Source organism: Prosopis cineraria, unplaced genomic scaffold, assembly GCF_029017545.1.
Source record: "Prosopis cineraria cultivar Desert tree isolate PC_DT_omini unplaced genomic scaffold, ASM2901754v1 PC3, whole genome shotgun sequence".
In the NCBI taxonomy this organism is placed as follows: domain Eukaryota; kingdom Viridiplantae; phylum Streptophyta; class Magnoliopsida; order Fabales; family Fabaceae; genus Prosopis; species Prosopis cineraria.
In genome coordinates, this window is record NW_026555334.1 from 43,084,350 (window position 1) to 43,220,202 (window position 135,853).

General features: G+C 33.8%; 13 protein-coding genes, 1 long non-coding RNA gene and 1 other non-coding gene across 19 annotated transcripts in view; 8 read left to right on the forward strand and 7 right to left on the reverse strand.

Moving 5' to 3' along the window:
* Positions 1-573, reverse strand: part of LOC129306545 (protein LIGHT-DEPENDENT SHORT HYPOCOTYLS 4-like) — a 2,023-nt gene extending 1,450 nt beyond the window's left edge. Inside the window, exon 1 of the mRNA XM_054947203.1 lies at positions 209-573. The gene's annotated coding sequence lies outside the window, so the exon portion shown is untranslated. The remainder of the gene's footprint in view (positions 1-208) is intronic.
* Positions 574-23,170: 22,597 nt separating this feature from the next.
* On the forward strand, positions 23,171-36,107 carry LOC129306046 (structural maintenance of chromosomes protein 1-like). Its single transcript, XM_054946361.1, is given in 19 exon segments — positions 23,171-24,033; positions 24,622-24,858; positions 26,662-26,895; positions 27,795-28,033; positions 28,420-28,686; positions 28,977-29,247; positions 29,342-29,465; positions 30,548-30,658; positions 31,021-31,128; positions 31,191-31,330; positions 31,491-31,545; positions 31,548-31,579; positions 31,665-31,873; positions 32,991-33,160; positions 33,453-33,562; positions 33,649-34,025; positions 34,980-35,231; positions 35,471-35,698; positions 35,810-36,107. Coding segments are annotated over 19 exon segments (3,609 nt in total). The 5' UTR covers positions 23,171-23,637; the 3' UTR covers positions 35,859-36,107.
* Positions 36,108-40,671: 4,564 nt separating this feature from the next.
* On the forward strand, positions 40,672-41,604 carry LOC129304414 (uncharacterized). The gene is made up of 2 exons (XM_054944059.1): positions 40,672-40,949; positions 41,034-41,604. Exons 1-2 carry the CDS (start codon positions 40,729-40,731, stop codon positions 41,353-41,355), a joined length of 543 nt encoding a protein of 180 aa, XP_054800034.1. The 5' UTR covers positions 40,672-40,728; the 3' UTR covers positions 41,356-41,604.
* Positions 41,605-43,588: 1,984 nt separating this feature from the next.
* On the forward strand, positions 43,589-48,019 carry LOC129306514 (mitochondrial import inner membrane translocase subunit TIM44-2-like). The gene is made up of 14 exons (XM_054947151.1): positions 43,589-43,876; positions 43,993-44,099; positions 44,393-44,476; positions 44,612-44,687; positions 45,254-45,298; positions 45,384-45,788; positions 45,868-45,936; positions 46,041-46,105; positions 46,209-46,277; positions 46,372-46,444; positions 46,588-46,692; positions 47,425-47,496; positions 47,610-47,672; positions 47,756-48,019. The coding sequence occupies exons 1-14, from the start codon at positions 43,802-43,804 to the stop codon at positions 47,885-47,887; spliced, it is 1,440 nt and encodes a 479-aa protein (XP_054803126.1). The 5' UTR covers positions 43,589-43,801; the 3' UTR covers positions 47,888-48,019.
* A 5,618-nt stretch (positions 48,020-53,637) lies between these two features.
* Positions 53,638-55,667, reverse strand: LOC129305016 (transcription factor MYB13-like). The gene is made up of 3 exons (XM_054944914.1): positions 55,477-55,667; positions 55,231-55,360; positions 53,638-54,455 (listed from the first exon to the last, which is right to left on the reverse strand). The coding sequence occupies exons 1-3, from the start codon at positions 55,607-55,609 to the stop codon at positions 53,882-53,884; spliced, it is 837 nt and encodes a 278-aa protein (XP_054800889.1). The 5' UTR covers positions 55,610-55,667; the 3' UTR covers positions 53,638-53,881.
* Positions 55,668-58,560: 2,893 nt separating this feature from the next.
* Positions 58,561-65,366, reverse strand: LOC129305941 (protein root UVB sensitive 2, chloroplastic). Of its 2 annotated transcripts, XM_054946178.1 has the most exons (10): positions 65,115-65,366; positions 64,889-65,008; positions 63,944-64,032; positions 63,761-63,845; positions 63,463-63,522; positions 63,275-63,368; positions 63,083-63,180; positions 62,761-62,940; positions 59,402-59,524; positions 58,561-59,305 (listed from the first exon to the last, which is right to left on the reverse strand). In XM_054946178.1, exons 1-10 carry the CDS (start codon positions 65,124-65,126, stop codon positions 58,880-58,882), a joined length of 1,287 nt encoding a protein of 428 aa, XP_054802153.1. In that variant the 5' UTR covers positions 65,127-65,366; the 3' UTR covers positions 58,561-58,879. The 2 variants fall into 2 exon arrangements, with proteins under 2 accessions (XP_054802153.1, XP_054802154.1); XM_054946179.1 differs by lacking the exons at positions 63,761-63,845; positions 63,944-64,032.
* A 1,292-nt stretch (positions 65,367-66,658) lies between these two features.
* On the reverse strand, positions 66,659-70,369 carry LOC129304938 (uncharacterized). The gene is made up of 7 exons (XM_054944788.1): positions 70,217-70,369; positions 70,007-70,101; positions 69,351-69,451; positions 68,698-68,767; positions 67,484-67,511; positions 67,345-67,402; positions 66,659-67,238 (listed from the first exon to the last, which is right to left on the reverse strand). Exons 1-7 carry the CDS (start codon positions 70,227-70,229, stop codon positions 67,133-67,135), a joined length of 471 nt encoding a protein of 156 aa, XP_054800763.1. The 5' UTR covers positions 70,230-70,369; the 3' UTR covers positions 66,659-67,132.
* Positions 70,370-73,579: 3,210 nt separating this feature from the next.
* On the forward strand, positions 73,580-76,301 carry LOC129305708 (actin-depolymerizing factor). 2 transcript variants are annotated; one of them, XM_054945718.1, is made up of 3 exons: positions 73,580-73,826; positions 74,357-74,622; positions 75,778-75,919. In XM_054945718.1, exons 1-3 carry the CDS (start codon positions 73,803-73,805, stop codon positions 75,851-75,853), a joined length of 366 nt encoding a protein of 121 aa, XP_054801693.1. In that variant the 5' UTR covers positions 73,580-73,802; the 3' UTR covers positions 75,854-75,919. The 2 variants fall into 2 exon arrangements, with proteins under 2 accessions (XP_054801693.1, XP_054801692.1); XM_054945717.1 differs by having other exon boundaries at positions 73,585-73,826; positions 75,908-76,301.
* Positions 76,302-77,540: 1,239 nt separating this feature from the next.
* On the reverse strand, positions 77,541-79,728 carry LOC129305707 (inorganic phosphate transporter 1-4-like). Its single transcript, XM_054945716.1, is given in 2 exon segments — positions 77,541-78,051; positions 78,054-79,728. Coding segments are annotated over 2 exon segments (1,563 nt in total). The 5' UTR covers positions 79,240-79,728; the 3' UTR covers positions 77,541-77,674.
* A 6,700-nt stretch (positions 79,729-86,428) lies between these two features.
* LOC129307027 (ethylene-responsive transcription factor ERF094-like) lies at positions 86,429-87,344 on the reverse strand. The gene has a single exon (XM_054947882.1). The coding sequence runs from the start codon at positions 87,307-87,309 to the stop codon at positions 86,581-86,583; it is 729 nt and encodes a 242-aa protein (XP_054803857.1). The 5' UTR covers positions 87,310-87,344; the 3' UTR covers positions 86,429-86,580.
* A 3,609-nt stretch (positions 87,345-90,953) lies between these two features.
* LOC129307345 (uncharacterized) lies at positions 90,954-93,366 on the forward strand. The gene is made up of 2 exons (XR_008592342.1): positions 90,954-91,089; positions 93,129-93,366. It is a non-coding gene; the product is annotated as an uncharacterized LOC129307345 (long non-coding RNA).
* Positions 93,367-99,918: 6,552 nt separating this feature from the next.
* Positions 99,919-100,693, forward strand: LOC129307343 (ethylene-responsive transcription factor ERF098-like). The gene has a single exon (XM_054948276.1). It carries the CDS (start codon positions 99,997-99,999, stop codon positions 100,405-100,407), a length of 411 nt encoding a protein of 136 aa, XP_054804251.1. The 5' UTR covers positions 99,919-99,996; the 3' UTR covers positions 100,408-100,693.
* A 7,682-nt stretch (positions 100,694-108,375) lies between these two features.
* Positions 108,376-109,623, forward strand: LOC129305751 (RING-H2 finger protein ATL1-like). Its single transcript, XM_054945787.1, has one exon. It carries the CDS (start codon positions 108,413-108,415, stop codon positions 109,424-109,426), a length of 1,014 nt encoding a protein of 337 aa, XP_054801762.1. The 5' UTR covers positions 108,376-108,412; the 3' UTR covers positions 109,427-109,623.
* Positions 109,624-109,889: 266 nt separating this feature from the next.
* Positions 109,890-116,326, reverse strand: LOC129305749 (autophagy-related protein 9-like). Of its 3 annotated transcripts, XM_054945786.1 has the most exons (10): positions 114,800-116,326; positions 114,381-114,701; positions 113,908-114,130; positions 112,642-112,821; positions 112,336-112,542; positions 112,165-112,242; positions 112,008-112,078; positions 111,731-111,841; positions 110,693-111,239; positions 109,890-110,606 (listed from the first exon to the last, which is right to left on the reverse strand). In XM_054945786.1, the coding sequence occupies exons 1-10, from the start codon at positions 115,372-115,374 to the stop codon at positions 110,550-110,552; spliced, it is 2,370 nt and encodes a 789-aa protein (XP_054801761.1). In that variant the 5' UTR covers positions 115,375-116,326; the 3' UTR covers positions 109,890-110,549. The 3 variants fall into 3 exon arrangements, with proteins under 3 accessions (XP_054801761.1, XP_054801759.1, XP_054801760.1); XM_054945784.1 differs by having other exon boundaries at positions 109,890-111,239; positions 114,800-116,325; XM_054945785.1 differs by lacking the exon at positions 112,165-112,242 and having other exon boundaries at positions 109,890-111,239; positions 114,800-116,325.
* Positions 116,327-116,832: 506 nt separating this feature from the next.
* LOC129307540 (U6 spliceosomal RNA) lies at positions 116,833-116,935 on the forward strand. The gene has a single exon (XR_008592429.1). It is a non-coding gene; the product is annotated as a U6 spliceosomal RNA (small nuclear RNA).
* The last annotated feature ends 18,918 nt before the right edge of the window (positions 116,936-135,853 follow it).

Sequence of the window (135,853 nt, forward strand, 5' to 3'; positions counted from 1 at the left end):
GACCTCATAATTTGGGGCAACAATTCGTGAGAGCACCCAAGCTGATATACAGAGAGTGAAACCCACCCCCCCCCCAAAAAAAAAAAACACACACACACACACACTCTTTCAGGATTTACCGTTAAATGAAATCAACAACCTTGGGAAAAAGAGAGAGAAAAGAAACATGGGAAGAAAGTAAAGAGGAGATGAGTAATTGATTACATACAATTTGTCGAAGAAAGAGAGAGAGGTGGAGATATGGAGGAGCAGAAGAAGGGGAAGGAAAAGAAGATTAAGGAAGTGTGACGAGATTGATGGGATCAGAGTGAGTGGACTGCTCTCCTTTATTTTCTCTTTGCTGCATGACGAGGAAGCTCCTGAGGTTGAGGCAGCACACTTGCGTGGCTCTTTTGGTAGCTTTGATTTCTGAGATGGCCAATGGATTTGATTTTTTCCTTAAAAGGGTGGAGCAAACCCTCCACTCTCACTCCTCCATCCTTCTTATTATTCTTCCTCGGTTCCTCCTCCTGGTAGAGAGAGAAAGATAGGGGACGCTTAGGGCTTTTGTGGCAAGGTCGAGACTCGAGATAGGCCAGAACCAGAGAAAGTGCTATTTCTTTTTATTCTTAGTTATATTTCCCACTTGCTGTTATTTTTTCTTTTTGGTTTAAAATAGCATATTTTACTCTACTTGTTCTGGAGATAAAAACAAATATTTGATTTAAAGAGACATCAGCGTCATGGTTTTGTTTTTTCTTAAAAAATAGAAGAAAATGTGAGATCCAGATATATTTATGCGATTAGCATTTCCCGACGACAGAATAAAGGTTGGAGGGTAAAATTAAGGGAGTAACATGATCCTGCTTCTTGACCATGTAGTATTGAATGACAGTTCTTTTCTCACGGTCCAGAATGTCCCTGTTCGTTTTCCTTTTTTTTTTTTTCTCCCTCTTCTTTTCTCCCTTTAATGAAAAGATCATGCTTTATTTTCTCGAACGCCACTCTTGTTTATCTCCACACACCTCATCGAGAGAGAGAGAGATATATATATATATATATATATTATTGGATTTAGCGACCATTTTTAAGTTTACATATTAGCACGGTAATTTTTTGCCCAGCAAATTTCACATCACGACACTGTGTTCTGATCTTTTCCAGATCACTTTAAACAATGTATGTTTACTGTTCTTGACTCGAATGGAAGTACGTCAGATTATTATATTTGATGCATGGCTCAATACAGGCTCTTTGCTTGTAACCTGATATAATTACTTGCTAAAGGTAAAATTTTCTTGTCAAATTAATCATCGTTTATTTCGTACGTACATTTAATGATCGGACCAACAATTTCATAATGCCGTCCATAAAGCTATCAATTAACAGCAGCTCTCAAGAGCTCAAGACTTAAACAGGCTACCCTGATAAATCTAATCATGTGTCATAGTTCATTATGTAAGATCCGGTCCTAGCTTTTAGGGCAAAAGGCTGGCCTTGCAGGCATCGGTTCTTTTTTTAAATTTTTTTTAATTTAAAATTTTTAAAAATATGTGTATCATTATAAAACAATTATTATACGTTTGATTAAATATATAAAAATAAATTTAAATTAATTAATGCTGTAAAAAACATGTAAAACTTAAATATTAAGTAGCAACATTTAAATAAATACTAATAAAAATTAAATTTTACTAGCATCATCTGCAAAATCTTAATACTAGTGAAATCTAATTTTTATTGATATTTATTTTGTTAGATTTTTAGTTTTTTAGTTTTTTATTGTTTATATTCAAATTTTTAAAAAATAATAATAAAAAAACTTTTAAAGAGGCAGCTCAGCTCTTTTAAATTCAAATTATCATAAAAGGATTGGCTAAATGGCTCAATAATTGACAACTCTAGTCTCAATTCAATGAAAAAGACAAATTGAGCACTAATGTATTGGGGCGCAAGATAATTTTGAACTTTTGAGCATGATAAGCCTAAATTGATCATTGCAGTATCATGGACAAATTCCGGACAGCTTTTCGATTTCAAAATAGGATTAGAATGTCGAAGATATGAAGCTATTTTCACGCCGAAGGACAATACTCTGTATATGATATATATTATGTATCACTAACTATACTCAATATCATATAAATTTCTAGATATACATAGCTGTGCCTAACTGAATATACGAGGAGTATTTCAATTGGAAAAAAAAAAAAAAACTGTACCGTGTTATGAATTCGATTTTTTGTACGGCGGTTGCGTGACTATAAAGAAATTAGTATTTCGTTTTCCAAGTTTAACATCGAAGGAAATAGAGAGATGTTAAAATTTCAAGGAAAACTCCAAGTACATTCATAATCATGGTGGGCAATAAAGTCTGTTTCTGGGGGAAAATCTAAAAGAGCTTCTTCTCCAGACTTTCGTTATCGGGCATGGTCAATGCGCGTGCTTATGCAATTAATATCGGTACGTAATTTCTTTTTCTAGAAGCAATAATACAGCGAGAACTGGAAATAAATTAAACGCATAGAGTATAAATTTTCAATTAATCTTGCGTGAGGTTACTATATATAGTGAATGGAATGGATGTGAAGCGCGTGAGTTTGATTCAAACTGTGGAACTGGAAATGATGGATTCAAACGATGGCAGAATATAATAAGGAATTAAACGCATGTTATGGGGAGGTAACATTTTTGCATATATAATTGTACGTGAAAGCAGGGCAAGAGAGAGATTGACAAGACGGATTCAGTGCTAGTACATGAACCTTGTGTTGGGTTGAATAATTGAATGCCGGAGAAGGAAATTTTTGTCGCCGATTAGTTTTTTAATTATTGTTGGGTTGTCTGTCACAGTATAAATCTTGAACTGTCATCTTCTGATCCAACCCCTATCCCTCTCACTTGTAAATCGTACTAGATTCCATTTACTGTGCTATTAATATAATTCAAATTATTAATTTCGAATAAGGGATCGCATCCCTACTTAATCCCATAATGCTGATTTGTTTCCATTAATTAATTATCTTCCGGTCCCATTCAAATCTCACCGATGTTCATCGTGATAGGGGGAAAAAAGGGGGAAATCAAAATATAAAAATATGACTCTCGATACTTATACTTCATTTTCATATTGAATTGTTAATTATTTATTATGTACAGGGACACCTCATTTTTCGAGCCAGCAAGCCACTCTAACTGCAGCTGGCCAACTATGGACCGTTCTAGGTATAGCATAGAATCTAAACACAGGGAAGTCTTTTGAGCTTTCAAGCAAAGCAAGTGCGACCATATTTGCAAACAATCCTTAATGAAATGTCCATAGGACATTTTACCATTTGCTACGTCAAAAAAACAAGCAATTAATTTCACCAAACGCATGTTTAAATTCTGACCAACGCAATTAATTATTTTCAAGTTTATTGATGACTGAGTTTAGGAGAAAGACAGCAATTTGTTCAACACAACCAGAGATAAAAATATAACTGAAAATATGGTATTTCACGGGCGGAAAAGACAATATAATGCGCGTATGCATGCGATATTTTAGGTTTTTTTTTTTTTTGGTGGGTTTAAGATCGAGGAATGACATTCTGAGCAGAATTTAAAACTAGACGTTGGAAGGAAATGAGTTTGGATTGTGAATCACAGGTGGGGCCGGATATTGTTTGGCAGCGAAGAGTCCGAAAAGGCCATCAAATCAATGCGTAGATCTAGGCATGCAGAGAAGCCCCTCTCACATCCATCATCCACCAGCTTTGCATCTGAGTGCACAACAGGAAAACTGCTAAAAACACACTAACATTATCCGATCATCTTTATAAATTGTTGATACTAATTTTATTAATACTAATATAAAAAATTTAAGAAATAAAACTGTGTAAATTTTTAAATATATCTCTATATAATAAATTTTAAAAATAATATAATGTTATCTTCCTTTTCTTTCATGAATAATAATTTTAAAAATATATTATAAATATTATTAAGAATTACATTGTAATTTATAAATAAAATTAAATAAATCTTATAAAATGTGCTTTATAAATTAACTAGAAGGGAATACCTCACAACTGTTCCTTCGTCTCTCAAGGTGATCATTCCATCTTATTAAATACAGTCCCTCTCCTTCCCTTCACAGGTCTTGGACTGGCATTCAATAGAGTTCAGATTTCTTATCCTTCAGAGCTTGTGGTCCGTCAAAGTTCAGACAACTAATCCTCAACTTTACAACGTGTTATGGGGACGTGGCCCTCCATGAGCCTGAAGCATGTTTGACCCGCCTCTTTTATTCAACAGTTTCTTGGGCTCTCTTCGCTTGCCTTTCGATTAGAATAATACTAACCATACTGTAGGGTGTTGAGCCCTTCGAAGCTTGTATTTATTTGCTTCTCCTATATATGAACCTAATGGATATTTTTGTAATTTGCCCACCTTGTTCCTGCCCGCATTTTCCTTTACCTCGCGTTGATTTCCCACATGATAAAAAGGTAAACCATCGTTCTAAATCCCTTTCACAATCCACCCCGCACAAGTTTTTTTGCCACTCAACTGCACTTGATGCTATCTTTTACTTGCTTCCTGGTCGCCACCGATCATAATGCATACCGTAAAGCCACTAAAATCATAACACTGACGTCTTCAGAGTGCTGACGTGGATTCCTTATATTCCTTACTGCTCTGATACTTGGCTTGCTTGATCCCGGCTAACTGTTACCGTGCTATTATATTGTTTTATAAAAAAAAAAAATCATCTGCAGGATTAATACGTAGATTATGTTACTTTTAATCAGTGACTTTGGGATTGGCCTTCCCTCATCAGTACTTTTTTGGCTGTTGAACAGAATAAAACAAGTCGCTACGCTGATCCGAGTAGAGGCAATACGTACTTGTATGACTGTCCCGAGGCATGCAACAGTGGGCCACGGGTATAGGCATAGTACAGCATTACAAGCTCCCCAACTCATCTCTTGTCAACACGCTTGTACACTCACGTACTCATGGTCAAATAATCCGAATCTACCCGCCAAAAACATTTCAACTTCTGTTATTTTATAAGTCAAGTCTGAATTTTGATATATATTTTTAAAGCAGGTCGCTCGTAAAAAGCAGCCTTCTTCAAGTGCTGAGCAGCCTAATGAAATTGGATACCCTTATCCTGAGAGACCGAGATATCATTTTTTATCATGTTTATCGAAAAATAAATACCTTTTAACTTACAAGGCATTGTGCAATAATAATTTTATCACTATGATTTTTGTCAGCCCACCTCTTAATTGTAAAAGTCTTATGATTTTAAGCACGACCTGATTTTAATTTTTTTTGCACGACTTCTTGTGCCCTTCTGTTGAAAAAAAAATGGTTTTGCTGATAGAATTAGATTTCCAGACAAATGGACCTAGGGTAACCCAAGAACAAGGGTTTAATTAAAAGGCAGAACAAGAAGATAAAGCGAGCGGGACTAGATCCCAAGGCTGCACGGTGCGCACAGCTTTGATGGGGCCATTGTTTACAAGTCTAATATGGAAGCATTTTTTTTTTTTTAAGAAAATGACCAAGTCCCAAATGATGAAATTAATAATATGTAGATTCTCAGCAATTTTTTATCAGAAATAAATTATAAATTTAATAATTTCAATTGTAGATGAAGTGTTTAAATTTTAAATGGAAGTATTAGCTCATAACTAAAAATTTTATTTGTAAGTATTTGAACTTATATCGAAAATTTATATAATCTGATTATCTTCAATTTTTATTTGAGGGTGGGAAAATGGTGCCATTCTACCTGCCACCTACTTCCTATACCCTACACATCACATTAAAAATTACAGTGACTAGACGTACGCCATAAAGCTCCATAACCAAAGCCAAGTGCCTTAACCATTCTAATGTCCTTCCCCCGCAGGGGCCGTACCCGCAGCTTCTCTCTTGCCTAGCAGATGACTCGGAGAAGCCGTTTGCCTGCGTGAATATGTTTAACTCGTTAGCTATCTAACTGCACGCCATGCATGCCCATCGTATCCACGATACATTCCGTATTCCATCTTCTAGTTCCCGCGTGCTTTCTTCTGTCCCTCTACTCAAGCATTAGACCGTGCCGTAAACAGAAACCCCAGATAATGGAGTGCTGCAGAGTATATCCTTGAAGCCAAAATTCTCACATCTAGTTTATTTCAACAGCAAACAGGCCTGAAACACACAGATGAGAGCAGAGAATTTCAGCAAGTTAACCATTATATTAAAAAAAAGATGGCAATCTTTATATATTTTCCTTTAGTTCTTGGGGTGGTCTGTGAAGTAATCAGGATACTTCACAGGACCAGATTGAAGTATGTGCTAGTCGAGTTTATTCTGATGACACATTATTAATAGGTTAAATTTAGCAGTAGCAGCATCTTTAATTTCTTCCCTCCTTGTTTTTCAAAGTTATTTTCTATATCACTTGCATGTAGCTATCGCGAGGAGGGGCATATAGAATTAATTAGTGAGCAAGCCAGAAGCATAATCTTTTTAAAAGATAGGTGGAGGCAACTTCAGCATTGCCTGGGAGACTAACCAGGATGGAGATTTGACTGGAAATTTAATTGGGATCTAAATATCATGCGAAAATCTCAGGTGAAGAGCACCGCATTTTCGTCTGCAATGCTGCCCCACTTGGTCGAACCAGGAAAATACAAGAATCTCAAAAAGAAAAAGACAAATAAGGGGTCGCAATCAGCCTTTTCCGTAAAATACTAACGGCGGAAACATCTCATCTTTCAGCAGATGCCAACAGAGGGGCTTAATCTCCTAAAAAGTTGGTATAATAAATTTCAAAAAAAAAATATGGGACTTCGCTACGAGCATAAGTCATTAAGTCTAGATGAAATTGAATGGAGAACCCTAGACTTATAAACTCTATCTCACCTGTGAGGTTTTTTGGATATGAGATCTAGCTCGATAAAAAGGGTCAATATCACGAGTATGAGTTTGGAGAGCCCGCCCCAGCAGAAAGCCTACAAATCCTGATACGTGAGACTCATAACAGATTTAATGGAATTAAAATGATCCCGTTCATTTATTTATTTATTTGTTTTGGTCGCTAAGAGCTGGCCTAATAAAAAGCAAAATTAGGCTGCATTTTTCTCCTTCTGCAAAAGCTGCGTGACAGTGGTTAAAATTAGGAAAAATTCACCTGCTGACGGAGTTGTGTCGGCCATAAAACAAATTTATTAGAAATGGGACAGCCACTTTAATTTGATGCTATAATGAAAAGTTCCAGCGAACATCACTCGCTGGTATTTTAATCTGGTAACATTGATTGCTTTGAAAGCAAAACTTTGTGCCTGTGAGGAACATGTTGAACTGTGTCTCTCATTTTTGGCATGGGATTCTACAAAATCCATGACATTTTCCTCAAGTTCATCCCTTTCCCTCCTAACAGATATTAGGAAAGTGCTATATTTGATTTTGAGGCCAGTAAATACGGTCCTCGTCTTTCTTCTTGAACATTTGGATTGGGCAAACAAACACCAGTATGTGACCTTTTATCCTCTCTTTCGATAATAAGTGTGTGATTCTTGTTGTTTTGCATGGTCAAGTGTTTCATCAATTGCTTTCATTGGCCGCTCAGGTTGAATGCATGACTTACTGGGCCGAACTGACTTGAAGTCTATTGCTCATTGCCTCCCATATATGCTCGCTAATTGCGAGTGAAACTCTAACCATTATGTATGCCGTGTGGTTGATACATCTATTCAATATGTAAAATGATCTCCCTTCATCAAACCCCACATTATTTATTATTATTATTATTATTATTATTATTATTATTATTATTATTATAAATAACGCTTGTATTATCGGCTCCCATCGCTCACAAAATCTCCGAAGGTCGGATCTTCATCGTGCTTCTTGTATTGCTCGCCAATTTAAGCATCGGCCGTATGCATCATGATTTCATTGTCAGAGCACACAAGGACAAAGAGACATGAATGACCTGTCGCTCAATCAAAATCTTAAAACATTGTTTCTTTTGTAACATCATAAACAGCACAAACAGTTTTATCAGCTCAAGGATCACAGTCGTTCATATCAAGTCTCCTTAAATCTATGTTAAATATTTGGTTATCACACACACATATCTTGAGATCATCTGTTTGTCAACAAACCTTTTTCTTTGGTTAAATTTTTCAACTGAGGTCCCCTTGCACGCATATGAAAATTCTTTGGCTGACGAGAACTTTTTGTCCCGAAAGCAAGCCACCGGTAAGTGCTGTAGTTTCCGCATAAAAGGAGTGACACCTTCATCTGAATCTCGTTCTCAACCCAACACACCAAACATCGTCCCGAGAATCACTTTTGATGATTCGTACTTTACTAAAGAGTCTCGCTGGGCGCTTAGCATTTAGATGTGGGTGTGACACGTGATGGTAAGCATTTGACAAGGTGATATTCCACTTCTTTAATTAATTCAAACTATGAAAGACAGCCTCATTGCTATAGCTCAGTTAGAAGTACCACAAGGACTGCATGCGAGTTTCACTTTAGTCGTTCACACCATGTTCCGTCCAAGCCTTGGCGAACATATAGTTACATGATTTTTATGCCAACAAGGCCTATCAGTCTGATAGAATCCGTTAGCGAGAGAAACAAATATGAGATGGGGCCTAATGAGACTGACCCATGGGAACCCCACCTCTATGCAGGTCTCTTTCTCTCCCACAGCTCTTGATTTGCCAAGATGTACACTACATGACCATACATATAGCCTCACCTGATGCGCACGAAACATTTGTGGTTGCCTGGATATGGATTCAGGCTTTGAGACCTTTTGACATCTCATCAACATCTAGTACCAGTCCCAGCACGTAGATCTTTTCATCATCCATCCTCCACCGTAGTCATTGGCAAATAAGTAAAACATATCAAGCAACAGAAGAGTCATCGATCGCTGACCGTCCATATGAAATTAGGCTCAGAATTAATGCAGTTCTCCTCTTCAATACTGGGCCATGTGGTCTCCAGCAGTTCGCATGGAATATATATAACCCTACCCAAGAAAAAGCTTAAAATTACTAGCCCAGTAGCCTGCTTCATCCAACCAAAGGAGGAGGGGGGTGGCGAAGGGCTAGCCCCGTCATAGGCCCCTCAAGAAAAAGCTTGCTGACCAGGTCAAAGAAAAGTCAATTACCGTCAATTCAATGGAGAAGAGAGAAATATCAACCCCGGAATCATAGCAAAAGAAACTAATAAGCACTAAATCCTTAATAACAAGCAGGATGAATCAACACCTCCTTGATCCCTAGCACTATCCCATAGATATCTCGCCACAGGAACACAGCTAGAAATTAAGACGGGCTCCAGAGCAAGGATAGGTTGACTGTTCTATTGATTTGCGACAGCCTCGGTCAAGCACTAATAAAAATCAACACAACAAAAAGATTTTTATTTTTTTTTATTTTGGAAAAGAGGAAGAAAGAAACATCTATGTCCGAAATGTGGTGTTCTGAGTTATTAATTCTTTAACACATCAGTTATCGGAATCAATTATATGATACCTTCAACCAAGACTTCACAATTGCCCTTAATTCTGATCACCCACTTGCTGGTCCTCCCTCATCCATCATTGTAGATTTGCACAGAATCACGAGAATCATCCCCTGTCAGGTCATCAATCCCCTCGTCTGAGAAGAAAAGCTCATCCTTGGAAGCAAGTTCTGACCCAACGTCAACTTCTAAACTAATCTAATCCTAACGATTCCCACTACCTGGTGATATTTCATTCTCTCATCATCCTCATCATAAGAGATAGGCTGGTACTTTAAACGAGGAACAAGGGACCATAGTAGGAAATTTGATGAATGCCTAGCTACAATTAAGCCGCAGCTGGCTTATTGAGAATCGTGCTTTGGAACATGTCCAAACCAAAAAGCCGACTGCTTCGTCCTTCAATGCTTTGGTCATTTTATTGTGATGGGTTCAAACTTCAAACCAAGATCTTTTCCTCCACCATCTCTCTTTACCTTGCCCTTTGGAGGTTTCAACCTTTCATTCTTTGATTGCAGCTCTCTCTCGTAGCCAAGACTGAACCCTCCTGAAAAGCTCTACAATCTCAAGGAACTTTGGGATGTTAGAAAGACATATGAATGGGCCATTTTCTGTGGATGGCATGTCTTCTTCAAAGTTCTCAGAGTTGCATCCTTTTTCATTGTGCCTGCTCTTGCTTCGAGAGAACCCGGTTTGTTTTGCCTCAAGAACTCTGGGTTCCTTCTCACTTTGCACAGAAAAGCACACCGCAGCCCTTCAATTTTGACATGTGAATGAACTCTACACTAACCTCGATGAAAGCAAAAATATGCAATAGCATTTCTTCTTGATGCATCCAAACGCGGGAAACATCCACCTTCTGGCATCCCAAAACCTGCAATTTAACCAAAATCATAAAAAAAAAAACACAATGAGGCGGTTTAATTATGGAATAAATCATTAGTGAGGCACATCCATACACTGCATTTTACTTGTTTTTGTATGAAGAGACGATGAATAATAGAAGGAAATCAAGTCAGCTGCCGAAAAGCAAGCTCAAAGGAATTAATCATGCTGAGGTCATCCTATCTCGAGCTCTTCTACAAGCGTCTTGCGCATACGCCAATATAAACCAAGAATATTAGAATTGATTCAATCTTCCAAGAAGGGGGCAAGAGGCTACAATGCATCCTTTCATTTTAGTCAAACAAGCTTGTAAGTTCTTAATAGTGACAAAAAACCCGTCCGCATGATCCTTAACACAACATAAGCACCAACATCGGAAGAATTAAAGATGTAAAAGTGAGAAAATTGCACTTCCATTTCCAATGTATGTCTGGACATTTCAGCGAATAGATGGCGTGCGGTAGAAGCCAGTCTAAAAGCACCATATTTGAGAAACAACCCTCAAATTGAGTATATTTCAAACAAATGTGGGGAATAATTATAACGGACACAAAGAATGAAGCATTCTAATGGAAGCTTGGTGTTAATTTTTGAAAGGGAAAAAAATCCCCCTTATGGCAAGGAAAACCCTAATACTTGGGCTGCATTGCAAGAGGAAAGGGTGCGAGAATAAATAATAACACACAGGAAAAAATGAGACGCTAATCCAACTGAGTTTTTCCTCCACCCCGACAACTGAACAGTGAACATGATGGAAATAAGAGAAAGTTGGAAACAAAGAGACTTGTAGACTGCGCAATAGGCAGTTAGATGTGCTGCTTGTAACATCGCTTGTGAAGAAAACTCCAGCATTTAATGGCAGCCTTGCACTTCATTGAACTTTCAGATTCTACTAGTCTTAAGGCACATGCTAATACTATTAGCTCATTGTCCATGCTCCATTTATCGGGGACCCTTTTGGATGCAAGTAAATAGGGACAATAAAACAGACATTATTGACCTCAAAAAAAGACGACAAACTTTTTGCTTTTTTTTTTAAAAAAAAGACAACAATGTTCGATGAATTTTACTCGAATAACTCCACAATCTATGTTCAATTAAAGCAATCTCTCCCTTACCTCATGGGAGGAAGCACATACACTAGTTCACTAGCGTCCTTTTTGGTATAATAGAAAGATTTTTTATGAAATAGAACCATAATAAAATTGAGTTTTAAAAATATATTTGATATAAAGATTGAATTTTAATATAATTTTAATAGATACATGTATTTAAAATTAAAAAATTATAGTACCCCTTTCAAAATATAAAAAAATCTCATCCCCATTCTAGCAACTCAACAACCCACCTAATGCATCTTCTTCAATCTCGACTTACCAGAGTAGCAAGTTTCTATGCCAAGTGCTATATGGTAATGGGTCCTTCACCATTGATGAGGTTGTATAACATTCTAAATTTTAATTTTTAGTTAATTAGCAAAATAATCAGGTTTAATTTATTAAATGGAGTTAGAGGATGGTTAAAGAGAGCTAAGATAATGTGTGGTGTATGGTTGCAAAAAGCCAACGGATATTTTGTGTTGCCATTTCAACCCCAGGATTGAGTTCAGAGTAAAGTCGGGCCACCCGAATATCAAAAAGTGAGAAAAACAAAGGAAAATATTTCTGTGCCCATGTGCCGCAGCCCACGAGCCACCAAAAAACGCAAAAGGTCCCCCGTACCACATACTATGGTGCATAGTAAGTTTTGATGCAAAAATAAGTCATGAGATAGAGAAAAAAATCATAAGAGAAAAGGGAGCACAAGAAGAAGCAAGGAGCTCTGTCAGGTTTGTTTCTAAAGGAAAATTGGAGCATTTTGAAGCCACTAAACCCTAAGGGTAAGTGTCATAGCTTGTTCTTCTCCCTTCCTAGCCAATCTTCTTAAGTTTTTTGTTAGGATTTGATAAGGGAAAACCATTTTCTGTCCATATAGATTATAGGTCAAAATTCACTTACTCAAATGGAGTTAATGAGAGTTGTTTTAAATATTTAAATCTAAAAATCATGGGTTTAGATATCAAAGGTGGTTGGCACCCATTAATGTCCTGAAAATGATAATAAATGTGGATAATAAGGTTGTTGGGAGACATTAGTGACACTAGAAATGCTTGATGAAGTTAATAGGAGCTAAAGAGAATTAATAAACCCAATATGTAAACTTGAATGTGAGAGACAAAAGCTTTGTGTTATTTAAGTGATTAAATTTAGGGTTGAAAGTGTGTGTGTGGTAATGTTAATGGGTTTGGATTTGATTAATTATAAATTAATGGTTCGAACACCATATTTGGTTTGGAAAGCAAGTTTGGAACCAAGTTATTGAGGGGTAAATTTTTAAGCTTTTAAAAATTTGAGGTAGCCATAGAAAACCTATCTTAGATAGTTATTTATTAATTATGTTATAATGTAAAATGAGTTTATTTGTATGTGCAGTTGAATTTGTTAATATGAAAGCATGCTATAAACCATATGACGGTGTTTAACCTTTACTTGACTTAAACGTAGAGTTAAACTGAAAAATTATTTTCAAATTAGGAACACGTAATTGAAATGAGGAGTATATGATATGATAATATTATATGTGTGGATAAAGGAAATTTTGAAGTGTGTTATGAAATTTAAAATTAAAGAGGAGAATATTTGCGAAGACAATATTTATGCTCACTTGGATAGCATAGTGTTATAAGTGTCGTACCTAAAAATGTGATGTGGACGACATGCGAGAGCAAAGGTTATAACCTTCAAAATGAAAACTAGTTGAATGGGAGTCACCACCAAAACTTTAAGAAAAATCTTAGAAAACCATTTAAAGGAGATAAAAATGATCTGCAAAATTAAAAAAAAAGGTTTGAGAGTCAATTGAGTGTGGAAAAGCTGTTAAGCACCCTACAATACTCGTTCATGAGAATAATTACTTGAAGTTGATTGTACTAAATTAATATAGCTTTAAACCTATTTTAGTTACCCTTTTTCATTTATGTGTAAGGCATTTAAAAAAAAGAGAAAACAATTATTTATTTACAAAAACGGACTTGACTTAGAATTAGACTCTAGATCCTACACACCCTATGATAAGGATCAAAATTCATGTAGTTCGAGATTATAAGTTGTTGGTGAAAATATTTTTTTCAATAGAAATTAATTAAAAATAATTCACTATTTTGCAAATAAAATAATTTTATGAAATTTTGATATGTATGTTTTAAATTGTCAAAAGTAATTTAGTTTCAATTATTTTCTTAATTTTTAAAATTTTGAAATAAGAAAAAGGATAAGAGTTTAAAATTATCTTTTTCTTTCATTATATATTTTCTTATTTTTTTTGGCTACCATCTCAAGCCTGATTGACTCATGCACTATCTCAGCTCATTTTCAATGTTGTTCCAAATTTAAATAACTTTATTAGTACCCTAAAACACCATTAGTTTGTAAATCACATATTTTGACCAATTGACTTTTTCTTAAACATTTAAAGTTCCCAATTGAAAACTTAAGATGTTACAAAACTCATGCCATTAGCTTGTTTATGAAAAAAGCTTTTTGTAGATACTTAGATCACCTCATTCAGACATCAGACGAATAAATGAAACATACCAAAAGTTTGAATCCCTTATAAAACAAGTGCGATAGTCCCTATCGCACCCAAAAATGTGACGCAGATGGCACTCGAGAGTAGAAGTTTCGACCTTCAAAGCAAAAATTGATTGAATAAGGAGTCGCCACAAAATTTTAAGAAAAATCTTGAGAAACTATTAAAAGGAGATAAGGATGATATATGAAATTAAAAATAGGTTCAGGAATTAATTGAGTGTGGAGAAAGTATTAGGCAGTTCACAACACCTATTCGTAAGAATGATTACCTAAAGTTAATTGTGCTAAATTAATATAATTTTAAAGTTATTTTAATTATTTCTTTCTTATTTATATGTTTGATATAAAAAAATGATAATAATTAAGTGAGGAATATTTTATTTATTTATAAGGGAGAGTCAATTGAGTGTATGGAAGGTATTAGGTACCTCACATCACCCATTTATCTAAAGTTAATTGTACTATATTAATATGATTTTAAAGTTATTTTAATTATTCCTTTCTTATTTATATGTTTGATAAAAAATGATAATAATTAAATGAAAAATATTTTATTTACTTACAAGGGAGAACTTAACTCAAAATCAAACTTTGAGACCTATATACCCTGTGATGAGGATCGAAGTCCATGTAATTTGGGATTATAAATTGTAAGTGAAAATATTTTTAAAGAGAAATTAATTAAAAATAATTCATCATTTTACAAATAAAACAATTTTCTAAAATTTTGATATGTATATTTTAAATTATAAAAATTAATTTAATTTAAATTATTTTCTTAATTTTTGAAATTTTAAAATAAGAAAAGAAAGGAGTTTAAAATTATTTTGTTTACATTTTTTTCTTTTTTAGATATTTAACTACTATACCTGCAGAGCCTTATTAGCTCACATGATAATACAATTACTCTAAATATCTGTAAAAATTCAGGAATCTTACACGATAAAAGAGTTTAACAGCTTAATTTATTTATTTGTATTAATAGTAATTTCTTAAGCATGTACTTATATATTTTTAAAAACTCTTAATCATTATACTTGTAAAATCTTATTGACTTATATGATAATATGATTATTCTAAATATTTGTAAAGATTTAAAATCCTCACACAACAAAGGATTAAATGATATAAAATTTAAATATATTTTAATGCATAATTATACAATGTATATTTTTAAATATAGAAATCTTAATAGTTATACCTATGAAGCCTTATTAACTCACACGGTAATATGATTATCTTAAAAATTTATAGAGTTTCAAAAATCTCATGTGATCAAAAGATCTAATCAGAAAAATGTAATTATAATGTAAATATATTAATTAATTAATTAATATTATTAAAAAATGTTTATTTTTTATTTACAAAATTTATTTATCATATAAATTTAGAATCATAAAATTTGTGAGGATTTATTATCTTACATGATAAGATAATTAATGTGAGCACCTATAGAGATTCTTTAAACCTCACACGATATTATTAAATATTTTATCAATTTTAAAATTTAAAAGAAAAGGAATTAGTTTGAATAATAAGCCATTGAAACTCGCATTGATATATTCAAGTTTGATCCCTATACCTGCAAAATTTTATTAATTTACATGATATGAGATCATTCAAAATGTCCGTGAAAATTTTTAAAATCTCATAAGGTGAACTTTGAAAGGGTGGTGTGAAGAATAAACACAAACTCTAATATTAATATAACCATATTAAGCTATACCAAATATGCGTAACATATAAACTTGAAATTTCACGTCTATACAAAGATGGCTTACTTTTGAAAGTAACTTTAGATTGGTGAAGTGGTATGAATAATATGAAGGCCAAGCTAACATATGATGCAATAACTATAAAATAAAATATTCTAATGCATGCCTTGTGTTCAAGGCCATTCAGTACCAATTTTTATTAGGCCTCTTTTTATTAACAACACAATTCCACTTCTCATGACACCACCTGAACCACACTCCCTCAAAAGCCTGAGTACACTTAATAAAATAATTGAAACAAAAACATTTTGAATAAAGACACAACCCAATCAATTGCCTTTAATGCAAAACCAAAGAAGATTTTATGACACGGTTGTTTATTTGAAGAACCAAGAAAATAAGACAAACTATCACCCTACGCATTATATCTTATCCTTTTTCTTTTTCTTTAATAAAAGTCAAGAACAAATCATGATATTTAAGGAATTTTTTCGAGCAATAGCCAAAATTTCTTTCGTGAAGACATACTCAATAAGTCATATCCTATAGTTCTCATAAGAAAGGGGTATATACATGTGCACTATAGATTTTCTTCTAAAAAAATGTTATTTAATTTGAGAACATCTTTAATCAATCAATAGGTCCTGATAATAGGAAATGGGGATTTATAAAACATAGCGACAAGCGTCATCTTTGCTTCCCGAAACAAAACCTAATCTTATGTTAAATAAAAGCAAGTCTCCAAAGTGATAATTATTAACAGAGTGTCAAGTTTGGCAATATCACACTATTTTCAAGAATTCAAGAGAGGATTCCATATAAAAAATAAAGACAACATGAAATCAAAAGCCAATTCCAAAAATAAGTCACGTACAAGGGGGAAAATGCAGCTACTAAGATACTTGACTAGCATATCTAATTCAAACCATTGAATGATGAAGGCAAAATGGCCAGGAAAACACAAGGCAAAATTCCAATTAATATCAACTTTAGATTTGCTAAACCACTACCGAAATCACAATCATAAAAACATAAGTAATATATTCAACCATATAACATAAGATGAAAGAAGCAAAATTTGTTGTGATATGTTCATCATCCACAATCTACTAATTGAAGGCCAATGATGAGAATTAGGTGAATTTGGATTCATGACATAAATTTCAAACCTATTGTAGCAGTTGGGAATTTCCTCAAATCTCTCTCGCCTTTCAAGCATCAAACTACTTCCAAAATTAACTCTGAATCCCTCTTATGTTCTCTCAGTTCCCTCTAAACTTCCAGTCCCTTTTCAACTTTTCCTTTCACCTTTTTTTCTCAAAAACCTAGATCTCTTGGTCACCTCTATTCTCTCCATTTATCTCTTTTTTAAAAAATCTTCAGAAAACCTCCTTAACACTTTGGTCTAAGCTTTGGGTCCTCCCTTTAAAACCAAGATCCTCGTAGGCTTTCGATCCTCCTTTGACTCTCTCTTCTCAGACTCTTAGTCTTTGTTCCACACTTGGTCAAAAAATCCCCATAAATCTCCTCTCAGTTATAGGTTAACTTGTTTAAAGTGTGTTTATATTAGTTCTTGGGATAAATATAACAAGTTATAGACTTGATTCTAGTGGCAGCTGCACAAGTCTTCATACATCAGGTCCCCAGTTTGAATCCAGAAGAGTCTAAAGAATAGTTAAATTTTTTCTCTTTCTGGCCATGTGAAATTACCAAATTGCCCTTAGTTCCATCAGATTTTTTAAACTCTTTCTTCCTTTTTTCTCGATGAATCTGGAGCAAAGAGAGATCTAAGGAGCACCAATATTTTTGCTCTACCTTTCAACCGAAGCTATCTCCTTTCTCCTCCACCGAAGCCAGCACCGTCGTTTGTGTGGTCGCCGTTGATGCTGTGCTTATCCGTTCGCCTCAGCTGTGATTTTATTCACGAGTTGCTGTTGTTCGTCTGCCTCTGTTGCTGATTCAAGTATGAAAAATCTCTCTTTCTCTTAGCTTATTGTTTGTATGGGTATAAATGGTCTGGGTGAGCTAAATCTTCCTTTTAGGTTCGTTTTTTGATTACTAGTGAGCTTACTCTTCTTCTTCATTCATGGCGGCAGCTCTTCTTCACTGTTCAAAATTGTTTTCCTTCCTCTATCCGTGTGTGTGAGTGGCTGAAGTGGTATTACGATAATTATAAATCTTTGGTTGCTATTGCTATGCATGAGGCTGCCGTTTGCTGTGTGTGCGTGAAATTTCAGAAGTTGTGGTTGCTCTGTTGTTGTCGTTGTGTTGTTATAGGGAAGGGACAACTCAATATTGAGTTGAAATTTGATCTCAAAGCTCAATGATGATATATCATGGTTGAAATTAGAATTATTTGATAGAACCTTATTACTGTCGTATGTTGTAAGAAGATTCAGATTTAAGCTGAAAACTTGACTTAAGAATTGGTAGTGATATACATATAAGTCATAATTTTAAAGCTTGATTGATTTTTGGTAAATTGTTGAAGGTTTTAAAGTGATAAGGTAGAAGTAAGGCACCCAAGGTAAGTGGTGTAAAGATTGGGAGAAAACTTCTATTCCAAAAAAAAATAAAATAAAAAAATAGAATGTCATGGATAAAGTTTTATAAAGAAAATAAGAGGAATGAATGATAATGCTTGAATCAACTTTAAATCATGAATTTGGTTTTGAATTTTGATGGTGGTTAGTAAAGGGTGTGTTATAAATTAAAAAGTTATTAAAATTGTATATATTTATATTTTATAGGGTGTGTGGAAGAACAAGACCCTGACAAGACTTAAAAAATACTTTTGAGAATTTAGAACTTCAACAAGTAAGTGAATAGCATTCCTTATAAGTATTTATTGAAAATCTTTTATTGAAATATTTTATTTTTATGAATTATACTAGTTTTAGAAATTTTGAAATAATGATGAAGAATAGTTATATTATGATTTGTGCATTTGTGCATTTTCTCAAGAAATATATTCTAATATTAATGAAGGCACCTTTGCTTATTGAATTTTAAAATTTCTTAGTTACATGATTAGTGCAAGTTTGTACATTTGTTGTGGTGTATCGATTTAGCAAATTTCATATATTTGAAGCAATTTATGAGTTTGATCTTGAGAATGAAAATTTGACTTTAAAAATAATTATTTCTCTTGCATGTTTGAAACGGGATTTTTAAGAGAACTTGATACAAAATACTGCTGCTAACGGCAGTTCCGTTAGCCCGTAGCGTGCTGTGATTAAACACTAGCTAGTTTGTTTCGTGAGTTTGATTCTCACATTTGGTATTCGTGGGCTTTGTACCTATGTTTGATTCCATGGCCTGAGTTGCGTTTGGTTACTTACCCTGGGCCTGTGTCCATGTTTGTTTTGTAGCTTCGGCTGTGTTTGGTTATTTACCCTCGTGACTAGTGTGTCCACGTTTGTTTCATGACATAAGTCGCATTTGGTTATTTATCCTCGTGGACTGAGTGTCCACGTTTGTAACCTGGTCTGTTGAGTTCTCAAAATTTTAAATGTTGATTAATATGTGTTTTCAAAATTTACTGATTTTGACTAGTAATTTGTATTACTTTGAGTTATATGAGAGTAGATTATTTTCTTTAAGCATGATAATATAAATTGTTTTCAATTTACTCTTATTTTACAAATACGATTATGACTTATATGCTTATAAATTTTGGTGGAATTACTTTTAATTATCTGACACCATTATTAGAGATTGTCAATTTAAATTTTAAGAATTTTCCCATGGGGATACTATTCACTGAAAAAAATATTTGGCCTCCGATTGGTTAGTTGACGCCGATCCCACTAAACGACCTTAAAAGGGCAGAATGGCTACAGTAGGTGAAAATTTTTAGATTGGTATTGTTTCTTTTAATGTAATAATATAGCTCGTATGTCTTTTTCATTTAAAAGAAAAATTAAATGCTTTACATAGATTGTTGATAGACTTTGTTTTGGTTTGTATATTGGTTACTGGCTAGAAGGAGTTACGCTCCTGATTTATACTGTTATCTGTAAAAAAAATTGTTTGTGAAATTTTTAGGATATCCTAGTTACAGGGGAGGTTCTGTCGAAATTTTTACAAAAACGTCAACACTTTCTTATGATAACGAGTTTAAAGAAGTTATTTTAATTCTCATGTGATTTGATTAAATTTTGTTCTTTTCTTTGTAAAATGAAATAAATATTCACTTGGAGGCTTACGAGAATGTGAGAGTGATTCACACCCGTGCCAGTCATCCTCTATTTTTGGGGCATGACACTCTCTTTCTCTCCCTTGTATCGAAGATGAAAAAGAAAAACTAAAATTTAGGTAGCCTTTCATTTTTTTCAAAAAGTAGAAGCAGGAAGGAGTTTTCTGAACCTTGCGCATGAGTTTTGAATGCCTGTTCTTCTTCTCTTTATTCGTGTGATCTCCTGCTCTCCTTGCTTTTTTTCTAGCCTTTGTGTTTCCATCTACTTTTGTGTGTGTGTTTCCATCTGCTCTTTGTCTTTAGGTTCCTCTTTGTGTAGTCAATAGTGTTTTTGTGGGTGTTTGCTCTTTGCTTTGGCTGCATTCGGCTCTGTGCGCGCATGCTCTACTCTAAATCGAAAGAATGCCCTTCAAGGCTACTCTTTGTGTCTCTCTCTTTTTTTTCTCTCAGCTTGCGTCTCTTTCATGATTTGAAATAGGTGAAGCATAGGTCTTTTCTGAAACGCTAGAGTACCTAGTGTTTCAATCTTTCACTTGTTTTCCTTTTTTTTAAAGGATGAATTTCAGAAATTAAATTGCAACAAACAAAAAAAATGTATCAAATTTTTAAATATTATATTTTTTTAATGGTAGCAAATGGATTTAAATGAACATAAAATGATTTATTGTTCAAAGATTGATTCCCATAATTTTTGGATTGTTGAGATAATTTGAGAGGGATTTTTCAATATTTAAGCAAGATTTTTCCTCTATTTTTTAAATTGATTTTGAAGAACAATTAAATTTATTTATTTTTTCTTTTATTATTATTTTTTTTAAAAATATAATCCTAAAAAGGATTAATTTTTTTTTGTATTTTTATATTTTTTTGGTTGTTTTAATGAACTAAAAGAAATAAAATTTAATCAACAAAAGATTATCTAGGTTAAAATAAAATTAAACACTATTAAATATTTTTTTATATTTTATCTATATTATTAAAAGTTCATTTTGTGGTTGAATTTATTATTATTTTATATTTAAAAAATACTCGGACAAAATACGGTGTTCACAGTCCCGAATCAACCATGAGACAAGGGTTACCTTCCGATTCCAACAGTTGGTGCTAAGGTGAGTTCCCGATTCTAACAATTATTGTCAATACCGTGTGGATTTAACCATCTACTCATCTCCCTAAACGAACTCCCGTCAATGATCATGCAATGCATGTATACCACATATTCATGCAACTTACCTATTAATCACATAATAGGGATTCACATATCTATAATCACATTCTCAACTTACTCCACGTACCAAATATCACATTTTCAAGGATATCACAATGATAAGCCATTTATGAATCATTAATTTTAAAAAGATGGCTTGCTAAAGGTTACTATTTTCAAAATCATGCCACAATTTACAAGTTCAATATTTTGTCAAAAATTGCATCAATAGTTAAAAATATCAACCATAATTCAAGTTAACCCATTTTCAACAAATAACTAACTAATATTCAACTTTATAAATTAGGTTTTTCCTGGTTATTTTAAACCTTTAAGAGGTCAAAAGTTTATCCTCCACATTAATCACTTCAAAAGATTCTTACAAGCTCAAATGATGCCAATATGAATTCTAATACAATTATATCGCAAAAATATCATCATAATCTCACTCTCAGGGATTTATCAACATTGATTCCACGATTCTCTGTTTTACCAATCTCATAAATTCACTGCCCATTTGCACCCAATAGGTTCACTAGATTTCATTGAGTTATTAAACCACCATTAATGAGCCATAAACACATCGAACAACCTCATTTATTACAATTTTCATATATTAATGGCTTTATCCAACTAACCATACATAAAATCATTAATGTAAAGTTTTAATATTCTAAACTATTTTCATTATGCCTATTTTAACCAATGGGATTGGATCCATAACTCCTATAGGTCGAAAAATCACCTCCTATTATTAAACCTTAACCAAAAAACTCATAAATATAGAAGAAATTGAGAGATTAATGAGTATGATAGTTACCTTTAGTGTTTGTAGCTTCCAAAATACTCCCAATGTTGTCCAAGAGTAAATATTAGTAGAGCTCAAGTCACTCATTCTTAGTTTCTAACTTATTTTCTCTAATTTCTTACTTGATTTGCAACTATTTTGCAGAATTTGACAATGCCTAGCAGTGCATGGCACTGAAAGGTCTCCTCTCATTCCAATATTGGCTTATGCATCGCAGTAGACGTGATTCATGCTACGGCATGTGGCATAGCAACACTCCATCTTTGTTTTCTCCCCCTTTCAATGTCCGAGTGGCCTGCCTTCATACTGGATCCACAATTAAGGTTGAAATCAATATTGGCCTTATGCGCTACAGCATGTTGCAAAGCAACAGTCCAACCTTGTTTTCTCCTATTTTCGATATCTGGGTGGCCTGACTTCATATTGGACCCACAATTAGGACTGAAATCAAAGCCAAATCCACTGATTAGGCTCCTCTGGCCATACATCTCATTATTTCACTAATCTTACTCATTAAGTTAATTAACTATGATTATATTTCCGGATGTTACACAACCAAGAAGATGATGCCACGTCGCATTGGTCGCTAGAGATAGGGAGAAATAATGGGGGAGTTGTTAGGACAAAATAAAGGTGACAAGAAAACAGGGTGTGCGGTGTCACGATTGAAGTATAGAAGCTGAGGGTATTAAGGTCTAAAGGGATGAATCCCACGGGATTCAATGAATTCCATAAGGTGCATTAAAGAATCAGATTTCGATGTTTTTCCCATGATTGAATTCCTTAGGAATCACAACTATTGTAGTGGTTAACTAACGGAAGGGATTTTGTGTTATTTGAAAAAAATAGTTTAAAGTTAAAATTGTCTCACTAATCAGTAATATATCTAGCGCTTTTTGAGAAAAATATAAGGGTAAAAATTTCACTTTAGCCCTTTTTCAAATTGCATTATTCTGTAATCAAGAATTACTGTTATGTTATTGTGATCCTTTTAAATTAATTGAAATTCAATATAACTTCTAGATATCAAATGATTTGATTAAAAAAAAAAGAGGATTACTCATGTGAAGTGAAGTGAAATTAGCGAAGGCGTTGGCATGAAAACAAAAAACTCAGTTTGGTAAATTTTAGTACATTTTTTGTTAAAAATTGATGATTGACGATGCTAATGGTGATTTATTTTACACTACACTGATCAGTGTAGCGTAACACACCAAAAATCGTGCCTTTGGGCTGGAGCGTTACAGTCAGCAAGAGTAAAGTGCTCCCACTCCGCCCACTAGCAGAACAACGAAAACGAGGCTCATTTGCCAAAATCCTCCCGCCAATTCTTCGAATCTCTCCTTTCTCCCTCTCTAAATTCTCAGACTCCATTCTCCCTCAATTCATCCTTCAATCCAGTCAAACCCTACGGAGTTTCTGTTCTATTTTGTTCCCCGAAAATCTCCAATTTCTCTCCCTGACATCCTGTGCCATCAATCGACCTCCCATTTCTTTGAAACTTCTCGTGTTTCATGAACAGTCAATCCTCAATTTATACCTGGACTCACTTGCTGTTGCTGAGATACACCTTTGATTTACCTCGGGGTTTTAGTTTCAATCCGGCGCTTAAATCTCAGCACTGAAGTTAGGGTTTCGTAAAACCGAATCATGCCTCCCTGATTTCTCCTGGAAAAATCCATCGCTTGGAGATGGAAAATTTCAAGTCTTACAAGGGTCTTCAAGTCATTGGTCCTTTCTACGACTTCACCGCAATTATTGGCCCCAATGGTGCTGGCAAGTCGAACCTTATGGACGCCATTAGCTTTGTGCTCGGGGTAAGGACAGGCCAGCTGCGTGGTGCTCAACTCAAGGACTTAATCTACGCGTATGACGACAAGGAAAAGGAACAGAAGGGACGGAGGGCGTTCGTTCGTTTGGTTTATCAGCTGGGCAATGGGTCGGAGATTCAGTTCACCAGGACTATCACGAGCGCCGGCGCGAGCGAATACCGGATTGATGGGAGTCCCGTAACGTGGGACGTGTATAATGGTAGACTAAAGTCACTTGGTGTTCTTGTCAAGGCTCGCAATTTCCTGGTGTTTCAGGTTACTTATAAAGCACGATTTTTGTTGTTGTTGTAATCTCTATGTCAGTTTCTGGTAGTTATCTAAACTTCTAGTTCTTCCAAACGCTCAATTGGTACAGGGTTATAGAGTCTAAATTCTCTTAGGTTCAGAGCCCGAGAGAGAGGGACGCGATGGGTGTGGAGTAGTGTGCTCTTCCTGGCCATGCGAATACCCGCGGAGTGTCAATTATTATTATTATTATTATTATTTTGCTTGAACACGTGGCAAAAAAGGTTTAGAGATGGAAGAATAAGCGGAACGAGAGACTAGAAACCCATTGTAGTGATTTCATAGTTATTTTTAGTTGCGCATAGCTGATTTCAATAATATAAAGCCTATTCATCTATTAAGAAGTTCTGTAAAACAACAACGTGAGATCCCTTGCAATTAGGATAATTCTGGTTGTCCTTCCTTCCTTCTTTTTTTTTTTTTCAAGGTTATCATTGATAGGAATGTAAAGTTTGAAATATCAGAATGTGCTTTGTATTTTGTGTCATTGTTCATTGACACAATTCCTGAATGGTGGTATCTAACTACTTGCTGATATACAATAATAAATTTATATAGGGTGATGTGGAATCCATTGCATCGAAGAGTCCAAAAGAGCTTACTGCTCTTCTTGAGCAGATATCTGGCTCTGATGAGCTTAAGAGAGACTATGAGCGATTTGAAGAAGAAAAGGCCACGGCTGAAGAAAAATCAGCCCTTGTTTATCAGAAGAAGAAGACTGTAGTTATGGAGAGAAAGCAGAAGAAAGAGCAAAAGGAAGAAGCAGAGAAGCACATTCGTTTGCAGGATCAACTGGTACATCTACCTGTTTCAGTGATTTTTTCTGGTATTTTGGTGCATATATTGATATAAAGTAGTTTCCAGCTGTGTGCACTTGATATTTTTATAACTTTATCTCTTATTGTTCCACTTCCAATAGCGCAGCTTTGTTTCGTTATTCCTTGATAGAAACTACCAAATACACACAAGCAGCCATGACACAGCCACAAAACAGGAACTACTCTGGTGAATATTATAATTCTGGAACAGGAGTTGTTACAGTCTTTATGATATGGAACTTAAGCCCGAAAACAGATTCACACTGGCACAGGATCGTAGCACTTTACTTTCACAGACACGCTTCCTCAACAATGCACAGCACAGAACTTCCACATGTACAGGGACTCAAACTAAAAGTCGTAGTCATAGTTCATACCTGTGCACAGAACAAGATGCACAAAAGCTTCTAGGCCAACTCTCTCCCAAGTCTGTCCTTTACCAATTTTTTTTCCCTAGTTTCTTCCTTTAAATGCTTCTTTCCAACCACCCTCTCAACTGTTCCTACTCTATCATGGCTTCCTTTCCCCTCTCATCTCTCTGTCTTTCCTGGTTTGGACCTACTTATTTCCTGAGGGACTAGCAGTCCTACCTCCATCTCCCCTTTCTCTCTTTTTTGTGTCCTTTATTTATTTTTTTGCTTTGGGTTTAGGTTTAGATGTGTGAGTTCCATCCTTGTCTCTTTGGCAAATGCCTGATTGAATACCGATAGGGCTTTATAAGGAAAATGACCAAATTTGAAGGAAAGTCGGATTACATCCTTTTATTTTTGTATGTGGTTATTCTCCTAAATCCTAATAAGTCGCTTATAACTTTCATGAACAAGTGTTCACTGGATTAACAGGGGGTAAGGGACTAAAGAATTATACAAAATGGTCTGGTGGCCCAACAGGAAAGGGGGATGAAAAGTAAAATGATGAGAAGTCATACGTAGGGAAAAAGAACTCTGATCAGATAAGAGAAACATGTGAACTCAAGAGAATAAATCCATCACCCAATTTTGTAAGCTGACATGCTAATTGTCTGTGTTGGACCTGAACAGTCTCCCTACATTTTGCTTTCAAATTCTTCTAGTTGGGAATGTTATGAATATATCAAGAGGTTGAGCATAGGTGCAGCGTCTTTTCTTTTTTTTTTTTTTGCAAGGACATTTGCAGTAAGCTGAGAAAGAAAATTATGCTTGGCAGATGGACTTTGGTATTCTTACTGTTATTTTTGTTTCAAAACTGTGGTATAGATGCTCAAATACTTTTAGGATTGAAATATGTGAAGGTTTAGCATTTCTATGACACTTCAGTGTCTTGGCGTGCATGTTGGAATTTTTCTTTTCTTTTCTTTCTTTTTTTTTTTGGCTTTTGCTCCAATGTTCTAGGTTTTTGAACCATACTAATCTGGTCAGCAACTTGCTTCCACCTTTGTGAAGGGCATATCTCTGACCGGGAATTTAATCACTGCTGCATATCTGGGGCTCTAATTTAAGACCTCTGGTTAAGTTGGATCAATCCCCTAGCTAGTTGATCCAGGCATTGTGTTTGCGCTCTTTAATGTTCTTGAATTCATAGAACAAATGTACATTTGTCTTGGAACATTTTATACGTCTGCAAAATTAATTGCTTTCAACATTATGAAATGACCAGTGGTTTGTTGAACAGTATTTTCAGCTTCAATTAGGATTTATGTATGAACATTTTATTTACTTTCCATTTCCTTTCCATTTTTTCTCTGCAATGTTACAACAGTCTTCTCATGATGCACTCTAAATTATGTTCGCATATTTTGCAGAAAACTATAAAGCAAGAGCATTTCTTGTGGCAGTTGTTCAATATAGAAAGAGATATTGAAAAGACAACTGACGATCTTGAGGATGAGAAAAAAAGTCGTGAAGGTGTCATGGAAGAACTAGAAAAATTTGAAGCTGAAGCTAGTAAAAAGAAGAAAGAACAGGCAAAATATCTGAAAGAGATTGCACAATGTGAAAAGAGAATTGGTGAGAAGAGCAATAAACTTGACAGAAATGTGAGTTCTCTTTTACTTTGGGGAGGAAGGGATGAGTTAGGATAATTGTTGGCATTTAATTGTCATCCCTTACTAGTGACATGCATAGGTTGATCTGTGCTTTAATTTTTAAACTTTGCTAATTTTTGTTGTGATTCAGCTGTAAACACAAATTTCCAGTTTGAAGATGATGTTGCCTTTTGGGCAGTTGCCTGACCATGGTTGTAGTGCCAAAACATCCAACCATAAGGGAGAAAGAGAAGCAATTAATTTTCACCCTTGTAAACTGTGCTTTAATGTACTTTGGGCTTTAGGACCTGTAGTGGATCGGAGTGAATAAATGGTCTATTTGACCGATAATTTATATTAATCTCCATTACTGTTGGGCTCAGTTCTTTTGTAGAAGTAAATAAATGAATGTTTTTACCCATAAAACATTTATGTGAGTTTGATAACCTCAAAATTGGTTCCTGACCAAGTTTTCCTCTCATAAGCTTATGGGTTGACTCTTTTAGTTGGATTTTAGCTACCTTCGTATACGTATGTGGATTCTTCAATGGGTTCGTGGAACCTTTGACGTTTTCGATGTATATAATCATTTTTTGCAATTATACATGTCAATTTCCTTTTGCTCCCTCTAGGCCCATTTTATACTGTTGGCATACCTGGGTTTGTTAATTGAAGCAATAATGTATGAAAGAAAGAAGTGTCTACAAGATTTGCATGCCATTATTAAATTCCTTGCTGCATGTTTTCTAAGCCCTATGTTGTGGTCTCATGCATCTTATCTGGGGGTCACAGTATATAGACTCACTTTGTATTCATATTGATCTCTTGAGAATGAATTAAAAAATACTACCTTCATTTTTTCTCTGTCTTTTCAATAAATTTGTTCTCTGGCTTCCCTGGGCTGCTTACAGCAACCTGATCTTCTGAAGTTGAAAGAGGAAATGGCTCGTATTAACTCAAAAATGAAAAAAGGGAAGAAGGAGCTAGATAGAAAAAGGGAAGAACGGAGAAAACATGCTAATGATATAACAGAGCTACAGAAGGGTATACGAGATCTCACTGCCAAGTTGGAAGATCTGCAGGAAAAGAGTCGAGATGCCAGTGATGAATTGAAGTTAGATGGCAGTGACTTGGAGGAATATTTTCGAATGTGAGTATATATTTCCTGAAACCTTGTAGCTTGTTCTTTGTCAGACAGTGTTTATTTATTTTTTCTATTTGCATTATGCTTTTGAGCCATGGTTGAAACACACCATTTTTTTAATATTTAGCTCGGGATTTCTTGTGAAATCCAGACTATCTTTGGTGCAGTGTGCATCAAAACTAGTGTACTTGTTTTTAATTGCTTGATTGTGCTGGTTTTGTATGTAATTGTGTTAGAGCATTGTTCTCTTGTTTGAGACAAGATTTGAAACGGTTGGTTAGTGTCAAAGAGAAAGTTCCATTAACTGGAAGTCTGGATAAGGTGTATCTCTTTTCCTTATGATTTTCCTTCTTCTGTTACTGGAATTCATGATCAAAATGTTGCTGTCACAGCAAAGAGGAAGCTGGGATGAAAACTGCAAAGCTCAGGGAGGAGAAAGAACTTCTGGATAGGCAACAACATGCAGATAGCGAAGCTCAAAAAAATTTGGATGAAAATCTTCAACAATTAAGGAATAGGGAGTCTGAATTGAATTCACAAGAAGAACAGATGCGAACAAGGCTGAAAAAAATTCTTGATAATTCTACTAAACATAAGGATGACCTTGCAAATTTGAAAAAAGAATTGCGTGTGATGCAGGACAGACATCGAGATTCTAGGTAATTTAACTTGTTCTTTCATTTTCTCCTCTCTGTATTGGTTAGAGGCTAGAACCAACTCTTCTTTAAAGGACCTTTAAAGGCCCTGATGGGTTAAAATGTTTATCCTTTCTCTTGAGGAAAAAGGAGGAGCTGTTGTGCGGCGGGGTAGGGGTTGTTAGTGATAAAGTTTTGCAGAAATTGTTGTGCCTATGCTTTATGAAATGATATATCTACTGTTGATATTCAGTGTGCCTTTCTTTTGATGAAGTTCTGAATTTTTTACAATTTTTGTTACTTTTCATGTGCAGGAAGAAATATGAATATTTGAGGTCTAGAATTGGTGAAATAGAAAATCAACTTCGTGAATTAAGGGCTGATCGATATGAAAACGAGAGAGATGCAAAATTGTCTCAAGCTGTGGAGAGTCTCAAACGTCTGTTTCAGGGAGTCCATGGCCGCATGACTGATCTTTGTAGGCCAACACAGAAGAAGTATAACCTAGCTGTTACTGTTGCTATGGGTAAATTTATGGATGCAGTTGTAGTTGAGGATGAAAAGACTGGGAAGGAATGCATCAAGGTGCTAATGATGGCCTTCATTTAGTTGATCGGTTATATATATTAATTATTTATGTTAGTATTAATTAGAACTTTGATCACTTTCTTCTCTACAGTATTTGAAAGATCAGAGGCTTCCTCCACAAACATTTATTCCTTTGCAATCAGTTCGTGTGAAGCCAATTATTGAAAGATTGCGCACATTAGGTGGCACAGCAAAGCTGGTTTTTGATGTCATCCAATATCCTTTTTTACCAATGACTCTTTTGCAGACCCTGTTGCATATATATATATATATATTTGGTTTATAGATGTTTTCTTTTATTGTTTGAGAATTGCCCTGAATTTTTCCTTCTGCAGTTGGCTTGTCCATGGGAACTGCACTGCCTTACTTAATTTCTTTCCTGGCCTTTGTGACACAACATTTTGTTTTTAATCAACAATTTAAAATTGAATGTTAATATGGCAACAATAACAAACTTTATCCCACTAAATGAGATTCATTACCTAAATTTAACAATCCCATTGGGACTGCTGATGTATCATTCAGCATTATACCCCATTTTATAACTAATTTCAGTTTCTCTCTCTCTCTAGTAATTTCAAAGTGCTTTCTTTAATGGGATAATTTCAATGTGCTTTTGTCTAGCCATTGCATATTTATGCATTATTTTTTTTGTTAATGAACTTCCTTTTGGTACAGGAGTAGTGTTTTGTTTAGGAGGCGGATTGTTAAGTTGGCATTTCAGTTGGTTGAGTCGTTGTTCTGTCATGAATCTTTTGTTGTGGCTGCTGTTCATCAAAATTCTTCATGCTTTACGTCTAATCTTTGACTTCCTAAAAAATAAATGCATAATATTTGCTTTTATTTGGTGGTCTAGCGTAACTGTTTTATGCATCACCTCTTGTGATTGTTTTGATTATTGCAAACCATCACGCATCTTTGATTGTTTTTCTGTGCCTATTGCTTTCCAGTAAATTATACTCTTTCGTTAAAAAATGTGAAGCATTTTTAATTGAATCTCACCTCCTGATAAAGTAGTTTTTTTTTTTCAAACTAACTTATTTTTTCATTTTTACTCTTATTTAATAAGGTGTTTTACCCTAGAATAAATATAAAGCAACTTATTCAATAGGGGGCACTTTGGAAAAAACGTCAATGATTACACTTTGAAAGACTAAAAAAATGTCTTATATTTTTGAACATCTAACCCTTTCAAAAAATGCCTTACATTTTTAAATAGAGGGAGTATTTTTTTTCAAGTAAAATGATGTCTTATGGACTGAAAAAGTGCTTCAAGGTTTTCAACTTAACTAGGGCAAGTTTGATCCTGCCTTGGAGAAGGCAATTCTCTTTGCTGTTGGGAATACTCTTGTTTGTGATGATCTTGAGGAGGCCAAAGTTTTGAGCTGGAGTGGTGAGAGGTTCAAAGGTAAGTATGCTTTCTCCCTGTGTTCTAAGTGTTCTGTATCTTACTCTCATGTCAAATATGGTCATCATTAGAACCTAAAGGAAATAAATAATTTAAATTCTCTATTTTTCTCTATTATCTTTTTAGTCTGGTTTCTTGTTAAACTTCCTTCTTGGGAAGTCACATTTTTTATTTATTTTACTCACTGATTCTGTGTTCTTTAGATGCTTATTTATTATTTCTTTATCTAGTATTATTTCTTCCTCGTGGAGGATGTTAATGTTTCTGATTTTGTGGATATAGCATGATATACTGGTTTCTTTTAAAGTATTTTTGCTTGCAGAATGCCAAAAGTAAAACTTTGTTACATGTTCTTTGACTAGTTGTAACTGTGGAAGGAATTCTGCTGACAAAATCTGGCACAATGACTGGAGGCACTAGTGGTGGAATGGAGGCTAGGTCAAAACAGTGGGATGACAAAAAGATCGAAGGTTTGTTTTTTGAAATGTGAGTCAAAGCCAATTTGTTCCAGCAGTAACCATGCTTTTTTCAGGCCTGAAGAAAAAGAAGGAGAATTTTGAATCTGAGTTGGAAGAGGTAGGATCCATAAGAGATATGCACCTTAAAGAGTCTGAAGCATCCGGAAAAATTAGTGGACTTGAAAAGAAAATTCAATATGCTGAGATTGAAAAGGTAATTCACCCACTCAGAATATACGGACTCACTAAAAAATGGATGCTAGTCTTGGTCCAGTAATAGATAAGAATATTTTTTACGCTGGTAACTTTTTTATTGCCTCTGCTAATGGAATTTCAATTATATCATCTTTAATTATGTTTCTATTTTTTTACAGCGAAGCATTGAAGACAAACTTTCAAATTTGAGGCGAGAGAAAGAGATAATCAAGAAGAAATTGAACGGATCAGTCCAGAACTTCAGAAGGTAAGGTGACGTTTGTGATGACTTGGTTTAGTCATGATTATGCATTTGTTTACCGAAGAGGTTACCTAGTGTTTACACTTTGCAGTTAAACGGCACTATTGATAAGAGGAATGCAGAAATACGTAAGCTGGAGAAGAGGATCAATGAAATTACTGATCGGATTTACAAAGATTTCAGCAAGTCAGTTGGGGTTGCTAACATTCGTGAGTATGAAGAAAATCAACTGAAGTCTGCTCAAAATGTAGCAGAGGAGAGGCTGAGCTTGAGTAGCCAGCTATCAAAATTAAAATATCAGTGCGTTCATTCCCCCTTCTCTCTCTCACTCATGTTCTTTGCACCTAAACTCCTGGAAGGGTTTCTATTTAATAGTATTTGAGCTTGCGACCAACTTCTGTTCTGCTTTGCTGAAAGTGTATTTGAATTGCCAGAGTGCTGAATTGAAGCTGCATCAACTTGTATATTTACTTGATTATGTGATTGTATAAGGGAAAAAATGACAATAGCCGTCAATGTCTATGCTATGAATAGCATAAATAGGTGGATTGTGAGGAAACATCTGCCTGATGCCCGTGATATATTGTCTCTCATCAGAAATAGTATAAGGGGGGAGTTCAAAGTAGCAGTATTTTTAAGGAGCACTCAGGAGATTTATATTTCTGTCTTTTAACGTGCAAATATGGAAGCTGTTTTGTGGCAAATGCCATCTGTTGTTATGGTTGTTATGTCTCTGAATCAATATTTGTTAGCATTTTTTATCAAACATGGTGAGCATAAATGCATTATTGGTTTGCAGATTTTAAAATCTCCTCTCTATGATTTATATACAAAATTTAAAAATAATATCTTATATAAACAACAAATAATGCGGTTTACAAATTGCTAACTAATCCTTCCGAACTGCAATGAGTTATTGTTAACTAATTTACGTTTCTTAAAAAAGTTTGTTAAAATCTTGATTTAAGTTTGCTAACTAATGTGTTTGAACGTGAAAATATGGAGGTAGTTTTGTGGCAAATACAATCTGTAGTTGTTATGGTTGTTGTTACATCTCTGAATCAATAGTCATAATTCAACTTGAGTGTTTTCCTGTTATTGGTATCATTATTTTCTTGCTGTCATTGACAAGGATTTTTTTTTTGAGTGAAGTCAACACAGATTTTTTCTTTGTGCACGTGAAATAGTTTCAATTGATGAAGGTTTTTCTTTGTGCGCATCCTCTTTTTGTACTCTATGTGAAAACTTTGGGCTTCGGAGTATTTTTAAATTTAAAAGTGTAGTTGATTAAAACAAATGGTATTTGAATTGTGTCTTATTATTATTTTTTTTTTAGCTCTAGTCGTTGTCTGTTTAGTTGCTCTTAAATTAATTAATGCATTCATTCATTAATATTCTTTTTTTCAATAACTATCAGGTTGGAGTATGAGCAAAATCGGGATATGACTACACGGATTAGAGAACTAGAATCTTCTTTGAGTGCTCTTGAGCATGATTTAAAACAAGTACAGCACAAAGAGGCTGAAACGAAGCTGGCAGCTGAGAAAGCTACTGAAGATATTAACCAGTTTAAGGAAGAAGTTCAGGGTATACTTGGTGCCTCGTCATTTTACATTATGATATTACCTAGATAGAATTTTAAAATACCGTTACAATATTTATGGCCAAGGTTCTTTTTCACCTTTTATTCTCGGGCAAAGGGAGTGGGGTATCAGGGTTTTTCCTTGGTTATCTTAGGTTGACATGAGCTGTTTCTTTGAGGTTCTCATTTGAAATTGTTGGAATCACAGTTTCATTGGTCTTGATAGGAACTGAACTACACACACGTCCCATTTATTTGTTATTTTTCTCTGTGCGTCTGATTCTTCTATTCTTGTAGAGTGGAAATTGAAGTCGGAAGATTGTGAGAAGGATATCCAAGAGTGGAAGAAGCGTGCTTCTTCAGCCACAACAAGCATATCCAAACTTAATCGTCAGATAAACTCAAAGGTGGGGGTGGCGATAAATTTGTCCATTTTTGCGACTTAAAAGTACAATTTATGGATAAATGAACCCATCTTTACGGTCATAAACAGGAGGCACAGATTGAGCAGTTGATTGTGCAGAAGCAGGAAATTGTAGAAAAGTGTGAACTAGAACAGCTTAGCCTGCCAATTATAGCAGATCCAATGGATACTGGTACTTCAATACCAGGTCCAGTTTTTGACTTTGATCAACTAAGTAGGGCACTGAAGGATAGGAAGAACTCTGACAGGGACAAAATTGAGGTTGAATTTAGGCAAAAAATGGATTCCCTTACATCTGAAATTGAAAGAACAGCACCGAATTTGAAGGCATTAGACCAATATGAAGCTTTGCTGGAAAAGGAAAGGGCTGTAACTGAAGAGTTTGAAGCTGTCAGGAAGGAGGAGAAGGAGAAGGCTGATAGGTTCAATGCAGTGAAGCAGAAGAGGTATGTTTATACTATTAAATGCTGTGTGTGTTTACCAACAGTTTATGGTAAATATGACGAAAAGATACAAAGGAATCTTAATGTCAGGTTGCTTGTAAAGACATGAGGTGGAAACTGAAATGGTTAGTTGTGGTTAGAAGATAGGGGTGCTTTGGGAAATGATTCTAGACTGACACTGGTATCCAGTTTGATTTATTTGTTTAAACAAGTAGTGCAACATGTTACCAGAAAGAGAAACATTTGTTGAGATCAAGAGGCAAAAATCGGTATTGGTATGCCACGAGGAAAGTAATGTGTTTCCCACTCAGAAACACCTAAATTAGTGTTATCAAAAAGAAGAAACACCTATATTTTGTTTATTATATTATTTACCAAATCTGACGATAATGCAATAATTTGCGTCTCAAGTTCCAAGTACTATATACAGCTATTATTTTTGGTTCCTTGCTGCAATCACCTATCTTGTATTCACATGATGGATTCCAGGAGGAATGTGAATGATCCCTTGACTAGATCTGGTATAGTATGATCTAAAAATGAACATCCTTTAACACAAGTTTTGCATTGATTCAAATGGTAATATAATTCTCATTTTAAGGATGGCATTAAAAGGTCAAGCTGCTATTGGTCACCTGCATGATATGATAAGCACACTTTTTTTTGGGTAAGTGGTGGGAAGAAGCTACAGCCAATGATTAACTTACCTCGTTTCCTTTATAGATCTTTCTAGTTATGAAACTCTTCTATTAGTATCATTTTTCTCGTCTGATTTATATTGTGGTATCAGCTTATTTCTCTATGTTCTACTCGCTTAGTTGCTCACTGATTTTTTTGGCTCTAGGTTTTGATTGAGTTATTACTTGATATCCTGAAACAAGGGAATTTTTTCTGTATTTGATGTTTGGGAATCACATCTATTCTCTGATGTAGCTAGGTTTATTTAATTAAATTCAGGTATGAGTTGTTCATGGATGCTTTCAACCACATATCTGGTAATATCGATAAAATATACAAACAACTTACAAAGAGCAACACGCATCCGCTGGGTGGAACAGCATACTTAAATTTAGAAAATGAAGATGATCCATTTCTACATGGCATCAAATACACTGCTATGCCCCCAACAAAGCGCTTTCGTGATATGGAGCAACTGTCTGGTGGGGAGAAGACTGTTGCTGCACTTGCTTTGCTATTCTCCATCCACAGGTAAGTGTCATGAATACGGACCCGTATCTCAAGCATGTTTTTACTCTTGTATTTTTATTTTCTAAGCTCAATCTGAATTGCAATGTCTTGTATATAGCCATTTTCTGACATTTTTGGTTTTAAACATGAGTTCTTGCAAGGGACATGCTGGGTACATCTGGAACATGCAACCATGCTCCATAGTGGCATATGTGATCTGCTTGTTGAGTTCTGTTAACCCTGCTTGCTTCTTGTTTCAGTTACAAGCCCTCACCTTTTTTCATATTGGACGAAGTCGATGCTGCATTGGACAACTTAAATGTTGCCAAGGTTGCTGGATTTATTCGTTCCAAATCTTGTGAGGGAGCAAGGGCTAGCCAGGATGCTGATGGTGGCAGTGGCTTTCAAAGTATTGTGATATCCTTGAAGGATACCTTTTATGACAAAGCTGAAGCATTGGTTGGGGTTTACCGTGATTCAGAGAGAAGGTAAGCTTGACAATGATTGAATTTAAATTCCAACATGCATCGATTTCCTTCTTGTTGTAAATCCACGTGATCCTCCAAGTTGATGTGGTACACATGATTTGCTTTCTACAGCTGTTCGAGAACTCTGACATTTGACCTGACCAAATACCGCGAGTCCTAAAATTCATGGATAGGCTACAAGGGATTATGAGCCTGCTATATACATAGCTGATAGCTTAGGCCCTAGTTACATTCTTCTCTTGTGTATAATAACCTCGCATTCTGATTGATGTCTCATCCTCACCCTTCGTCACAATGATTTATGTTGAAGTTGCCATGTCAGTTTTACTTATAATATTTTGTAAATATGACTTTCTCAGAGGATGCTGTGACATTAGAAGTTCAATCAATGCAAAACGCAATAGCTAGATGACCAATGTGCGCACTTTGCTGTACATATGTATTCGATTCATCTAGAATGTCTCTTCCATGCAGTTAGTATTCCTGTAGTTTGAGTATTATCTTCACGAGGAAATTGTTTGACCTTTTTGGGATTTGGAGTCAGCGAAAATTGTATTTTTATTTTTGAGTACAAGAAGTTTAGTGAAATTCGATTGTTAACATGCGTGTGGTGACGAACCTGCACCTGTAGATGAGAATAATGAAGTGAATGGGCCTCTAAAGGCATGTTTAGGAGGGTGGAAGAATATTTGCACCTGCGGTTAAATTAGTTCGAACATGTTGCTTGCGTATGCCGATTAAGCGGACGAAGCTGCGTGACGCTGGATGCTTAATAATTTTGTGTGTGAAACTTAAGAATGATTTTTTTTAACCACTAAATTGGCTTGGAGAATTACGGCATGAGGAATGTCGTTAATGGTGTTGTTCCCAAAACATGTGGACCTCGGGTTCAACTCGGGAAACTGGGCCCATGCCCCATGGACATTAGACAACTAGCAAACTCAGACTGGGCTTCAACCCTGAATCAGAGATCGAGTTCCGGGTCAGATTTAGGTGCAAAATTGAAAAAGAAGTAGAAAGGAGGGTTTAGGTGCAAAACAGCCCTTGACGTTTTCACCCAGGCGCACTTCATATTTTAAAATATTTTTTGATATAATTTTGCTTCAATATTTTTTTTTTGGGTATAATGTTGTCTTGACCTAATTGTTAGATCACATTGACTGTTGGATTAACAAATTTCAACGTTAATTGCCTTGTTGGCCTTTAATGTTTTCAGAATTGAACCGAATATTGAACCGAAAAAATCAACGGTTCACGATTCACATGATTCACTAGTTGGACCAATCGTCAGACCGGTGACATAATAATTAAATTAAAAAAATTATATATGTATATAATAATTTAAATATAAAAAATACATATAAAATTACTACTTAACTTAAAAAACCAAATATTTTAAGTTTATCATGACTTAATAAGCTACATGATACAACATAATATCAAATGATTAAAAAAATTAGTCAATTTTTAAAAAAATTAGTCAATTTTTAAAAAAATTAGTCATTTTTAAAAAAATTGGATAAAAAATAAAAAAGTTTTTTTTAACAGTTTGGCTTTTGAAAATTGTATTCAATTCCTGACTTGATTCTGGTTCCCAGTTGAAAACGACTCAACCCGGCTCAATCTTTAAAATAATTTTCTCATATAAACCAAATCGAAATTTAGAGAGGTCAACGGTCGGACCAGTTCGACCGTTCGGATTGATTTTAAAAAACAATGTTGGCTTTCCACATTAGCATCCTGATGAAATCCCCTTATGTTTTGCATTTTCACTTCTCTCCAAACCTAGATCTCCTTCATCATGATCATGATCATCATCTTCCTCCTCCTCCAAACCTAGATATCATTCACGAACCCTCATCCCTCTTCTTCTACATATTCTTCCTACCCCAGCGATGATGGTTGACTCCCATTTTAGAGTGATAGTTCGAGAAAACCTTCTCTGCTGATCCTTCCTTCTGGAGGCACGAGAGAGCGTCGAGGGTGCGACAGAGTCAGATCAAGACATAGGAAGTGATAAGTTGAATTTGAAGTTGGAGAGGAGGGTCGAGGGTTTCTTTGGTCTGGATAATGAGTGAAGGAAAAGCTCATGTGTGAGAAGTTGATGACGATACTGACTCTGACATCGAGCTCTTCTAAGCAATAAGTCTTGTTTTTGTTTGTCTTCCCTGTCATTGTCATTTTTTTTTTCACCATCTTCTTCTTCCTTCCCTCTGCTATGGCTAGGGTCTGGCTCGTCCAATTTCCAAATAGCGAAATGATATGGCTTTACATTCAAAAATCGATTGTGTAGACAACATGCAAGGTGCGAAAGTCAAATTGTTGTAACTTTTGGTTTCGTGATGGTCTCTCAAGATTAGAACCAAAGCATAGGCTCGTGGACATCGTTTTTTTTTTTTTTTGGGTTCATGACTATTCTTAGTTGTTTTTTTTTTCTTTGATGGCCGACGCTAATTTCAGGGTTTATTAATTAAGTTTTTTGGGTTCAAATCTTTGTCTTAATTTGATTGTTATGGTTTATCCATTTCTGGCATTAAGTTTTTTAAGTTTCTTGTTTCATTTTGATTTGGCTATACCTTACTTCATATATCTGAGTTCTTCTTCTTTAGCACCGACGATGAGAATGAGAGAGCTTCCTCCATGCCTATGACGATGATAACGAGATGCGTCTTCTCCATCCCAGGTCTTTGTGGTTCCAAAATCTGAATCTAATTTCCGAATCAATACTGTATGATTTCTCTAGATGTGGTTTTCAATTTTTATTGGTTTTTGCTTTTAAGTGTTTCATCTGAATTTGAATCTGATTTGAATATGGTTTTGAGTTTCCATCAATTTGTGATTGACTTGAGAAAGTGGACGAAGAAAGAAATCAAAAGACGGAAGGAAGGAAGAAAAAGAATTGAAAAAAACAAAAGATTACATGGAATGCTACGTGGCTGCCACTGGGACACAAAATTGTTAAATTTTTAAAGGTCAAAGCATGGTAATAGGGTGATATTGTATTAAAATAAAAAATATTGGGATAAAATTGTGCAAAAAATACTATAAAAATAGGGTGTGCTTGGATAAAAATATCGGCAGTTTTGTGTTTTAACCTGAAAAAGAAAGATGAATCAAGAATACAAAATTGCCCCAGGTTTAAAAAATAATTTATTTGAAAAAAAAAAAAAAGTGTTTTCCCCCACCCTGAAGTCTGCATCAATGCAACTCCTTCACGTGAGCAGCAAGCTCCACCCACACAGACTCCCTCCCTGTAATTTTTGTTAAGTGGTGCGTTGCTTTTAGGGTCCAAAAACAAGCCAAATCCATAGAATCAGTCCGTTTAAGTTTGATAATTATTAGAGTCAGGTTTAAATTTTAAAACTTTAAATATAAGAACCAACTTTAATGGATAGAGGGACTAAACGGGTTAACCCTGTAGGGTCAAGGGCCAGCCCTTTTAAACCTATTTATTTATTTATATTTTAAAATATTATTTATTATGATAATATTATTGATATTTTTGATAATGTTTCAAATATTTAGTTGTTATAGTAGTTTTTTAGAATTAAAATTTATATAATACTTTGGTTTGTTTAATATCTTTTAGATAAAATTTGATTTGTGTAATTTTGAAAAATGATATATTTGGACAAAAAAGTAATTGTTTAATCTAATTTAGATTCTAGACAATAATTTGATTTATGTTGTGTATATGTGTTAATATTTTTAAATTATATTTTTTAATAATAGATTATTTTTATATTTATATGATTCGTATTGTATGACTTAAATTAAGAATTTATAAACTTTAATATTTTATTATTTAAAATAAAGAAATTTTTATATAATCAAGATACTGTTGATATTAAGATTAAAATGTTATCTATATAATTTAACATTAAAATAAAATTTTATATTATAATAAAATGAATAAATTACTTTTAATTTAAAAAAATAAAAGGACTTGAAACTCACAGGACAAACTCTAAGTCCTTCATCCTTAGCGCTGAGCTTTAGATATAAACTCTTTAAAAAAAAACTTGAGTTTCAATGAGTTAGGGTCCGTTTGGTTTTCCTCCGTTTCACGTTCAGAAAGCAAAATTTCACTTTCAGAAAGTTGAAAGTTGTTTGGGTAGAATATTTGACAAAAAAGCACATCCTGAAAGTACATTCAAACAATAGCTGAAAGTGAATTTCTGAAACATAATTATTTGAAGCTTTTGAAAAGTGAATTTGAAAAGTAGGATGTTATTTAACTATACTATCTTAAATTTAATTTTTTATTTTTTTATTTAAAAAATTGTTAATTCATTAAAAATATAATTATCATTTTAATAATAATAATTAGGTATCAATTTTTTTAGTATTATAAATTGAGTAATTAATCATATTAATTTTTAGCATTAATGTATAATAAAAATTATAAATCTTTATTACATCTTTTAAAATTACAAATTAAAAAATATAAATAATTAGAGATCAAATTTTTAGCATTATAGATCAAAATTTATGTTATTTATAATCTTTATTACATTTTTTAAATATTTTGAATATATTACATTTGTATAATAAAAATTATAAATCAATGTATTTTTTGATAATTGTACATTCAAAAACACATCTTACTATCACAAACAAAACAACTTTTAATATATTAAACTGACTTTTGAAAAAATATATCCAAATACAAATTTCGTTACAACAACTTACTTTTATTAAACTGACTTTCACCAAATGAACTTTCACTAAATAAATTTTTAACAAACTGAAAATCAAACACACACTTATTCTTTTTAATTTTAAGCTCATTAAAAGTCAATCTTTTAAGATCGGGTCAGTTTATTTTTTCAGCTCTAATTGCTTGCAGCGCAGTCCAATAATCATTCGTTCGAAGTTATTATGTAATTATGAGATGAATCTAACGATAAATTGGAGGGGTAAAAATGTCCATATGGAAACATGCGTCAAGCAAACAAACAAGTTATCAATTTTCACTAGTTTCGATAAAGTGGAGAGAGGGGAGACGCCAGTGCTTGAAATCCAAAACCATGAGAAGAAGAAATCTCAGAACCGAGATCTCGGAGAGTGTAAAATGGAGTATTGATTCCCAAATGGAAGTCCAAGTTGAGAGGTCGGGGTCCTGCAACTGCAAGATGAGTGTTCTCCTTCTATTTTGTCTGTTACTATTCTCAGATTGGCAAATAGCTGCCGCTCGAGCGCTGAGGCCTGGCTTCCTTTACACCAGGACCAGAGGAAGATGTACTCCGCAGTAAGATCTCTTCTCTCAACATTTTAATCCAGTTATGAACATTCGTATTATGTTACGCAAATTGCCTGAACTGTTAATGCGAAGGTTCTGGAGTGGAAGGAGGGAGAAGTGGCCCAGAATGGTACCGGAGACGTCTACTGTGTGGAAGGTGTTCGGTTCCAGGACTTACGAGCGGTACAGTTGGGATCTGACATTGGCGGAGGCGACTGCGAGGAACGACCAAGAGAACGCGTTTGGGAGGCTGGTGAAGGAGGCGAGCGCGGCGCTGCTGAACTCGTACACGAGAGAGGGGTATCCGTACAGACCTTGGCAGGTCAAGACGCTGCTCATTCAAGCATTGGTGTCGGAAGCTGCAGCTTCGTCTCAAGCCAAGCGCTTCTCATCGGCTAATCTTGCTTGTGACTGATCCTATCAACCCCGCTATATCACACTCTTAAATCCATTCTCTTGTTGGTGTGGTGTGATCTTCGTGTTGATTCGGTGCATTTTACTTACTGGTTGTGTGTCTCTCAATTTAGTATTGATTTCACTCGTCAATCAAATCTTGAACTTGCTTCGTCTTTCTACATTTATCTTTTATATTTGCCTCCTACTCGTCGCCGACATTAGGTTCTGCGAGAAACTCAATCGAATCTATTATGCTTTAGCATCGCAACCTTTTTTTCTTGGCCAACATTATTGTGACGTTTATTAGCTGAAAAAAATGTGTTCCGTATTTCCTCCAAACAAGTCAATACGAAAATTATTAGATCGATTAAGCTGCAAACGGCGGAAAATGCTACAGACAAATATTCGGTGCGAATAGCTTCTTATATAGATAAAATTTTGATTGACAAAAAAGAACATCGGTAAAGCTAAGGCAAAACACTTTACAAAGTGAATGGGGTGATCGATAATTTATGACTTTTTTAAAATTTTGATAAAAATAAAAACTGATCGATAATTTATGAAGGTTGAAAAATGAAAAACATCTCTATCCATCATGTGATTCAGAGACTCTTAACACCAGTTAGAGTTATGAAATTTTGCACCAAGACTTGTGAAGTGGCATTAGATATTCACCTAGATATTACTAGAAAAAGGTTGCACTAACATTCGACTTAATTATCTGATGTACTAGTATTTCAAAATCTCAAATGCTTAAAATGAAAATGGTACACATGGTCAAATTAAGATTGTACAAAAGTTTTTCGATCCTACCTAACCTTATTTGACTTAAGATAGTTCAATCCAATTCGGTTTATATAAACATTGATTCTTTAAGACTAAAAAAATTGAAAAAAATCAAACTATTTCTTTGGGTTGAATTGGACAGGAGATTGGACATCTAGACCACCTAATCTAGTCCTATTAATTTATTTAATATGATCATAATTAATTTATTCTTGATAAATGCTTTAAGTGTAATTGATACTAAGGAGATAATTGTATGAAGATTTGTTGAGTTTATTTCTAAATTATTGTTATAGTATAGTATTGTTGAAGTTTGTTGAGTGTTATTTTTATTGAAGTTATAAATTTAAATTATTTGGATTGTAATTGAAATATTTTTTTCTTCTTATTGAAAATTACTATGAATTTATTATGATTACAAGTGCTTTTATTATCTTAATTGAGTTTATTAAGTTGAAATGAATTATTGCCTCTCATAGAAAAAAAAAAAAAAAGCTAAGTAAATATTGAACTAACAGGATCAATCTTCTAGTCTTATGAACCTAATCTAATCCTATTAAACTTCGAATTATCATTTGACAAGATTGAACAACAGGTTGCTTAACTCAATTTTTTTCATGAGATTGAGTTTTAAGTTAGGTTAAAATTTAATGTTTTCTTGTCTTTTATGTAACTCCAGATGATTAGATAAGATGTGAAACTTTAAGCTTGTTAATGGGAGTTCCAAATAAAAAAGCAGCTTGTTAACGGGCCATACAAGTTTGGGCCTATTGGTGGGCTCGTTTGAATTCATGCAAACTGCTTTTTTTTTAAAACGGAAATGGGCTTGCGCTGATTCCCTTTTTTTTGGCGGGGGTGGATAGGGGTGAAAACAGGCCAACTTTTTATAGGAGTTATAACTAGATTTATTTCAGATCTAACCTAACTTAATTATTAAATAAATTTAAATTAAAATTAAGTATTTAATTAAGTTTATTTAATAGAATAGGTTAGACATATTCTGTAATGCCTATCCTATGAGTTCAATAGGTCAATTTATATATATATATATATATATTATGTATCATATCACACACATATTAATTTTACCATATAATTTTTAATTAATTTATTTTTTATTGCTCCTAGTTATATTTTTAATTATATTTAATTTATATATTAATTTTAATATTGTCATTTTATTTTCATATTATATTATAATTAGTAAGTTCTTTCAATTCTTATATATTATAATTGATAAATTAAGTTATATATTATATATTATAATAACCTTAAAGTATATTTAAAATGTTTAAAATTATAATGTGAGTTTATTTAAAAAGTTTTATTTTTAAATAAATTTTTAAATAAATTTATAAGTTAGGTCAAGTGTTAAGTAAGTTTAAATTTAAATCGTTAAAAAAAAAATTTGATAAAGACTTCAAATCAGTTTTTGATTTACCAAATACAAACTCACGTTTATTTGACCAAAGTTTAATTGACGCGGGGGCTCTCTGATCGGTGCAACCCTAGAGCTTGAAGATCTTTTTCTTCTTCAAGATGGGAAATTGATTTACAAATTAGAAATTTAGAAATATCAATAAACATAAGCGTAGTCGCTGCAGATCAGGCATCCCAAGAGACCTGAATTTTTCCCGAGACAAAAAAGGTCGACTATTCCCTCAAGTTAAGCCCTTCAAATGGCTGGCAGAAAGCTGGTTCGCGACTTGTTACTGTCCAAGCGATCTCTTTTTGTTCAATTAACGTCTCGCCAGGTTTGTTTGTTCGCACATTTAATGACAAAAATCTATTTTTGTTCCTAATATCCGCGGGTAACATTCTCTGTTTGCTCACCGACCATTCCCACCATCCGGGATTTCCAATTTCACAGGCTTCAAGCACGAGGTTGCGTTTGCTTACTGCGGATAGGTGTTCGAGTCTTCGTGGATATGGTGTCTTCAATGAATTCTCTAAGAAACTGAAAGGCGAAGCTGATAGGTAAATCACGATATTTAGTCACTCATTCTTTCGGCCATTGCAATGGTGGCAAGATATGGACAGCGATAGTAGAGATCTTTTTATTTATTTGTTTGTTTGTCTTGTTGAAGGGGAGTCCTTTATTATTACTCATCATATGAGTTACCACTTAAATTTTGGAACAGTCACCTTTCGCTTATGCTTCTCTTTGCTTAGTATGGCTTCTTCATTTGTCTATCCACGAGTTTTTCTTCCTTTCTCTTGCGTTAATAACTGGCTGCTGTACGTGTTTTCTTGTCTTTCCATGGCCATAGAAATCCAGAATTCCAGCAGTCTGTGAAGGAGCTGAAGGATAAAGCAGAGGAGCTGCGAGGGGTAAAAGAGGGACTTAGAGAAAGGTAAATCTTGTATTGTGGCGGCCTTATTGCAATGTATTGTTTTTTTAGTTCTTAAAGGCTAAGACATACTGTTGTATGTCAAGGCTGGGTGGACACTTCAATGTAGGGCCTGAGATGGTGAAATGGCGAATGCAGAACAAAGCAGAAAACTGAGCAGCTGTACAAACAGGTTGATGAAGTGTGGACAGATGCTGAAGCTGCCGCAAAGAAGGTATTATCACAGTTCATGTTGAAGTTCTGCTGTGCTCCAAATAAGTGACTCACAAATGGAAATCATTGTCTTTCAAAAAGACCATTACACTTACATTGTAGATGTTTTGTGATGGAGGATTGAAGATTTATGTTAGTCATAGAAAAATATAAAGTATAAATTGTGTTTATTTTGTGATTTAGTAATTGTCTTTGGCTTTTTTCTTTTTTTTTCTTTTTTTTAAGTTAGGGGGTTTTTCATTGATTTTTGAATTAGGTCCTTTATCTTTTCTTTTCTGATTTTATTTAGGTTAAAATTAGTTTATGTCAATATTTGTTTGTTTGTGTCTGGGTATAAATAGTCCTAGGCCCTCTCCCCATTTGTTAGACCTTTCTGCCTATTGAATAATATTGAAAATATTTTATCATCACACTCTCCTTTGCCTACATCATTTTGCCTCCATTTAGACTGCAATGTATTCCATTCACATTATATTATTATCAGTTCTGGGATTTGTGGCTTAGGGCTCTTATCTATTGTAAATAAACTGCTAAGTTTCTAATTTCCAAAAATAATTCTTTTTGCAGGTTTCTGAAAATGTGAAAGAGAAGATTTCATTTGCTACTGAGGAGGTTTGTCTGAAAATTTTTAATTGGCAAGGAAGTGGCAAGGGATGACATTTGATGGTTTGTTGTCTATATTTGTTGTATAACTCAGGTAAAAGAAACTTTTGGGATTGGAAAGCAGGATTCTTTAGGATCTTCTGGTTCTCTGTCTGAACAGGATGCTGATGCAAAACAAGAAAGCCAGACCTCATCCGAGGATGAGAAACATCAGAAATCTGGGTCCAGTAATGCTGCAGACTCTTTCTTTGGCAAATTTAAGTCAACCATTTCTTCCCCAAATGTTTCTGTGGCCTTCAAAAAATTGAAGGAAGCAAAGATAGCCAACCTAGCCAAAAAAGGATATGATATTGTGAAAGAGGAGATAAGTAGTAATCCGACAAAGAGAACGCATGTTCCTTTCAAATCAAGTGGGGAAACGAGTACAAGAACAGAACTTCTTGTGGTGCCCTCACAACAATCGTGGTGGGCTAAGAAGTTTGGTCAATTTAAGGAGAAGGTAACTTGTTAGGAAGTTTTATGTTATTGGATGGTCTTAACAATCTTCCCATCAATTTATTTCTTTGCCTTCTATTTAGGTGAAGGGCCATCCTATATCCAAGCGATTTGTTCAGTATAGTGACCCTGTGAAGTCAAAGGGCCAGGAGGTGTGTTATACTCCTAATGTTCGTTCTTCTGCGAACATAATTACTTGAAAACTGTCCATATTTGACTCCCAAGTCATCATTTATTTGCATGCTAAAACTGACAGATTGTAGAAGACTTGCGTGAAAGATATGAGACCAGTGACAACCCCATTATTCACAAAATACAAGAGTAAGCCCTGGCTTCTCTTTCACCCCCCTTTGTGCTTAGAATTACTGTGACTGGTTATATTCCAAAATAGGTTAATTGCTAATCTACTTTGACCCTATTACAGTATAAATGATAGCATGTTTCAAGAGTCAGATGCCGCACTATCATACAAGGAAATTTGTCAAAGAGATCCGTATGTCTCTTTCATTTTGTTTTCATTGTGGCCACTTATATTTTACCAAGTCTTCTTGTTGACATCTTCCTTTGGCTGTGTTTGCATGGCTTAGTTATTTCTCATTGCCGGAATTTGTGGGGGAAGTTCAGGAGGCAATAAAACCAGTGCTTAATGCTTACGTCAAGGTTAGTGCTAGACTATTGCAGAAATGTTGGAATTCTTATTCTTTAATGTGCTTTTGTAGTGCAGTTCATTTTTTAACATGATAATATCTATTCGTAGTCAAGTTCATTTTTTCCCTAGACGAATTATAAATAATCTTGAGCAGGGAGATGTTGAAGTTTTGAAAAAGTATTGTAGTCCTGAGCTCATTGAACGCTGTAAGGCAGAACATGCTGCATACCAAAGTAATGGTATCTTCTTTGATAACAAGGTGAGCGTGCTAATTTGTTTAATCTTTTCATTTTTCTTGTTCAAATTATTTGCTTTTGAAATGTGTTGATAACACCTAATGATATATCGAGTATAGATAAGAAGTAAAATTTAGCAACTAGTGGTCATAGTAGAGAAGGAATGCGTCTTGTGCTTTTACAAGTTGTAGTTATTATTCTTCTTATCCTTTTCTCCATGGTCTCTTATAAAGTAATTGTAATCACACTAATGCAAGTTAGATTTAGATTAGTTCGGGTTACAGCCATGTCTTGTTATTGGTGCTTCTCGTAAATAGCGGAACTCTACTTTTTTGTCTAGTATATTCATCAGGTTCTGTCCGTAAACTGTTCAGGGTTACCTAGAGTCACACATACACTACATAAACAACTAGAAACACACGATAACAACTAAAGCTAAAAAGCACTATTGCAGCAAGGGAAAGGATTGAGCAAAAATAGTATTTAATGGACCAAAATTGAATCAAAAGGGATAGATAACTTCCTTAAATCTACTAAAACATATAACCCGCAAACCACAAAAATTTAAGGAGTCATCAAATAGCATGTCAAGCATTTCCATCCTTTTTTTCTTGAAATCTTAACTTATATAAAACAATTGTAGATCGTATTTATATACTTCTTGGTTGTTATATTTACCTGTATAATGTATATGATTGAGCTACATTCCCCTTTCGAGATATAGTGCCCTTTGTAATGTTTGACGTCTGATGCAGATTTTGCATGTATCCGAGGTTGAAGTGAGAGAAACCAAGATGATGGGGTCCTCCCCCTTAATCATCGTAATGGTATATGAATATACACTTCTAGAAGGATTTTGCTAAATCACAAGATTAGGTGACTGAATGTATATACTTGGTGGTGAAATTAAAAGTTTGTTTTCTGTTGAATGAATTTTCAGTTTCAAACACAGCAAATCTATTGTGTACGTGGCAGGAATGGGTCAATTACAGAAGGAGGCAAGGTAAGTGATGCTTTTTTCTGCAAGTGATGTACCATCTGGATGGGGTGAATGAAACACGAATTTGTTTCCGATTGTTTGTGCAGGATACAATCCACACGGTTTATTATGCTTGGGCTTTACAACAAATGGAAGCAGAAGATCGAGGAGAAGATTGCATTTATTTGATGTGGAGACTAAGAGAGATGCAACAAGAAGGAGTCCGAGCCCTCATTTAAATCACTCTATTCAAAAACTGCTGAGGCTGTTGTATAATTATTGCCCCCGTTACATTCCTGCAATGATTCATTGTCTTAAAATTAGTCACGTTCTTATTATTTTTTAATAATATGTCAAGCTATTCTGCTGTATGCTTCTCTATAATAAGAATGTGATAGGATATTGAATAATACTCCCTCCCTCCCATATATATATAACACTGAGAAAGGTTTAACATTTCAAAATATAAGATATTTCGATGAAGAAAAAGATTTGTTAGTGATTCTTTTTTAATATTATTTCTCATATATTTTTTCTCATCAATATAATTTTTTTAATGGAGTATTAAATGAAAGGCATTTTTAAAAATTTATATTTTTGTCTTAAAAAAGTAAGGTTGTGAAGTGTTTTTAATGAGCTTTATTGATGTGTGAAATTTTGTCTAAAAGTGTTTTATAAATTGAGATGGAGGGAGTATCTAAGTATTTATGGTTTGAGTCTAGCTAAAAAATGTTAAAACAAGCTGGTAGTATTGCATTTTCCAAATGTTTTATCCTTTTAAGCAATGTTGTGAAAATCAGACCGGAGTGGACAGTTCAATCACCACTTGCTAATTGAAATACAAATCTAGCAATTGAGTTGGATTGACTTAGGTTGAATCTATTAGTTTTGAGAGAATTAAATTTAACTCGAAAATGGGAGTGAGTTAACTTGAGTCAAAGCAAAAAAAAAAAAAAAATAGACTAAGTCGCTCAAATTTGCGTTTTTTCTTTTCTAATCTCTAATTCTCTTCTATCTTCCCTTATCTCATATTTGATATCTCCTCCATGGCTTAAGCTTAATTTCTAACTTTTCCTTAAGTCTTTGCCTCTAGTTCTAGCAATCCAATCTTTAGCATCTAGATCGAAAGCTCATGAGTTGTGATATGATAGCATGCCTCTACATCTACTATTTTGCTTCAAGATTGTGAGCTTGTGCCAACATGTCTTTGCCTCTAGTTCTAATGGTTTAGGTGTCTAACCTTTAGCGTCAAGATTCCAAGTACCATTGATAAATTAATATTTCATTTATATATTTGTGTATATAAATATTATTTTCATTTAATTTTTATATCACCGGTTCAACCATCAATTTTACTGGTTGAACCATGAAAATCATGACATGTTGCCCTTTTCAGTTCAATGTTCGATTCAAGTTTCAAAACATTACTTTTAAGATTATCTATGTTTGGCTGTGGTTGCGTTGTCGTGCCAGGGGAGTGTGTCTTCAAAAAGTGCAATTTATTTTACTTTTAAATTAAACGATGAGTTTGTAGGATATTTTACTACAATTTCCTTAAATATAAGTGCTTAAAATTAAAGAGAATGAAAAAAAAAAGATGAGAAGCATGTGAGATTTGCATGGTGATAATAGACATGATATTGATAATAATAAAAGAGAAATTACAAGAAATAAAAGATGAAAAACTAAAAGAAAAGTAAAAAAATTCTAGTACACTGGAATTACTATTTTGTTAGGAGCTAATACTTTACTGATTGTTGGAAAACTCTTTGTTCTATTGAATGCATGGTTTGGGGTGATGCAGGGTCAATGTTTGAGTTTTGCTTTGGACAAATAGATTTGGGGATTGAGTTGTTGAAGTGTTTAGAGGCATTGTGTGGGCCTATATGCATATGGTAACTTCTCTTCTTATAAGCACAAAGTGACAATTTTCTCATGGTTCCATACTTCATTTTTTTAGGGCCACCAGTTGTAATTTTTCTCATAAATTCCTCTTGTTTTTTTTTCCCCAAAAGGGTGTGCATTTGACCAAATCTTCCTCATTAATCTCTATTTTTAGCCTAAATAATTGGACTTAGGGTAAAAATCATATTTTAGCTCAAACAATTACCCCTCGCATATAAATTTGGTCGAGCTCGTCAAATGTCAAGTTTGTATAGATATCTGAATTGTTCCATCTTTCATGCATTTTTTATGTTTGCAGTGTGGAACTTGAAAAGAAAGCTCTTTTTAGTCAAAGTTTCAAATAATATTTTACTTGACGGGCTGGCTCATTCTTAAAGAAGGACTCTGAATATAGATCTTGCTCTTTATTTGATCCCAAAGGTGCAGAGTCCTCCTCTAATTTATCAGTCTAGAATAGTTTGGTGCTCTCAAGTAGTTGCCACCTAAACTTTTCATCTGAAACTAGTTCTAAAGGCCATGATTTGGCTTTTACTTTAGTCCATCATCCTTGAAGTCATCAAAAGAATGTCTCTTAAGCTCTTCAAATATGCTTGGTTCGAAAGGCTAGTGTTGTGCAAAAATCCTTTGATCTGGTCTAACTCAAGATAATTTGATCTGGTCTTGATAAAAATTGATCTTTCAAAACTAAAAAATTTTGTTGACTTAATTTTTGGGGAATGGGTTGAAGTGTCGCGCCCTTTAGGGGTGTGTCAGGCATGCTAAAGGAGTGTGCCCCCAAATGGTTCCAAACACCTAACTTCTAAAATCGAACAGTGAGTTCTCAAAATTCTTTACTACAATTTTTTCAAATAAAAGTACTTAAAAATAAAAGAAATGAGAAAATAAAGATAGAAAAACATGTAGAGATTTACATGGTAAGAGAAAACATAATATTGATAACGATAAAAAAAATTACAAAAAGTATAAGATGCATGATAAAACTAAAAAAAAAAAAGCATTGGCACGCTGCTACTATTTTGCTAGGAACTAGCGCTCTGTTGGTTATGAGAGAACTCATTACTATTTATTATAGGGATTAGTGAGATCTATAATGATAAAAGGAGTCGTACTGAGTGATTTTGAAGTGACACAGGTTCAATGTTTGAGTTTTGCATTGAACAAGTAGATTTTGGGTTGAGTTATTGAAGTATCTAGAGAAATTGTGTAGACTTATATGTTTGTGGTGGTTTCCTTTTTTATAGATACAAAGTGACATTTTTTTCCATGACTAGGGGCAAAACTAGGATGCAAACTGTGTGGGGCCAAAATTTATAGAACAATATCAATATATACTATATTGTTAGCTTTTTATTTTTTAAAAAAGTTGAAATAAGTGATTTCATTAAAATAATTTTATAATATGAAACTTATAAGATAAAAATACTTTAAAAATACATAATATCTTTAAATGCATAATTCTATTAGTTTTAAAAATAAATATGAAGAATAAATAAAATATTACATTTTAAAAATATTTTGGTATATTCACACACACACACAAAAACATATCAATTTAAACAATAATACTTGATGTGTGACTCCAAATTTTGTTTTAAAAATAAAAAACTTACACAATGACCAGGCTAAAGTATAACTCTCCTCTAATTTAATACAAAATTTTATTTTAATTTCTTAATTTTATAAATTATCTTTTTAGTTCTCTAATCATAACATTGTTAGTTTAAAATGATAATTTTTTTATCAACCGTTGTTATTTTTAAAAAATTAAACATAAAATATTTTGTCAAGATTTAAAAGTTTAATGTAAAAAATTTTTGTTAATGAAATTAACAATGTTAAGATTAGAGGACCAAAATATTATTTTTTTAAAATTAAATAATTAAAATGAAATTTTACATAAAATTAAAAAACTAAATATATACATTAGCCCAATGAATACAAATATTTTTTAAAAAAGAGCTGTTTTCTAATTTTAAAACTATTTTTTTGTTTTTAAAAATAAAAAAGTAAAAAATTTGTTTGGATAAGTGTTTTTCATTTAGTTATTTTTAAAATTATTTTCACTTTTTGTTTTAAAAAAATAGAAATAACTCTAAGTTGTTTTCATTTTCTTTTTCTTATTTTTAAAATACATTACATTCAATTATTAAAATTATAGTTATCTTAATTAATTTTTATTACTAATCACCAAGACTAACTACCTATAACTATCACCATCAATTTATTTTTTTAATTCTAAAACTATTTTTAAATCAAGTAACAAAATGAATTTTCATTTTATTTTTATTTTAAAAATAATTTTAAAACTGTATTATAAAACTGTTTTTAAAAATAAAAAATGAGAATGAAAACCAAACAGGACCTAAGTTTGGCTCCTTTTTCTATCAAAAAGAATAATTAATATTAGCCATAAATAACCATGAACCAATAGCAATATATATATATATATATATATATATTTCATTTCTATTTAATTTAGCATGAGAATTTCACAATACCCATGAAATCACATAAACCTATGAGCGTTAGTTTTGGTTTGTTTGTGCGAATTAGAATTATGTTTTTTAAAAAATCATTTCCCATTACCCTCAGATAACTAAATCCCTAAACAGTTTATACAGAGGCAGACAGGTTATACGGGCCCCCCTTGACATATATACAGATTTGCCCGCACTCATGATTCCATGCTCCAATTTTTAGGGTCATTCGCTCCAGTTTCTTTCGTAATTTTCTTCACTCTTGCTTTTTGCAAAATGGAGTGTGCTCAACCGAGTATCGTTCATTAACCACCCATATTTTGAAAGCTGGGCTTTGGCCAAACTTTTTTTTTTTTAACTCAAATAATTAAGGTTGGGGCAAGAATCATATTTTAACTTAAACAATCTAAATTTAAAAATTCATTAAATTTATTAATTTCAATCCCTATTTCAATTATCTCTTTCAATATCCATCAACATAACTTCTCACCACTTTAATTATCTCTTTAATCCTCTTAATCACTCGTGATCTACAGTTTTAATAAAAATCCCTTCGGTGCCTTCTCAATTTTAAAATTCTATTTGTGAAACTAAAATTCTCAACCTTAAAAATTGGTCCCTTTAAATTTGAGATTTCCGGTGCAAAGAAATAAACAGGCTCCTTTTTATCAAATACAAATACAACTCAACAGATAAGAAGTCTGCTCGAGATTGTGATGGGGAAAATAATATTAAAACTTAATTAATGTCACACTGCTTATTTTGCCCGTGATTCTACAGTTGAAAAATGTCATTTCTCTAATCCCGTTTGAATCAAAATTGCTAACTACTTAATTTCATCAAACACACATAATGCAGATCAACATTGACGTTCGGCTTGCCCCAAGAACGCGTCATTTCGTATTTAAAAAATTATTGTTATCGTGTTACACTTATATTAATATTTAAAAAAAATTAGCATTAGCACGAATAAGTGCACATAGGTAAGCAGTACTTGCCCGCACCCAATAAAGGCAAGAGGAAATAGCACTTGCAGTTGCAGATACATTGGCATCACGTTATTAGGTTATGAAGTCAAAGTTCACATGTTATTCGAACACAGAAGGGTGGGGGTGTCGAAGTTCACATGATCTTCTTCTTCTTCTTCTTCCTCCTCCTCCTCCTCTCAATATCTTCCATACCTTAACGAATCCTTCTGAAACTTCTAATAACGACACTTTGTCAATTATAGGTGGTAGTTTCTTGAAACTTTGAATCCTGTAATGCGTAAACTTAAGAATCGTATACATGCACCTTTCTTCGTTACGATTTGATTCTCGGGCAAAGTTGTACATTCTCCAATAATATTAAAAGGATTAGTATTACTACACGATGGAATCCCTCTAGTGTTTACTTATAAAACATCTTTTAAAAGATATCCTTTATTCATAAGATATTTTTTAATGTTATGTAATAGGTTTTCATTTTTACCTCTCAATATTTTTAATTATCGATCTAGTAAATTATAGATATTTACTGAGGGTAAAAATAAAATTTTTGATAATTTTTTTTGGAAAATTTAATATTAAAATAAATTTTTAAAGATGCATGAAAATGTTAGGAACAAATTAAAGAAGGTAAAGTATAGAATTGACATAAAGTTTCAGGGGCTGACTATGTGTAGACTCCCTCCATTTCTCTGTTTCATTGGTTAATACACTTGATTTAAAATCTGCGAGTAAAATTACAAAAGTGGATTCTATTATTCAATTTTTTTTAAAACATCTAGATCCCAGATCAGGGGAAAAAAGGGGAACAAACAAACTTCTCTTGTTGCGTGATATTAACGAATGAGCAGGTTACAAATGAATATCATAATTGCGGTAACAACTCTGTTAACTCGTGGGCTCTGGTGTAAACGTTATCGTGGCCCCAAAAGTCGACGCTGAACCCGTCGCAAATACTTGGTTCACCCGTGAGCGGAGAGAATGGGAATTGGAAATGCGGGTCAGCAGCATAATCACCCACTCCCGCAAGTTCGCTGTTTTCACCGGAATTATCAGCCGATAGGACTTCCGACCAGAAGTCCTCGTCCAAAGTCTCCAAAGTTGGCGTTTCAATATCATTTGTGGACACGTCATTATTGTTACGTTCGACATTGTCACTGGTAGTGAGGGTGGAGGCGTCACTGATACTGATAGAACATTGCCGGGGAGACAGCGGGGCACAGTGCTGTTTGATCTGGGTTTTGATGGTCACTGCGTGATCGTCATCGTCATCATCATTGGCGGAAGAACTCACGGGGTTTTGTTTTTTCTGTTTAGGGTTCCGATTCGTAGGGAGGTTTTCTTGGTTTTGTGGGAGCCTCTTCTTCAGGCGGGTGTGCCACACATTTTTTATCTCATTGTCCGTGCGTCCCGGTAACCTCGCTGCAATTGTCGACCACCTGCATCATTAAAAAACATGTTTAATGTTTAAACATGGTATTAACATTAAGCACTAGATACTTTCCTTCCCTTAATAATAACCTTACGCACTAACCAATGTGCCAGCCTTTCATTTGCCTTTTTTAATTTTTTTTAATTTGGTGGAAAAGCAAAGGGGTTTTTTATTTTCTTAGGAAGGAGCACGTGAAAATGCTGCAGCTGGAGTGAAGAATCTCCGCAGCATACCAACTTATCCATATCGTCTTGATTTTGCTCCCATCCAATTAGCTTTTCGGTCCAGCTCAACTCAACATCAAAAGAACAGTTTAACCACATCATTTCACTACTTCAGCAAAAAATAAAATTTTATGTGTCGGTTGGCTGTACCTATAGGAAGAGGAAAACATAGTGGGGTTAATCACGGGATGCACTCGGCCGAAGATAAATAATGTCTATCGTTGTTTATGGGATTTAGAGTGTCTATATTATTTAAATTGTTAAAATTTAAATTAATAGTTATAAATTTATACTCCACATAAAATTTATGAATAAGTGAGTTTATTTGAACTATTGATTTAAATTTTAATAATTTAGATACTATAAGCATTCAATACCCATATTAAGTCCAGTTATTGAATGCAAATCTGTTTTTTTAGTGCCACTGAATGTTTATGTAAATGGGTTTGATTACTGGATCTGTGTGAGAAGTAATTATATCAGGATTCAGAAGTAAAATAAGGGAAATAAAAAAGGAAGGAGAAGTGCAGAGAGAGAGAGAGAGAGAGAGAGAGAGACCTGTTTCCCAAGAGATGGTGCAAGTGGATGATGGTGTGCTCTTCTTCAGGGGTGAAGTTGCCGCGCTTGATGTCAGGCCTCAAATAGTTGGCCCATCGCAATCTGCAACTCTTGCCACACCTTAACAGCCCTACAGCATATACATATAAATATCAATGTAACTGATCAATGAAGCAACACACTTGGTGATGCAAAAGAGAAGCTGATTTGATTTCTGTACATAGAGAATGAAGTGATAATGAATACCAGCTTGCTTGGGAAGGGCTCGCCAATTGCCGTGACCGTGGGATTGGATGTAAGTGATGAGTATGTGATCTTCTTCCGGAGACCATGGCCCCTTCTTCAGTCCCATTTTCTCACAGCACGGAGCTCTCCCCATTTTCCTTCTTCTTCTTCTTCTTCTGTCTCAACCCTGGACGCGCTGGGCCGTGGACTATTTATAATGTTATCAACAAGCAAGGCATTGACCAATCCACGGTGCTTGCTGAAGCTGGCACGCCCCGCTATACGAAGCAGCACGTGTGAGGGAGATGCTCCTGCACAATCGCTGCTCGAACCAAATAAAACGTGCAAATTGCCCAACTGACTTTGGGGGTTAACACTTGGACACTTGTGTCTTTCCATCATTCCATCTTCTCGCCGCCTCTCGCCATATCTCCACACCTTCAACCATGTCCCCCTTTGACCCCCATCTTTACTTCCCATTTCCTAAAAAATCATCCCAGTATCCATTTTTTTTAGGGCATGAAATGTTACTCTCTCCAAGTTTCTCCTGTAACTCTTAACTAGAAGATTGCCAAATGCATCGATATACAGGGGTTAGGATTTGTACCTCAAATCATTAAATTTTTCTAAACAACTAGAGTTACATTTCGGCCACATGCCAGCTTTAAGTCAAATTACAATTATTAGATTGATGAATGTTTTGTATTTTTAAAAGCTATATTGTATCAATTCAGTTTTATAATATCTATCGCTTTGCATTCTTGAATTTTTTTTTTTTAATCGATTATCACTTCAGTAGTTTGGGCATTTTTCAACTCCAGTCTCTGAACGTACGTGCTGCTGATCAAACCCAATAATAATAAAATACTATCATCAAGATACGACCAACTTTATGGGTGGAAATGGTATTTCGCAAATTAGAAAAATGATTCAAGTCGTGATAGGCCTTGCTAACACCATTGCATCAAGTAGTTCAAAAGAGGTCAAAGAAAGAGGCTAGTGCCAAAGTCGGTAGCCCAGGTCTTATTTTTGAAAAAGAAAACAAAGCGAAAAAGCTATATATAAATTGGAAAGGACTCCTTTTAGCGAACAAACAAATCAAAGCCGAATGACTTTTGTATTCTGAAATCTGAACAAATCAAGTCTTAAATTCGCACAAAATTTTAAAACAAATCAGTGTCTTGTACGATGAATTTTATATCATATATAAATGTGTGAATATAAATTAGACCTTTGAAGGATAAAATATGGTTTGAAGGAGAATTTCAAGAAAAGGAAAGGCATAGGGTATTGTCAGAGATGATGTCACTTATTAATTAGTAATTAGGTGAAAAGCATGGGAGTCGGTAGCACGCTTTCAAGATAGTTGACCGCATTCCACCATCTGCATAAATTTATGCGATTCGATGACTTAAATATGCACGGGTCGATCTAATCGCACTTTTAACAACATTACAATTGTACATTATTAACAAATAAAATGAGAGAGACAGAGAAGAAAACTGCAAGCACTTATATGATTGAACTCAAAAGCTGACTTAATGGTAATCCCTTCTTTTTTAAAATCTTTTGGGTGTGAGGTTTTACTTGACTTTTAAGCTAGCCGAGATAAGCATTTGATTCTTTCAATCACACCATACAGTCACCATTCATACTATGAATTTTCCCTTTTTTCTTAGTTAAATGTATTGAGACATAATTATGACTCAGTTAAAGCCCACTCGCTTTGCCACCTTAACATTATCTTTTACTGTGCTAATTCTGGCCGCCTTCTGTGTGTGTCCAGATTTGTACAGCTTTGTCAATGGGGGACTTGTATGGCCTTCTGGTAGTATTAACATTTAAGCACACATATATCTTTTTCTTGTAACTTCATCAGGTAAAAGTATTCAGATATCAATTTACAAATCCGGCGCTTCAACAAGGAACTGACATCTATATTTTTTTTATTCTAATTCTAAAGGAGAATATCTGAAGATAGGTCTTACTTTGTATTTTCAGATCCCAATGCTCAACTTCTGTCCTCCATGCTTTAGCCTGCTACTTCTTGCGCATGACTTTATCACTTCAAACATGATGCTCATAACTTGCTCGAGCTTAATGTGACTTTCTATTTGGTTCCTCCTATCATCCTATGGATGCCAAGATTCTCCTCCATTATGTTTGCTCGAAGAATAATTTTAAACGCGACGTGCTGTTATCTCAGAGTAAACAGATCAGTTATTAATTGATCTTATATCAGGAATCAATACCAGCTGAACAAATCTTCATCAATTAACAGGAGGGTTACACGTTCGAAAATGAACAGGGACCAACAGAAGGGAATTTGTGAATAACTAGATAAACTCATACTTTCCATAATTTTAAATGAATCATACCTTATAAATTTTTATATCTAGATTTTGTTCATGTTTAACTACAACTACATAGATAGACATGAATGCTTGGAAGTTTCTGTTAATTTTGCTTTCAAGGAGACAAACATGTGCAAACATCCTCACAAGGAAAGCTCATGATTTTAGGGATTTTGTTAGTTTTACTCAACCACCACTTAACCACCTCAAGGTGGTAGAAGTTGATGGGCTACCGATGCACTTTTTTTTAATAATCATTGTAATGCGTCAACTTTGTAATTTTATTTTTTTTTTTGAATTATTGGCTTCTACTTAAACTAAAAAACTTTTTAACATTTTGAAGTCTTAAAATGATAAAAATTTATATTTTTTTATAATTCTTCAAAAATAAAATGATATAATTATGACATTTATCTTTAAAAAATTACAAAAAATACAAATCTTTACCGTTATGAAATTTTATCAAAATATCTCTTATTTTATGTAGAAGTCAATAATTCAAAACAAAAAAAACTAAGTTGAAAAGTTAAGACATTACAAATGAGCATCAGAAAAAAGCATATTAAAGGCCTCAAGCTAATAGGAGTAGTGTTCTGTATACATGGTTTGGCTGAACCTTGTCTTCTGTTAAGGTTCTCTTATTAAAAAAAAAGTCGTAAAAGGAGGCCAAATAAAAACATATAATCTGGCATTGTATAGATCTGGGTCACATTTCCGGCATTCATAAATGCACGAGAAGACAAAATAGATATGCCTCATCATCTCATGTTTCATTAATATATATTCTCCACGAAAATAATTAATCATTAATTGCTCCACAACATTCAAGGAAACAGAAAGGACCAAAGAAGCTCTTAATTGCATCAATCAGAAATACTGTTAAAAATCTATTCCTATGCCTTAATCTGGGACGTTAAAAAAAAAAAATTGAAGATCAGGGACCAAAAATGTTTTCCTCTTTCCTTAATCCGCGCAAAACACTGTTAAAAATCTATGCCTTACCACTACGCATTCACATGCAATCACAGAAATGGGTGAAACCAGAAGGCAAAAATAGCATTAACCTGTCGCTATAATGAAAAGCGACTCCCAGCTCCATCCAGAAAACGGTCAGTATGCCATCCTTTGTTCTGCAATGCTCTTAGAAATACAGGGAAGACATCGTTCATTTTGTCATAGGCCTCCTGCAGGGTTCCGGCACTGAGCTCTTGAGAGGGCTTGTCCATTTGTGCAGCATATGCAGCAACCAACCAGCCTCTCAATGCATCCTCGCCACTAGCATCATGCTCCAACACCATGTCAACGCATTTACCTCCACCATTTAAGAGAAACTTCTCTTCAGGGAATAATTTTTTTATTTCATGAAGCCTTGAAGGCTTGATGGCTTTGTGCAAAGCCCTACCCACTCTAACATTTCCGGCACCTTCTATAAGTCGCCCAGGAAATAGCAGATCTTCTCTGTATCTAATATCAGCAGGACTTGATACATTTCCCGCCTAGTTTAGATTTCAATGCAGTCAGTCAGACTGCCAGACAAGAAAAATGAAACAAGCGAACGTTCATATTGATATAGTGCAATCCAGATTCCAGACCTGAAGAAAATCAGCCACAACCATTGCGGTTCTTTGTGGATTCAAGGTATTGACAGGAGTAGCTCTCATTTCTTCAACCACACTGTATACATGTATAATTGAAAGCAGAGGCCCCGCAACCAACTAATAACAAATGTTTCAAAATCCATCGGTTGGGAAACATCAATAAAAATAAAACTTCTCATTAAAATGAGTTACATGATTCATTCAATCTCTAAAGATAAAATTAAACTGGGATATTTGTTTACGTGATAAAAAGTGATGGTCTTGATTGTAAATAAAGTAATACGCAATCCCTACAACCAATGCCCCAAGGCATGACTCCTAATAGAGTTCTGAAATAATGAGTGATTTGGGAAGATAGATATTCTAAATAAATATTATTTTTAATTTATTTTAGATATTTTACATTTAATAATATTATTTAGATTTTATTTAGGTATTTAGTTATCAAGATTTCATATAAATATTTAGATATTTATTTAGATATATATATTTATCCAGATATCTAGTTATTTAGATTTTATTCAGATATTTAGTTCTTTAGATTTTTTTTAGTATTTTATATAGATATAGATTTTAGGAGATTTCATTCAGTTTTATTAAATTATCTAGATTTGATTCATTATTTTAGATTATATTTAGCATTACAAATATGCTTAGCAACTTAGAAGCTGGCATATCTTGAATAAACAGACTTTTGAGACTTAGCTCTTTGAAAATTCTCCTAAGCATGGCTATTAAGAGAAATATAAAACGACATTCTTATTTTATATTATTTTGATAGATTTATTTCTTCTATTTTCTTCTATTGATTCTATATTCTCTTATTAATATTACGAAATTAGATTCTAATTTCATATGTTAATAGAGATTTATGTTCCCTATTTCTCTTTAATCATTTTGGAACCTATCATTTGGCATCAGAGACATTCGATCCAAAGATGGTATCTACCTATTCCGCACACTTTTTTCACAAACCCACATTTTCACCATCCATCCTATCCTATTATCATCTATCTTCCATCTTCTAGAACATATTTTCCCAAGTATCATGGTAGAGATCCACAACCATGGATTTTAGAGGCTGAAAATTATTTTCAATATTATCACACTTCTGAAGACTTCAAACTTGATATTGCAATGAGACATTTAGAGGGAGACGCTTGTGATTTCTTTGCTTCTATTAACACGGAACGTACAATCCTCTATTGGGAAGAATTAGTGAAGGTGTTACTAAAAAATTATAGGCCTCTAGAATATTAGAACCCATATGAGTTTTTATGTAGCATCAAGCAAATTGGTTCTATGTAGAAGCATCATTTAGAATTTGCCAAGCGCTCTGCTCGTGTGAAGAATTGGCCAGAACATTGCCTCTTGGGAGTCTTCATCAAAGGGCTCAAGGAGAAGCTCAAATCTAATGTTTGGATTCATAAACCTAAGCCTTAAAGTTAATAGCCCAAAACTCTTGTGGGCTCAAAACTGCCCAGCAAAACCAAACTAAGCCTTTGTTTCCTTCAATCCCTTATCAAACAGCACGTGACTTCAAAGAGACATCAGCATTGACTTCAAACTCCCTTCAGCCAAAAAATTCAACCCCGTTTCCTCACAAGCCAACATCTAGAATGGCTTCCATGGAAGCCAAACAGCAACAAGAAGAGATGGGACTGTGCTTCAGCTGTGGTGAGACTATCAAACCTGGGCATCACTTCAGGGGATCGTTTTTGCTGCTGGAAATTACAGAGGAGGACGAAGAAATTATTCCTTCCCTTGAAGAGGACAAAACCATGGACATGGAACCTAGTGGGCTTGAAATTTCCCTCAATGCTATTCTGGATAGCAACAACATATCTGCAAAGACGCTTTAAAGGAGCTTCTTTGAATGCCACGTCCTGAACTTGGTGGATAATAGGTCTAACTGCAACTTTATCCTTAAAGTTCCCATGCAGCCTCTTGTTCAACCATTTGGAATCCACATTGGAGATATTATTTATCTATTACTCCCATCTAAACCTCCAAATACACAAGAAAGCTATCGCCTATGTTTTGCCTTGAGGTCAAGGTGAATTTTCAAGGGAGGAATATCGATAGAGTTCCGAGATAATGAGTGATTTGGGAAGATAGATATTATAAATAAATATTTATTTTTAATTGATTTTAAATATTTTACATTTAATAATATTGTTTAGATTTTATTTAGGTATTTAGTTATCTAAATTTATTATAGATATTTAGATATTCATTTAGATATCTATATATTTATCCAAATATCTAGCTATTTAGATTTTATTCAGATATTTAGTTCTTTAGATTTTATTTAGTATTTTATATAGATATAGATTTTAAGAGATTTTATTCAGTTTTATTTAATTATCTAGATTTTATTCATTATTTTAGATTATATTTAGCATTATAAATATGCTTAGTAACTTAGAAGCTATTATATCTTCAATAAAACAGACTTTTGAGACTTGGCTCTTTGGAGATTCTCTTAAGAGTGGCTATTGAGAGAAATAACGAACGAGATTCTTGTTTTATATCATCTTGATAGATTTATTTCTTCTATTTTCTTCTATCAGTTGTATGTTCTCTTATTAATATTACGAAATTAGATTCTAATTTCATATGTTAATAGAGATTTATGTTCCTTATTTCTCTTTAATTATCTTGGAACCCATCATTTAATTAATGAGCACAAGTTTAAAGAGAAAGCCCATCCTAAAATACTAGCCTATTAGGAGAGAGAGTCCCTTGAACTTATAAATCCTACACCACTTGTGAGGCTCCCCAATGCGGGACTTGTAACAATACCACTCCATCAAGAGCCAATGTCTCTAGCGGCTTCACTCCACGACACTTCACTCAGCCTTCTGTCAATAAAAACCTTCCGTGGGTAGCCCTTTTTATGGCACCACCCTCTCAACAAAAGCACCAATTAACGAACACAAGCCCAAATGGAGAACCTTTTGAACTTATAAACCCCACCCACTTGTGAGATTCCCCAATGTGAGACTCGTGACAACTCCTAAGAGACATATTTTGATAATTTGTCACTTCAATATACCTTTTTTCCCCTCTTGATAATATTGCCACTTCCATATTTAACCACGAACAGTGTATCATTTCTGGGGGTATTGCTCTGTTTTTTAAGATTGCAATGTCCAGATAGATGGTCTAATCTCACAATCTCTACAATAAGCTACATGTACATTGCTTCCCAAGCTGCTACAACTTTCATCTTTTAAGTGTCATTCAGAAAGTCGTTAAATTGCTTGTTAGCACAAACCTAATATGGGTAAAAGGCTGAACGAATCCATATAAATAATAAAGCTCAGGAAAAAGTATAATACAGTGCATACCTTCCCTTGCATTGAAGTACAGATAGTAGATGCTAACTGGATTCCAACTCCAATTCCAACAACATTGAAGAGAGTTGAAATAGCCTCCCCTTTGGCAAATAGATCGCTAAGGTTTCCTTCTTTGGCAAAAGAAGAATAAATAGGCAACCTAGTTGCTCTCGCTGCAACAACTGCCATCCCCTGCCAACTCCAAGATAATAATGAAAAGAACCGGGGGGTGTTTGCAGTCAACTTTATTAATGAGACCCCAGTCCCAGTATCAAATAGGAAATAACAAGTCTTTCACTCAAATGGGACATAAAAGTCCTCTATGATAGCATACCTTCGCAAAATTGCCGAGGCCTGCCATTTCAAGAAAAAGATGTGGGCACAAAGGAGAAAGAACTTCCAAGCCAGTGCCTAGATCATAGAGCACGTCAGCTGTAAAATGCAAGGCTTACAGCAGTCAGACACCCAGTGAATAAGCAACTATGAGCTACAAGAAGAAGAAAAAGGCTCTAGTCAAGATGCAGACCAAAAATTCTCCAACGTTTAGGCTCTGAATCCATTCGTGCACCCAAATTACTACATATTAGCTTCCCTACATGTTGCATTCCATCCTTTAAAATCTGGATGTCAGAGCAACACAAAGAAGACATCTCTTAAATGGATGCCATCATTACTAGTCTCAGAATTGTTAAATGCAAGGTGATCTCAAATTACCCAACTAACAGCAGTTGATTGAGCAGGGGTGGGCTGCAAACCTGCAGCAAATAGCAGTGACTGCAGAAGAATAAGCAGACAGACCAAGGAAAACTACTTCTCACTATATTATGTTATTAAGATCATTATTATTCATGCAACTAAAAAAGGAATAAACTTTTCACCAAGAAAAGGAATAAACCAAATACATATCAAAAGAATTGTATAACTCATCTGTTTAGGCAAGTGACTTTATATCAATGCTGTAAGATTATTTCTAATTATATATGATACTAATATTTTGCAGTGATCAGAAGACCTGAGTTGACAGCACTGAGAGTGCTGCACTAGTAACATGCTGAAGTGCTCGAAACTGAGTATATCTAAGGTAGCCCTCATTCACACTGCAAAGCAAACACCAAAAGTTTGAGTCATCAGACTTCCTTGTCTGAGCCATCTGGCCCATCCCAATGGAATACATCCTATTAGGAAAGATAACAACCTATATGGATATCCTGAAGGAAAAAATTTATTTAGGAAAGACTCCACTATCTTGTGATATATTGGTCTGGAGTCATCTACAAGCTTTACCTAAAGGAAAACCAAAATATTTGTTAGGGCAATGAAAGCAAAGAACCAGCTAAACAAACAATTTCACGAAAACTTAAATCCAACCATGAGCAAAGATGGTGTAACCGTGTATTTTCATGACTAACAAGAACACATATAGCTTGATTCAGAAGTGAAGTTCCTAAAAAAAAAAAAAAAGGTAGCTGCTGCAATGTTGGAATAACATATAACATATTTGACTATAGCGAAACAAGCACGAATTCTCCCTCTTTGATTTTTAGCATTTAGTTCTAAAAAAAGGGAAGTAAGAAAGGCAAACATAATAATGGGGGATTAAAGAAGAAGAAGAAGAAATAAATTTTAACCCAGCAAGACGAATCGCTGACACCTTTCGAGGTACTTCATGTACCAGAATAAAACCAGAAAGAACTGATAAGATGCGAAGAATCCAGCAGGATGGCAATTAATTTTCCAAATAAGTCTCTACTTGCGAAGGATTCCAATATTGCTATAATAGCAATATTTCCGAAGATAATATACATTAAAAAAGCGCTTCATCATAAAGAAAAGGAACGAGTACAGTTGAGGCAAACTTTAAATTGAACCCAATGCGGGAACAAACTTCATAATGCATGAGATAACAAATGTCTTCGAAGAGATTAGAGATGAACCTTCCTAGACTAAGACAAATGAAACCAGTTGGGAATATTTCTTGTTGATTTAATAGATTCCAAATCTAGAAGGATGAAAAATATGACGACATTCCCCTTCCTCAAAAGTAGAACTAAAGAAAGTCAATTCCCGAGGTCCTCATCAAGATTCATCTCCGTGTACCTAAATAAGAGAACAAAAGATAGCAGGAGAATAGAAACCGTACAGAAAGTTGGCCATCGGGATCAAATTGGAACCGTCGACAAACGGAATCAGAGGTTTCGAACCAGAACACAGGAACTTGAGGTTCTTTGTCAGGCATCTTCTTGCGCATTTTAAGCATGTCCTATTTTTTGTTCCAAAACACGAAAGAAAATGAAAACATAGATTGAGCCAGGAAAATAATACAAGATAATGAAAAGCAGCAAGAGAGTGATTGATAATGTACACACCAGCAAATCCATGGAGAGGAATTGCCGTTGGCAATTTATGTTCTTCCCAAGTCCAGCTTTTTCAAGGCAAAAAAAGAATTTTCGATACTCGTATGGACAACCGATGAGGACTCCCGACTTCCCCACCGGTAGAGTGCCTTGCTAGCTGCCACAAGCGGGATGATACTCGGAGGAGGAGGAATCGAGAAGGGAAGGTGGGCTATACCAAAACGACGCCGGATGATGGCAGCCATCCTAATTGGAAACACCCTCTAAGGTTATTAGCACCCTCTAAGGAGATGAGCATGAGGTTGCACACTTCAGAAGTTCAGTTATTAGATTTAATATTATTTTATTTTTATATTTTTGATTATATGAGAATATAAAACGATATTAATCTTTTAATTGTTAGTTTTAAAAAAATATTTAAAAATCTTAAATCTGATTATCTATATTAAATTTAGATTGTTTGATCTTTGAACGTCCAAGTCAATCTTACCCAAATCATTCACCTCTGCTTTTCCTCCTGCATTTATGACCTCAGCCATTATGAGATCTCCATACACCCTTCACACCTTCACTTCGGTGCCAGTCTTCTTTAATTTCACATCCAATGTTTCGAGCTTCTTTGTTTTTCCTATCCTGGTTAGGGAGCACATTCCGTGCTCATCAGGGCTCATGCTGTCCAGATTTTCAGATTTAAGTACTTTTTGTTTTTTTAAAGTAAAAATTTTTAAAATTTTGAATAAATTTATTAATTATCAATAAGTATTGTTCATATTTAATTGAATCAGTTCAAAATTTTTAACTTATTATACCATCAAATTTAAAACAGTCCAAAGTAAATTTGTATAGTTAATTTATAAAAAGTATAAAAAAATAACATTAAATTTGGACCAGCCTGAGTAAATATGAAATGTACATATTAGCACTTAATAGATTTAATAAATTTTTTAAACCATTTTATTTTAAAAAATAAAATTTTTAAATCTGGATCATACGCCCTGGATTATTTGCACCCCTGATAAGCACAAAATGCGCTCCCCCTGGGTTAGTTTCTGGAAATCGTTCTGGATCTTGGTTGGTGAAATTAGTTATTTGTTCAAATCCTTGACGTGACATGGTCGATGGTTATGTAATAGACCGCGGTGGTTTTTATTATAATAATACCACTACTAATAATACTAAATAATTTAATTACTGATAATTTTACTAAATTGTTATATATTCTCTTCACTTTCTATGCGATCAGTGTTTTAAAATAACTGACCTCACCTAGTGAATCAAGTAACAACTTATTGTTGCATACAATGTTTAAAAAACAAACAAATTACTCCCTCAATTTTCATATATATAAAAAATTATATTACACAATTTAAAATATCTCACATTAATTAACATAAACATACATTAATTATTTTTTATTATTGTAAATTATGAAAGATTATTTAAGAAATGTGTAATAAATTTTTATTGAAATAGAAAATTTTACTTATAAAAAATATAAGTGAAAAGTAATAATTTCTCTAATAATAAAAAGTGGAGAATACATGTCAACGATACACTTAAAAGAATATCCACTAATTATCCATTGTTACAATAAAACAACAATTAAAGTGGGAGAGAAATTTTTACCGAAATGACAAATAATTTTCTCCTCTCTCTTTTCATACAGGATTACGGAAAAGGAAAAAAAAAAAAACACCTGAACAAAATACATTCACATGTATTGTACATGTTTCATGAACTCCCATCAACTTGCCAACCAAAAGGAAAATGGGCAGGAGAAGCATTAACTGTATGCCAGCCCCCTATTTTACTAGAATGTAGTAGGCCCTTTGGTACAAGATACAGCATAATGGCTTTCCTCGCCTGCGCAGAATCACGTCCATAACCATCTAGACTTGAACACCTACTTGAATGCAATGCAGACAACCGTAGAGCACCAAAAATGGGCATTCATTCAGTTTACATGCAGTTTTTTCGAACGCCCATGAACTTTAAGTGAAAGGCGTGTCAGCACTTCAAAATTCTAATACTCATAACGTCAAGTCAGGATCATCCTCATAATCAAAATCTTGTTCACTAGAAGCCCTGATTCTCTTTGCATCTCTAGGCCCACCTCTTCCCTTCTTCGGTTTGCCCCTGTCACGTACAAGTTTTAAGCTCAAAAATACTCATTGCATGTATACTGTAAATGTTCGCTAACATTTTTAGAACTTAACCAAACATCCATCAGCGGATTACTTACTGCCCATTGGCATAAATTCCACCTTTTGAACGTCCGGGGCCAAAATCTGACCTTCCATCTGAGATGAACACCAAGGGATGAAGACACAATCAAATTTATGACAAGAAAATTATTTATATGTACGCTTCTATAATCTCACCATCTCTAGCAGCTGCAATCTCTTCTGCCTGTGATTGACATTTGAAGAAAATGCAAATCAACGTTAGAACTTCAGAATTCAGAAATAATATTTTCATGAGAAGATCCTGTTAGCATATTTAAAATATAAAATCTCCATAGATAAATAAAACAAACAGAAAATAGGACCTTTCCTTTTTGAAAGGTGTTAAAAAGAAGAGACGGATCAAGTCCAGTAAGATGAAAGGAAAGGCTCATTGAGTTCAGCACCTTGGCCCTTTTTTCTTTTTTTGGCCAAACAGCACTTCAGCTAATGTATTTCAACAGATGCACTTCAGCATGTTCAAGATTTTACCAACTTGAACCTTAGATATGAGTATGACCTGTCAGCCTCCAAGGTTGTATTTAATACTTATTCAATCCTTTGATTTTGATGCTTCTATGTTCAAAGCTTCAAATATTTAGTGCTTTAGTGCAACAAAATCACAAAGATGACAGACAAATCACATCCAGAAATTGGACCCCTTCGGAGGAAAACATTACATTTCTCTTCAGTCCAAATTATATTCAACTAACATCAAGTAATTCTAATGTCAAACACTAGATATGGGGTGAAGGATGCAACTCTTAATCTCAGATAAAGTTTTAAACTTACGATATAATTGAACTGCAGCCATAATGCTCATAAATGGCATCTGCTCCAAATTGTTCAAAATGCAGCCTTAAATCTCACATTCTCTGCCTAACTTTCCACCTGAATACTGCCTACAGACTCCAGATCAAAACAGGAGTCTTCTAAGCAAGTGTTTGACAAGCCAACTTCTAGAACGAAGAAAAATTGCATGACAGGTTCCAAATCAGTGGAAACAAGTTATCTTCTTATCTATTTTCTTCCTTTTTTTTTCCCTCACATTAACAATAAAATATTCTAGACACGTGCTTATAGTCAAAGACAGTATATGGTTGATGTATTTTATTTGTAGCCCAACAATCTTTTTCTTAAATAAGTTTTCAATCAGTCTTCTCTTCCAGATGATAAGCAGAATCAACACGGTCAAACACATAAAAGTACCATCAGTAGTTAACTTAAAAAGGATGTGAAAATTGAACTATAAAGGAAGAAACAGGGTCAACTTTATTATTATTTTTTTCTCTAGCCACAATCAGTACTTCACACTCATAACCAAACATCCTTATTTACTTCTTCTGGCTAATTTAAAATTACAGAATACACACCGCTGGCGAGGTCACCGAAGATAATGAAAAGAGCCTATCCTCAGGCTGAAACTTTCTAGACCGCTTCAAGCTGCCATGAAGAAGTCAGATTCACCGATGTCAATGTCAATCAATTATGAAACATTGTGTCTAAATCAGCGTAACTTGATAACACAGGAACAAATGCAATGCAACTGATATAGACACATCTTTGACACTATATCATATTTTATCTATAAAAAAAATACCAAATAGGAAAAGAAGTCGTCTATTTAAGATGGAAAAATACACAAGACACGTTTATTTTTTTTTTCAAGTTTCAAGCTAGAGCTTTTATACGTATTTCACTGTTTTGCTATGGGCAGCACCCTAGGTACTCCACTTCTTAGCATTTCATTCAAGTCTATTTTATCAGATGAAATCTTGGTAAGACCCAAAAACCGGTGAATCTGGACGACTGGCCGGCGGTGGCAAGTTATCTCTTGATGTGATTTTTTTTTTCCCCCAATCCATGTAACACTCATGATCTAGCCTTCTCCAACCATGAAAGAAAAAAAAAACAAAAAAACAAATAACATTTTGATAGACTCATTCTATTTTTGATGAATAAATGGACATATCAATATAAATTTGAAGAACAAGAAGGAGAAGGAGAAGGAGAAGAAACTCCATACAGTGCAGTGTTCTTTGACGAGGATAGGAACCCTTCAAATCCTTTTAATACATTGCCACACTGTCCCGGATCCTGTAAATAACTTGTCTCCATGTCATAAACCTGCCTTAAATACAAAATGTTAGTTCCTTCATGCTAGGGTCTGTCTTCATAAGGGAGAATCACAATCAACATTGAAACAGAGGTGATTTGCATTGGCGCAATTGAACAAGAAACATATCTCCATGTAATCTGGCATATTTCAGTTGATGAGAATTAACATCTTTACAAATTAAAAGTGAGAAAAAAATATGGTTGCCCAATTGCAATCTTTACCCAGTTTTTGTTGCTTGGAATTTCAGCCAGCATAACCTTTGCCAACACCTGTTGTTTTTTAAAAGGGGCCCAAAAAAAACATGTAGTGCATTTTAACAAGACAGCTATGACCAGCCAAATTTTGGAGAGGTATAAAAGCACACCGAAGAACCTGTGTAGTGTTGAAGAAATTAATTTTAATAACCCATATCAAATCCTAATTGTCTTGACACGCTGTCAAATAAGCATTTTATGATAAGGTATAGAAACAAAATACCCTTATACACAATAGTTTTCGGGCAACCGAAACACATTAAAAGAAGAAGAGGGGGCCGAGAAGCCCTGAAGGGGGTAGAGAATTGCCTGCTTTTCTATGTTACGAAGCTCCTCGTGAAGCTTAGCTCTCCTACTGAGAAGAGAAGCCAACATTGCCGAAGGGTTTGCAGTTCCTTTTTGCGCTGAAACAGCATCAAATATAAATCCAAGGAAAATAACGGGAATCGTTAAAGAACAAGACTGAAGGTTCAAACCAAGGGATGAGAAGGATGAAAAATACCGTTATGGAGCAATTACCTTCGGTTTCCATTTGCGCGGGAAAAGCCCTAAGTTTGCGATCAGTTCAACTGTATAGAAATCCCTTCAAGGGCAAAACACGCCAGCCTTCCCCCGTCGTCCCGATGCATTCTTCTACACCTGATTACTCTGGCTTTCAACGCCACCAACCAATCAAATCACGGCAGCGTCAACCAAAATAGTTTAAGGCCCATTTAGCAGCATGGTCCGAGCTAAAAATGCACTTCAGCCCATACCAAGGGGGCCCAGTACGCTTTGGAAGATTGATTTTCTGCATAAAAAACTGTGGACTTACCAACGGGCACTTGTTTTATAGGTTAGAGGCTTGAACAGCTTAACTTAAAATCTTAAATTTAAACCTCAGAGTACGTAGTAGTATGGTTGAGCATGTAAAACATGTCTCGTCAGTAATACTCATGAAATCTTCTCAAAAAGGGCTTTACCTAAGCGGAAATTTGAATTAGTTTGGAGTAGATTGGGCGGATAATAAACCTAGCATACCCAAACAATTCAGGATACCGGGTGTGAAAGCAAAAAAAAAAAAAAAACTGTAGACTTGAAATAAAATATTTAGTTTTAAAAAATGTATATTTTGAAATTGAAATTGCTTGAGGGGATCTAAAATCTCTAATATTTAAAGTTTTGAGACAGATTTATATTTTTTTTGTTGTTGGAAGAGTTATCTTATCTTATTTGTTCAACAAAACAATGTTGATTTTCTTTTCTTTTTTCGGGGTGAAATATGTTGATTTTCCTTTAGAGCAACGGAGGTCTTGCGAACAAAATTATCCTATTTTTTACACCAAAAAAATATCCGATTTTTTTTGGTAGATTTTCAATAATTTTCAAGGCATAAATTCTCTCCTTGGCAAGTTATTCCATTATTATTTACGTATTTTCAATGAGAATCAATTTAAAGAAGCGGTGTTTCCGTAAAAGAAATCTAGACCTTTTTTGTATTTAAGTGCTACATATATTATGAGTGTATAGTTAGAAGTTTATTTATTTATTTTTGAAAGAGCAAATGAAAAAATTTTAGCTAAGACTATTGACTAGACTTAATTTCAATTAAAATCCTTAAAATTTTAAAATTTTTCTGTATATATGAAGGATTGAAATAAAATTAAAGAGTTTATTAAAATAACCTTGTTATTCCTAACGAACTTAGACGCATGAATTCCTCACATAGAGAAATTAACAAAGATAAATATAACTTTTGGTCTCGATACTTTACTTATGTTTTGTTTTTAGTCTCCATGCTTTTTTTGTTGTTTTAGATCACTACATTTTTGTTATTTATTATTTTCGGTTTCTCTAATAGCAGAGTATAAAGACCTTAAAAAGACTCAAAATAAAAAAAAAAAATAAAAACGTAAGGATCTAAAATATCAAATATATATATATATAGACCAAAAGAAAGACACAAATAAAGTATAGGGATTAAAAGTTATGTGTACTTAATTAACAACTAATATATGAAAAATGAACAGTTAAGTAGGTGTAATGAAAATTGCAAATTCATCATTAATAGTATAATATCATTGTGAATTTGTAACTCTCGTTACACACTTGTTAGTTGTTTATTTTTTGTATATCAATTGTTCATGCATGTAACTTCACTTGATTATATTTATAGTTGTGTTATATTGTTAGTAAAAGTGATAAATTTCACCTATATTAGTTATTTATTTTTTATACATTAATCGTTAACTTTTTGTATGAGTTATTGTGCACCTAGCTTTGTCAAAGATAATAAAGTCATTTCAATCAACTTTTAATTTCATTTCATGTCATCATATGTGCAGTGAAATTGTAGAATTTTATAAGCTTTGATTGAAATCAAGTCTGGTCAAGTGACCTCATTGAAATTTTTCCAAAATAAATATATAAAGTGTCATTATTAAACTTTATTGATATGCATAATCTTATATTTTTTTTATTAAAAAATATAAGGTATTTTTAGCGCTTCAAAAATAATTGATGTGATTTTTCTAAAAGTGTCCATAATAAATAAATCACTTAATATTTATTTTAAAATTTGGGTAAAGATAATTATTTTAGAGTAGAACACCATATTAAATAAAAGTAAATATAAAAAGATAACATTGTTTAGATATAATTAACTATTTTATTGGGGTGTAAGATTTGATTAAAAATATTTTAAATTTTTTAATAAAGAAAATATTAATTATCTTATAATTTAATACGGATGAGTGTATGCTTTATAAACAAATACGCATGCGTGTGGAGAAAACGAATATTTACTTTAATATACTTAACGTGCAGTCTTCAATTTTATCAATGTCATTCTAGATCTGCTTTACAGCACGTTTGGGTTGGATAGAGTGATAAACTTGGAACTTGGAAGGGAAAAGTATGCATATATATCATTTGATTCGTATGAAAATTACTCCTTTTATTTTAATAAAATATTTTAATTAAATCTCACCTCAATAAAATAGTTACTTATTTTTAAATTAAATCTATCTTTTCATATTTATTTTTATTAAGTACTCTACAATAAATATAAAATTACTATCAATAGGGACGCTTTTATAAAAAAAATAATAATTACATTTTAAAAAATTAAAAATATTTTACATTTTTAACATCTAACTCTTCAAAAAATATATTATATTTTTTAACCGAGGGAGTATCTCTAAAAAAAGTAAATTAAAAAATTTATTTTCTTTATAGACATTAGACAATAGAAATAATTAATTATTCTTCTGGTCTTATTTACAAAACAAGGAGAAAAATTTAATTTTATTTATAAAATACTTGTTAATTTTTAATATTTTTTTATATTTTTATTTTTATTAAATGTTTTAAATAAAAATATTGATAATAAAATTTATGAATATCTATTGTGGTTAAATATGAAAACTTATTAAATATTTTTTTAATTTTAATAAAATATATTAAAAATAATTTATAAAATAAGATACTGAAAAACATTTTTTTCTTTTCAATAGAGTGCTAAACCTAAAACCAAGAAGTACAATTTTAATTTTTATTACTGAATGGTCAGATATGCGCATCGTTGAAAGAAAATGTTGAGATACGCGGCGACTGGAACTCGAAGCACGATGCAGCACTGCTGTGGGCTCGTCATAGGGGGATGAATGGGGCCCGAGGACGGTGGAGATTCGTTTACAGAGAACGTCAGCATAGACGTGGCCGTATCTGATAGGTGTAGGCTGATGGTCCCTACCCGCTCAACAAAAAGCAGAGATCCACATCAATTGCGGGGTCAACGTCCCTCAATTCCACTGCATCCAACTTGGCTTTGCGTTGCTACGACGCACCGTCCCTCTCTTTAATGTTGGGGCATAAAACGTATTTTAGATTTTTTTTTCCCCCATAGGATTAGTTCCGCTGCATTTAACCATCTGCCGGATTCGTTCTCTGTTTTTTCTCATAGAAGTTAAAACCTTCCCTTGACTCTTTATAATCTTTAGTCATTTAGCGGGGGCTTCCTCACCTCTCCAAGTTCTATTTTTCTTCTTCTCCTTTGTATTTCTTCAACTCGAAGTTTTGTGATTGTCATCGTCGCTTTTGCTACTGTTATTTTTTGCTGCCAGCAATGTCTTTCAGAGGATTCAGTCGGGTATAGATATCAACTCTTTTATTTATTTATTTATTTATTAGTTCGTCGCACTCACTGATTGTTTGATTCTGACAAATCGTGTCTTTGGAGATATCACTTGGTTTTCTCTTCAGCGATATTTGCAATTTTTAAGCCTGTTCACTCTCCAATGACTCTAAGCTTTCCCAAGGAATTAATAGGTGGATTTCCCATGATTATTAATTTCTTTTAAGGCTACAAGATTATATATTGCGCGTCGGTTTCCTTTATATGAGAATTTTGATGGAACAATAAATCGTTTTACTTCGAAACTTAACTTTTAGAAGCCAGGGTCTTGTGGCAGCCTACTTTTCACCTTTCATTTGATAGTATTATTTTGGTTTCTTGCTTTTTTAACGTAGTTTAGACAATTGCCTCCTTGATTGTTATTAATTTATTACATCCCATCATAAGTAGACAGTTCTCGCAGCTTCTCATAAAACTTTGGTTTTGTTGCGTTACTACAAATCAACCTGTCACCTATAGTCATAACACATTCATCTTGCTTTCAGTCAAATGCTTCATCGGGCATGGGTGTTGCTGATCACAGCAAAAACACCTTTATGGAATTGAAGCGAAAGAAGGTATATCGATATGTGATCTTTAAGGTTGATGAAAAGAAAAGAGAGGTTGTTGTCGAGAAGACTGGTAGTCCAGTTGAGAACTATGATGATTTCACCGCATCCTTGCCTGAGAATGATTGCAGATATGCTGTTTATGACTTTGATTTTGTGACTTCAGAAAACTGCCAAAAGAGTAAAATATTCTTCATTGCATGGTTAGTTTATCCCGTACCTCTCTCTTTCTGTCTTTCCTTTAGAAAGCTGTAATTTTCTATGACCAACGCAGACTGCACAATTAATTACTGAAATTAGGGAGAAACAGCCACTAACACTTGATCTAATATGCATTTCCCTGTGCAAGAAGCTATTTTCGCGCAGCACATGACATACTGCCTGTGATATTTTGTGCTCTGCAGGATGAACTTGCTTGCCATGCTATGTCAATATATGTTTAGTGGCATTCTTTGCAAGTTTTCTGATTATATTTATTTATGATGCCATATATCTATCAGTTTCATGTTCTAGGGCAAAATATATTATTATTGATTTGATACTGTTTTTTTGAAGTTACGACTTCAGTTACGACTTCCTATATCAGTATACTTGAGTTTTCCCCCCAATTCTGATCTCTGAAGCCAAAATTTTCCATTTCATTTTATTTGCTGTTGTCAGACATCGATTTGTTCAGGATCATTATCTTCTGCATTTTAGGCGTGAACTCAACCATATAAATTTCAGATAGGGCTGTTGACTTGCTACCAGTGCCCGTGATTATAAAAGATAGTCTTAGATGAAGCCATGCATGCATGATGCATCTAATCTACATGCTTAAATAATCAGCTCTCTTATTATTAATTAAAACTTCACTCAATCCCTTGTCCGTCTTAGAGTGACTTGAGTGTTTCTTCTTTATACAATTTATTAGTGCTTCTAAGGTTTCCGGTTCATTGTTTTAGCTGAAAGATCAAATTTCAAGTAGTCAGAATTTGTGTATTTTTATCATTTTTAGTATAACTAGTAACTACTGCAGCTACAAAATCCCCCTTAATTTGGACACTTCTTCATGGCTAGTTAGTTCTAGGGACTTGAGGCCTTTGCACAACCTAATTTGGAGACATCGCTGTTAGTTGGAATGTGTGCTGTTGCGTACCAAGAAACTTGAGTGAGATATTTTATGGTTTGAGTCAGATACCTATGAATCAAGTATAGGGTTTTAAATGTTTCCACCTATTTGTTCTGGGAATAGCAAGGAAGGCTGTTCTGACCAATACTTGCCTATAATGTCTGCATAGTATTTATTATGTACCCCCGATACTTTGCTACATTTTGCTACATCGTTTATTTCAGTTATCATTTGCATATCTCACCAGGGTTGGTCGCCCGTCCTGTTATACTTGTCATTGCAAGTGCCTTTCCATGAATATGCCATTGAGATATAATCCTTAGTGATGGATTATATGATATATATATATATATATATATATTTTTTTTTTTTGTCAGGTCCCCTTCAACCTCTCGAATCCGTTCCAAGATGCTGTATGCCACATCTAAAGACAGGTTTAGACGTGAATTAGATGGTGTCCACTATGAAATCCAGGCTACTGACCCGACAGAAATGGATCTCGAAGTGCTCAGAGAACGTGCAAATTGAAATTTCTGTTTTCTGGGCTACTTGTTACAATGAGTTACTTTCCGTGCTTTGTCATGCGTAAAGCATATATATAGCCCATATGGCCCCGGAGATATGATTATCTTTAGATATGAACCTAACGGCTTATAAACTGGGCTTGTGTCAGTTGTTGCTACAAATTTCAGTTTGCTTGACGGTTCTCTGTGAACTCAACATTGAAAAACCTAATATGCCTTATATTATGGAAGTATGGTTGTTACACCATATACTAGTGAAAAAAGAAGGAGAAATCTAAATTTTATTTGCCTCATCAGTAGATGCTTATGGAAGCCTAACTAAGGTTTTGAAGCAAAGAGATGCCGTGGTAACTCTCAATGGAGTATATAAGCGTGGCATCTGTACATTGCGAGCAATCAGACAAACATGTGCTGAGCTCTTGCACCGGCTAGGTGTCTGCAGGGCACAGCATCTGTCATACGACTTATATCAAAGTAAAAAGAATATGGCTCGTTTTAACTTTATGTAGAAACCCTTTAAAGAGGGAAAAGGAATTTAATGCTTCTAGTTAAGAAATAATGGAAGGGGTCTTGAGTAATTGCTCGAGATCAGTGCTTGGAATAGCTAAGAGAATACTGGAGATAAAAAAGACTGTGGGCTGTAGTCTCTATATGGTCGTTGGAACTCGAGATATTTTTACAATGATGAATCAAATAAGAAAAGGTAGAGCCCAAAAATCCTTCTTGGATCTAAATTTGTCCAATTCAAAATCCCTGAACGATGAATTGATTCTTAAACGCTAATGATGCTGTAGGAGAACCCCAAAGTCAGGCACCATAGCTTTTAGCTGCTATGAAACTGAACAAGCTCTGTGGACTGTAATCTTGTGAGGAAACCTTCAGCTGGGACAACGAATGTAGTGGCATTGGGTCCACAAAACCCAATTACGTGTCCTTTTGAGATCAGTAATGGAATAAAAAGGCAGAAAATGCGAATGTGCCGTTGAGTTATTTTTCCATGCGGGAGTCTTGAAATGATACTGAAGTGTCTTTACTCGGGGTGCACCATGTTTGGTGATAAAAAAAAAAAAATGTAGTGGTTTCAACTTAATTTTCTTCCCTTTGATCAATTCTTAGCCCTTAGGCTAGGCATGCGGTCTCAAACAAATAAAATTTGTTGCAGCAGCAATTATGTCGTCTTCTAAAACGTTCAAGTCAAGGGTATTAGGAAAATCTGGGTGAAAATGGGATCTATGAATAAATAGCTTTAGTGGCAAGATGAGGTGGGAGTTTGTGTGAATAACTGAGTGGCATCAATATTTAACGTCACGCAAAATGTAGCACGTGTCAGGATTAGTGGTTCTATTAGAAAAAAATTTGCTGTTCTTATCCTCACTTGGATTCAAACATTCTAACGCAGCGGATTTGCAGAGAACGAAAAAAAATTGTGAGAGAAAACGTGGGAACAGAACAGTAATGGGAAAAATGTTTATTAATTAATCTCTGAGACTAAAGTTACATTGTGATATTGTATTAAAAAAAAAAAAAGCTACAGATAGGCAGGCGAAAAAAGGAGGAGAAAGCTTGATCAAAATGACAACTAACAAGACTCCTCTGGGCGCTAGCAGCACTCTACGTTGATCAACTTCCTTCTAGTTCTTGATTCTCACCAGATATTTCCTCCAAAGATCTTCCCCTCGTCTCAGGCACCAAGAAAGTACAGAAGAATCCCAACACGCTAACGACGCCCAACGCAATAAGCGAATTCTTCACTCCAATCCCCGGAGGGTACCCTGCGTCTGTCTTGCTTGGGTCCTTGCTCTGTGCCAAATACAAGAACCCAAATGCACCCACAATAGCTCCCAATTTTCCCGACGCCGACGATATCCCGTGGCAAGTAGATCGGAATCTAGCCGGGAAAACCTCTGCCGGTACCACAAATGTGGTAGAATTAGGCCCAAAATTGGCAAAGAAGAAGGTGAGGGAATACATCACCACAAACCCTATTCTATTTCCCCGTGAGTCCAGTGGTCGTAAGGAATGGCAAGAGCAAACATAAACAGAGTCATGAAGAAGAACCCGCCCAGTTGAATCCAAAATCTTCCTATTCTATCAATGAAGGCCACCGTAAACCAGTACCCCGGAACAGAACCGCAGAGAGCAATCAGTGTTTGAGCCTTTGCGATAAAGAACATCTCCTCCAGGGCATTCATGGTCTTGGCTGGAGGAATCCAACCAACAGCGCTGAATATATCTTTCTGGAACAGATTTTGGCTGTAATATGCAATGTCAAGCAAGAACCATGAGCTTGTAGTTCCCAGCAAGTGGAGCCCATGACGACTCAGAAATTCCTTGGAGAACATCCCATACGGTTTAACCCTGTTAGGCTCCTCCACCTTAGGCTCCGATGCAATTTCCACCTGGAGAACTTTAGCCATGTCAGCTGCAGCTCGCTCGGCATTCTTGGCGACGAGCGCAGTGTAACGAGCAGTCTCCGGCATCTTGATTCTCGAGTAAAAAGTCAAAACAGCAGGCACCGCTCCCGCCATCAACATCATCCTCCATACAAAATCTGCCTGTAGAACAGTTGAACCTGCTGGATCAACCTCGTAAGTTGGAGCTGGAAAATTCGACTTGAACGCACCAGACAAGATGATTGCGAGGATACCAGCAGCCAGAATTCCAAAACCCTGCATCGCAAAGACAGCAGAAATGAAGGCACCCCGAGTCTTCTTGCTCGAATACTCTGACATGATGGTAGCAGAAAGAGGGTAGTCTCCGCCAATACCAAAACCAAGCCAGAATCGGAAGAAGCAGAGAGTGACCATCACCGATTTTGACGTGTGTCCAAAAGAGAGGCCCGAACAAAGAGAGCATATGATCATCGTCAAGAGAGTCATGCCGTACACTTTCTTGCGCCCCAATTTGTCACCCAGCCACCCAAAGAAGAGCTGACCGGAGATGGTTCCGCAGAACGCGACGCCGTTAACGGCGGCCGCCACATTAGGAGGCAAAGTACCGGGTTTCGGTGAACCTTCCACGTAGTAGTATACGCGGCCGAGTAACTTGGTGACCAGGGATATGCTGAACAAATCATATGCGTCCGTGAAGAAGCCCATTCCAGCCACGATGATGGCCGTAAAATGATACCATTGTGTTTTCGCAACATCCAGTGCATTCAGCACTTGTGCCTGATCCCCGGCCATGAGCGGCAGCCCTAGTCACGAGTTCCTTTCTCTGCATAATCATGAGTTTCTTGATAAGTATTTGCGGCTCAACCGACACTAATGGGAAGCGAAGATTCCATTATCAACAGACATGCACACCATGTTGGCATTTTGTTATACCTGTGATCCATGGATCACTGAGGTCAACGCCACGGGGGGAAAAAAGATCCGAAATTCATGATTAGATTAACGGTAAGAAAATGCCATGATCCAAGGCACTTCTAGTTTCAGAACATAATGAGAGCGGTTTTTAATGGAAGAAAGAACGCGTTGCGGTTGATAAGTAAAAAGGAAACAACCCTACCCAGAAAGGAAACCCAAATGAAAAATCATGACAAAACTAATCAAAGTTTCCAAAAAACAGCGAGTTACTAAACTCTTTGTTAAAAACAGAACAGATATGGGGACGTGGAGACGAATATGTAGAATGCAAGGAAAACATGTAATGGTTGGCGTATGATGAAATGTGAAAGAGAAGAGGGCATGCATGGGGGAGAATGTAAAGAGAAAATTAAAGAAATGGAGTGAGAAGAAGGAAGTGGAGGAACGTACCTGTGATGAGTGGGAGGAAATGGAGAAAGGAGAGAGTGTGAAAGGAGTGAAGTATAGAGGGAAGGAAGAGGAGAATAACAAGTGGTGTGCGAAAAGAAGCGAGAAGAAAGGGGATGGATTTATAGAGAACCATATAACACATTCTAAGGAACAGCTCTTCAGATATTCCACGGGCATATACTCCCACCATTTTCGCCACCCTCTTCGCCCCAGTCAATCCTTCCTTTACGACGTCGCTTCCCTCTCCTTCCTGCTCACACTTGTTCGTCTTCTCTGTCACTCTTCAGTATTCACTCCCTCTCCCTTTATCACCCGTGTGTTCCAGAGCCATGCCTGCTTTGAACCATCCTCTGCGTTCCTTCTTCGTATCATTTAGTTGAATGAAAGGGAATTTGGTTTTTCTTGAGGTTCAAATATCTGCCCACACTGTAATGAATATTTGCATACTTATATCAAAATGTAATAAATATATCTGCCATTCATGACATCGATCGATCCTATTTTTTTTTTTAAAGTAAATTCAATACCTTTTGTGTTATGTTTATACACATCGTCACGGACTGTGTATTCAGTTTTATTTAATTTCTATAAATCAATTTTGGGGACCGTTTTGAGTTGGAGTAATTTAAATTATTATTATAATGAAACGGTCGAGGGACGTACGTAGAACGGTAGAAGTATAATGGAGACTTCTACGGCCGCGCTTCAATTGCACCCTTTTTAGTTCTTCCCGGCGTTCGTGTCATCCGCCTTTGATGACAATGTTCTTTCTTGTTTAAACTACACATGCATCAAATTATACATTGCATTGATTGAATCTTTATTCAAAAAATAAATAAATTTTACATTTCATTGAATCTAACTTTTTTTCAAAAAAAATGAACAATCAAACTTATATTCATCCTCATTATATGGTTCCATGACTCTACTTTCATTACCCTTTTATGTTCCTATCTTTTGTGAAATTATACAGCGAACTTGTTTGAATTTCAATTGAATATAATTAATTAATATAATTAATTATAATTATATATAATTATGTAAAAATGTAATCTGTTTGAATATTATTTTTTAAAAATTTATTTTAACAAAATTAAAAATGTTTGGATGATTTAGTCAAAATCAATTTTAGCAATACAAATTATCATAAAAGATATTGTTTTTTAAATTAAATTATTAATAAAATTGTATATAATATTATTAAATTTTTTAAAATTTATTTAAGAAATAAAATATATTGTTTAATTTATATATTTGATTAATTATAAAAATTTAAATTATATTAATATTTTTTTGGCCAGAAAATCATATTAATATTAACATTCACTCTCTCTCCTTGCACGTGCTCTCATCCCCATCCCATGGTCATTTGCGTTATTAATTTAAAACCTTCCACGCCTCCTCTCTTCTTCTCAGTGCTTTAAGATGTGAGAATGCCACACAAAGGAGCCAGACTCGCGCCACACATCCTCTCAGATCTCTTCTTCGGACGATCGTCAATGGATATGTATTTGAACTCCTTTTCCATCGACAATCTTCTCTATCTCTCCAATGCAGACCTCACTCCTCCTCCTTCTCCGCCACCGCTAGTTTCCTCCACCACCACAACCACAGCTCTCTCCGCTGCAAAACCCATTTCACCACCACCACAACCACCAACCCTCGACGACATAGCGGAGCTGGAATGGCAAATTTGAGAATGCAGAGACATGGCACAGGAAGGCATAAGATACCGTGACAGGAGAGGCCAAAAATGAGAATCTGAGAGAGGGTAATATTGGTTCTAATGGTAAAAATTGATTCAAAGAAGCTCTTGGGGGCAGCTTAATCAAAAAAATGATTTTTAGCTCAAAATATTGGCTGTTTGGATAAATTCTATTAAAATTGATTATTCTACCTCAAAATTGATTAGCTACTCTATCCAAACAGGCAGGTAGGGCATGTGTGATTGCGTTCAACCTTTTTGACTGTCAAATATCCTTTTGAAAAATTATCACTTGACAGAAGCTGGTTGGGTAATCTTTTTTTGTTTTAGGAAGTCTACTTCCACTGCTTCTAAAACTCAATTTGCCAAAAGCTCTTTTTTTTTTTTTGAGCAAACTCAATTTGCCAAGAGCAAATATGTTACTTTTTAAGAGCTACTTTTATTTTTGAACAATTTTAAATTACTTTTTAATTACAAAAGCTAATTTGAGTTGTTTCCAAAATAACTTTTAGACTTTTAGTTAATTAAACTGATTTTTCAAAAATATATTCAAATACAAATCATGTTATAATGACTAGTTTTTATAAAATTAATTTGACTAACTCTTGACAAGTTAAAAACCAAAATCCCAGAGATCATCATGCGTCCCTCCAGTAAGAGAGCAACCATCGATTGCCCACACCATAATCCCTCCTATTTTTACTGTAAGACATTTTCTATAAGATATAAATAATCCTTATTATAAGTGACTTGATATAAAATTAATTAATTTTGTTCAATGTTATTCATATTTAAAGTCATTAACTAATAAGTTAATTAAGGCAAATTTTAAACATTTTTATTTAAATATAGATAAAAATTTATTTATTATTTTTAGACAAAATTAATAATTGAATAATTTCTCTTTAATTCTAGTATCTGTCACGAATCACATCTCAGGAAACCTCAAGTAGTGTGGAGTTTATAAGTTTAAAGGGCTCTTCCTTCTAATAGATTAATCTTTTGGGATAAGTAATTCTCCCTTTGAGTTTGTGCTCATCACATCGGTACTTTTATTAAGAGGCTGATGTCATAGAGAGAACTACTCATAGAAGGTTTTGATTGGCCAAAGGTCGAGTGAAGTGTCATAGAGTGAAGTCGCTAAGGACATCACCTCTTGATGAGGTGATATTATCACAAGTCTCACATCGAGAAGTCTCACAAGTGATATGGGGCTTATAAATTTAAAGAGTTCTCCCTCATAATAGGTTAATCTTTTAGGATATATTCTCCCGTTAGACTTGTACTCATCACAATATCTTATAATAAGAATAAAAGATTTAGCCGATTCAGTGAGTGGTTATATATATTCATTGAATAAGTGTCTCATGTGACACATTATCATTTAATTTCATTGAAAGACGGTTTAAGATTCTGTCATATAATTGTTTTAAATTTTTGGACAAGCTACCAAATATTTGGTAGTTTGTAAGTATTCTAATTATGATATTTGTTTTGAATTTTTTTTAAAAAGATATATTTTAATAATTTTTAAATATGGATGAAATATAATGACTATAATTGGAATACTTAGTTTAAGTGACGTAGATCACTCATTGAATCCTTGGAGGAAGAATCGAGAGAACCCATTATGTGCGCACGTACGTGGCCTCCAACGACGGAAGATTCGGATCGATTTGAGTGCTTAATTTGAACTTAGAAGTTTGGGAGCGCGTTGTCGTTTGAAGGCGCAGCATGGTATGGTTTCCTTTGAGATATAAATGAGTGATGAATGGGAATTCCCAGCTGGGCATGTAGTGAATGAGGAAGGCAGATCAATGACCTTAAAAAATCTCGAGCATAAACTATCATCATCAGGAGACCGAGTGACTTCGGTGGACGAGACTACACACGGAGAGAGAAGGTGTTATTGTTGGCTTCAAAATGAAGATTCGAGAGCTCATGTGCGAAAAGAGATGTTCGTGTGTGTAATATACGTGATGCTAACGCAAAGCCGCATGAGGAGTAGATTCGGGTGGACCACCAGCTGGCAATTGCCAGGTCCACCTTCCCTCATCTAATTGGCTATTTTTGTTCCATTCACTGAGTATTTTTATCATTTTATTTTTGCTATACACATATATTGGCATTAATCAGTACAAATAAAAAGTTCCAACGCCGATAAGCCATCCCTTTCAAATAGAAGTAGAACACGGAGGAAGGTTAAAAAGCACAAACTTTTGCCGTGCTATATATAAACTTATATTTTGTGAAGTGATGGAAAGTATATAGACAGGCGCACATCATAAATATATATATATAGATAGCTTAAAAATCACAAACCTTGATGTGCTATATATACCCTGCGGTGCGCCACATGACGTGATTTTCGTGAAGGTGTTAGTGTAGAGTGCATCTTCATTAGATTTCCCAACTCTTGCTTGTTTAGCTGATCAAAATGCCTTCATCACGAAATATGGAAATGGAACCCTGGCACGCCATGGGGTTCGTGGGCTGGTGCTTAGCTTCTTTTAAACCCTTTAACATTGCGATTAGATCACTAATGTGGACCATCATTATCATTATTATCCATATATATATATATATATATATATTTGAGAACAAGAGGAGGGGGAGGGAGAGCAAAACAAACAAGGGGCGTGCTGGACTCGGAACTCGGAACGGAAGTCATAACAAACTTGAAACGAAACGTACGTGAGATGTGAAAGGATCGCATATTAAATGCGAATCTTTTTATTGCACCATATACGTTTATTAAAATTTTCCCTTTTCACATTCATTAATTAAACTAGCACAATCAAGTTTACACCATTAAATACACCATCACTATGTCGGATATACTACTATCAACAAGAGCATTAAAAAATCTAATATCTTTATTAATCTTAATTGTATTTCCTGATTTGTGTGAACAATTATTTATTTTAATTTCTAGCAAAAAATTAATTATTTATTTCTCATAAAAATGTTGGACGCAAGTTTATGGATTGGGTTAATATTGGATAGCTTGGGAAGTAAAGATTCAATCCGTGTTGACGTCTCCACTTGTCTCTTTCTGACCTCTTGTTACCTGGACATAATTTATTTGATATACCTTCTGATTTTTGGTAAAAAATTATTTTTTTCATCTAAAATTATAAAAATTTTTTAAATAAAATCACACATATTAATAAAATTTATTAAATATATTTATAATTTTACTCTTACAAAACAAAAATATAAATTTTTAAAAATATTTTTTATTTAATATTTTATTTATAAAAGAATATTAAAGAGAGAGAATATATATGAATGTTAATATTAAAAAGTATCATTAATAAAATTTTATTTTTAAAAAAATATTTTATATTTTGAAATGTTAATTTTTTTAAAATATTATATAATGTGAGATGGAAGAAATATGAAATACAAATTTGATATACTGAAAAGATTATATAATCCTACTAATCTAGTGTTGAAAATTGAAATAGGGTGAAGAACCATTTGAAAGACAGTGCCATGTCATTTCGATACGTTCAGTGGTGGTGGCAACTGAAACTGGAAAGCCCCTTGGTCATCAGGAAAAAATTGGCCTCCGACGTAATGTCCCCTGAAAAGTGGATAGGATGAAATTACAGGTAAAACAAAACAAAAAAATGAAAACCCAACCAAACTCCCTCACCAAAAGAGAGGAAAAAAACAAAATAAAAAAAAAAGGCTCCTCAACGGGCCTCCACCAATATCGTGTCATTCACGGGGCATCACCAGAATCCCTCACTTTCCTACACTTCAGAGTCAGGCCTCATCTTATATGGGCGTCTTAGGACATGGCATGATTCAGGGGGGAGAATAGTGTTGGATTACTCGAGTAACACAACGACACGTCACTCACGTTTCCCGATTTACACATGAATTGGCAAGCTTGAATTATTGTGATTTCTGCCCGGTGAGTTTCGGAGAGTGGTAGCCGTTTGAAATTATTTTTATTTTATTATTTTAAAAATTAATATTCTACAGAATATGTTTTGAGAATAAAAAAATAATAAAAATAAGTATTTTTTCATTCTCTCTTATTTTTTAGAACAATAATTATAGAACACTTAAAAGTTATTTTTATTTTTCTGTTTTCCAGAACAATATTTTATTTTTTTATTCTCTAAAATATTTTTTAAAAACACATTATCAAACAGATTTTTTTATTTTTTTATTCTTGAGAATAGAAAACTGTTCTTAAAACAAATTTCAAAAGAGGCCCTAGGTGTCCCCACTTTTTTTTCCCTCTCTCTTCAATTCTCAATCATCATCATTAATTTTATTTTATTAAATAAATTTATTTAAATTATAAATTTGATAAAGGGTGATGATTGAGAAAAGGACAGAATTCAGAGTGTTTTCACAATGCACAAATTTATAGTTTTCAATTTCACCACACAAAAGTAAAATAAAAAAAGCCATGGCACAATTGAAAAAGGAAATTTAATTAATTAAGAGAATTACATTAGGGTCACTCAAAAAATTTATTCACAAATAAAGATTAATACAAAATACATTATTGTTAAAATAAAAATATAAATTAATTTTTTTTAAATAAGACTTGTTATTAACTTTGGTGCGAATAAATTTTGCAAACGAGGATTCTCTCAATTAATTATTATGATTGCGGGATATCCTTTAAATTGCGCAAGCCCCTCCCAATGGACTGTATGTTCTTATCGACCATGACATTTCACGATGCATTTCTCATGGGAGTTGTGTTATTTAATTATTGGCAGATGTATTTGTCTCAAAAGTTGTGCTGTTATTGTTAGCCTCGTGGATTTCCCTTTCGATGCCAAGAAAGGGAGAGGGGGAGTTTTGGTTGACGTGATTGGCTGTGCGGTTATATTATTCTTCTTCAGCTACGAATAATATACAAAAAGTAAAATATGGGGAGAAACAAGGACTTGCATTTTAGTTTTTATTGACAAAAATATGGCAATATGCTTGGGACGATTGGACCCATTGTGCCTGGGTGGAGAGGAGAGATAGGAGACGAACAAGAGGCGATGAAAGGATTGAATGAGAAGGACAAAACGAACCGTGCGCTAGGAAACAAACTCGGGAGAGGTCAAGCTCAAGAGATGGTCCAAATATTCAGCCCCCAAATCCTCCAAGACAAGCACGTTCTCGGAAGCATGGCCGTCCCTGCAGCAGGAGCTGTTACTGTTCCTGGGCTTTTTAGGATTGGACAAAGACGACGACGACGACGACGACGACGACGACGACCTGGGTCTCAGGCTGTGCTTTCTCTTGAGGGCCAACACAGGCGACGAACCTTCCTCCCATGGCTTGCTCGCCATCCTTTCCAGCGATTCCCTCACCACCTGCTCCGGGAAATTCAGCACCGCCAGCGACCCCTTCATGCAAAAAGCTGCCTGGTCGTACGCCAGGGCCGCCGCCTCCGCCGTATCGAACGTTCCGATCCACACTCTCACCCCGTTTCTCGTGGAGTCCCTTATCTCCGCCGCGAATTTCCCCCACGGCCTCCTCCTCACTCCCCTGTACGGCCTCTTGTCTTTCTTACTGCTGCTGCCACCACCCTGATGTTGTTTTGATGTCGGCGATGAGGATGCATTATTAGTATCGGCCACTTCCACTTGTGAGGAGACTTCTTGCGATTCAATTGCTCCCACAGAACTGTATTGAGAGGATGAGTGGTCACTGGAGTTGAAGGTGAAGAAGTCTTCCCAGCTGAATGCTTGTTCAGAAACAGAGGAATTGGAATTTGCAGGGGATGGCTCTTGATTTTGGAACCGATGAAGGAAGAAATCCATGTTGCTGGCTGGCTTTGAACGACCACACGCCCCACTCGCTTCCTTTTGTACCGATCACTCCCAAAACGAGGAAAATATCATTCAACTTAGAAACCCGTGATTTATTAATTAAATAGAAAAAGAAAGGAAGGAGGAAGAGAATTCGAGATTATTGGCGAGGGAGGATGTGTTTAGTTTCGTGTCATTATCGATGGGCTAAAATAGGAAGGACACGAGGGCTGGGTGATCAGTCCCGTTATCGTTAGGATTAGATATAGAAAGTAATTAAATATGGAAGGGTATCTATCGTCTCGATTAATTCGCACGTGAGTCAAACATTGTAGCAACGTGGGCAGCTCCAAACGGACACAAAACTTGCACTTCTGTGGAATCATTCGCGAGCCCTGCCATCACACTCTTGACCGCCCTTCTCATTGTTTTACATGTAATCCGTTAACCTCCTAGAATCAATTCTTTTTTACTCATTGTTGTTTTTTCTAAATTATGGTTGCACATTATTATTCATTCTAATTTTTCATATCAATCGTATAATTATTATGTGTTTTCCAAATTAAATATCATTTTTTAGTGACATTTACAGTGCCAACACATGGAAATACAAAGAGGAAAACGACGTGGTCTGATTGAGTTTCTTGCCCAGAACAATCTTAATTAATCGTTCTCTTAACCGCAGTACATATCCATATTAAGAACTGCTGACATCAAAACAAATGGGGGAACAACCGATATTGCTACTGTGACTTTCAAAGAATGTTGAATGACGAAACGGAAAGTCCAATTTCTCCACACACACACAAAAGAAAACTTCCTTTTGTTAATGTGTAATTGTTAAAGTTGCAATCGTCTTCAATTCATCACGACGATGAGGACTAATCACTGATCACCTACCAGAGTAAATTAAAATATATGTACGTAAACGCATCCCCATCTTCAAAGAATAATTAGTTACAACTTGTATATGTTTGTATCCGATCAATTTTTCTTTGAATTCCAAAAGAAGGTGTGTGTAACCATGTAATCTTTTTTTCTCGATCGCCCGGAATATATATGGTAGTGATGCATCAGGCGTACGTGCCCAAATTCTTTTATAGGATGCTGTGATTGGTACATGTTTAATTGATAACGAAATAATATTCATAAAAAGAAAGCTTTCCCATTTCTATTTTCTTTTACGTTGCACTTACTCTGTACAGCTGGCTAAGTTAAAAATAAAGACCATTTCAAAAACCAGTCAATAATAGCCTTCCACGGATTCAGTTCTAATGCTTGAATACCGCCTATCAGGCCCTCAGAATATGTCTTCAAGTTCTCATAGGCAGGGTTCTTGCATTAATATATGACAAATATTATAGGCAGCATGCAAACACAATTAATTAAACTTCAAAACAAAGCTCCAATTTTATTTATTATTTTTTTTTTTACGACAAAGCCCCAATCTTATTAACAAGGTCCTCGGACCATTATTTCAGCTTCCACGGACCGATCAAGTGTCGTTATGTATATTAATAACTTTTAAAAAGAAATCTATGAAAGGGGTAGTGGCATTGCAATAATTGAAGATGAGAAAGGAGAACGCAAAAAGCTTTGAACGAATTATTATATTCTGAAAGGGAAAGCATTAAGACAAAGCAGGGATTAAAGTATGAACAACTTGACCAACAATAATAACGTAATGGGTTTTAATTTTATTTATTTATTTAAAAAGGGGGTAGGGCAATGCATGCACCCTCTGCAACTGGGCAGATATTTGACAATTTACTTCATTCGATGCGGCCATTTTTCTTTCTTTCTTTTTTATGTGTGCGGGACGACAAGAATTTGAGTTGGTCAATCAGATCGTCTGGCTTTTATTTCACATTCAAAGACAAAGTACAAGACATGTGTGAAGGTGACGTCAGACTACGTGATTCTTTGTTGAATAATTTCACCTGTCTTGAATTACGAGAGCAAGGGGCGGAGCATGCATGCGCCAAGTATTAATGCATCGTCGTTCCTTCAAATTTCTACTCTGTCAAGTTATTCTGCCAATCTATTCTCTTACTACTATAAAAAGAAAATTTAATAATATACATTTTGTAATTATAAAAAAGTAAAACATTATTAAAATTAAAGTCAAAAACCTTACGCAGCGTTTCTTATTTAAAATGTTATCACTTATAAATTATTTTTTATTTATAATTTTAATAATAATTATTATTAAATAATTAAAAACAAAGAGGTGGTGTTTCCTAAATTTAGGAATGCCACTTTTCTATTTTAATAATTAATATATGTTCTTTAATAATTAAAATCAAAGGGGTGGCTTGCTTTGTTATTATATTAACAATTTATTTTATCATATTAAATTAAGATTTATTATAATAAATACTAATAACTAATATATAATATTATTTAATAATAAAAGGGAGTGTGGTGGCATTTCTAAAACTAGTAATTACCACACCTCTACTTTATTATTAATTAAATATTTTTATTTTATTAAATTAAATAATTATTTAAGCATAATTATTTAATTAGTATTAATAATTAATAATAATTATTTAATAAAAGTACAGAGGAGGCATTTTTTAAATTTAAAAACGCCACTTCTCTACTTTAATAAATAATATATATTATTTAATAATTAAAATCAAATAGGTGGTGTTTCTTAAATTTAAAAATACCACCTCTTTGCTTTGTTATTAAATTATTAATTTATTTTTTCATATTAGATTAGACTTTATTACAATTATTTAATAACTATTAATAATTAATATATAATAGTATTTAATAATTAAAAGTAGAGATGTAACATTTCAAGAGCTTAAAAATGCTAGCTCTCTAATTTATTATTATTTTTGCATTTTCTATTAACTTAGATGATTATTTTATTATAACTATTTAATTAGTATTAATAATTTATTATAATTATTATTTAACAATTAAAATCACAGATTAGGGATTCTTGAATTTAAAAATGCCACCTCTCTATTTTGTTATAAATTAAATATTCTATTTTATTATTATACTTACTTTTATTATTTATATAACTTTTTTTATTAATTAATAATAAAATAATTGGACTATATTTAATTCAGAATTATTTCTTTTGGAAATATATTTATGTTTATATATTTTTTATTTTTTCAAGCATTAGGATATTTATTTTATGTTAAATATTACTTTAAAAATATCCTTAGGTGGCGTTTCAGTTTCAAGAAACGCCACATAAAGGTGCTTTAATTATTTGCTCATTTATTTTATTTTAAATATTATTTTTAAAAGAATATTTTATTCAAATGCACTTAGGTGGCGTTTGGATAGTCAAAAGACGCCAGCTTAGAGTTTTTAATATATTATTATTTTAATATTCATTTTTCTTATATTTATATGTTTTACGTAAAATTTTATTTTTTAAAAGAAAATATTATTTAAGTCAACTTAGGTGGCGTTTGTAGGGTCAATAAACGCCACCTAAGAGATTTTATTTATTATTATTATATATATATATATATATATCTTTTTTTCATTTTTTTGGTTATTAAGTTTTTTTTATTATAATTTCTGTTTAAGAGAGATGGAGGTTCTTAAAATGCTACCACTTAAGGAATTTATTTAAAATAAATTGAAAAGCTTCATGGAAATGGTTCTTACGTTTAAAAAAAATTCATAATAGGTGGCGTTTCACACTAAATTAAACGTCTTTGTGGCGTTCTCTATCTCATCCTCTTTGCTGAGTTGAAGCTTGCCAGCTTCACCTTCTTTGCTTGCCCGCTCTACCGACGATGACTCTGCTACTCCGTAAGTCTCTCTCTGCCTTTTCTTCTTCATTTTCTTTTCTGAAGCGTAAATGGGACCTTGTATTTCCTCTACTCCAAATTTGAACTTGTCATCGGTACCAACTGGTTGAAGATCTGACGGAATACGCGTTTTAAGTAATGATCTGGGTTCCTCACTTCCTCTATCTCTTCTATTTCATGTCACAATTTCATGAGTTTGTTGTCTCCCTTTGCCTTGCAAACTACAGTAAATTTGGTGGCTGAGGCTTTTGTTTATTGTTTATATTTTAGGAATATGAATTCACAGCTTGAATTTTGTTGAGTTTGCAACAATTTTTCAATAGGTTCTTTAGTTTTTCTTGTATAGAGCATCAAAAGTAAAGATGTTTTGTTTGATGAGATGTTTCCGTGTAAAATGTAAAGTTTCATTCAGCTGAAGGAGATAGAGGGTATTCTTCCAGGCCATGAGTTCGCTTCCGTAGGTGACGTTGATCTTTGTTTTCTTTTCTTATTATTGCTTGTATTGCTTGCTATTTTAATAATTTAATTGTTTAGTCATGGTCTGAACTCTGATGCTATATGACTTGTGGATAAATCTAGCGAATTCAGATTTTCCTTAATTTTGAGTCTGCGATGCCTTGTAACTTCTGCATGCTACCTATAGTAGGGGGATCTTCCATTAGACGGTTCAAGTACTGTTGAAGCTTTCTTATGAAAAGACTAGTGTAAGCGAGATTAATTTCTCATCTTTGAACTACCAACACGCGCGCGCGCGCGCGCGCGCATTTTTACGTTGGACAAATGACTTGCCTTGTTTTTTATTACACAATACGGATTTTTTCCCTGGATAAAGCCTTCTGAAGCTCTCTCAGCTGTCTTGCTGGACTGGAATGATTTCTTTTTTGGGATGAAATGTTGCAAGTCGATTTTTGAAGTCCTCTGGATCGCACTTGGAATGATTATTTTGGTGTAGCCGAAGAACTATCAGAGCAAGTGATGAACATGAACATTGATAAGGCAGAGCATAGCCTAGAAATGCTCATGCCATTTCTTGCCAAAGTATTTGAGGGGTAAAGTAAACTTCCTCACTCACCACATTCATACAGACACACACGTTTCTGCTTCTGATAATTGATCAAAACTTGGTCTTACATCCATCTCTCAATCTAAAATTAGTAAGTTGCAACACGAATGGGAATGATCCCATGACAACCACGGTTGTGATGTGGCTAGACAAAGTTGACGGTATATTTAAAATTCTTTTATTTAAATTCAGAATTATCATAGAATCAATGCACAGTTAACTTTTATATTTAACTGTCATTAGGTGATATATTTTCTATTAAATTAAGAGGGTTGACTGTAAACTTTTAAATGCCAGGAATATTATCTGCACACAGCTCCAACTTTTAAATGCCTTGATTTCTGGTTCTCTTGGGTTCTCTGTATTGGAATTTAAATCAAAATCGATCTTATGATCCTCCAATTTACTTTTTGTTAGTGTTTGTTAATTGTCTTGTTTTTTCATTTTCCGTTTGTTTCATGTACTTGTGTGATTTTGGTATGGCCTGGGAAATCTTACTCTTGATTTCCTTGGCTCTTTTATGTCTTGTAATCGTTTATCTGTGATATATTTGTCTTTCCTTAGGAAAGAAAAAGGAATAATATTACGTATAATGCAGCTTTTTATTATAAAAACATATTTGTAGATTTTAGTATAAAAAGAAAACAAAAGTATATTCGTGTTCGTTTCTTGTGGCCTTTTGCTATTTGCATGACTTCAACGTTTTCCTTATACCTTTATAAGCTCCTTTATAAATGAAATTTTCTAGTTAGTAAAAAAATCTACTCACCCATAGTCGCATATATACAGCTCACGCGAATCAACTGATTACCATTTGTGTTTACTATATATATGACTGTAGTTATTACTCCTTAATCCCTAAATAAAGAGTATGGGGATGCATGATGGGAATTTTTCATGTCTCCCTTGCAGCATATTGAATTTGTTCATCTACCATTAAAATTAATTTCTAAGTGAAAATTGTATATGCTCTGCAGGTATAGTAGTGGGATGCCAAGTGATGGCTTGTTGCTTTGAAGAACACGACTCAAGTCAAGTTAGCTTTTCTTTGGTGTTGCAATTTCCCCCATTTTATTCTACCTTTATTATATAAATTACCATTTTTCCCATTTTATTCCAATCTTTATTACCACATTTCTAATCCGCAAGTTAGACTTACTACTCTGTCCTGAAACATTCTCATGTCATAATTAATGGAGCCTATTTAGTTTGTTATTGATGTATTATATCTCAGTAATTTATGTTTTTTATTTATCCTTAATTTTTATTTTATAATCTTGCTAAATTTGTTGAAGTTTTATATAATTTGAAATTGATTATTTACTTATATTAATTGTGTAAATAAAATTATATATTTATTATAATGTTTGATTTACTAAAAAAATTTATATATTTAAATTGATAGCTATATTAAAGATTATATATATTAAAAATTAAAGCTTGTTAATTTTTTTTAATAAAAAAGAAAACGGAGGCGGCGTATCTTATGAAGAAACGTTACCTCTCTTTGCAGGGGGAGGCGACATTTATCCAATAACTGAACTCCACCTTTCTTTTTTTTTTTTTTGTTTTAAAAAGGGTATTATATGTGGCGTTTTTTGAAGGAAACGCCACTATTGCTTCCAATCTTATAGAACATCCCATTAATTAATAAATCATCACCTAAAAATTTAGATAATTTTAAAATTTGCAGTGTTTTATAAATTTCATGAAATTAAAATTTTAAGCATTATTAAAGGTTTTTTTTTTGTAGCAGTGCCTATTCAAAAAAAAAAAAAGACTTTACAAAACTATTGCCGTTTAGAAGAATTATTCTGATAATTTGGGTTTGGCCGTTAGAATTTGATGATTGATCACTGAAGCTGACTCAGTAATAAGATCTGATCACGTAAAATAAAGGATTCAGACTTTATATATGAGAGGAAGAAAGTCACGTCGGAGTAGCTCTATACAATTGAACTCAACAGTATACTGTACAAATCCAAAATAATAACATCAACATCAGATAGGCGTACATAAACAAAAAAATTGACGTGCATATATTCTCAAATTTGTTGGGCACGTACGTCTCAGCCTCTCAGGATTGGGAGCCAACAAGAAAAAAAGGAAAAGAAAAGAAATAAGATGAGAAAAAATGTATATACTTAATATACTTATACTTATTTTCAATTAAATCACTAATGGTGTTAAAAGGATGGAATTGGGATTGAAATTAAAATTAAAAAAATGACAATTAAAGACCCCTAAGGTTATTAATTTTAATTGATGACCATAAAATATTAAAATTTCAATTAAGGGTCATGGAATTTTAAAAAAAATATGAATTGTCTTAAATGCCCTTTAGGAAAAAATTACAAAGTGAAGTTAGTAAATTTTCAAGTTACTTTTGTATATTCAAAAATGACATTGGAATGTAAGTTTATTTCATATTGAAAAACAATTTATTTCCAAATATGGTTCCTTGTTTTTCAATTGACATTAACAATATTTTTATGCCATGATAGTGATTTGAGCAGTATCATCTCTTTATTTTTCAAATGGTCTAACTATATATTAATATGGATTCACAGGCAATTTAAAGCCTAAACTATAGCTTTGGGGTGATTTAAACTCTAAATTTAAGTTCATTTTGAACCTTAAATAATTAAAATTGGGAGAATTTCACCCATATTATGAAATTTTAACAAATATTCATTGGTTTTTTTAAAAATTTAGATTTAATGGGTAATTTTCACCAAATTTCACTATTCGTCTCTTTCCTACCCTCATTTAGTGAAAATTGCATAGTAAGCCTTAATTTGACAGACGTTTATTTAAGCTTAACAATGGAAGCACAATTGTTTCAATTTTAATTGTTTAAGGTTTAAAATGTACTTTTTAAAAATTTATAGTTTTAAATTGCCTCTGGACCTATATAGTTCAGAGTTAAATTAGATATTAACCCTATTAACAAGCATAAAATTTAACAAGTTGTTTGGTTTGTATTTATGATGAAATTAGTAAATTCTTAAATTACTTTATACGTTCATAAGTGATCTTAAAATATTTTAAAAGTGAATTTCTTTCATATTAAAAAATAATTTATTTGTGATTCCTTATTTTGCTAATTAACATTAATTATATTCTCATTTTACAATAGTGATTTTAATAATATTATATATATTTTAGTACTTAGTTGAGAGTAATTTTATAAAGTTATGTATGCTTTTTTTTAAGTAAAAAACTTTATCTTTAATTAAGATTTTAATATTTTATAATCCTTAATTAAAATTAATAACGTCAAGGAGTCCTTAATTGTCAATTTTCCTTAAAATTGGGTCAGCCTACTTTTATCATGCTTGGTACAATGAATTAATTGTTACTTGAGCTTGAGATTGGACACACCTATAGAAAAGGTGATATTAGGTATTTATTTTTGGGATTGAAACTTTTCAAACCAAAATGCCCTTCGTCAAGCTCCCAAAGTCAAAATGTTACCTCTTTCTTCCGTCTCAACCATCACCGAACACCCCCCCAAGGCCACTTTGATAATTCAAAATTCAGTGTGCGCAATGATAATTTAGGAAAGCTAAATGAACATGAGATCCTATTCTAAAAATGAGACAAACTTCTCCGTCGGCCCCTTCATTTAAGGACGACGAAAGTACTATGAACTCTCTCTTTGATTTTGCAAACCTTATTAAAACCTCCTATTTATTCTCAAAATCTACACTGTGGCCTATGTCCGGACTCCATTCGAATATTTAGTTAAAGATTCTAACATTTCCTTTGACAGTTAGAAGTTTGAACTTATTCGAAATTAATTTTAAATATCCTTACACCTTGAAATTCATAAATTCAATTTCGCTCACGCATATTGCCCTGCAAGGATGCTAGCTCTTAGAACCGCCAGCGAGTCCACCTCTCCGATCGTCTCCGACACATCTGAAGAGCTATATTAATGGAGTTGTAATGTATCTAAACTAATTTCCGTTACCTGCTTAGTCATTAGTATTAAATTGGATAATGTCGAAATGTCTCTGGGTTTTTTTTTTTTTTTTGGAGGTGGGCCAGTGTGGGTGGCAAAAGTAGGGTTAGTGGGTGGTTTATTTTTTGGGGTTAAATATTTTTCTCCATATTAATCCATGTTTAATTTATTTAACATTATATTTCTCAGAGTTTCAAATCATTCGGTGCGAAAATATTCGATTAAATGTGTTTAAAAGTAGTTATTAATTCAAAAAAAATTAACCAACTTAAAAATGTCAAATTGAACTGAGATTTAAGAAATTCTTTTTAAAAACATACCTGTGAACTTAAAAAATAATCAAAATATATATATATATATATATATTTGGCTGAGCAAGTGTTCGAAATATTACTAAAGGAGTCCGTGTAAGACAGGGGCGATTTGGTTAAAAAAAAATAAAACAAAATTAAGTGATAGAGCAGCTTATTAACGGAATCCGTGAATGACAGGTGGAAATATCTTTTAAAGAATGAAGTGGGGACTAGTGGAATGCAATGCAATTTTTTATTTTTACCTTTTGGCAGCTTCCAGGAGCTCTGTTTTCATTTAAAAAATTATAAATTTGAGGTATTTGAGAGCCGTGAATTTTGAAGTCATGGTTTCTTAGTCGTAGATGCCACTGGCTGCAGAATCTGGGCAAAGTAAATAAAAAAAAAAAGAATATTACAAGATTTTAACTATTAATAATGAGTCAGATTGAGTGGGCCTATGATGTTTCGGCCATAGGACTTCATTTGGGAACCTTTATTTGTTTGCATATATGCGGGGCGGAAAAAAAAGAAAACATTGTTTGGATAAAAAAAATTTCCTGGTTATCAGCAGTCACCAACATCAGATTCAGATGGAGAATGAAGACTCTGATAAATAATTAAACAGGAAAAAAGAAAAGCAACAAAAAAACAAATATTTTGCTGACCCCATCAGCTGACTGCTGTATTTCCTCACCTAATTCCCTTACTAAATTGTTGCGTTTGAACTTTAAATTTCGTCATGATTATCCAACACCTTTATGATGGTAGGGCGACGTCAGCCTGTCACCTGCTAATTAATTAGTACAGCACTTCAATGAATTATTTTTACTCTATTTATAAATTACTAACATAAAATTATTTTTATTAATTTTATCAATATCAAAATAAAAAAATAAAAATGTGTAATATTTTAAATATATTATTATATAATAGATTTAAATTTTCATGAATAATAATTTTAAAAATATTTTTTAAATATTACCTAAAAAGTCACATTATGATTTATAAATGAGACTAAATAAATCTTTTAAAATGTGCCTCATGAATAAGACCAGAAAAAATATTTCACACAAAGTAAGAAAAATCTTAAAATTTATTAGATTTGTCTAAAAATTTAATAATTTATCAACATTATCCTTGTTAAATGTATATACTTTAATAATATATTTTTTCTCCAACATTTAGTGGATGATAAAGGAAGAAATTTATGATAAAAATTAAATGAGATGATTTATAGATAAGAGCAAAAAATAATATACTCATTTTTAGATGGATTGAACAGCCAATTCATGCACTTTGAACACAAAGCATTTAGATATCTAGATACCATTTTATATTTATGTATTTAAAAATATCTTTTATTTAATACTTCATTTATTAAGAATATTAAAAAAGAGAATATAATTAAATAAAACTTTATTTTTATCAAGGCATTGTATATTTTAAGATGTCTAACCTTCAAGAATGTTTTATAATTTAAAATGAAGCTAATGTGTAGACGGTATCTTTTATTCCCTTCTAATAAAATTATATGATACTTTTAATTACTTTATAATGGCTAAAAAAAGTTGACGGAATGCATTGTATATAATGAAAATTCATACAGTATATAATATCCATATATAAAAAATCATACTATTTATAAGTAATGTCATAATTTAATTACAGCTCGTTTAATAGGATGAAAGAGATTTTAATAAAAGTGAGAGTGGAATAAAAAATGAAAGATGAAGACAAAATAAGATGGAAGTGGAGTTTTAAAATATGTTTGCTATATACTGAAAAGCAGGATATAAGTTTTAATTGAAATATGTATTTATAATATAAAAATACTAAAATGCCCTAAACCAAAAACAAAAAAAAAAAAAAACAAAGAAACTCTTCAACCGTAAAAGCATCCTCAACCAGCCCAAGAAATCAATACAACCATAGCCTTCGTGCTTGAAAACTGAATCAACGCGAAAACATCAAAATCACCCAACAAATTCAATAATTAATCAAGCATTTTTGAAAAAGATATGTGGCCAAAATAAATTTCTTTAGAAAGATCAATATTATATTTAATATATTTCAAAGATAGTCAAATCTCTTCTAGAATGAATCCACCTTCTCCTGCACTTCCATGGCTACATCATCTTTCATTATTAAGGAAGATGGTGTTGGTGAAAGAGATGCAGAGGGCGAACGGTGGAAGGGATGCCCTCAAGGATGAAAGAGATTGATGGGTAAAATAGTCTTGAGCCATTTTTTACTAAGGAAATGAGGGAGGAAGTGGGTTCCATAAATCTAAAGGTAAAAGTGAATTCTATCAATTTTGATAGAATTAAATTCTTTAGAGAAATGAAATTCATTGCAACAAATAATTTATTTTCACAATTTTAATTTCACTTCCAATTATCTAATCCCAATTTCATGCTACTAAATGGGACATTATTACACAACACAATTTTCTCATCGTTTAGAAATAACATTATGTCTTAGGTTTAATTTTTGTTTTCAAATAATTATGAGTTCATAATTTCAACTAAACATTAATTATATATGTTTATGCTATTTTATCATTAATTAATAAAAATGATTATATGCAGAGCTAAAATATATATCCCCCGTCCTAATCACATGCATAAACAAGTTTTGACGATGAAATAATCAAGCATCCAATATTCCATGCACAAATTATAAACCAATGACCAAATATTGTGTTGCGCGGAATATGAATCTTGAATTTGTATTTATATAATTTTATAAACAATAATAAGTAGCTTTCATTTCAGTGTACTAGTATTTATAAATATTGATTCAATCAAATGCATTATTAATTGAATGAATAAACCAGGGGATATTTTCTTGTGTATTTTTCTGGCTCTGTAAACCCATATTTTCATCATCAAAATGCACGACGTGATATTGAGTAGAATTGTTTTACAATAAAAAGCTACATTTTCTCTACCCCTGAAATAAATTTAAGGCGACTAAATATTTACATGAATACCACACACGAAATGCTATTGAATTATGATAGATTATTTTGTTACGTTTACGATGTATGCACCAGTTTTACAATAGATTAGATGAGATATATTGTATACACGATCACCATGAAATGAAGGTGTGAATTTTTCCCCAACCTAGACCATGCTCTAGAATCTACAGGGAACTGAACAATAAGCCAAAGGATTGATTCCTTCATTTTTCGTCAAGACACTGGATGCATGCTTAAACGCACCTGCGGTAATGAGGCCTCCTTGTCCTTGCGTGGTCCGGTCCGGTCACTATATGATCAGCGCAGTGGGTATCGCCGTCGTCAGACATGTAGCCATCTTTCTTCATTATTTTGTCATATCCCCGAATCTTTACCAGCGGCCCACTTCAACACATGTTAACTAATAATATTATACAATTGTTTCCAAGTTGAAATTCAAACCGTCGAATACGACCGTCCTCGTCTGGTCAAGGTGGCGCATGTGTAATTATATAACCATATCACGTGCCCCCCCGCCCAGTGTTACCCCCAGGCAAAGCTAACGTCAAACAGAGGGATCCATCGGAGATCGATCGCTGATCACTTGTCGGAGAGAATTATTGATGGAAGAGGGGACCGGGAGCGAGAATAAGAACGGAAGGGAGAATAGTGGAGAGCTAAGATACCGGGGGATACGGCGGAGACCGTGGGGTAAGTTCGCCGCAGAGATTCGTGACCCGACCCGGAAGGGGACTCGCATTTGGCTGGGGACCTTCGACACCGCCGAGGAGGCTGCCAGGGCCTACGATGCCGCCGCTTTTCATTTCAGGGGTCACCGAGCCATTCTCAATTTCCCCAACGAGCATCAATCTCTTCATCCTCCTACTTCATCACTGCCTCTGCCCCTGTCCTCTTCTTCTCGTGATTCTTCCAGACTCCCGCCACCCGACGCCGACGGTGCTGTGGAGTTCGAATACCTGGACAACAACTTGCTGGATGAACTCCTTCAACAACAAGTTTACCCGCCACCCTGACTTCCCCAACTGAATTATTCTTGTATCGCACAATGGAATCAATTCGTTGGTTTCTTTTTCTTTCTTTTATTTGCTTCTTTTCATGTGTCAGCAATTAAGTTTCATGGTGATGTATTTTGTGAACACTGTTCCGTACCGTCTTTTCCCTAATACTTTCAGTTTCACTAATCAATGAATGTTGATATCTCCAATCCAAAATCTCAGCCCCGTGTGACTGAGGTCGGTGGTTGATGTTCCATTGGGGTCATTTTATTTTTCTCTGAATTGATAATTAACACCCACGGACGACCCATTTGTATTAATTTTACAGCGGATATGTATTAATTTGCTGGCGTCGCTGCGTCATCCACTACATCCAATCACAATGTGGCAAAATGATCCCTTTAATACCAGATTCTTATCTTGTTTTTGCACTAAAAATAATTAAATTGAAATGGGAGCTTCTTCAGTTACTCACGTATGATGCAGCAATGGCAGAAGCAATAAAGAAAGACACTTAATGAGTCAATTAAAATAAATTTTGAGGGAGCTTAATTATGCAGAAATTTCAAGGGTGAGGCCTTTTTAAGCTTTGAAGCCTGGCTCAATAAGTGAGGGTTCATAGATTAACTTATACATATGTGTCTATGTATATTCATTACTCACCCCCTCCGTCCACTAATCCACTTCTATGGGCCGTCATTTCAATTCTATCATTTATATTCGATGACCCAGCGTTTACTATTTTGTCAACACACTCAAAGAGATTGATTTCCTCATTCTCCTTACGCGGTTGAATGCCGCCTTGTTCAATCCCACCTCATGTTCTTTCCTTTAGTTTTTGTTCGTTTTCTCTAGACATTTCTTCAGTTATTATACCCATTCTCGTGTGTTCCCTTTGCAATAAGGAGGAAAATACCATCAACGTTGCTTTAACAAAACATAATGAAATTGAAATTCTTTTTATTCAATCTTTTTACGTAATTTGAAATTAAGAAAAAAATGTTGATAGATAACTAAGGGCGGTTACAGGGTGTATCACATGTCTCAGTCTTACATTTTCCTTGTGGAGTCTTGACAGTTAATTGACCATTAATTACTGACGTTAGAACAGTTCTATTACAGGAGCAGGTTGTCTGCTACAAAAAAATGTATATATAATGATTATTTTTGTTAATATATAACAGTTTTTAATTGCTGTATAATCTAAATAAAATTATATACTAGCAGTTTTTAATTACTTTATAGTTGGTATCTATGTAACTCCACCTATGTTTATAGTCGGTCCCAAGCCCGAGTAAAGGAGGAGGGTTGTGTTAGGCCATCAACAGCCAATGTAAAAATTTGTTGAATCTATCATGAACATGGACAATAGACGTTATAATGTTAATACTAGGTCGTTGCCCGTAAGTAACGCGCTGCATGGCTCGAGTACAGTGATAAGTGAGTTAGAGCCGCTGCATCGGCGCCCGGATGTAGTGTTAAATGAGCAAGGGCTACCGCGTCATTCTAGACGCACGCGGCTAAAGAAGTTAGTCCATAAGAGCAAAATTAGATTTGGTACTTGGAATGTTGGGATATTAAATTGTAAATCTGTAGAGGTTGTAGGGGTTATGATTCAAAGGAAATCAATATCCTTTGCTTGCAAGAAACAAAATGGCGTGGAGAAGAAGCTAAGGATATTCAAGGTTTCAAACTTTGGTATACAAGAAAAGTAAGTGCACGCAATGGAGTAGGCATCATTATAGATAAGAAGTAGAAGAAGAACGTTGTAGAAGTTAGCAGAATTGGAGACAGAATTATTTCTTTAAAAATGATAATTGGACGTGAGACTGTTAATATTGTTAGCGCTTATGCGCCGCAAGTCGGGACAGAAGCCAGTCTTAAGGAATTATTTTGGGAGGATCTGGAGGGGTTGATTCGACACATACCACAGAGTGAAAAGATTTTTATTGGAGGAGACTTTAATGGGCATGTTGGGAGGGAAGCTGGTCAGTATGCGAGGGTGCATGGTAGTTTTGGTTTTGGAGAGCTAAACAATGAAGGACAAACTCTTCTTGATTTCTCATTGGCGTATGATTTTAAGATTGCCAACACTTGTTTCAAGAAGAGAGATGAGCATCTCATCACTTACAAAAGTGGAGCCTCAAGATCGCAGATTGATTTTCTTTTGGTTAGGAACACAGATAGAAAACTTTGTAAAAATTGTAAGGTGATCCCCGGAGATACTGTAACGACACAACATAGGGTCTTAGTCCTTGATGTGTGTATTATGAGTAAAATTCAAAAACGTCGACAAGTAGTAACACCAAGGATTAAGTGGTGGCAATTAAAAGGTGAGAAGCAAGATATTTTCAAACGAAATCTTTTGGATAAAGGAATTTGAGATTCTCAGGGAAGTGCTAACATCATATGGGAGGATATGGCTAAAAAGATACGGGAGGTTGCAAAAGTAGTTTTGGGAGAATCGAAAGGTTCTGGTCCGAGAGATAAGGAGTCTTGGTGGTGGAATAATAGTGTACAGGACAAAATCAAGTATAAGAAGAACTGTTTTAAAGCCATACATTTGTGTAACAATGAGGAAAATTGGGAGAGGTATCGTATGGCTAAGAAGGAAACTAAGAGAGCTGTGGGTGAAGCTCGTTCTAAAGCTTTTGAAGAATTTTATAAGAACCTTGAGATGAAGGAAGGAGAGCAAAATATTTATAAGATTGCCAAGAATAGGGAAAGAAAATCAAGAGATCTAGAACAGGTAAGGTGTATTAAGAATGAAGAGGGAAGAATTTTAGTTACTGATGATGAAATTAAAAATAGATGGGAGACTTATTTTTCTAAACTTCTTAATGATGGAGAGGATTCATCTAGTAACTTGGAAGATTTAGTAACTGGTGAAGGAGAACAAAATTTGTCATTCTATCGAAAAATACGTGATAAGGAGGTAAAGGAAGCTCTTAAGAAAATGACAAATGGTAGAGCTAACGGACCTGATTGTATATCTATCGAAGCGTGGAAATGTTTAGGTGAAGAAGGGGTGAGATGGTTAACTAAGTTATTTAATGTGATTTTACGGTCCAAGAAAATGCCTGATGAGTGGAGGAGAAGTACATTAATTCCTATTTATAAAAATAAAGGAGATATTCAGAATTGTACTAACTATAGAGGGATTAAACTCATGAGCCACACAATGAAATTGTGGGAGAAAGTAATTGAGCACAGGTTGAGATTGGAGACAAGTATTTCTGAGAATCAATTTGGTTTTATGCCAGGTAGATCAACTACAGAGGCGATTTATCTACTAAGGGGATTAATGGAAAAGTATCGTTGTAAAGATAAAGATCTACACATGGTTTTTATTGATTTGGAAAAAGCTTATGACCGTATACCAAGAGAAGTTCTTTGGAAAGCGTTGGAAAAAAAGGAAGTACGGATTGCTTATATTAAAGCCATACAAGATATATATGAGGGGGTAAAAACTAGTATAAGAACGCCTAGTGGTCAAACAAAGGATTTTCCTATAAAGATTGGACTACATCAGGGATCATCTCTGAGTCCTTATTTGTTCAACTTGATTTTAAATGTTTTGACGGAACATATTCAAGAGGAAATTCTGAAATGTATGCTCTTCGCGGATGATATAGTTCTTATAGCAGAGACAAGAGAAGAGGTTAATTACAAACTTGAATTATGGAGGAGGACATTGGAGTCGAAAGGTTTTCGTCTGAGTAGAAGTAAGACGGAATATTTATATTGTAAATTTAGTAAAGGACTATTCGAAAATAATTTGGAAGTGAAATTGGGAGATCAAATTATACCTCAAGTGGAAAAGTTTAGATATTTGGGAGCCATTATTCAAAATGATGGCGAAATCAGTGGAGATATTTCACATAGAATTCAAGCTGGGTGGTTTAATTGGAGAAAAGCTAAAGGAGTTATTTGTGACCGTAAGGTACCTAATAAACTTAAAGGAAAGTTTTATCGTACTACTATCAGACTGGCAATGTTATATAGTAGTGAATGCTGGGCTCTAACGGGACAGCAAGAGCATAAAGTTAGAGTAGTAGAGATGAGAATGTTACGATGGATGTGCGGACATACACGTAAAGATAAAATTCGAAATGAGCACATACGTGAAAAAGTGAGGGTGGCACCTATTGAGGAAAAAATGGTAGAAAATCGGTTGAGATGGTTTGGGCATGTACAAAGAAGATCAAGGGAGGCACCAGTGAGAAGAGTGGAACATATAACTTTGAGTTCGATTAAGAGAGGTAGAGAAAGGCCTAAGAGAACACTCTTAGAAGTTGTTGAACGTGATCTCTTAATTAATAATATTTCTAAAAGCTTAATAAATGATAGAGCACAATGGCGTCTTGCAATCCATGTAGCCGACCCCACCTAGTGGGATAAAGGCTTGTTGTTGTTGTTGTATAGTTGGTATCTATGTAGTGATTTTTTACAAATAACCATCATATAATTTGTTTCAGTTATTGGTCTCAAGCTTTTTTCAATACACTATATAACGGTTTTTTTCAAAACAACTATTATATAATTAGGCTCAGTTTTGATTATTTTTTATAATTTGCCCAACTAACTATATAGTAGTTATTTACAGAAAAAACAACTACGTAGACTAATCTATATAGCGGTTATATCATATAACCATTATATATATATATATATATTTGATTATATAGTGATTATTTTTAAATAACCACTTTGTAATTTATTTTTTTAAATAGAGGATTGCATTTTTAGCAGCTCCCTGCAATTGCTCCCTGCAATAACAAATAAACAGACATTCCCAACAATAACAATCCAACAATAGAGTCCCAAAAAAAAAAAACTAAAATTTGTGCGCATAATTAATCAATATTTTAAAATTCAACTTTATTCCCTTATAATAACATCTAAAATCTATTTAAAAGTAATTTAAAATTGTCAAAAAATGCCTATACAGTAGTTACAAGAAAAATTTCAAGTAAAACCCATTTACAAGTTGAATTGGAGAAATTTAACCAAAAACTAAAATTGACCAAAGTAAGTATGTTTTGCCTAAGTATAAAGAACCAAAATTAATTGAGCAAGCTAGTGGTTGTCTGCTTGCATATTTTACCCATTGCTTGAATAAATCTTGGGACAACTCATCGAGGACGTCTTCAATGTAGCTACAGCATATTCCTCTACGGATGCATCTATAAAATACCGTTAGGCCAAACATAACAAAAATTAAACTTAAGTATGTGACATGTGTAATAGAATGTAAATTATTAACATTAATAATGTAGAGATAAAAGACACACTTGGTCGGTTATATTTCATCATTTGGCACATGATTGACTATGTCTTTTATATACCTCATGATGCTATAACCAAAATCTGTGGTCTTGTTAAATTGTTTTGGACTCTTTTGATCAAACAAAAAAGAGAATTAGTTATAATATAATAAACTAAATTTGATAAAATAAATTTAGGATAAATATATACCATAATATAGTATTGTTCATTCAAGTACATCCTCATAATTGTGAGCTCTATGAATGGAAGGCAAAGTTTTTTTTTCTCTTCAAAACACGTGGACAATCCTACATGATAGTATGAAATTTTATATGAAAGACTGCATAGAAATAATAATTTACATACATATAAAAAATTAATTAACTGACTTATTATTGAATATTATCATGATATGTTTTAGGTTGCTCTCCATGAGGATTGAGGTACCAATTTATGCCTTTATATTAATTGATTGCAAGTAGCATCCAATAACCTTTATCACAATGAGCACATATTAGCATTTGTTGTACAAAATTAAATTAATTAAAAAATTCACATAAGACTATTAAAAATGATTCATTTGTCACAAAATGATACCAAGAAATTTTGACACTCCCAAGTCACATGTTGGTTTAAATAATCAGTGATGTCTTGTGATCTAATCTCTTGCTGTTTCTCGCTCATTACCCCCTACCATAAGGGGAAACGTGGAGACTTATCAAAAGCACCTATTTGAGAGGCTCCTAGGTGTTATCATCGATGTACGCAGGTTCTTTATATGTTAAAATAATATGATGATTAATGAAATATATTAAATATAAGTAAGTTATTTAAAATATATAATTGATTAGTAAATATTCCTCATGAAATGTTTACAAAGACTCGTGCTCTCCTTCCCATGGTTGACAACCTCTATTGCAAACTCATTATTAATGTTTTCCCAGGCATTGATATTGTCATAAACCTCTAGCTCAAAACAAATCACCATGCCTTTGGGGCAAAACATATACTGATTCAACATCTCACAGCTTAAAATTATGTCCTATTACACTTGAAATTTTTTTGACAACATAACAACTTAAAATTATCATACTCTTGATATTATGCCCTCTCTTTCTACAATTACAACATTAAAAAAAAATCTTCAAACCTATGTAGAGCAATAACTTATAAAAATGATAGCATATCCAAAAAGAAGTAGTTGAAAATATTTTAAATTAGACTATTTAACCATTATTTAAAAATAATTATTATATAGTTGTAAGATTGTATAACGGTTATTTTAAAATAACTGCTATACAATCTTTAGAGTAACTTTTTTAAAATCGTCTATACAACAATTATTGGAGATAACAACTATATAGCTTTAAACATTATTTTGTGATTAGTTGAAAAGAGAATTAAAAAAAATTAAAAACTACATTACAAGTTTTCTTATTAATTGTTGTATAATCCGAGAGACTTTATAACGGTTATGTTATATAACCGTTATATAATTTCTTGAATCTAATCCTATTTTGTTTATATAACGATTTTTCAAATAATTATTATATGGATGGGCCTGTATATTGGCAATTTTTCAGTAGTGTATTATATCCATTCTTGTGTGTTCCCTTTGCAATATGGAGGGAAATACCATTAATGTTGCTGGAACAAAAAATAGTGAAGCTGCATTTTTTTTTTCAATCCTTTTACATAATTGGAAATTAAGATAAAATGTTGATAGATAACTAAGGGTTACAATGCATATCACATGTCTTACATTTCTCTCATGGAGTATTGACTGTTAATTACTGATATTAGCACGTTTCTACTGTAGGAGTAGGCTCTCTCCTGCTTCCACTCTCGTAATCTCGATCCTGCCCTCAAAAGGATGGGTGGGTAATAAAAAAAAAAAATCTTGCTCTTATGAGGGTAGGATGGGAAGCAGGAGAATCTTACTTCGTTCTAGTGTTGTCGTAATTAAATATAAATTATGGACACATAAATATATTAATTAATGTATATAATTTAAATGACTTAGTAGTCATAAAATATAATATATTGTTAGTGTTCATAAGTTGCTTTATCCTGGTCTAGCTAGCTAGGACCTGCGAGACACAAATATTGTTCCAATAGCACGTGCATTCATTGATCTCCCATAATTTAATACGTTACGTTGCGCATTTAATCATTTTATAGAAAGACATGCAGGGATTCCAATAGGATTGATTTACAGATAAATTGATAACAATAAATCAGCTGCAAACGTATAATTCGTGTAACTAATTACCTTCTTCTGACATTATTCCAGCGTTGTTTTGTTTATTAAAACCAAGATCTTGTCGAATCGTACACATAATATAATGAAACGGTAAGTTTTGAAGAGTGCTTGGCAAGGCTGGGGGTCCCCAGACGTGACACTAATGTTTGTAAATTTTGTTATAATTTAAATCTGCAGAAAAAGGTAAGAGGCAGGTCCTAACGGAATAGTCAAGATCAGGCAGGGGCAAGTAACATGTGAAAAAGAATGAAAACCACACAAACCCAAACATTTTGTCACAAAGTCAAATCCCGACCCCACGTGCTTTTCCGTTTCCTAATCCGATTCATTCGATGGGTGTGTCTGGACTCGCAAGCCTTCTGATCTACTAATAATATAATATACCACCAATAATAATAATATAATATTTGTTCTTTCATAATGCAATCTGGTTTTAGAACCGTCTCCACACCATGGCCTCTGCGACTTGTTAGTCAAACCTATTTATCCCGTATGTCCAAGCCTGAGGCATTCCCGTTCACGGACTTCGGCTTTATGGCTACCTCGGACTCTGCTTTACCCGTATTCGCCATCGTTGTGCTCAGCATCATGGCCATGGCTTTCTTGCTCATCGGCTACTTCACTTTCGTCACCAGATGCTGCTCTTACTGGCACCACCTCAACCCTCTCACATGGCTTTCCATTCTGCGTCCCAGACACAGCGAAGAACCGTTCATAGCTCTCTCCCCCACCATGTGGAATCGTGGCCTCGATGAATCCATCATCCGAGAAATACCCACATTCCAGTTTGTCAAAGGTGAGGATCATGCTGGTAGTGTGAGCACTGTGTATGGGTGCGTGGTATGTTTGAGTGAGTTTCAACAACAGGACATGCTCAAAGTTCTGCCCAAATGCAGCCACGCTTTTCACTTGGACTGTGTTGACATTTGGCTTCAGAGCAACGCCAATTGTCCTCTTTGCAGATCAAGCATTTCGGGTACCGCTCGTCCTCCATTGGACCATATTGTGGCACCCAGCTCTTCTCCCCAAGATTCTCAGTTACTCTCCAATATGGGTAGCGATGAAGACTTTGTGGTCATTGAACTGGGGGAAGAAGATGGGGGATCTCTGTCACTGGGGCAACATGAACGAAATCAGTCGAGCGGGGGAAGCTTGGCACCGAGCAGAAGTCGCTCTGCAAGGAAGATGGAGCAGAAGCTGGGGCACTTGAAACCGAGGAAGTGGCAGCACCTGTCCATCATGGGAGACGAGTGTATTGATACGAGGAAGAAAGATGAACACTTCTGTATTCAGCCCCTTCGAAGATCTTTCTCCATGGATTCTGCAAATGATAGGCAAGTTTACTTGGAAGTTCAAGCCATTGCACAGCAGCCACATAGGCATCAAAACGAGGCAAGCGGGAGTGAAGACAGTAACAGTAACAGCAGAGGTCGAAGGTCTTTCTTTCCATTTCGTTATGGTCGTGGATCCAAAAATGCGGTGCTTCCCCTGGAGAACGAAGTCTGATGTAACAAATTTTGTTCCCTTTTTTTCTTGGTTGTTCTCTTAATTTCCAGTCGTTAATGTTAATATCTTCAAAGTGGGGGATTAGAAATGAGTGACACAAAAAACAATAGAGCGCTTTTGCAATTATAGGGAATGGCGAAGTGAGTCGGACGGTGGAAGTGGAACAGAGGCATTGCTTTTAGTGTCATTTGCTTAGATTTGAAGGTGTATGTCTTCATTCACAATGAATGCGAATGATTGCTTCCATGTTCCCGTCATGCGTATTAGGGAGAGAATGCAGAGCAGCGGGACCCACCAGGAAGACAATGGGAAGCCATGAGTAGCAGCGGCATGAATGGGAAACGTCTCACTTGGGAAATCATCTCTGCCTTCTTTTTGTCTCTGAGCGATCATGCTTATATGGGAAAATGCAGCATAACAGCTATGAGGTGGGCTCTTTGCCACTGTAAGAGGCACATGAACATTCATATCCTACTTTTATCTTGTAAATTTTATAATCCAGTCAACAATTCCAGCATCAATAATACATCTCAGCCAATAATCTCAATTTACAACCTGGCTATCCACAGAAGTTTGACAAGTCAAACTTAACTTTTAAGACAGACGAAAATTAAGCAGACGTGAACAAACGACTCGCCCCCGCTTTCCTCGTGCCAAAGGTAATTCAAGATAACCCATAAATTTCCCAGGTTAAGCAGTCCACATTTTTTTCAAATGCGTATACCAGTTGATGTAAGAAAGATCAACGTTAATGGCATATTCACATGTCGCACAGAGCCGCTCCAATGAATATGAACAAGAATACATTTTCGGTAAGGCAGCTCTGACATCCCAAATCCCAAATCCAAGCTGAAAGCTGAAGCTCAGTAAAACCTTGACATCATAACAAAGAACCTATCTATATACAGAAAAGAATGCACAGGATTCCTTTACAAAGGAAGGGACAATCATGACTAAGAAACTAAAGCATTCCATATGCTTGGGAGAAGCAAGAACCTTCTGAAGCATCAATCAAAAGCTTGCAGTGTTTGGATTAACAGTGGCCACTTCTGGAGGTCTGCCATGGATATCATCAACATGAAATTTGAAGTCTCCCGTCTCCAAGTCATCTGGGCAAGTTGTTTTAGCTAATCTTTGATGGTCTCTCCAGTCCAAGTCTTGTTCTGGATCCTCCAAGCTCCTGTCAGAAAACTTATCATAATAATTCCACGATGTTCGGTAATTAAAATCTGGAGGCTCAAAAAAGCTTGTCTGAGCTTGCCCAACCTGCGGGCCACTTCTTGCCCACCAGTGATTTCTGATAGAGTGGGAACGGTCAGTAAAATTATGATCCTGAATTAAGCTTTCCTTGAAGATGGGAGCCAATGTGGAAGCCCCAAGATGAGATGCTGAGCTATCCTCGTGATATCCTTCATAACCAGGTACATTAGGAGCCAAGTTGGAGGGCAGTGGATAATCTCCCAAATGAAACTCAATTTCTTCGGATGATTCTGTTGGAGCTTTTCGCATAGTTGCATCATGAGGTCGAGATGTATAGTACCAATCTAGAAGATAAGGATGGTTATTTTGGTTGGCATCAATCAGCCACAACGAACCCAAGTGATTGCCAAATACACATGGCATTTCCCAGGACGTAAACCTGTTTCTGCTTCCGTAGATCCTGGTATTGGAACTACCCTTGCACGACCTAGGAGGAGGAAATGCATGGCTGCTTCCATGTCCTTGCCAATTTTGCTCTCTGAAGGTTCCAAGATTTAGCAAAAATTGCTTCCCCCTAGAATCTGATGCCCATGATGGATAACTACTCTGAAAACTGCAATAATAACAGCGTTTTTTTTCCCTTTATTATTTTGAGTTAATGACATTCAGATTTGGATTATGGCAACACATTTGTAAAATAATTGCTTTCACACAGCAATGGCAAAATACAAAACGAAGCGTTAGATGGGCAGAATCCGCGTGTTTCATTACAGCAGTGGTAAAGGCTTCTTGTAAACCTTTAACCTAAAAATAAAAAATAAATAAAAATGGCTTCATGGAAACTGAGAGGCATTGCCTAGGCACGATTATCAGTTTCTCCTCAATAATGACAACTGCTTTTATGGCTTGAAGGCAAGAACATTAAGCAAAGCGGCCATAAGCATTTCTAAATGTCTATATGTACCACCCCAAGAGGCTCATGATTTTTTTTTTTTTTTTGGTAAACCAAGAGGCTCATAATATTAACCAGAATGGATATGAAATATAGTACCACTTCATTGAGTCAGTTTCTGTGCACTTGACAAGCTCTGCCATAGAACATACCTCAAAAATGATTTCTCCATCTTCCCCTGAGAACTCCTCCGACTACGAGGTGCATTATGTGGGGAACCATAATTGCTGTTTCCATGCTCTTGAAAGTCAAAGACACTAAAACTGCAATAATAAAGAGAGTACAACAAAACAACCAAAATCACGTGTTGTTAACACAGCAAAAACTGGAAAGAGGAAGCAAAGGAGAATTTCACAAAGACACCCAAACAACTGGCATATGCAAATTGAAAAAGGATGTAAATCATGAGTCATAAAATTACATACTAACCTGCAAACATGGCCAACACCTTCAACATTCACTGTAAAATCTGCAATGAACTGCAAAATATCATCGACCCGCTGCAAAAAGAACAAAACAAGCAATTAAAACATTACAATGAATGGAAAATAATCAAAGTAGAGATTATGTCCAAGTATGGCAGGACCTTTGGGACAATAAACATAAGTAAATATGGAGTGAGAAAAATTGAGGCCATCTCCTCAAGTAACATCATCCCTGTATACTGAAATGCACAAAAACATAACAGCATGAGAAAGCAGTGCTGAACCCTATACTATCATGAAAATGCATTAAACCAATACCTTAGAGAGAATACCTGAAACAATGTTTCAAATTCAAGGTGAACCATTTCAGTGCTTTCTTTGCCACGCCATCTCTTTGGCATATAATGAGTATGTTGAACCACCATCAACATTGCTCCCTTGGGATCTAGGACCAGAAGCTCATTCACAACCACAGCCCTGCTAATTGCAGTTATTGTTCCAAAAACAGCACCATACCAAAATAAGTTTCGACCAAATATCTGCAATATTATTTTAGGAACAAGATATCTATCATTAGTGACTGTCATGATATTTCATGGTTTAACTTAATTTATGCAAAACTAGTAGAAATTCATTACATGGCCCTCTAGCAATGATTCCTCAAGAAAAGCAACGATGATCAGAATTGCAGCAAAACCACCCGATACAAAAGAGATGAACTTTGCAATGATAGATACTATAGGTGAAGGAAATTGCTTCAGATACTCAGAAGCATGTATTACACTGTTATTAACCCGATGCTTGAAGAGATGGTCCACCTGGAACACCAGTTACATAATTGGTAAGAGTATACATATGATAAAAGGGGACACCGGTAAGATGTAATCAAAACCATTGACCAGTCAAGAATTTATCATGAGAATATTTTCTTTAAACAGCTAGCTTTTTAAGAAGATCTAGAGTCAAGGAGCTTGTGATTTGGTGATATAAAGCAAGTAATCGTATCGCATCCCCTGATCTCCTAAATATAAAAACAGATGATAACTACATTGTATACACACTCCTGCCCATGAGCCTTTCCATATCGGTTCCATTCCTTGATTATTTTCCTCTCTGCTAACCCCATCATTATTTTTCCCTTCCTGTTCTTTATGCTTATTTTCAACAACAACCATAACTAGGCACTATCACTTTCGAACACTTAAAATCTTTAGAATGATATGATATTACAGGAGAACAAATAAATACAAATGATTTCAATGCATTAAATCTGAGTGACTCCCAACAGTTACATGCATCTTAGTTAAAACATACTTTTTTTGATCCTATTTATAAGTCACTTTGAGTATTATCACTTGAATTAAAAAAAATAATCTTAAACCTCATTAATTCTATCTAAAAATTCGACAAGTTTTCAACTTTACCACTATTAAATATACATATTTTAACAATAAAATACTTTAACATTTAATAACCTTAATAAAGGCAAAAGTGTAAAGATAGACACAAAAATCATTAAGGTGCCCTATAAATGAGACCAAAACAAATACTCTTTCTTTACCCTATAAATAGGACCAAAGAAATAACTTTTGTTCAAATAGTTCACACTACACAAGTAATATGGTTTTGTTTAAGAGATTAATATTTCATTTCTTTCACTAATGCTTAAAAGAAAATTGAAGACCCAGTTTAAATAATATTCAAGGTCTAGCATTTTGGTGACTGATAATATCATTCCATAGAGTAAAGCTTTTTTCCTCGTCAGGATTGCTAGTCAATAAATCCCCATGACTAAATCTTTCCTTTGTAAAGGATATATTCATACACTAACAAGAAGCCCACACAAGCAACAAGCAAAGTTGGGGGGAAATGTTAACAAAACAAGGTAAAAACAACGATGATACCTCATTGAATTCCCGAAACATCCACATAGACAAATTTGACCATCTTCGAGATGAAGCTGTACTTGGATGATTATAAAATTGTTCAGCATGCCTTAGAAAGAGATATACCAGCATGAATATGACAAGAAATGGAGAAAGTAAAAGCATTGCAAGCCCAACTACCATAAGCCTTTTCTTTAATGTCTTTGGATTAGACACAAAGTCCTGCTTAACACAAAAGTTTCTGCAAAGAAAACATGTTCAAAGGAGAACGTCATTGTCTTGGTTATAGCCCAAACTGCAAAAATAACATGTGGTTCAGAATGCTATATTTCTTATTCATCGAGTTCAGAGACAATATATACAGGTCTGGAGAATGGGGAATGCTTGCAGTCTATCTTAATTCACATGAATGGTGCTTGCAGTCTATATTAATTTTAATGAAGTAAAATTTCCATACAAAAAATGTTAGTTCAAGGGAAATCCAAATATACCGATCAAACATGCTATGTAAGATGCACCAATTCAAGGTCCACTCAAGGGTCTTGGTAAGTATTAGACGACATTGTGTTCCATTTGGACCAGAATTCACTGTAGGACCAGCACCAGGTACCCAATGAGAAATGGGGAATGCAAGCACCCCTTTGTTGAGCATTCCAATCAAGTAATTTTCCTTCCGCATCAATCTCATCACCATGTCATGAGCAGAAAGATCCTTGACCAAACAGAGCTGTTGTGAACTTTGTATCAAAACAACCTTTTCAAGGATGGTTGCCCAAGGCATGGTCTGGATATCATCGTCGGTTACATGAAGACTGCAAGGAAAACATGGTTAATCATGACAAAAAAAAAAAAAAAGCCTTATCAAGGAAAGTTATCATTTGCTTCAACTTTGTTTAGTATCTATACATACCTATTGTGGTAAAACTGACGGATTTCCAGAATGTCCTTTAGTTGATTAAAGAACCTCAAGAAACAAAATATCCAAAAGATGGAAAATATTCCCAAGTATACAACAATAATAGTTTTAGTAAGTGTTAGCGGGGTTAAGGGGAGTTGCCGAAGAGCCTCTTTTGCTAGATTACAGGGCTTGATTCCAGATTCAACTGCATCCATCCCACACTTTGCATTGCGAAGCCCATTCCAATCAACATATAGTAAAAAAAATCCAGAAAAGCATATGGTGAAACCTAGACTCAGAAGTTCAACAGTCCACTTTACAATGATGCACCCAAGCCCTTTCTCACAGTAGTAGCTGTAAAGCCTTTCGAAGAAGAGATCCAAATCAGCAATTAGCTCCACGTTCAAGCTCTCACCGGTCAGAAGCCCCGAAGGGCTCTCACTGCCTTGACTTGGGATCCTTCCATAGCCAGACAATTCAATCTCTCGGGGGACATTCAGAAGCAAACCTGATGTCAGTGATGATTCGCCTTGAAGTTTTGATTTGAATATACCAAAAGCACTGGCACCTCTTTGTCTGCTAAACATTGTTCACTGACAGTGATAGTAGGCATAAACAGCCAGTCCATGCCCCAAAGACTTGGTTGGTTGTGAAAAGCTTCTACAAACAAGACAAAGTTAATAATTAGTACAATCTCCGAAGAAATCATACAAGTATGCATGCTGCTGATGATGAAACGAGTCAAAAGTTATAACGGTCCAAACGAATTTTATCAAAAACAGCAAACTTTCCAGAGGCACATCCACTAGCCAAATACAATCAACGAATGCAGCGGAATGGAATGCTTTATGCAGCCGTTGAACTCAGCCTCCCCCTTGAAAAGACATCAAGAGCAATCTATATCTATAACATAAATGCTTCTTGGAAAAACACATGGACTTTCTCTCTGCAACACCAAAAAAAAGAAAAAAAGAATTGCAATAAAACGCATCATCATTTAACTGGATAACTCCGTGCGCATTAAAGTACGGCTTCTCAGAGAAATATTAGTTCTCCAAAACAAAAACCAATCACTCTATACAGTAACTCCACGACACTGCATGCAAGAGTAGACAAGCAATAAGCTAGTTGTGGCAACTAAAACTGATTCCAAGAGACAATAATCATAAAGTTTTCGGAACTATCCAAACCCGCAATTCCTTATCAAGAATGTCATTGAGAAAAAAAATAAAAAATAAAAAATCAGCTTGCAATAAAGATTTTATGAAAAGAGAGGAAGAAAGAGAATGTCAGACAAAGAAACAAATAAAGATGATAACTTAGCCTGAGCAGATAACACGAGAGGACCTAGATAATGAAGCTCTGATGGGAGAATAAGGTCAGGTAATGGAATTGACTAGTAAAATAGCGGTAAAAGCCAATTGGAGCCGAAGAATTCGGAAACTAAAGGCAAGAGGATAGTCGAAGACGAGGAAGACATGAATGAAAGCGAAGAAGACGACCCAGGCAAAGGAATGGTCCTGCGTGGAGAAAAATGGAGTCTATGGGAAACTAAACAAAAATAAACGATCCTTTTTGGATAATTATCCTTTGACAAGATTTACAAAAACAAATTATTAATTATCAATGTATTCTTATGTTGATGGTATGTTAATAAGAATAAGAATTGGAATAGGAATTAATTAATAAAAATAATTAACGATTAACGACACTCTACAAGTCTATTCCATGTAGTATACTGTATACATACTATAAATCAACACAGCACTTAATAGCCCAACTCTTCTACTCGGAGTTCCCCTCAATTTGATTGAACAGGATTGCAGAAATAAATAAGTTGATTAAAGAAAAAAGGAAGGATTGCAGAAATAAATATCTGTGCATTAATATTGTTTGAGAATAAGAGATTAGTCCATACGAAATTCGACCGTGACCCTCGCCCCCTTTCTTTTCTCATGTACTTAGATCCCATTTGTTGGCTAGAGAGGGGGGGGAGAATATAATGAATTGAAATAATAAAAATAAAAGTAATATGATCAAAAATCATCCCTGCAAGGACATCCAATAAAATTAGAACAATACAGACAAGATTCTCGTGGCCCATGTGCAAGGATAACTAAATTGAGGAGAAAAATAAGTGAACTATATTCATAAAAAAAATAATTTAATTTATAAAATAAGAAATTATGATTTATAAAAAATTAAAAGAATGTGATAATTTTTACATTTATAATATATAATATTTAATTTTATCATGTTTATCATGAAGGAAGATGGTAATTTGATTCATTCTTGTTTTAATTTTTTCAATTCATTATGTTCTCATTCTTTGTAACAACCAAACAAAACTTCAATCTTATATACATAATATGATTGCTTTTGATTAAATCAACGCATCAAGATTCATTTATTATGATTTGATTAGATATAAGTATATTAAATAAATATATAAGGTGCAATATGTAAATATTTTTCATTTTTAAAGTACTTTTATTCATATTTTGCTTAGCTAAGTCAACTAGTCCTATTAAAAATGATTATAATATTCTTAGAAGTCAAAATGTTGCTCCCATTCCATAGTATGAAATTCGTATTGGAGAAATATGAGTAGGACTAACAAAAAATTATCTAATATAATGGATCTTACTTTTTCAAATAATATGGTCTCGTCAAAATTAATGAAATTCACTTCCACATTTATATTCATGGAACTCATTTCCTCTCTTACTTCCTTAAAAAAAAAAAAAACTCACTTTCTTATAGGGTTAAAGTACATTTTTCTCCATATATTTTCTTTCAAGGAACTTGGACACCCTGTACTAATAAGTGTAATATTTTTTCCTTTAAACTATTTTCCAAATGAGCAAAGATCCCTTCCATTAGTGATCTATTAACTCCATTATTTTCTGCTGATGTGGTGTGTGGTTTGATGATAATTTGTCCCTAAACTCTTTTTATAGGAACATTAGATACTCTAAAGTTTTGTTAAAATAAAATTTAATAAATATTATTAAAATATTTAATATTTTAATATTTAATTTTAAATGTTAGTATTTATAAATATTCATAGAAAAATTATAAATTATTTTTTAAATATTAATAGCTTGAACTAATTTTTCAAAATTTTATAAATAACTTGTAAATTGTGTATGAATATTTGTAAATAATAATAAGGGATAACACACATGCTGGTCCTCATAGTTAATACCAATTTTCAATCAATCCCATCAAATATCAATACTTGGAATTAGACCCTTATTCTTAAAAATATTAAGCTTGGCAATCCTTACCAATTAACACCATCAACTTTGTCTTTGATGGCTTTGACTAGGCGAATGATTGTGCACACATATGGATAAGTAAATTCATATGGTCAGTGACATGGTTACCTTTTCTATTTAGTTTACAAAATTGAGTTTAGGTCTTCATCATTGACAAGGTTAGGGCAGAATGGGAGAAGCCATAAATTGAGCAACATACAGAGTTAGCAAGCATACCATTACCATCAAGTCCAAGTGAAATAGGTAAGCAATCTAGGTTGTCTTTCTAGTTCCACATGTTGTTCATTGTTGGTTCATGTTGGATCTTATTTTTGAGATCCTTGCTCTCAGAATCATCTGTTGCTAGTTGAAACCCCATCAAGTTAATTGATGCTCGTAGGTGTAGGTTTCTTACATCACAATGCCACAGTAAAAAAAATCCTCACATAATTTAACATTGGGAGAATACAGTAAATTAAATTACAGTTCAATATCATTACTTAGGATAATGATGATTTTAGTGTGCTAAATGATGATCCCAAATAACAATAACCATCTTAAAAGTGATACCTTTTATAGTTTTGTATCATTAAACACCACTATGTTGTGACCAGGTTGGTGTTTGAGTGATGAAATTTGTATACCAACTATGTAATTTCAATGAGAAATGATTCTTAGTCACTGAACATATTGTATGTACATATATTTTGGCTTGTTAATTTCTAGCTTGGGATCAGGATGTGAAGAATATGGCCGAGATAGTTGCAAGCTTGTAAGTGCTTACAGGCAACAAGAAAGGAAGACAAAGTTCCTCTAATGAAATGGATGAATGCTTGTGTGGTTGTGCTTACTCATTGTCCATCTAATTAAAATGTGAGCCACATCATCAACTATTAATGATGTTAAAGGGAGGGGGATTAATAGGCCTAATGTTTTAAAGTACAAAGGCTTCATTATAGCAATTGAGACTAAAGGGGCCTGATTAAAAATTGATGTAAACTATAAGGGGCAATAGATATGTTTTACCTAATAAAAATAAAAATAATATTATCAAATAAATTATAAAAATGACTTTATAAAAAAAATTAACAATGATCAAGTCTTTCAAATATTTTATGTCATTCTCTGTAATTTTTTTGAGCAATTAACAGTCCTTCTCAAAAATATTACACCAGTCAAGTTTGATATTTTGCAATTTTATATTAAAAGGGAGGGAGTGAACTTCTAAAAAAATTGATAAAATTAATATTATCTTCTTAAATTTGCAAATCATTTTTTCAATTTTAAAACTGAAAACTTATTACGTTACAAAAAAATACTAATTAAGAACAAATGACATTTATATTATAAATATTTGTTAATTCAATCATTAGTTAATAATAAAATTACAAATAATGACCTACAAAATTTAAGAGACTTAATTAATATTAATTTTTTAAAAGATCATTTTCTTAATAAACATTAAATATTTTAATAAAGGTTTAATTTTACTCTTGTACTTATTTTTTAGGAGTATCAGGCATTCTATACTTTTAAGTTGGGTAATTTTCCTCCTGAAATATTTTTTTGAGAGCCAAAAATACCCTTTTGTTAGGAGGCTGCTAATTTTTTTATTTTTTGCTAACGTAGCATGTGTGTGGAGTCCACGCACAGAGACGTGTAAGATTTTAACCATTTTTTAGTGCTAATTTATCCATAAACTCTTTTTTCAATAGCATTGGACACTTTAAAGTCTTTTTTAGGAGTATTGGGTATCTTGAAGTCTTATTAAAAAGTTAATATATATTTCCAAAATATTAAATATTTTCATATTTAATAATTTAGATATTATTATTTATAAATATTCATTCAAAAATTATAAATTACTTTTTAAATATTAATAACTCAAACTAGCATTTTATAAATTTATAGATGACTTTTTATTTTTATATATCGACTTTTGATCTTTTCTCCGAGACAGTATTTAATTGTTATGCCTTTTTTACATGTCAAAACTCATTTATATTTTTAATATTGTTTAAGTTTCTTAAATTTTTAGGTCATTGTTTATAATTTTGTAATCAACTAGCGATCTTCCTCCAAAATATTATACTATCTAAATTTAATATTCTCTGTACATTATAGTATTAGGGGTAAAATTAGAAACATACAAATCAGGACTAACAATATGCGAACAAAAATGTTAATTTAAATGATATCGCTTATTTCATTAATGCGCTGCAAAAAAAGTTACTTAACAAAATAAAAATAGAGAGATGAGAAAAAAAATTCTTTTGTTAATTTGAAAGTTCATTCCCTTTATTTTTAATACAAACTTGTAAAATATAAAAAATACTAAAATATTAAATTAGGTGGTGTAATTTTTTAAATAAAATACTTAATATTTTAATAATATTTATTAGATTTTATTTTAATAATACTTCAAAGTGCTCAGTGCTCTTAGAAAAAGAATTTAAGATGCTCAATACTCTTAAAAAAATAGTTCAAGGGCAACTTAGCATCAAATGACATAGTCAAAGTCTTACATATTATTGTATGTGGGCCCCATGCATGTGCCACATCAGCATAAAGCAAAAAACTTAATGGTTGACTTATAGAAATGGTTTTTTGCTCCTTAAAAAATAATTCAAGAGTAAAATTGCCCTACTTAAGTGTCAAACATTCCTAAAAAATAAATACATGAGGACCTTAACTCTAAATATTTTATGATATTTATTAAATTTTATTTTAAAAAAATTTTAGGTGCCCATCACTCCTTAAAAAAGTTTGGAGGCAAATTATCATTAACGAACATGCCACGTCGGTATAAAATGGCAAAGTTAATCATTAATGGAAGGAGGTTTTTACTCCTCTAAAAATTGGTTTAGGGAAAAATGTCTTACTTGTTGGTATATGGTGCTCAATGTTCTTTAAAGAAAAGCACTCGAGGAGAAATGCACTTTAACCCCTTCCATATACATAGTTATATACCAAACATATTTTAAAATCCTCTCACTTTTCCTTCCTCTTATACAACAAGGTTGGATTAAACTTAACATAGAAGGATCAGCGCAAGGAAATCCTATGCTAGCAGCATATAGGGGGGCATTTCTGCAATTCTAATGGTGAATGTGTGAGTGAATTTGTGCATAACCTTAGCATATGTACATTTAAAGAAGTTGAGTTTTGGGAATTGTTTTATGGAAAAAGGTGGCGTGAGAACTTAACTTCTGCAAGTTGATAATTGAAAGTGATTCATATTCCATGGTTCAAGAGTACCATGCCACTTTAGAATGCTTCGCAACCAAATAGTGGCAGATTCGACATGCCTTCAACCACAACTTAATTAATGAGGATTGACAAAATGTGGTAAGATATATCCACAGAGAGAATAATATGTGTGCTAATTGAATTGCAAAATTCAGTTTTAGTCAAAACTTTAGTTGTAGTATTGTTGAGACTCCTTGTAAAGACCTCAACTATTTGTTGTTTTAAAAAGTAAGGAGTGTAAATGATCCTTATTTAGTTTCATTTAATAAATAAGCAATTAGCTTTTATCCCATTGTTGATTAAAAAAAAACTCTTCCACACTACTAAATGGGACCAACTGACCACATGTCTTTATTACTGGAGCGTAATTATAGAATTAGAGGATAACATTTATCTTCTCTACATGGTATTGCAATGCAATATTCCATCAATCAAAATAACATCAGGCATCATTTATTCAGAGTCAACAATGTAAAGGTATATTTGGATTACTCTGCTCTTAGAAAAAAAATATAAGTTATGCTTATCAATATCCATTTAATATATGGATACTATGGACTAGGTGAAATTTTTATCAAGTTGCTATTACAATTCACATCAAGGATCAATGCAACTTAAATTGGTTTGATAAAACATAACTTTAAATTTTTACACTTTACTTGCATTTTGTTATTATTCTCTACATTTTTTTCAATATTTTAGATTCATACACTTTTATTTTTTATTATTTTAGATGCTTCCAAAGTTCTTGCACTTTATTCAAAGAGAAATCTAAAATAATAAAAAATAAAAATATAAAACCTAAAATATTAAAAAAAATACAATAACCAATAACAAAATGCAAAGCATAGAGTTTGAAAGTTGTGTTTTTTCAATTGATTTTCAGTGTCACTTTGAACTGTATATATCTTCAAATTTTAATTTTCAATTTTTATATTAAAATTTGTTCGAATCAACTTTCATAGTTAACAAACTCTTATCAATACTGTTTATCCCACATGAAGCATTATCACTGCTGTTGTGTTATTGCGGCGGAGAGCAACAGGACATGGGAGGGAGTAGGAGTGCAAGGTTTAGGATAAGGTATGATGGTGAGAACAGTGACATTCGAGAAATTGAATGAAAGAAACACTCGACATGCCATGTGGAAAATGGGAAGGCAGCTCATGACCTATTCAAAGATTCCTCCCTTTCTCAATCCCCATCATTCATCAAATTTATTAAAGAAAGGGAGGAACTTCTCTCCCTATTCAAACGGCTAAAAGAGAATTTAAGGCTTGCATCTTTAGTTCCAAACTTCTAGTCTCTCTCTCTCTCTCTTTAAATTCTGGCCAAAGGAAAAATATTTTTTTACTGTATTTTGGTTAGTTGAAATGAATTAAATTAATAAAGTTTTTGCTTTATAATATTTTAATTGGGACTGAAAAATAATAGTAAATTTTTTCCAACTTCACACTTATTAAAAATAGAAAAAGAGAGATACATGATATACAATAAGCCATAAAATTAAATTTATAAGAGTAAAATTAAAAAATTATAATAAATAACTCTCCACATGCAATTATATTAAAGATAAAGAATTTATCCCAGAAGACACCATATGATAGGAATAAAATGGAGTGTTGAATTTAGTTAATTTAGAGGGCTAGTTTAGTCTTTGTAACTTTTCGTGTTTGGAAGGTGCTTTTCTACTAAAATGTTATCAAATCAAAAGCATATTTAAAACACATTTGAAAAGTTACTGAAAGTTCATTTAGCCAGCTTAACTCAAATACTTGCTTTCAGTTTTGATAAAATGAACTCTTGCTTTGCTAGCTGACGGAACTAGACATCTTTTTATTCTAAAGACCATGCCATGTTCTCATGTCTTTTAGCAAATGTTTTTTGCTTTTGGGGGCAAATGTTCCGACCTAAGTTTCTCTTGTGGGAAATTACCATCTTGTAAAAATGATTTGATTTTATCATAAAAATAATTTAATTTATATTATTTATAATTATTTTACTACAAATGTTTTCCCAACTTTTTTAATTCCAAACTTTTAATATATATATTTATATATTATTCAAAAGAAAAATTTTTCTATTATTTGTACATTTTTTCTTCAAAATTTTGTTGTTTAAAAATTTTATCACATTGTTTAAACATTTCTTATATATAATGTTTGCATAAGAAAAATTACAAATCACCATAAATTAATTTTTTTTTTTTGTAATTGTAGATTTAAAAGCACATTTCACTATATATAATTTAAAAAATTTTCAGTTTATGAAATTAACTTTTTTTAAAAATATATATCTAAACAAAATTTTTATTATTTTTATTAAATTGACCTCTATTAAATGGAGTTTCAGTAAATTAACTTGTAATTAATGAAAAATCAAACCCGTACTTAATTTGGGCACCGCAGATACTATCTTACGCGACATGAAACGGTCGAAATAAAGATCCTTCAATGCAGTAGGGTCCTTTACAAGGTGATGATGGTAAAAGCACCGCCGAATGAGCCCTTGATAGCCCACCACGGTGTCCAGCACCAACAGCCTCCCCTGCGTGCTTGTTCGTTTCGTCCAGATCATAAAGAATAAAGAAAATAAGGATATCAACAAATTTAATATTCACAGCAAATTCTTGAAGATTTAATTTAAAGGTCCCAAGTTTGACACCAAAAAAAAAAAAGAGAGAAAGAAAATAAGGATGTCCAAGGCAAGAGTGTGTGAAATAGCTTTGGGGCTTAAGGCAAAATTATTTAAGAAGCATGATATATTACTCCTTTCAATTTTTATTATAAGACATCTTTTAAAAGGATTCTTTGATATCTTTATAATACAAGGTATATGGAGGGTCATTTATTATTGTTCTTCAATCTTACCCCTACTATAAATTTAACTTTATGACTTATTGTATATTGTGTATTTTTTTCTCTTTCTATTTTTAATAGGTGTAAAATTAAATTTTTTTATTTTATGATATATTAAATGAGTTGATTGTCATTCTCAAGTTTCAGTAAAATTGTTGAAAGCACTTTATAATAAGGATTGGATGAAGTATTATTTTTATCCATCTTCATATCATTTTTCTTAATCATTAGTTAGATAGATATAAGCAAGTAATAAATTTTAAATCAAAATATATAATTAACATTAATGTTTAACGAAAAAAAGTAATGATCAGTTATAAAAGATATAAGTGAACATTTTTTAAGGCCTAAGGCGACAGCCTTAATTGCCTAAGGACACACGGTCTTGGTCCAGGGATTGAATAGCAAGACCATACTTTACCCAAAAATAAAGATAAACCCTGCTACGTACTTATATATTATGAATTATACAACTTTATTTATTTATTTTTTTATCAATCACAATCACTATATATAGCAATTCCTGTCTCACAGTGCTCGAATCCTTTTTGTAGTCTAAGTGCTGGCATCATATGCACGCGTGGTAATTTGATCAATTAGCTCACAGAAGCTTTGGCTTGTTATTATCTCGTGAGATGTGACAAGTGAAGTTGAAAGGTGGACGCGGCACAAGAAGTTGGAAGCGTTGAAGGCTTGGAATATAAAAGAAGTATAAGATGAGGAGGGCGAGGGACACAGAGAAGCATGAAGGAGGAGAGAGATGCGGTTTGGAATTTAGGACCCCTCAACACCCACGCTCCGGCACTAACAACTGGGGAGGATCGTCCCCTTTGCTGGCAAGGCACATACTCAAGGAATCGCTGCATCAGAGGTACTCTAATCTCAACCACGTCCGTACCTGTGACGAGATATTTCCCTCCCACTACCCCTTCTTCGACCATGCACCCACCACTGCCAGGAGACCTGGATTCTTGACCAAGCTCTTGTTTCTTCGCACCAAAAACACATTGGGGTCTAAGCTCAAGAACACCAGATGGCTTCCCACTCTGGATCCTCAAAACAGGTGGCCTAATGGCTGGTGTTGACTATATAAATATGTGTGTGTGTGTGTGTGTACCAACAACTCTCATCCCATCTTTATGTGAAGTCATGTAACTTAGAAATTTGCCGTTTAATTCCATCCATTTCTTTCAAACTTGTCACTCGATCACTTGACTTTCATTTGACTTGGGCGTTTGGTTACAGCTTACAACTTCTGAGCAACCCATTAGGCCTGAAAAGCCCTTTGGTGCTCCCGGTGACACTCTTTTCTGTGCAGGCCCGTCAAACACACATTAAGCCCATTACGTGGTACGGAGCTTCTATTCTCATCTTCTTTACCTCTTTAGGTAATCAAATCAGCCATGCATCCGACAACCTTCTTTTCTCAATCCGGAAAAAAAAAAAAAAAAGACATCCTTCTTTTCCCTCGTTTTACCCCATGCTCCACTTGACAAGATTATGTTATTTTGCCCGACGGAGTGGCCGTGCTTGTTCCCCTTGTATGTTCCTCTAGGAAAAATTCTAAGTCTTGCTTCTAAAAATTTTTAAAATAGATTTTGGCTATCTACTCAATGTTTCATTTTCAATTGAATTAAAGAACAACAATGCTCTAAAAGTTTTTTGAGAACAATACTGAATATTCTTTCTTTTTAACTGGAACATTTTTGTTTCAAAACTTTTAAGAAGAGAGTAATTTTACCTTATTGTTGGCAACACTGTTTGTTGACTATTGCTTTATTTTTTATTTGTCAAGTGGCAGCTACCTAACATTTTCTTAAAATCTTTTTTTAAAAAATCATAGTGTGTGATCCGTTCGCCTTGGGTTATGCTTCAGTTCTTTCACACGAGATCTAATATTCTCATCCATGACCTGCTCTTTAATACTATCGGATCTATTTGGCCAAAAAAAAAAAAATCGGATCTACAAAATAATGAGGATATTGTCCATTTAAATTTATCAGATTAATAGGACAACACATGCAGAAAAAGATGGGTCAAAGAAAAGATGATTTTATTTGGGAAAATTAAAAAGACTAATAACTTGGATTTTCCTCTTCATCAATCTGACCCCAGCTTCGAATTGTCCAATACCTTGCAAACAATTCTATATTTCTGCAAGACAGGTGGGATAAAAATATGCTTTGTTGATTAATAAAGAAACTTCCACACTCTGTAAACAAGGAACATAAGAAGAAAGCCACACCTGCAAATCCAAAGTCGCTTTAATTTTGCTATTTTTACACATTCCTATAAGCCCACAGGGACCCAATAATCAGCAGAAGAATAAGAATTGACGAACCAAATTGAAAATCGCAATAGTCTGTCAACGACAGGGGATGAGAAAAATTACAAGACAGACGCCAAGATCAAATAACTTGCTTCCACGACTACCAAATTATTCGCTAAAAGGATGTCAAATTTCCTAAACCCTAACAACTTATTCCTCGCAGAGTGTCGTGGCCAAATTCAAAACTTTCCCCCGAGAGGGAAAGATAACGGAAAGTCAACCATTGAAATGGACCTACTGGGCCCATCGATACAAACCTTGGTAGAATTGGTGCTGATAGCGGATCGCTATGATTGCCATTAGAAGAATCATGGGTGCTACAGTCCTTGTATGGGCAGAGGATGTCATTGGACGCAAAATCAAACCCTTTGGAGACAAAGTTACAGCGGCCAGACGATCCAGGCGCCATAGCCGGACAGCTTTGCGATGCAGAAGACATCTTCTATGAAAGATCGAACCTTTTGGGACATAAGAAATCTGGGTAATTTAGAAAGAGATAATGCGTCCTCAATAAAATGTCTTTCTAATTTACCTCAATTACTTAATCAAAACCACCATGGCAATTATGGGATTAATCCAATCAGATTACCATACGATAGCCAAAACAATTTAACTACAATTATGAAAAGACTAATCAAATGAGAAAAATCAATTAAATGGCCTGCTGTGATTAAAAGATTTGAAACCCACAATGTATGAGCATAAAACACACAACTGTGATAGAGAAGTTCCTACTATAATAGAAGAGTTCAAAATCAAGTAATTCAGCTCAAAGGAACCCCAACATAAACAAACTTGAATTTAAGCATGATATTGACAAATTTAGGATCTCAAGTTTTACTTGAAACATTTTAAAACTAAACAAAAAACAAGGTTAAAAATCAAAGTAAAAATATTTACGAAAGTATGTAATACCCCTTGATACTTAAAATAATTGAAAATAGGTTGAATCATTAAGGAAACATAAAATAGAGGAGTGTGTTGCGATACTTGCACTGCAACATGTCCTCTCTATACTATGCGCTATGACATGTTACGCAATGAATGACAACAAAAGCTTTCAATTCAACCGGGGATAAATTTCCAAAGCATTCCAAATCTTCATCTGATATTTAATTAAGGTAATTTAGATGTTTATAAAAAGTTCTTTTTATAAACTAGCTAATAGCATTAGTTTTACTCTCAAATTATTTCATATTCAAAAAATTGACATTCTAATGCATGTAAACCACATTTTCACACTAAACAATAACTATGGTGTCCTAAACTCAATTAATGTACTAAAAGCTCAATCCAACACCTAACTCACACTCAACATACTCAGGGTAATCTATGCAACACACCAAAATATTCATAACAAGTTTATATCTCATTTTCAAACCTTTAACCCCTTGATTCCAAAAATAACAATGTGAGGTAATTAACATTAAATGGCAATGTAATTCAAATGCAAACATCCATTTAAATACTATTATACTTACACTAATATTCTAATTATGAACAATTTACTTAACCACATCATATATGACTTAGAGCTCAAAATACAATCAATCAAAATAAACATTCAAATTGTGTAAATAACATCAAAATGCATTCCTAGTTGGTAATGTCAATTTAATTACAAAATATAAACTAAAATATAGAGGCCTATAATAGAAAATTGAGTTTTTAAGTTTTTGGTGCTTTCCCCTTCTCCTATATAGAGCTAATGCTTAAAAAACATTAAGGAAAGAGGTGAGTACAACTATCCAATAACTAATATACATCTAATCGATGTAAATGCAAGTCAATTAATTTTAGGTATGCAAAGTAGGCATTCATGGATATAATATAACCAATCATACATCACATTTACCACAGTCACAATCTTAATAACTATGTGATGAGAATCAATGAAATGCATGATCAATATCCTCTCTTACAACCTCCTAATATCTTCGACTGAAACTGTGGATTATTAAATTGAATACAGTTGTGTCCAATGTGATTTAATTAACCTAAATTTATCAATTATGAGGAACTATTCAGGTCAAAGTTTACTATTCTCACTCTCAAGCCACGATTTCTTCTATTATAGAATCTTTAGGGTGTCATTCTCCTTAAGTTAGTTTTTTCAAGGAACAAGTAGAGACAAACTAAGTTCAAGTTCTTTGACAAATAATGAAATATTCTCTCAACAAATATTAGGGCAAGTTGCTTGCCTTTGGTTATTGAAAGGTGGCCATACAGGTGGATTTACACCAAAGCAAACTATCTTTATTGTGATTATGCAATGCATCATGCTAATACACATAACATGCCATTAACCATCTCATTATACTCAATTGCAAACTAGCATTTCATATGCCATAATTAACCATCAACATTCATATATCCCAACACACGATCCATATCATAAAAATTATCATCTCGTCACACAACCTCACACTATCTTACAACATGCATATAACAATTACAAACTTTCACATTAAGAATCACATTGTCCACACACTATATAAATCATCATATTGCTCATTGTATTCAAGTTCACTTCAAACATTAATTTCACAGCCTTGTATGCATGTATCATTTTTAAAGCATAATTCAAATCATATTGAATATAAAAGTAAGCTAATATTTTCAAATTGCATTCACAAAAACTATAATTAATCAAACAATTAAATGTATGGATTAGATTATCCTGATTGTCTCAAATTTTTGAGAGGTCAGAAGTTCACCCTTAATACTAACTCATTCTTAAAGCCATTGCCAGGTTCAAACAATGCACAACATAATTAATCTACGGGTAGTCATGCTAATCATCATTAATATCATTATAAACATACTTCTAGTTTTCAATATCAACATTTTAATTGCCTAAAACTCTCAACCTCTTTTATTTACTTATGCTCATTAGGTGTATTAACTTACATTAACTCTAACTAACTTCATTAAACTCATTAATGGCTTCCAACAATTTCATCTCTCACATTTATGACACTTTAATGCTCTTATTTGTCTATAAATGAGAGCCCAAGCTCAAAGACATGCAAAACCATCAAACTTAGGTTTAGATAGCTAAAACAACTCCCATTAACTTCATTTAAATTAATGGATTCAAACCTAAAGGTCTTAAGATCTAAAAATTATCTCCCTAAATGAAACCATAACCCAAAATGTAAGCATAAAGGAAGATGAGAGGTAGGGAAAAGCTTACCTAGGTGTAGACAAGCTCAAAATACTCTTAAACCTTTAAATCTCTTGTGCCCTAATTGAGTTTAGCCCTCATCTTCATCTTCTCTATTTCTTCTCTATTTTTCAAACTAGAATCATGCCCTCTTAAGTCTAAAAATCAACCATTCACCACGATGCATAGGCCATACTGTGACGAATGGTACAGAGAAGGCCAGTTTTGGTCTTGTTCTTTGTTAAGGCCTAGGTGGCCTAAATAAACTCCAAACTTGATCCAAAGGCTATAGAAAAAGTCCAATAAATTCACCAACCCTTTCTAACCATTGTCAACCCACTTTACTATTAATTTACTTAATTAGCCCTTATTAACACAATTAATTCAAAATTAAATTTTCACAGTGTTACAGTCTAAAAATGGATAAATTAATCTCTGAGCTAATAAGAGCTCAAGTATGATGAGTTTCTTTAATTTGCGTTAGTACAAGCTATTGGAAGCACAAGTGAACTTGACAGAGATGTAATTGAGGTGGATGCTTGGCTAGTTTTCGAGCAAGCAGACGTCATAGTAGTCTTTACATGTGAAGAGGATGAAGATAAGGAGAGGGAAGAAGAAGTAAGAGGAAGGAGCTATGTGACATGTGCAAAGTTATTAGTCAAATGCAAGGTTTGACAGTCAATAGTTAGTTAGGCTGATAGTGGGCAGAGTTGGAAACAAGTGGGCTTGGCCTGTATGAGCTTGAGCCTTTAAGTTAGTTCCTTATTTTTTTACCTTTTTCTAAGGCCCGATCCTTATTTAGAGGGCTTAAAGCAGGGCATATAAGCCCTATTTCACAAAAATTTAAAAATAAAAGAAAAATAAAATATTATAAATTAATTAAAATATTATGAAATTTAAAAATAATATAAATCAAGATCCTCATAAATCTTCTGGATATAACACATCACACATTTAACAGTCTAAATTAATTTTGCAAGCAAAGTATGAATCACATAGTCAAAATTAAAAATAAAAAAATGTTATGATTGAGAAGGTTAATTTTTTTTATATCAAATTGAAGCCGAGTTTGTTTTCTTAGTAAGTAAAAGAAAATCACATAATTCTTTTTGCATAATTGTCCACAATATTAATCCATTAGTATCAGCAAATTAGAGGTTAATACATGAAGAAACATATGGTGTCAAACCAAAAAAATTATAGAAGAAACACAAGCACCTCATTTCTTCCATGGCTTGGTGCGATCACAATTATTATTGGTTAGGATCAGCAGACATCTAGTGAATTAGAGACACAGAGGTATTTGAAGGCTGAAGTAGACCTTGAATCACAAGCATCGTGAGTTAGAGAAAAGCCCATCGCAAGCAATTCATAAGTCAGCTGCACTCTGCAGTCCGTCGACCATTGCTATTTGAGAGACAGTTTGTGAGTCAACTGCACTTTACAGTCCATAGTCTTATATTTGTTGAATGTTGTGCGCCAAGAAGAGATAAGGAGGAGAGCAGTCCGTGGCCCATCATGAGTAGTCCTTAGTCCCAGGTCTGTCGAGTGTCGTGCGCTAAGAAGAGATAAGGAGGAGACTGGAGAGGTGACTGCGAGAAGCGAGAGGCGAGAGGCGAGAGGCCGAGAGCTAAGCTATGGGGTGTGCTATTTAGCTTGTCTGCATCCAATCTAACTTAAGTTAGGGTTTTTTCTCATACAAGCAAAACAGTGAGTTTTAAGGAAGGAGATGGGAAAAAAAGGGAGAACTAAGCTTTTTGGGCTGCTCGAGCTCGAGTCTGAGGTCATTTTCACTGGGCTTAATAGGGCCAGGCCTAGAAGCCCAGTTTTCTCTAAAAGTATGCTATTTTTCAAGCCTAAATTCTTATAAAAATGGGCAGCTTGTTAGGCTCGTCTCTTATTTCTGATTCTAATATTGGGTGGGGCAAAATTACTCTATTTTTTAAACTTTTGAGATAAAAGTGCTCCAACTAAAGGTAAAGATACGTAAAGATACCTAATGCTTTTTGGCCTCTCAACCCTATTCAATTTAACCGTCCACTCAGTAGCTTCCATGTCCTTCCCTGCCCCTCAAAAAAAAAAAAATAGGGGCAGCTTTGGGATTTAATTATGAGAGAGCCAAGATTTTCATGTCTTAGAAGTCAGCTAACATCTATATAATACTAAAAAAAATTTAGAACGTGGGGGTATATGTCGGGTAATAAAAAACCGGTCTTTCTTCCGCTGGATGTGTTGGTCTTGACAGCTAGGAAAGAAGAGGAGATGGAAGGGGCCATAGATATGGGAGAACAACGGTCAAGAAGAAAGCGCGCGTTTCATTGCCGTTATGCGCAACAGACAAATTAACGCCACCTAAGCAACCTTAATTGATCTCCCAAAGGTGCATATTACATTAAATAAAGCACTCAAGTTCTTGCGTTAATTTTGGCCCAAAAAAAAAAAAATTCTTGCGAGAATTACGTGCGGTTACAGGATGATATGTACTTTTCATGGCGGTGGGAATATCGTTTTGTGCAAACATTATTATGGTATTTTTTTTTTTGGTGGGCTGTGCAAGCTTTTTTTAATTTTAAAACACATAATTATTGACTTTCCTCGCAACAGTATCATTTGGCCATGGTCATGAATGCTTGCTTTGTTCAAAATCCAGCGAAAGAAATTAAATATATATCACGTCATTATCATGCCCAAAGTGAGGTGCCTTTTCTGTGGATGCCAACCCGGTTTCGGACCACAATGGAACATTATTAGTGGCTCAAGACTGGACTTCAAAATTCTGCAAATGTAATTATGATATCCCTTATTTATTAACGTTAGAAATATTATTGTTCAACATGTTGCTAATGACAAGACGACAATAACTCCTTTTTCTTTCCTCTTTTTTATTAACACACTCGATAGTCGATCGATAAACTACAGCATTATTACTTCAAAGGGAAAAAAAAGGAGATAATATAAAAAGCAGCTAAATTTTTAAAGTATAGTATCGTTTTATTGTTCTCATTGGATTCCATTATCCCTTGCTTTTGTCTATTTCACAGGCAACGTGAAGAGAAAATAATTTATATAAAGAACCGAGAATTAATAATGATAAATGTAGTCTGCATTTCAAAACTGGCTTCGTCTTAAGGTTCACGCTAGTAGATTTGTTGACTTCAGAGATATAGAGAAAGTGAGATGAAAAAGGAAACAAACACACATGCAAGGCCTCATTAGAGATGCAGGAGTCACACATATCCTTCTAAGATCACGTGTTTGTAAAAAGCTCAGCTATAAGATCTGCTTGACATGATTTTGGCTCCCCCAAACATGCCGGGATAAAGAAAAAGAGGGAAAGCAACAATTTAAAAGGATAACACAGGCATCGTAAAAAGCTGGCACTTGGAATCTAGGTGGGCATCCAAAACCTGAACGATAAGAGCCTTTACGCTTTTCCGTATTGCTTGCGACAATATATCGACGTCTCAATCATTACCATCATACAAACAATTAATTGTATTTTTTTTATCTCTTTCTATTATATGTATATTATGTACATTATAAAAAAAATAAACATACAATTCTATATACAATAGAAAAATTAACAGAAATTCATTACTCGTGAGTCAAATATAATGTCACTCTCCCACTAGATGAAATCAACGCTTTAAATAATAACAAATCGAGTCAATTCAGGTTTTTGCCTAAAAAGGGCGAGGACGTTAAAAGAGACAGAGAGGATAAGAAATCATGTTGTTCTTGGGTCACTTTGTACTTTCATAAGTGAGAAAATGATTTTACTGGAAGTGAATGTAGAAATAGAAATTGAAGTAGAAGTGAAAATAGAATTGAAAGTGTGGTTTCAAAAAATGTTTGGCATACAGTTAGAAGTATGATAAAAATTTAATCTGAAAGATATTTTGAAATAACTAAGAAATTAATCCATCATTTTTTAAAAAAAAAAGGGGTCTCCATCTTCTTCATAGCCACTACAATGGGCATGAATAACAAATATGAACAGCATGAACCAGATTTCATGGGAGAGCATGAATCAACTTTGTCATTTACAACCCAGAATCATTGAAACTAGATTTCAGGGAAAAAAAAACATGAAGTGTAACACACCAAATTTTTTTTTTAATAATTTAATTCAACCATAGTTAGGTTACAGCCACCCAACACATTTTTATATCAATAATTTCGATATAAAATATTTTATAATTGGCTTCAACTCACACACTATAACATTTCAGATAAATTTTTACCTCCCACATGCCATTAGGCTAAATCACATTTGTCCATCCTTATACTCCCAACAAGTAAACTAAATCACATTTGTCCATCCTTATACTCCCAACAAGTAAAATAAGCAATTTAGTCAATTTTCAACACAAGCCAGTTATTTGGCCTTATAATCATGCCATTTTAACCAATCCAAAGTAAACCAAATATTAAAATTTCAGTCATCCAAATTGTACCAAAAATAGAAATAGTTTGAAAGGCATGATTACATTTATATATTCATATAATTGATAATAAACATAAAAAAGTCCTAATATTGGCAATATAACACATTATAAATCATAAATTAAATACCCAAAAGAGACAGTGGATCTATACCACTAAGCCTCTGGGACTCCTCCACGTGTCACTCGTGGCTCTTCTCCTGAAAATTTTTAACCACATAATGAGACTCAAAAGTCCCAGTAACCAAAGCCAATTTATGATAGTGTATACAAACAGTTAAGTGTGTGCTTACTAAGTGAGAATTAAAAATAATATAATTCCAACAAATATATGAAATATTACAATACACACAAACAACCATCCTTATATCCCTCCATTAACCTCGAGCCGTAGCCCTCACTCGGTACTAAATTACCCGGCCAAAGGTAGATTAGCCCGAGTCCTTACAAACCACCTATTGAGCTCCAATAGGGGCTTATCACGTGGCACATAAATATAACAACAATAACAAGTCTCCCAACACCTCCCACAATAATCAAATAAATTCATAATAATATTGCACAATTATATAATATTACAAAATTTATAATTTTCTCAATAATCACCCAATTAACATGAAGTAACACAAATCACAAATTAAAAGTATGGTTACCTTGTGGCTTTTTCAATAAATTATTCCTTAAAATTTCTCTCTCACCACAATCTTCACCAGTAATACAATCTACAAATAACATATTATTTATAAATATTAGTTTCAATTTTGAAACTAATAAAATAATTCTAATAATAGAATTAAAAATATAACATAATTTCTAATCTCAATCTTAATACAAATCTATAGTTAATACTATTAAGTATAATTTTTAACTCCTCTTTTAATTATCAATAAACATTAATAATCTAAAAATCAACTTCTAAACTAATTTTTATTATCAAAATTTTTCTTTTTATTTCATAAATTCGTACCTAAAATACCCAAAAAATTAAAAATTAAATCTCTAGCTTAGAATCATAATCCTATAGCCATAATAATTCATTTCTCATCCTAAATAATCATCTAAACCTCAATAAATCAACATATATTTTCAGATCTAGTCTAGAATTTGATCCATAAGCCATAAATTCAAAGATCATTAACAAATTTATACTCTATAACATTTATTATACTACTGACAACCTCAAAAACCATATTTATTCAACATAAATTCATCCTTCTTCCAGATCTTAAATTTTCTACCACTACAAACTCAGAAACTAAAGAAGAAAGATGACTAAGAAAAATTTTTAGAACAATTACTTAGTCTTAAAAAGCTTAAAATCACATCCTAAATATCCTATTAAAAACTCTTACCTTAAAAATTTAGATATTTCGCACCGGTGACTCGCGTTCTCTCCGCCTCAGCTCGCGCGCAGGAATGAATGAGGAAATGAAGGAAGGTGAGTTTTTATAAAAATTCAGTGGGTCCCACACATTTTTTTTAATTATTTTCTCTCTCTTCTTCTTCTTTTTTTTATTATTATTTTATTATTATTACTGTTGAGGCGGCGGACGAAGCAAATTCGTTTTCTTCTTCTTCCTTTCTTTCTTTTTTTATTATAATAATAATAATTTAATAATAATTTTATTATTATTATTTTTATTATTTTTTTTAAATTATTTATTTTTTTATTTTTTATTTTTTTAATTTTCTATTAACCCAAATTAACTATTAAAATTTATATTGGGATATTACATGAAGATCTCCAAAAAAAAAAACA

What these genes read in the sequence shown, in the direction of transcription:
- LOC129304414 (XM_054944059.1), top strand. Translation starts at nt 40,729, where the DNA reads ATGAGAAGAAGAAATCTCAGAACCGAGATCTCGGAGAGTGTAAAATGG. An exon ending in AGAGGAAGATGTACTCCGCA is followed by an intron (nt 40,950 to 41,033) that starts GTAAGATCTCTT and finishes GTTAATGCGAAG; the next exon opens with GTTCTGGAGTGGAAGGAGGG.
- LOC129306514 (XM_054947151.1), top strand. Translation starts at nt 43,802, where the DNA reads ATGGCTGGCAGAAAGCTGGTTCGCGACTTGTTACTGTCCAAGCGATCT. An exon ending in TTCAATTAACGTCTCGCCAG is followed by an intron (nt 43,877 to 43,992) that starts GTTTGTTTGTTC and finishes CCAATTTCACAG; the next exon opens with GCTTCAAGCACGAGGTTGCG. An exon ending in TTTCATTTGCTACTGAGGAG is followed by an intron (nt 45,299 to 45,383) that starts GTTTGTCTGAAA and finishes TGTATAACTCAG; the next exon opens with GTAAAAGAAACTTTTGGGAT.
- LOC129305016 (XM_054944914.1), bottom strand. Translation starts at nt 55,609, where the DNA reads ATGGGGAGAGCTCCGTGCTGTGAGAAAATGGGACTGAAGAAGGGGCCA. An exon ending in AGCCCTTCCCAAGCAAGCTG is followed by an intron (nt 55,361 to 55,476) that starts GTATTCATTATC and finishes TATATGCTGTAG; the next exon opens with GGCTGTTAAGGTGTGGCAAG. An exon ending in CACCATCTCTTGGGAAACAG is followed by an intron (nt 54,456 to 55,230) that starts GTCTCTCTCTCT and finishes TTAATGATGCAG; the next exon opens with GTGGTCGACAATTGCAGCGA.
- LOC129305941 (XM_054946178.1), bottom strand. An exon ending in CCTTCAGGATATCCATATAG is followed by an intron (nt 63,846 to 63,943) that starts GTTGTTATCTTT and finishes TTTGCTTTGCAG; the next exon opens with TGTGAATGAGGGCTACCTTA. An exon ending in GTACTTCAATGCAAGGGAAG is followed by an intron (nt 59,525 to 62,760) that starts GTATGCACTGTA and finishes ATTTGTTATTAG; the next exon opens with TTGGTTGCGGGGCCTCTGCT.
- LOC129304938 (XM_054944788.1), bottom strand. An exon ending in TCGTCAAAGAACACTGCACT is followed by an intron (nt 68,768 to 69,350) that starts GTATGGAGTTTC and finishes TCTTCATGGCAG; the next exon opens with CTTGAAGCGGTCTAGAAAGT. An exon ending in CTTCGGTGACCTCGCCAGCG is followed by an intron (nt 67,512 to 68,697) that starts GTGTGTATTCTG and finishes TGTCAATCACAG; the next exon opens with GCAGAAGAGATTGCAGCTGC.
- LOC129305708 (XM_054945717.1), top strand. Translation starts at nt 73,803, where the DNA reads ATGTCTTTCAGAGGATTCAGTCGG. An exon ending in CTTTCAGAGGATTCAGTCGG is followed by an intron (nt 73,827 to 74,356) that starts GTATAGATATCA and finishes TCTTGCTTTCAG; the next exon opens with TCAAATGCTTCATCGGGCAT. An exon ending in AAAATATTCTTCATTGCATG is followed by an intron (nt 74,623 to 75,907) that starts GTTAGTTTATCC and finishes TTTTTTTGTCAG; the next exon opens with GTCCCCTTCAACCTCTCGAA.
- LOC129307027 (XM_054947882.1), bottom strand. Translation starts at nt 87,309, where the DNA reads ATGGATTTCTTCCTTCATCGGTTCCAAAATCAAGAGCCATCCCCTGCA.
- LOC129307343 (XM_054948276.1), top strand. Translation starts at nt 99,997, where the DNA reads ATGGAAGAGGGGACCGGGAGCGAGAATAAGAACGGAAGGGAGAATAGT.
- LOC129305751 (XM_054945787.1), top strand. Translation starts at nt 108,413, where the DNA reads ATGTCCAAGCCTGAGGCATTCCCGTTCACGGACTTCGGCTTTATGGCT.
- LOC129305749 (XM_054945784.1), bottom strand. Translation starts at nt 115,374, where the DNA reads ATGTTTAGCAGACAAAGAGGTGCCAGTGCTTTTGGTATATTCAAATCA. An exon ending in TTACATAGCATGTTTGATCG is followed by an intron (nt 114,131 to 114,380) that starts GTATATTTGGAT and finishes TTTTCTTTGCAG; the next exon opens with AAACTTTTGTGTTAAGCAGG. An exon ending in AATTTGAAACATTGTTTCAG is followed by an intron (nt 112,243 to 112,335) that starts GTATTCTCTCTA and finishes TGTGCATTTCAG; the next exon opens with TATACAGGGATGATGTTACT.